Source organism: Musca domestica, unplaced genomic scaffold (assembly GCF_030504385.1).
Source record: "Musca domestica strain aabys unplaced genomic scaffold, Musca_domestica.polishedcontigs.V.1.1 366, whole genome shotgun sequence".
Taxonomy (NCBI): domain Eukaryota; kingdom Metazoa; phylum Arthropoda; class Insecta; order Diptera; family Muscidae; genus Musca; species Musca domestica.
In genome coordinates, this window is record NW_026712320.1 from 1 (window position 1) to 108,842 (window position 108,842).

General features: G+C 33.0%; 2 protein-coding genes across 2 annotated transcripts; both read left to right on the forward strand.

Annotated features, from left to right (window-relative positions):
* The first annotated feature begins 23,109 nt into the window (after window positions 1-23,109).
* On the forward strand, window positions 23,110-103,886 carry LOC101891072 (discoidin domain-containing receptor 2). Its single transcript, XM_059126091.1, has 5 exons — window positions 23,110-23,727; window positions 30,725-32,146; window positions 81,998-82,160; window positions 103,028-103,177; window positions 103,500-103,886. The coding sequence occupies exons 3-5, from the start codon at window positions 82,122-82,124 to the stop codon at window positions 103,656-103,658; spliced, it is 348 nt and encodes a 115-aa protein (XP_058982074.1). The 5' UTR covers window positions 23,110-23,727; window positions 30,725-32,146; window positions 81,998-82,121; the 3' UTR covers window positions 103,659-103,886.
* LOC131803995 (uncharacterized) lies at window positions 27,528-31,423 on the forward strand. The gene is made up of 2 exons (XM_059126092.1): window positions 27,528-30,500; window positions 30,725-31,423. The coding sequence occupies exons 1-2, from the start codon at window positions 27,528-27,530 to the stop codon at window positions 31,421-31,423; spliced, it is 3,672 nt and encodes a 1,223-aa protein (XP_058982075.1).
* Window positions 103,887-108,842: the final 4,956 nt, after the last annotated feature.

Genomic DNA, 108,842 nt, shown 5'->3' on the forward strand with positions numbered 1-108,842 from the left:
AACGCAAAATAATGGCCTTGTTTGTCCTTCCAAAAAATGACAAACAACACTTCAATTATGGACTCCACGAATTTGATTTCCACAGGAATGTCCTTGAAACCAAGTATGGCATTTTTGAATATTTTTGCCTCAACTTTATGTTAATATTTTCATTTTCTTGAATTTTTGAGAAATTTTCTTCAGCTGAAAAAAATATTCAAATAATAAGACAATTTTCGCTGGATTGTGAATATTTTAACGTCATACCAGGGCGACAAATCACAGCCTGTCACGGATCTCTCTCCCCACCACCACCACTACAAAAAAGCTTGTTGGACAACAGGATATTTGGTTCAATAACCAAAAGGAAACAACATGTCTCTCACTCACCACCGCCCAAAAGTGGTCTCCACAGGAAATTATGACAAGCGCCTTAAGATATGCAAAAATATTCTTCTTATAATAATATTGATGTTTATTTGACATTTTCGTCGTGGCAGTCCTGCGTCCGTCCGCCCATCCGTTGGCTACACAAACTTTAATAAACCACTCATCAGCCATCAGCGTCATCAACATCTTTGACACAGTCTCGCTCGCTGTGATGACAAACGAATTTTTTTGAAGGTTGTTCGTCCAGACCACACACCTACACAGATGTTGTATGGCCTGGCCGGGAATGTGTGTTCCATGGACTCCACCAAATGATGATGTTGATTAAGTACGCTTCATCGAATTTATTTTGTGATTAGAAATTCGTCTTTGGTCTTGGCGTTGTTCCAGCCACGGAACAGCTGGTGGCGTCATTATTAATAAATGGTTAATTAAATATGATTGGCTGTGCGTAGGAGGATTAAGCAGCAGGCAAATTATCCTCAGACGAAAGTTTTACGACAATGGAATAATTTATTTATTTTGTATAAAGATTTTTTCGTTGAAAAAATTAATGGCATTTCTTTGAGTCTAGAAGAAATCAAGGTCGACATAATGAAATTCTAGAAAAACTCAATAAATTTTAAAGAAGCCGTAATGAAAAAAATATTTAAAAAATATTTATTGTTTTCTTCAAAAATAACGGGAACCTCTCGAGATTTTTTTCAAGGAATAGTGGACTAACAAACTTGTATTTGAAGAGCTACAAATTTCGATTTTTTTGAATATTGTTTTGAAGTGGTTTACAGCTACAATCGTAATTTTATAAGAACTAGAAATATTTTTAAGGGACATCCATGCCATATACACAATTTGTTTAGAATATATTTTCAAAGTCCAACAAGGATTACTTTTTTCACCAAAAAAAAAACTTTACCACAATTTTGGATGTTTGGGAAAGACGCAAGTGGATTTTTAAGAAGATTTTCGGAAGGATTTTTGATTTAAAATGTGATTTTTTTAAGGACCCAAGTGGACTTTTAGATAGGACCACAAGATTTGTCCAGGGAATAGAAATCCTAAAAAATTAAAGGACGAAATGGAAAAGTCGGCTTTAAATATGGATTTTTTTTATTAAAAAAAATATATCAGGGAGATATAGGCCTACGCACACGGTGAAGGAGGATTTTTAAGCACTAAATCTGGATTTTCAAGATGATTTCTTTAAAGGACCACACGTAGGTTTTTAAATATGATTTTTTTTTTTTTTTTTTCAAAGACCAAACGTGGATTTTAAAGTAGGGGTTTTTAAGATATTTCTAGAGTATATAAAGTTAGAAAAGTGAATTTCAAAAGTACTCGGATTCAAATATGGATTTTTTTGAAAAAAAGGTGAAGAATAAATACCCCTACACAAGTGGTAAAAATTCCGAGAAGATGTTTTAAGAACCAAATTTGAATTTTTAAGATGATTTCTTTAAAGGACAACAAGTGGATTTTTAAGGTTTTCTGAAGGACTTTTGATTTTAAATAGGATTTTTTTTTTCAAGGACCAAACTCGGATTTTAAGAATACCATTTGAAGACCAAAATCCGATTTTTCTAAAAATGGAAGATGATTTTTAAGGAGCTCTTTCCAAACTCTTTCCAAATCGATCTTAAAATTCTATTTTTAAGGACCAGAGTGGAATAAAAATAGTTTATCCAAATACCACTGCGACTTTTTTGAAAAACTTCAAGGCAATATTTTCTACAATATTTTTTCAAAGGACCAAATCGAATTTTTAAAACATTTTAAGAGCCAACGTGGAGTTTCCTATTTGTATTTCTTTAAGTACCTTCAAACATGGACTTTTTTACGATTATTTCTTTAAAGACCAACGTGGATATTCTAAGCACATTTCTTCAAGGATATTTAATCATGAATTTTCTAAGGCCACGTGCATTTTTTAAGGATATTTCTTTAATGACCATTACTAAGGATTATTATTGCTTTTCAAGACCCTATCGTAAATATTTCATGGAATATTTTTCCAAAGATCATCTTTGACTTCTCTAAGAATATTTTCACTAGCACCGAGGTCGATCTATCAACTTTTTCTAGGACCAAAGTCAATTTATCTTGGATTATTTTTAAGAATAAACGTGAATTTTTTTCTGGACAAACGTTGATTATCTTTCAAAGAAAGTCGATATTCTTCAATATTTTAAGGAACGAAATTATATCCTCTACAATATATGTTTAAGGCCGAAAGTTTAGAATGTTTCTTCAAAGATTTCTCTAAGAATATGTTCTGATTTCTAAAATGGATTTTGTAGAATATTCCTCAAAAAGCGAACGTATTGTCTGGATTACTTTAGATAACGTTTTTTTAACTTGAAACATACTCTTAAAAATTTCCAATTTAGTGATGTGAAGGTCCTTGAAAACATATTCTAAAATATATCAAACCATGTTGGTGCGCTGGTCTTTGAAGAAATTATTACATTATAATTATTATCCTTGAAAAAAATATTCTTTAAAAATCCACGTTTATTGGTCCTTGAAAAAAATATTCTTTAAAAAATTCACGTTTGATTTACTAAAGGTCCTTGAAAAATATTCTTTAAAAAATTCACGTTTATTTTGTCCTTAAAAAAAAATATTCTTTAAAAAATCCACGTTTGATTGGTCCTTGAAAAAATATTCTTTAAAAAATCCACGTTTGATTGGTCCTTGAAAAAATATTCTTTAAAAAATCCACGTTTGATTGGTCCTTGAAAAAATATTCTTTAAAAAATCCACGTTTGATTGGTCCTTGAAAAGATATTCTTTAAAAAATCCACGGTCCTTGAAAAATTTTGTTTAAAAAATCCACGTTTATTTGGTCCTTGAAAAAATATTCTTTAAAAAATCCAAGTTTATTAGTCCTTGAAAAAATATTCTTTAAAAAATCCAAATTTATTAGTCCTTGAAAAAATATTCTTTAAAAAATCCAAATTTATTTGGTCCTTGAAAAAAATATTCTTTAAAAAACCCAAATTTATTTGGTCCTTGAAAAAATATTGTTTAAAAAATCCACGTTTAAATTGGTCCTTGATAAAACATTCATTAAAAAAAACCACGTTTATTGGATCCTTGAAAAAATATTCTTTAAAAAATCCACGTTTAAAGTGGTCCTTGATAAAATATTCTTTAAAAAATCCACGCCTCTGTTGGTCTTTTAAAAAATTTTCTTTCAAAAATACACGCCTCTGTTGTTCCTTGAAAAAATATTCTTCTCAAAAAATCCACATTTTTTGATCATTGAAAAAATATTCTTTAAAAAATCCACGTTTATTGGTCCTTGAAAAAATATTCTTTAAAAGAACCACTTTTATTGGTCCTTTGGTCCTTGAAAAAATATTCTTTGAAAAATCCACGTTCATCCTTTAAAAAACATTTTTTTTAATAATTTAATACCATCATTTTTATCTCACATTGAAGCAAAATCTCCCTCGTACCTTTTATGGTGCATCTTTCTCGTCTATGGCCAAATAGAGTTCTGATTAATAAAAACCTCGAAATAAACATTTTAATAATCTCTTCTTTATTTTTAATACAATTCGACATAAAGATGAATGGCGAACGGAGGCAAATGGGACTCACCTACATAAGGCATTAACACACACACATGCAGGTCGGCATCCTGCTAGAACAACTACTGTAGTTCGTACAATGAAATACAAAGGATAAGCCAACAAAGCCTTATTCAAGCAACAGTGCATGGAGTCACACACACACAGGGGGAATCTGCACACACACACATCAAGGCATACATTCAAACAAATAAAACAACAAACAAACACGTGTCCATGGCGAATTCACATTTGCTATAATTGTCAGAATTGTAAATGTGCACGGTTGGTTTGAATGTGTTTGTTTGTTTGTTCGTCGGTTCGCTCGCTCGCTATTTGTGTATGAATGGCCCCCGTTATGTTCAGTTGTCTGTCTGCCTGCCTGCCAGCTCGCCTGCCCGGCTGTGCATTTATCCATCCACCCCTCCTCCATTCACCCATTTATCCGACCATATGAATGCTTGCTGTTGCTGTTGTTGTTATTGTTCATTTGGTTTGTTTATTTGTTTCTAGGATTTTCTGTTCAGAGCTCCTCCACGGCTCTAACAATTTTATGGCCAAGGACATGCAATGTAAATGCATTAATGGATGGTTGTTCGGTTGCTTGGTTAGTTGGTCGCTCGGTTGGTTGAATGGATGAATGCTGGGCTGCGCTGCGCTGTTCCGCTGTGTGTGTATGGGTAGTTTTGGCATTGGCGGCCACGAAGATGATGATGATGTTAATGGTAGTGGCTGGGCCATTGCAACACCAACCGAACAAAAAACAGTGGAAAACAGCAACCTTTTAGACATTTGGAAAAACTGCACCGCAGGGGATTCATATTAGTAACGGTGTTCTGTTAGACCGTTAAAGCTTTTATTATTATATACCTTCGTATGCATAGACTTAATAACAATTTTATGTTTAACTGGCGGAGTTAAGGACACAGGGACAGTGGTACAAGGCACGGATTTTTTGAAGAATATTTTTTCAAGGCATGGATTTTTTAATGAATATTTTTTCAAGCAACAACCGAGGCGTGGATTTTTTAAAAAATATTTTTTCAAGCATCAACCGAGGGGTAGATTTTTTAAAGAATATTTTTTCAAGGACCAACAGAGGCGTGGATTTTTTAAAGAATATTTTTTCAACCAACAACCGAGGCGTGGATTTTTTTAAGAATATTTTTTCAAGCATCAACCGAGGCGTAGATTTTTTAAAAAATATTTTTTTAAGGACCAACAGAGGCGTGGATTTTTTAAAGAATATTTTTTCAACCAACAACCGAGGCGTAGATTTTTTAACAAATATTTTTTCAATCATCAACCGAGGCGTGGATTTTTTAAGGAATATTTTTTCAAGCAACAACCGAGGCGCAGATATTTAAAGAATATTTTTTCAAGCACTAACCGAGGCGTGGATTGTTTAAAAAATATTTTTTCAAGCATCAACGGAGGCGTAGATTTTTTAAAAAATATTTTTTCACGCATCAACCGAAGCGTAGATTTTTTAAAAAATACTTTTTCAAGCATCAACAGAGGCGTGGATTTTTTAAAGAATATTTTTTCAAGCATCAACCGAGGCGTGGATTTTTTAAAGAATATTTTTTCAAGCATCAACCGAGGTGTAGATTTTTTAAGAAATATTTTTCTAAGCATCAACCGAGGCGTAGATTTTTTAAAAAATATTTTTTCATACAACAACAGAGTCGTGGATTTTTTAAAGAATATTTGTTCAAGCAACAACAGACATGTGGATTTTTTAAAGAATATTTTTTCAAGCAACAACAGAGGCGTGGATTTTTTAAAGAATATTTTTTCAAGCATCAACCGAGGTGTAGATTTTTTAAGAAATATTTTTCTAAGCATCAACCGAGGCGTAGATTTTTTAAAAAATATTTTTTCATACAACAACAGAGTCGTGGATTTTTTAAAGAATATTTGTTCAAGCAACAACAGACATGTGGATTTTTTAAAGAATATTTTTTCAAGCAACAACAGAGGCGTGGATTTTTTAAAGAATATTTTTTTAAGGACCAACAGAAACGTGGATTTTTTAAAGAATACTTTTTTAAAGGACCAACGGAAACGCGGATTTTTTAAAGAATATTTTTTCAAGCAACAACAGAGACGTGGATTTTTTAAAGTATACTTTTTAAGGACCATCCACTAAGTCGTGGATTTTTTAAAGTATACTTTTTAAGGACCATCCACTAAGTCGTGGATTTTTTAAAGAATATTTTTTCAAGGACTTTCAGAAACGTGTCACTTTTATAGAATACTTTTTCAAGCATCAACCGAGGCTTGGATTTTTTAAGGAATATTTTTTCAAGCAACAACAGAGAAGTCGATTTTTTAAAGAATATTTTTTCAAGAACCAAATAAATGTGGATTTTGAAAAAAATATTTTTTCAAGGAGAATGCAAGTCGTGGATTTTTCAAAGAATATTTTTTCAAGGACAATACAAGGCGTGGATTTAAAAAAAATATATTTTTTTTCAAGAACAATACAAGGCGTGGATTTTTTAAAGAATATTTTTTCAAGGACCTTCCGTAAACATGGATTTTTAAGGAATATTTTTTCAAAGACCTTCCTGGATTTTTTAAAGAAATATTTTTTCAAGGACCAATAAACTTGGATTTTTTAAAGAATATTTTTTCAAGGACCAATAAACGTGGATTTTTTAAAGAATATTTTTTTCAAGGTCCAATAAACGTGGATTTTTTAAAGAATATTTTTTTCAAGGACCAATAAACGTGGATTTTTTAAAGAATATTTTTTCAAGGACCAAAATAAACGTGGATTTTTTAAAGAAAATTTTTTCAAGGACCAAAATAAACGTGGATTTTTTAAAGAAAATTTTTTCAAGGACCAAAATAAACGTGGATTTTTTAAAGAATATTTTTTCAAGGACCAAAAGACCAATAAACGTGGATTTTTTAAAGACCAAAATAAACGTGGATTTTTTAAAGAATATTTTTTCAAGGACCAAAAGACCAATAAACGTGGATTTTTTAAAGACCAAAATAAACGTGGATTTTTTAAAGAATATTTTTTCAAGGACCAAAATAAACTTGGATTTTTTAAAGAATATTTTTTCAAGGACCAATAAACGTGGATTTTTTAAAGAATATTTTTTCAAGGACCAAAATAAACGTGGATTGTTTTAAAAAATATTTTTTCAAGGACCAATAAACGTGGATTGTTTTAAAGAATAATTTTTTAACGAAATATTTTTTCATGGACCAATAAACGTGGATTGTTTTAAAAAATATTTTTTCAAGGACCAATAAACGTGGATTGTTTTAAAAAATATTTTTTCAAGGACCAATAAACGTGGATTGTTTTAAAAAATATTTTTTCAAGGACCAATAAACGTGGATTGTTTTAAAAAATATTTTTTCAAGGACCAATAAACGTGGATTGTTTTAAAAAATATTTTTTCAAGGACCAATAAACGTGGATTGTTTTAAAAAATATTTTTTCAAGGACCATCCAAGGCGTGGATTTTTAAAAAAAAAAATATTTTTCAACAGTTTTTTTTCCCATCCAAACCACTGTTGGACCTCGCACACAATTTTTGATTCCTTTATTTTTTCCATAACAATTTCATACATCCATTCTTTTGCATATACACCAAAATTTCGCTTCGATTCAACCTTTTTCCGTTTCTATCCAGACTGTCTGTTTTTCACGTTCTGCTGATGGTATTAGTGGCTGGAATATTTCCGCTCACAAACCCTCACTCACAATGGAATGGCCATGCTAAGTTTAATTTAACACATTTAGTATGTGTGCCGAGTTAAAAACATGGAATATTTGATATTGTCTAGAGATCAACACGCATACATGCACACACACACATACACACTCATACATGCAAACACACATTAATTGTTAATGCCAATGCCAAACATTAGAGAGATAGAAAAAAAGCAGAAGCGAGGAAAGAGGGCAAAAAAAGAAGATTGTAATTTAACTTAATCCGCTCAATTTGAAACGCACACCCGGATGTTAAAACAATGCTTGCTACTGCTTTGCTTAACATTTGCCATCGCACCCCCAGCCCCTCACCTCTCGGTTGGCTGTGCAACAGCAACAACACAGCAACAGTCATAGAACCAAACGCATTCACTTGGAATGAAATGAAACGCACACCCATTCACTTAGATATTTAACTAACCGGACACGCAGCATTCGGGGTATTTCTTGCAAACATGCAAGCAATGCTTTGGGTGTCGAGCAGGAGCAGGAGGAGGAGGGTGGTGTTATGATAAATGAGGTGATCAAACGAAAGGGAATAATTATTTAAATGTGAATTTAAAAATAAATCAAGTTGTGGAAGAAGGTTGAAAATGGAATTGTTTTTTTTAAGATATGTCTTTAAATGTTAGATACCTCTATTCGAGTGATACTCGTAATGTGAGGTACCATATTTTAATATGAGCTCTTGAAATTTTCAAAACTCAGAAAACTTGGTATTTACCTCCATTTTAAAAATATTAAAAAACTGGATTGACGCTTTTCAAAAATAAAATACTAAAAAATTATGTTAAACAGTTCACCGGTTTCTTAACGTGGGTTTTTTAAAGAGACCCTCTATTATACCCTCCACCATAGTGTGGAGGGTATATTAAGTTTATCATTCCGTGTGTAACACCTCAAAATATACTTGGTTTCAAATTTCGGTTTTACACTTCGTAACGAGTACTTCACCCTGTGACAGAAAATTATCGATGGTACAAAGAAATTATTAAAAAAGTCTCTAACAAGAACCTTGATAAAAATAATTTTAAAAACACAAGTTTCAAAATTTTGAGAACATTTTTTTCACTACAAGTCGATTTTTGGCACAAATGTCCTTCAGAAAAAATTTTAAATATCCAATTTTAAGCCATGAAAAGCATTTAAAAAAAATTCACGATTCTTCGAATGGAAATCCAAGAAAAATATTTCTTAAAAAATTCGGGGCACAAAAATGCGTTGTTATAGATCCATAAGTCCTTGAAATCCAAAAGATTTGTAATGGAAGCCCTTAAACACTTCCTCAAAAACCCACGAGTAATTACATAATATCCTTAGAGATTCGAAATATAAATTCTTGGACAGTACGTATTTAAAATATTATTTCGCTTTCTTGAGCGTTTTGTTTTTCAAAAATTTAAAACTTATGTGAGGAATGTACCCGAAGAAATGGTCCCATCCCTCCCATTTTTATAACAGACCTTGTTCTGATTGAAATATTGAGATGTACCAAGTCTGAATGGAATCTGATGTTAATTTCGTGTTTTATGATCTTCATGGATTTTCAAAATTTTGATCCTTTGTTGGGGAGGTACCCGATGGAATAAGCCAATATATCCCATTTTCACATCAGATAATGTGTTGGTAAAAGTAATGGAATGTGTGAAATATATATCATGTGTGTGAAATGTATATCATATGCTATAAGGTTGAGGGTATAAAAATCTACGTTTATTGGTCCTTGCAAAAATACGTCTCGTTTGGTCCTTAAAATATATTCTTTAAAACTGCACGCCTTGTATAGTCATTGAAAAATATTTTTTTTTTTAATTTACGTCTTGTATTTACGTCGTATGGCCCTTGAAAAAATATTCTTTAAAAAATCAACGAATCAAAAATCAAATCAATCAATATTCTATAAAAAATACACGCCTATGATGGTCCTTTAAAAAAAAAATTCTTTAAAAAAAATACATGCCAATGATGATCCTTAAAAAAATTTCTTTAAAAAATCCGCGCCTTTGGTGGTCCTTGAAAGAATATTCTTTAAAAAATCTACGCCTTGTATGGTCCTTGAAAAATATTCTTTAAAAAATCCACGCCTTGCATGGTCCTTGAAAATTTTTCTTTAAAAAATACAAGTTTATTTGTGGGAAGATCCTTAAAAAATATTCTTTAAAAAATCCATGTTTTTTGGTCCTTTATAAAATATTCTTTAAAAAATCCTCGTTTATTGGTCCTTGAAAAAATATGCTTGAAAAATCCACGTTTATTGGACCTTAAAAAATATTCTTTAAAAAATCCAAGCCTTGGTCGATGGTCCTTGAAAAAATATTCTGTAAAAAATACAAGCCTTGATGGATGGTCCTTAAAAAAATATTATTTGAAAAACCCACGCCTTGTGTGGTCCTAGAAAAAATATTCATTAAGAAATCCACGTTTATTGATCCTTGATAAAATATTCTTTCAAAAATCCAGGTTGAAAACATGTTCTTTAAAATGTCTGCTATTTAATTAATACATTTTCTAGCTGGACCTTTTAATGGCTTATGACAGCTTTTACGTCTTAATATTAAATACATTTCTACCTTAAATACAAAAGCCTACAGACACATGTTTCTATTCCTCAACTTGTTCCCCACATGAAAATGCATTTTGGGTCGCCTTGGCCATGCACGAGTGGCATTAGTGTCATGAAGACATTATTTACTAAGTAATTACGATTAGTGACACAAACAGCAACAAAAGCAACTACATCACAAAATACAAACCAAATCCAGTCAGAAAAAGTATAAGCTTTATGGTCGGTAAATTGCATGGAGCAAAAACGAGCCAGACGAGGAAAGGAGGACAAAGAGGCCACATAATTTTATGAAACGAAAAAAAAATGTTTTCAAGTACGCACAGTAAGGTGGTCAGATTTAACGAATGATTTGTTGTAACAAAAACACACACACACATACATAGTCACAACACTCCGGCCTGTGGACCTTGCATCACTACCAACTCATACTAATTGAAAATATATTAACTTTATTCGAACCACAGAAAAAGTTTATCCAACTCAGAAACACACACAGCTACACAAATGTAAATATGTATCAGAACAGTGGTATGAGGGGAGCATGTGGTCTTTCCTTTATATATGACCAGCAGAATGACCTTTGAAAGGTCCTTTCCATCAAATGTGGATTATTTCAAAACATTTTTTCAAGAACCAAACTTGGATTTGTTCAAGGACCCAATAAACATGGATTTTTTAAAGAATATTTTTTCAAGGACCCCATAAACGTGGATTTTTTAAAGAATATTTTTTCAAGGACCCAATAAACGTGGATTTTTTAAAGAATATTTTTTCAAGGACCCCATAAACGTGTATTTTTTAAAGAATATTTTTTCAAGGACCCCATAAACGTGGATTTTTTAAAGAATATTTTTTCAAGGACCCCATAAACGTGTATTTTTTAAAGAATATTTTTTCAAGGACCCCATAAACGTGGATTTTTAAAGAATATTTTTTCAAGGACCCCATAAACGTGGATTTTTTAAAGAATATTTTTTCAAGGACCCCATAAACGTGGATTTTTTAAAGAATATTTTTTCAAGGACCAACAGAGACGTGGAACTTTTAAAGAATATTTTTTCAAGGACCAACAGAGACATGGATTTGCTGAAGAATATTTTTTCAAGGATCCAATAAACGTGGATTTTTTAAAGAATATTTTTTCAAGGATCCAATAAACGTGGATTTTTTAAAGAATATTTTTTCAAGGATCCAATAAACGTGGATTTTTTAAAGAAAATTTTTCAAGGATCCAATAAACGTGGATTTTTTAAAGAATATTTTTTCAAGGATCCAATAAACGTGGATTTTTTAAAGAATATTTTTTCAAGGATCCAATAAACGTGGATTTTTTAAAGAATATTTTTTCAAGGATCAAATAAACGTGGATTTTTTAAAGAATATTTTTTCAAGGATCCAATAAACGTGGATTTTTTAAAGAATATTTTTTCAAGGATCCAATAAACGTGGATTTTTTAAAGAATATTTTTTCAAGGATCCAATAAACGTGGATTTTTTAAAGAATATTTTTCAAGGATCCAATAAACGTGGATTTTTTAAAGAATATTTTTTCAAGGATCCAATAAACGTGGATTTTTTAAAGAATATTTTTTCAAGGATCCAATAAACGTGGATTTTTTAAAGAATATTTTTTCAAGGATCCAATAAACGTGGATTTTTAAAGAATATTTTTTCAAGGATCCAATAAACGTGGATTTTTTAAAGAATATTTTTTCAAGGATCCAATAAACGAGGATTTTTTAAAGAATATTTTTTCAAGGATCCAATAAACGTGGATTTTTTAAAGAATATTTTTTCAAGGATCCAATAAACGTGGATTTTTTAAAGAATATTTTTTCAAGGATCCAATAAACGTGGATTTTTTAAAGAATATTTTTTCAAGGATCCAATAAACGTGGATTTTTTAAAGAATATTTTTTCAAGGATCCAATAAACGTGGATTTTTTAAAGAATATTTTTTCAAGGATCCAATAAACGTGGATTTTTTAAAGAATATTTTTTCAAGGATCCAATAAACGTGGATTTTTTAAAGAATATTTTTTCAAGGATCCAATAACGTGGATTTTTTAAAGAATATTTTTTCAAGGATCCAATAAACGTGGATTTTTTAAAGAATATTTTTTCAAGGATCCAATAAACGTGGATTTTTTAAAGAATATTTTTTCAAGGATCCAATAAACGTGGATTTTTTAAAGAATATTTTTCAAGGATCCAATAAACGTGGATTTTTTAAAGAATATTTTTTCAAGGATCCAATAAACATGGATTTTTTAAAGAATATTTTTTCAAGGATCCAATAAACGTGGATTTTTTAAAGAATATTTTTTCAAGGATCCAATAAACGTGGATTTTTTAAAGAATATTTTTTCAAGGATCCAATAAACGTGGATTTTTTAAAGAATATTTTTTCAAGGATCCAATAAACGTGGATTTTTTAAAGAATATTTTTTCAAGGATCCAATAAACGTGGATTTTTTAAAGAATATTTTTTCAAGGATCCAATAAACGTGGATTTTTTAAAGAATATTTTTTCAAGGATCCAATAAACGTGGATTTTTTAAAGAATATTTTTTCAAGGATCCAATAAACGTGGATTTTTTAAAGAATATTTTTTCAAGGATCCAATAAACGTGGATTTTTTAAAGAATATTTTTTCAAGGATCCAATAAACGTGGATTTTTAAAGAATATTTTTTCAAGGATCCAATAAACGTGGATTTTTTAAAGAATATTTTTTCAAGGATCCAATAAACGTGGATTTTTTAAAGAATATTTTTTCAAGGATCCAATAAACGTGGATTTTTTAAAGAATATTTTTTCAAGGATCCAATAAACGTGGATTTTTTAAAGAATATTTTTTCAAGGATCCAATAAACGTGGATTTTTTAAAGAATATTTTTTCAAGGATCCAATAATGGGCTATCAGAGACGTGGATTTTTTAAAGAATATTTTTTTAAAGCAATAACAGAGACGTGGATTTTTTAAAGAATATTTTTTTCAAGGGCTATCAGAGACGTGGATTTTTTAAAGAATATTTTATGTATTTTATGGAATTTTTAAAGAATATTTATTCAAGGAATAACAGAGACGTAGAATTTTTAAAGAATATTTTGTCAAAGACCTGCAAACGTGGATTTTTAAAGAATATTTTTTCAAATACCTGCAAACGTGGATTTTGTAAAGAATATTTTTTCAAAGACTTGCGAACGTGGATTTTTAAATAATATTTTTTTCATAGACCTGCAAACGTGGATTTGTTACAGACCACACCAAAGATGGATTTTTTAAAGAATATTTTTTCAGGACCACACCAAAGATGGATTTTTTAAAGAATATTTTTTCAGGACCACACCAAAGATGGATTTTCTAAAGAATATTTTTTCAAAGACCAGCGAAGATGGATTTTTTCAAGGAGATTCTAATCTCCTTCTCATTCAAACCACTGTCGTTCGTTATCTATTACTTTAGTAATCGAAGCTTAACAAAACAGTTGGCCATAATAATGTGTCGGGCAATATAAACCATTATGTGTATGTGTGGGTGTATTTGTAGCTGTTGGTCTTAAGGTTACTGCAAGTGTATAGTAACGTATATATGTTTGTGTGCAAACTTTCATTTGGAAATAAGTGTGTGCGTGTGTATACCTACTTAAATGTATATAGCAACTATAGGGAGTTTGTGGGGGAGGGCGGATGGTAGGAAAACTTTAGTGCATAAGCGGATAATTACTTTGGAAAATTGTGATCAATCATAGCATTTGATGGCCACCAAATGGTGTTGGTAATTGTTGCAAAGGTAGACCACCGACAAAAGTCCCTCTCCGTTGGTCTCTGGGCTAAATAAAAAAAGTTTCTATTAAAGCTCAATGAGCTCGATGGCCAGTGGCATAAGTTCTGATATAGGTACATATATCTGGCGGATGATTATGGCCACATTACAGGGAAAATTCTTTTTGATATGGGAGAGGTGGGTGCAAAAACGCAATCGGAAACCAAACATTGACAACGTATCTAAAAACGCCAATCAAACTAATGAAAAATGACAGAAGCCAGGAAATGGAAAAAAGAAAGAAAAAACTTGACACAAAAGCATATTGTATGAAGTTGACTTAGCCAGGAAGCCATAGCAAGGTTAAAATTCCAATAGTCAGACAACTTAGAAACTGAATACGTTCGTTGGGAGAAAACAACAACTTGATGATTCCAATGGTAGTTCATAATGGGAAAAGAGCTTAAGCATCAATGAGGATTAATTTTATAGAGAATTCTTAAATGGGTGAATTAAAAATCAAAGCCAGAAGCGATGATTAAAAAAAATATTTTTTTGGAGGACAGTCAAAGATAAAGTCAAAAAAAACATTTGAAAAGTATTTTTGATTTTGAAAGAAATGTAGAGTAAGTTTTTTTAAAAAATGTTTTTTTCAAGGACTCTACACCTCTTAAAGTAGATTTTTAAAAAATATTTTTTCCAAGGACCTCAACAGTCGTGGATTTTTTTAAAAGTATGTTTTTAAGGACTTTAAAAGGCGTGGATTTTCAAAAAAATATTTTTCAAGAACCTCAACAGTAGTGGATTTTTTAAAAAAAAATTTTCACCTTACCACGCGTGTATTTTTTTAAACATATTATTTCAAGGATTTTTTAAAAAAATATTTTTTCAAAGACCTCAACCGGCGTGGATTTTTAAAAAATATTTTTTCAAAGACCTCAACCGGTTTGGATTTTTTTAAAAATATTTTTTCAAAGACCTCAATACGCGTGGGGTTTTTAAAAAATATTTTTTCAAAGACATCAACAAGCGTGGATTTTTTAAAAAATATTTTTTCAAAGACCTCAACACGCGTGAATTTTTAAAAAAATATTTTTTCAAAGACCTTAAGAGGCGTGGGTTTTTTAAAAAAAATATTTTTTTAAAGACCTCAACAGGCGTGGATTTTTTAAAAAATTATTTTTTAAGGAACTTAAAAGGCGTGGATTTTTTAAAAAAAATATTTTTTAAAGAACTTAAAAGGCGTGGTATTTTTGAAAAAATACCTTTTTCAAGGACCTCACCAGGCGTGGATTTTTTAAAAAAAATATTTTTTAAAGAACTTAAAAGGCGTGGTATTTTTGAAAAAATACCTTTTTCAAGGACCTCACCAGGCGTGGATTTTTAAAAAAAAATATTTTTTCAAGGACCTTACCAGGCGTGGATTTTTTAAAAAATATTTTTTCAAGGACCATTATAGGCGTGGATTTTTAAAAAATAATTTTTAAGGACCATTATAGGCGGGGACTTTTTAAAAAATATTTTTTAAGGACCATTATAGTCGGGGATTTTTTAAAAAATATTTTTAAGGACCATTATAGGCGTGGATTTTTTAAAGAAATATTTTTTCAAGGACCGTTATAGGCGGGTATTTTTTAAAAAATAATTTTTCAAGGACCATTTTTTCAAAGATCTCAAAAGGCGTGCATTTTATTCAAGGACCTCGACAGGCGTGGATTTTTTTTCAAAATAGGACCTCAATATTTTTTCAAGGACCTCAACAGGCGTGGATTTTCTTAAAAATATTTTTTCAAGAACTTCCACAGGTGTGGATTTTTTAATAAATATTTTTTCAATGACCTCCACAGGCGTGCATTTTTTTAAAAATATTTTTTCAAGAACCTCCACTGGTGTAGATTTTTTCAAAAATATTTTTTCAAGGACCTTACCGGGCGTGGATATTTAAAAAAATATTTTTTCAAGGACCTTACCGGGCGTGGATTTTTAAAAAAATATTTTTTCAAGGACCTCAGCAGGCGTGGATTTTTTTAAAATACTTGTTTCAAGGACCTTACAAGGCGTGGGTTTTTAAAAAATATTTTTTCAAGGACCTCAGCAGGCGTGGATTTTTTTAAAATACTTGTTTTAAGGACCTTACAAGGCGTGGGTTTTTAAAAAATATTTTTTCAAAGACCTTACAAGGCGTGGGTTTTTAAAAAATATTTTTTCAAGGACCTTACCAGGATTGGATGTTGTTAAAACTATTTTTTCAAGGAACTTACCAGGCTTGGATTTTTTTTTAATATTTTTTCAAGGACCTTACCAGGCTTGGATTTTGTTTTAAATATATTTTCAAGGACCTTACCAGGCTTGGATTTTTCAAAGAATATTTTTATGGACCTTACCAGGCTTGGATTTTTCAAAGAATATTTTAAAGGACATTATTTTATTGCATCTAAATGTTGAAAATAAATGTATCCTTCATTATTAAAACAAAAAACCTGTTTCTAGTTGTTGTTGTTTTAATTAAAAGAAAATATTCTTATTTTTATTTGCGCATTTTTACGCCTCAGTGTTAATTCATTTGTAACGTCCTTTACGCATAAAAGGATTCCATAAATCCTTTAGTTCTTCTAAAGAATAAAACAAACCCTTTGCCACCCTTAGCAAAAATTTGAATTTCAGGAAAAATCTGTGCATAAATTATTGAATTATATTGTCATTGGAACAACAGCTTCTTTTGAAGCTTATCTCCCGCTATGTTACTTTGCCTGCCTAACTCGTCGACTTCGGCCCACGTAATAAACGCGTTTTTCAATTTGTGGTAATTATTTAGTTTATTTAATTTTGTTTTAGGTACTTCTGGCCGAATGCGACCGAAATGAAGGCGTTGCCGTTAATAATTTATTTATCACCGCCTGCCACAGCGACCGTCTGTTCCACTTCACCAAAACTCCCTTTGGAATCGAATCGAATGGCTTAAACCCTTCATTTGCTTTTTACAAGACCTTGTCGAGAATTGTTGCCTTTTTTTGAAGGGGGTGTTGTCTCTTGAGTCGCCGGCCGCTGTAATTGTTGTTCGAATCCTTTTCGAAAGCCTTTACATGTTTTTGTTGTATTTTGATTTATTAGCCAGCGGGAGAATTATTAAAAACGAGAAAGGTTATTTATTTGTTTGTTTGCTTTTGCCACTGCTGTTGGTGGATGTTGTTGGGCTAATTGAATTCATTATTGTTTATAATTTTAATTATTATCAAGGCCATGATGGGTTAGCCGTAGATGCTGACCTTTGAGAATACTTCGAACAGGAGTTATGGAAATTCAATGCGCCATGCTTCACAAATAAAGGGATAACTGGCCATAAATTTGTGGCGGCCATTTGAGAGGTGTAAAGGGGTATTATTTAAGTGATTGGAATGTGAGCATGTTTTCAAGGCCTTAAATGTGTGCAGAATATTTTTTCAAGAACCATTCAAGGCGTGGATTTTTTAAAGAATATTTTTCTAAAGGATCCACAAACGTGGATTTTTTAACGAATATTTTTTTAAAGGATCCACAAACGTGGATTTTTTTAAAGAATATATTTTTAAAGGACCCACAAACGTGGTAATTTTTAAAGAATATTTTTTTAAAGGACCCGCAAACGTGGATTTTTCAAAAAATATTTTTTAAAGGACCCACAAATGTGGATTTTTTAAAGAATAATTTTTCATGGACCTACAAACATGGATTTTTAACGAATATTTTTCAAGGACCATTCAAGGCGTGAATTTTTCAAGGACCATTCAAGGCATGGATTTTTCAAGGACCATTTAAGGCGTAGATTTTTTAAATATATTTTTTCAAGGACCTTTCAAGGCGTGGATTTTTGAAGGACCATTCAAGGCATGGATTTTTTAAAGAATATTTTTTCAAGGACCAATAGAGGCGTGGATTTATTAAAGAATATTTTTTCAAGGACCAATAGAGGCGTGGATTTTTTTGAAGAATATTTTTTCAAGGACCATCGACCAAGGCGTGGATTTTTGAAAGAATATTTATTCAAGGACCAATAGAGGCGAGGATTTTTTAAAAAAATATTTTTTCAAGGACCATTCACCAAGGCGTGGATTTTTTAAAAAATATTTTTTCAAGGATCATCCACCAAGACCTGAATTTTTTAAAGAATATTTTTTCAAGGACCATTCAAGGCGAGGCTTTTTTAAAGAATATTTTTTCAAGGACCATTCAAGACCTGAATTTTTTTAAGAATATTTTTTCAAGGACCATTTAAGGCGTGGATTTTTTAAAGAATTTTTTTTCAAGGACCATTCAAGACCTGAATTTTTTAAAGAATATTTTTCAAGGACCATTCAAGTCGTGGATTTTTTAAAGAATATTTTTTCAAGGACCATACAAAGGCGTGGATTTTTTAAAGAATTTTTTTTCAAGGACCATTCAAGACCTGCATTTTTTAAAGAATATTTTTCAAGGACCATCCAAAGGAGTGGATTTTTTAAGGAATATTTTTTCAATGATCATCCAAAGAAATGGATTTTTTAAAAAATATCTTTTCAAGGACCATCCAAAGGAATGGAATTTTTAAGGAATATTTTTTCAATAACCATCCAAAGAAGTGGATTTTTTAAAGAATATTTTTTCAAGGACCATCCAAAGGAGTGGATTTTTTAAAGAATATTTTTTTCAAGAACTATCAGAGACGTTGGTTTTTTAAAGACTATTTTTTCAAAGACCATTTAAGGCGTGGATTTTTTAAAGAATATTTTTTAAGGACTATTTGAAACGTGGATTTTTAAGGACTATGTGAAACGTGGATTTTTAAAGAATATTTTTTAAGGACTATTTGAAACGTGGATTTTTTAAAGAATATTTTTTCAAGGACTATTGGAGACGTGGATTTTTTAAAGAAAATTTTTTCAAGGACTATTGGAGACGTGGATTTTTTAAAGAATATTTTTTCAAGGACTATTAGAGACGTGGATTTTTTAAAGAATATTTTTTCAAGGACTATCAGAGACGTGGATTTTTAAAGAATATTTTTTCAAGGACCACCATAGGCGTGGATTTTTTAAAGAATATTTTTTCAAGGACCATTAATAAATTTTAATTTTTAAAGAATATTTTTCAAGGACCATCTATGAACGTGGATTTTTTAATGAATAGTTTTTAAAGGACCACCAAGCGTGGATTTTCTAAAAAATATTTTTTCTAAGATTATACAAGATGTGGATTTTCTAAAAAATATTTTTTCAAGGATTATACGAGGCGTGGATTTTTGAAGGAATATTTTTTCAAGGATTATACGAGGCGTGGATTTTTGAAGGAATATTTTTTTAAGGATCATACGAGGCGTGGATTTTTGAAGGAATATTTTTTCAAGGATTATACGAGGCGTGGATTTTTAACGACATATATTCAAGGGCCTTCACACTAAACAATGTGGATTTTCCAAACAGTATATTTTTAAGGACAATTGACCACCACAAGAGGATTAAAAAAATACATTTTTTTTTCTACACCACACAAAGTAAAATTGAACTTGACCGCCGAACAGTCACAAACCATTAACTATTAAGTTAAATCCCTACCTACCTTCCCACGTCCTGGTCAGAATCGAACAACAAAATACTTTTATGCTACATTTGAGCTGTTGTGAACAGCAAAGTTTTATTGAAACGAATAAGTTCTGTTAAAAAGTATGGACGAGTGTGTGTGTGTGTAAACTTCGTTGGTGTATCAATAATAAAAATCAAGTGAATGACATAGGTCCTTTTTTTGGCTGAGTTCCTTTGCCACGAACTTTATTATTTTGGGAATGTTTTTTTTTTCTGTTTTTGTTGTTGTGTGGAACATATCGTACCAATAAAGCAATTACTCATCTTCCTTTCATTTATTCATGCACTAATAATGGTATTGACTGACCCAAGACCCTGAACCACAACAAGAACAACGACATTAGCCAGAATAAGTTATTCCTGTAGTAGTAGCTAGGATTGACTACATCCCACATACAGACCCCGAAAAAAAAAACTACATAAATCTTTAATGTCATAAAAATAATCTCTTAATAGCATTAAATCAACCATAAACATGCACAAACACATATACACTCAGTTGGGGATACAACAGGAACCACATGGAAACTTGCGCTTTAATCATCCGTAAAGTTTCACGAAAAGAGGATCATAGGTTCCTACTTGAGGACATGGTAGACAAAAAACTGAACACCATTTAAAAGAATATGAATTCAGGAATGAAAGAGGGGTGGATTTTTTAAAAAATATTTTTTTTTTTTCAAAGACCATCCAAAGGTGTGGATTTTTTAAAAAATATTTTTTCAAGCATCAACATTGGAGTGGATTTTTTTAAAAATATTTTTTTCAAGCTTCAACAGAGTCGTTGATCTTTTAAAGAATATTTTTTTAAACATCAACAGAGGCGTCGATTTTTTAAAGAATATTTTTTTAAGCGTGAATTTTTTTAAAAACATATTTTTCAAGCATCAACAGAGGCTTAACATTTTTAAAAAATATTTTTTCAAGCATCAACAGAGGCTTAAAATTTTTAAAAAATATTTTTTCAAGCTTAAACCAAGGCGTGGATTTTTTAAAAAATATCTTTTCAAGCATCAACCGAAACGTGGATTTTTAAAATATAGTTTTCCAATCATCAACAGAGGCTTAAAATGTTTAAAAAATATTTTTTCAAGCTTAAACCAAGGCGTGGATTTTTTAAAAAATATTTTTTCAAGCAATAACCAAAACGTGGATTTTTAAAAAATAGTTTTTCAATCATCAACAGAGGCTTAAAATGTTTAAAAAATATTTTTTCAAGCTTAAACCAAGGCGTGGATTTTTTAAAAAATATTTTTTCAAGCATCAACCAAAACGTGGATTTTTAAAAAATAGTTTTTCAATCATCAACAGAGGCTTAAAATGTTTAAAAAATATTTTTTCAAGCTTAAACCAAGGCGTGGATTTTTTAAAAAATATTTTTTCAAGCATCAACCAAAACGTGGATTTTTAAAAAATAGTTTTTCAATCATCAACAGAGGCTTAAAATGTTTAAAAAATATTTTTTCAAGCTTAAACCAAGGCGTGGATTTTTTAAAAAATATTTTTTCAAGCATCAACCAAAACGTGGATTTTTAAAAAATAGTTTTTCAATCATCAACAGAGGCTTAAAATGTTTAAAAAATATTTTTTCAAGCTTAAACCAAGGCGTGGATTTTTTAAAAAATATTTTTTCAAGCATCAACCAAAACGTGGATTTTTAAAAAATAGTTTTTCAATCATCAACAGAGGCTTAAAATGTTTAAAAAATATTTTTTCAAGCTTAAACCTGTTAGAAAATTAATTAGAAACAAGAAAAAGTTTCCAAACGAATCAAAGTTTTATTCAGCACACAAACTAAACCGAAAAATATATTTTTCAATAACAATACAAAAAAACTCCAAACAACTATGATAATAACAATAATATAAATACAAAGTATGTTTTGTATCAGGTTTATAATATTGTGGAAAGTAGTATTTCCAATACTCCTTCTTAAACCTAATACTAAACAACTTAATTAATTCATGTTCATAAGATCGACAAATTTCCAATGTTTAATCTTTTGTAGATTTTTTGTAAAAATATCAGCTATCATGTTGTCTGTTCTAAGATACTTGAGATTGATTTGCTTTTCGTAAATGAGTTCTCGTATATGATGGTACTTGATGTCTATGTGTTTACTTCTATTATGAAATATAGCATTCGACGCCAGTTTAAGAGCTCCCTGGTTGTCAACACTCAATACCACTGGAACATCATCAATGGCCTCAAGTTCAATTAGCAGTCTTTTCAAATAAATTGCTTCCTTTGCAGCATTTGACAATGAGATATACTCCGCTTCAGTACTACTCAATGCGACCACGCTTTGTTTTTTAGATTCCCATGAAATCAAGCATTTTCCATAGTAGAACATAAAACCACTATATGATTTTCTATCTACAGAATTTCCGCCCCAATCAGCATCTGCATATCCAGTCAATTCTGATTCACTTCTTCGGTATATAAGTTTTAGCTGAGTAGTTCCGGATAAATACCTTAAAATATGTTTAGCGGCATTCATATGTTCTGTATGTGGATCGGCATTTCTCTGCGATAATTTTGCCACTGAATGTAATATGTCCGGTCGGGTTGTAAGTGCTAAATACATAAGTTCCCCCATTATTGACTGATATGACAGCACATCTGCTTTTCCACAACCATTTGAACAACCGACTTGGAAACCAGGATCAAGTGGTACAGATACTTCCTTACACTGTTCCATGTTATGCTTTTTCAATAAGGTGTTTATATATTGAGTGTTACTCACTGTAAAATCACCTGTTTCACCATCTCTGTTGATTTCCATTCCAAGAAAATGTTGTATAGGGCCTTTGTCACTAACATCAAACTCCGTTGATATTTCAAATTTTATTTTTTGTATAACAGCTTTATCTTTACTTGCAATAAGGATGTCGTCAACATATACTGCTAATAAAACAAGTTCGCCTTCTACTTTCATTTTGTACAAGCATGGTTCATTATGACAACTTGTAAATCCAATCATTTTTACACATGAGTCTAACTTTGCATTCCACTCACGACCAGATTGCTTAAGACCGTATAATGATTTTTTTAACCGTAGTACTTTATTTGGATGCGTTTTATCAACGAACATCTTTGGTTGCTGCATGTAGACCTCCTCGTTGAGATCACCATTCAAATAAGCACTAACAACATCAATATGGTGTATATGCATACCTTTGTTAACAGCTATTGCGAATACAAGTCTTATGTTAGCATAACGTATGACTGGTGAGAATGTTTCATGATAGTTAACACCATATTTCTGGCTGCAGCCCTTTGCCACGAGCCTTGCTTTGTATCGCTCTATATCACCATTTTTTGCAGTTTTTATGGCATAAACCCATTTGCATCCAATCGCATTTTTACCAGTTGGCAAATCAACTAATTCCCATGTTCGGTTTTTCTTCAACGAATTATATTCAATCTGCATAGCCTTTTCCCATTCCGCTGACTTATTGCTAAGTATTGCTTCATTTAGAGTGTTCATGGGAAAAGCGCTACAAGCGCAGCACTAATGTTCGCCCTCGAAGGCAATTCCCATGTACGTCGTCTCTCCCTTTTTTCTATACTGGCAATGCCATATCACTGGTTCTGCTTTGATCAATATTTTCCTGCTCTCTTGCTCTCGGAGTAAGAACAAGGGTTCGATGAGAAGAAGAAGAACCATCATCTTCTATTAGTTTTCGAAGTTTTTTATCGTTGTCGTTTTTTTGCCTTTGACCAAGAAGGTCGTTAAAATAAAATTGTGCCCAGAATTGTGCAAAACAATAAAAGTGAAGTAAAAATTATTGTGCGTTTTATTGTAAAGCAACGATCGACACAGTGGTAGCAGACCGTATTGAGAAATAATCATATTACAAATATTGCGTGCCATTTGCCCTTGCCCGAACAGTGGAACGTTCACTGCCTTCATCAACAGTGTGTGCTGAAACAGAACCTTGCCCAAAGGGGAAGACATCGTCACCGTGCTGCACCATCAAAGCGCGTCCTGCCAAAGTGTAAGTGGAACCAGTCGATCAGGGAAACTGACTCCGTGGTGACCGACTGTAGCAAAGTTGTCCCGTCAACATCTGGTCCTTCTCAACCGGCAATTTGGAAAAAATAATAAAAGTAAGCACCCCAGCATCTGGTCCTTCTCAACCGGGAACAAAATCAAGAGCAAGAAATAGGGTATCCATTGGTCAAAGTAAGTACCACGCATGTTTTTCACGATAATTTGTCATTTGGAGACAAACGTATATTGGCCCTAAATTCGTGGACTTTCTTTGTAAAGAAATTGAGGTTACCTGTTGCATAATTGTGACAAACAAATTCCAAAGTATTCTAAGTTATTTTTTTTAACTGGATACCGTTGGAGTATTTATCAAGCCTTGCCCTTTACATTCGTCTTTCGCTGGATGGTGTTGTTGTAGCGAACCGGCATTTTTTTGTATTGTTTGCCCTTCATCCATTTACACATTTGGTGGCTTGCTGTTTTTTTGTGGCGCTGAGTCTTTGTCTGTGTGTTGCTGTTAGACAGACAAAAGTTGTTCGTCCGTCAGACTCATTAGCGTGACATATCGACATACGCACATTTGGTGGCGCTTTGTTTATATGTGAATGCTTGCCCTTTGCTAGGCTGTTGGTGATTTGCTGCTTGTGCGTTGTTGGCTCTGCTTATATGCATTTGCGCAGCCACTGTTGACATATTTTGGAGAGTCGCTGCTTGTGCGTGGTAGCTCTGCCTGGGCGTTTGCGTCGCCACAGTTGTTTATACGTCGCTCTTGCTCTGCTTGGGTTTTTTTGTGTGTTTGTCTACTGCGGTTACGCTGACTCTGTTTGCATGATTTATACTTTCTCGTTGTATGAGCGTTCGTATTGCTATCGTCTATTTATTAACATTCATCGATTATTTTGTTTTGGTCTTGCCCTTTGGTGGATTTGCTTGCTCGAATTTTTTCTCGTTGTTGAGTGCTGAATTATAATTCTCATTAGGAGATAATTACAAGCATACAAGGCAAATATAAACAAAAGGAAAAGTAAAGCTTAGCTGTATATAAATTTGGACAACGACGTTTAATGGAATCTATGAGATTTTGGCGAAATTGAATGTCGTGAATGGAATAAGTGAAGGTTAATTGTTAAAATTACCTTGCACAATAAAAACATAAAGAACACAATTTTGTTATTGTGGATGAATTTTGCCCTTTTTGTATTTGACACAGTGGGTCAGAAATGAGAAATTGAAAAAGTGACTTGCTTATATATAAAAATGTATACCATTTAGATGCTACTGTGAAAAATAAGTTGGTAATTGGAATACCATTTGAAACGCTTATGGCTATTTCATTAAAGAACTTTCTCGTTTGAAATATCGAAACAAAAGTACATTTTTTGGGTAAAAAATCTTTTTCGTTGATGATTGAAAATTTTTCGTGGATTTGTTGGCATTAACAAAAGTAAAATTACTTGCTCATTTGGAGACTAAGAGAATTTTTTGGAACACGTAGAAAATTAAACTTGTTCGCGCATACATACCATTTGGATAACTTAATACAGTACTATTCGAAAAGTGCTTATTCTGGGTTGTTGTTTTTGGAGACATTTTTGTCGCAACTAAAGTTACAACGGAATATTTGAATACTTTGAATAAATATCTTGCTCTATATGAATTATAATTTGCGCTGGGATTCTTGCTCATTTTTGCAATAAATATATTCCTCTTTGTTGGACGTAACTATCCCTTGGATTCTTGCTCGGTTTTTTAACAACAATATTTCGCTTTGCGTAACGTTCGATAATTTCTACAATTAAATTTGAACATTTGGGATTAAGCTTTCTCGAAGAAAATGGCCAGTATTGAAGACTTTTTAAATAAGTCTGAGGAAATTATTTCCTTTGAAGAAAATTTAAAAGAGACGGATGCGTCAGGGTTTAATGAGTCTGCCGTTGAAGTTGAGAAGTCAGAGCTCAGCAGTTTATGGGCAGAATGGAAGGAAACCCTGAAAGCGTGTACCTCCGATGCTGAGTGTAATAAGAAAAATAAGGAGGTTATAAAAACAAATAAAAAACTTGCCCACCAAAGTTACGTTAGATGTGTTAATATTTTGGGGGAATGGAAGGAAAAAGCAAAAGTGTTTCCCGTTACACAAAGAGTTTCTTCCTCTGTAGCAGTCCCGCCGTGTGATATGGAAGTGTTCCAAGGGGATTATGTTTCCTGGCCCAGTTTTCGTGACTTATTCACGGCGATTTTTATCAATAACAAAAAATTAAGCCCCGTTGAAAAGCTGTACCACTTATTCCAAAAAACAAGTGGAGAGGCAAGAGAAATAAATCGCCATATTCCGTTGACAGCCGAAGGTTTCTCTATTGCTTGGGACAATTTGAGGAACCAATATGAAAATAAGAGAATTCTAGTAAATACTCAGCTGCGGAATTTATTTAATCTTGCTCATTGTGGGCAAGAATCGGCATGTGGCCTAAAGAAACTGCAACGAGACGTTACTAATTGCATAGCGGTCCTTGAGTTATATAAAATTGATGTGAAGTCATGGGACCCTATATTTGTCTATCTGTGCTCTACGAAAATGCCGAAACTTACTCTTTCTCTATGGGAGCAGTCTTTGCATAATAAGACAGAAATGCCTCACTGGGATGACTTGAATAAATTTCTCACGGAGAGATTTAAAGCATTGGAAAGTGTGTCAGATATAACTTGTTCGAATGGGGTACAAGTAGGACAAGGTTCTCGCCCAAAGCACAATCAATATGAAAAATTGAGACAGTTTAGAGTCCATCATACTAAGGTAAATGAGAACAAATGCAGTGTGTGCAAAGGGACACACCCCTTAAAATCTTGCCCGAAGTTCCTTAGTATGGATTTCAGGAAAAGATTAAATATTATTAAGAGAGAAAATCGTTGCCTCAATTGTATGGCGTTGGGTCATAAAGCGGTGGACTGTATGGCTCCTGCTTGCTCAAAATGCAAATTAAAGCATCATAACCTCCTTCATAAAAATACGATTGCCCAAGATAATAGCTCTAATGCGAATGCTTCTACAGATTTGTCTACGTCGTTGGCTGTGACTCCGAGTACATCGGCTGGTCCGATTACTTCTTCGAATACTCGCGCATTTCATACCTCGGTCACAAGTAGAACGATGCTTGCCACGGCTTGGGTAAATATTTTGAAGGATGGTGTTCCATATAAAGTACGTGCGCTAATAGATCCTTGCTCGGACGACACTTTTATTTCCGCTCGGGTGCAGAAGATGCTTAGGTTGCCCACAAGTTCGGTGTCTGCGGACATTTCCGGTTTGGGCGGTGAACATTTGACTAAATGTTCTAAGATAGCATCCGTCAGAATTGGATCGATGAAAAATAGGTCTTTCTCGTTGGACCTTGAGGCATTTGTGGTCCCTGAAATCACGGGGGATATTCCCACACATCCCTTGGGCAAAATTCGAATTGAAGAACTTCCGGATCTAGATTTTGCGGATCCAAAATTTTATCAAAGTAGTCCAGTAGACATCTTGCTCGGTGGGAACGTTTACCCTGTTATCTTGCTCAACGGAGTAAGGAAAAACGTACTTGGCTCGCTTTTGGCTCAAGAGACCGTATTTGGGTGGATATTAACCGGTCCGACAACTGATTTAGTCCATCTGAAGTCACTTAGCATCTCGCATTGCACTAGAGTATCAGTGCAAGACGAACTTTCGAAGTTCTGGGAAATTGAGGAGATTCCCAAAGTTCCGATTGTATCTGTAGATGACCAAAAATGCGAGGATATTTATCGAACTACGACGACCAGAGGCTCCGATGGGAGATATACGGTAAACTTGCCCTTTAAAGTCGATTACCCTTTCTCTTTGGCGTCAAAATCAAGCCGATATATTGCTCTGACTCAATTTTTGCGGAATGAGACATCGCTAATGAGAGATCCGAATCGAAAATCGGATTATGACAAAGTTATTCTTGAATATTTGTCTCTGGGTCATATGGAGAAAGTAGAAGGGTTTGTCAACTATCAAAATTGTTTTTACTTGCCCCATCATGGCGTATTTAAGCCCGAAAGCGTAACGACGAAGTTGAGAGTAGTCTTTAACGCTTCGTGTCCCTCGGTAGACGGCAAAAGCTTAAACGACGAGTTGTATGTTGGCCCTTCGCTTCAAAAGGACATAGTTTCGCTCGTTTTGAATTGGCGCTTATACAAATATGTATTTAATGCGGACATTTCTAAAATGTATCGCCAAATTTGGATTAACCCATTGCATTCCAAATATCAGCGCATTCTATTTCGATCTTGCCCGGAAGAGGAAGTTTCTGATTACCAGTTAAAGACAGTAACATTTGGCGTCAATTGCGCTCCTTACTTGGCTCTTAGGACGCTGTTGCAACTGGCTGATGACGAGGAGCATCGCTTTCCCATTGGTTCCAAAATTCTACGAAACAATATGTATGTAGATGATGCGTTGGTAGGGGTGCATACTGTCTCAGAAGGTTTAAGAGCGAGAGAAGAATTGATAAAAATTCTTTCATCAGCCGGGTTTGGTCTCCGGAAGTGGACGTCTAATTCTAGAGAAATTTTGGATGGTCTTGCTCGTGAGCATCTGTTAAATGAAGATTTTCTTGATCTGGGTGACAAGAGTTCTGCGAAGACATTAGGTATTCGATGGAATGCCTCATCAGATAGTTTCTACTTCGTTATAGATACAATTCAAGAAAGAAGTTCTTACACGAAGCGACAAGTGTTGTCCATTATAGCGAAGATTTTTGACCCTCTGGGCTGGCTCGCGCCGATTGTAATAACTGCGAAAATTCTGATGCAACAGTTATGGCTAGATGAGATTGGATGGGACGATCCATTAAAGCCTCTTACTCTGATAAACTGGAAGAATTTTGTCTCTACTTCGTCAGGAATCGAAGAGATTAGAATACCTCGCTGGGTAAATTACTCTCCAAATTGCAATATTGAATTGCATGGTTTCTGTGACTCGTCAGAATCGGCTTACGCTGCTGCGTTATATTTGAGAGTTGAAGTTGGTACTGATGTCTATACGAATTTGCTCGTTGCGAAGTCCAAAGTGGCGCCGTTGAAGAAATTGTCCTTGCCACGGTTGGAACTCTGTGGGGCCTTTCTCTTAGCCGAGCTAGTCGATTCCGTTCTGCCTCAGTTGGATATTCCAAAAGCCTCTTTGTTCGCTTGGTCGGATTCGACTATCGTTTTGTCTTGGCTCAAGAAACCATCTTACTCTTGGACGACGTTTGTGGCAAATAGGGTGTCTATTATTCAGGAGAAGGTAGGGAGCGACTGGTATCATGTCCCTACAGATGAGAATCCGGCAGATTTAGCAACCCGGGGGCGGACTCCTTTAGAGCTAAAGGAGTGTGGTTTATGGTGGCATGGACCAAGCTGGCTCAAATCGCCGAGAAGTGAATGGCCCTCAGGCGCGGTTATATCCGAAACAACCCTTGAAGCTAAACCTGTAAAAGTTCATCTTGCTCGATCTGCCGTAGAAGAAGATATATTGGAAAGGTTTTCTCGTCTCTCCACTGCAACTCATGTCATAGCGTACATATTTCGGTTTGTCCAAAGGACACATCCAAAAACCAAGAAAACCGTTTGTTTTGATAGCATTAAATTAACCGCAGATGAAATTGGCTTTGCTCGTCGCCGTTTGATGTCTCTTTCTCAAAGAATCTACTTTCCTTCGGAGTATGATTGCCTCCATAAAAATCGAAAACTTGATTCTGGTAGCCCTCTTTTGTCGCTAAATCCCTTTCTCGACAAAGATGGTCTTATTCGAGCTAATGGACGTTTGAGTTCTACCCTTTCTCTACCGTACGATGAACGGTACCCGATTATTCTTGCCCCAAAGAGCAGATTTGCTGCACTGTACGTGGATCATGTTCACCGTATGACCAACCATGGTGGCATTCAGCTGACTCTGGCTACAACGCGCCTCGAATGTTGGATCATACGAGGCCGAAACTTAGTAAAAACCCACTATCGACATTGCACGAAGTGCGTTCTGGCTCAGAAGAAACGACAAACGCAGCTGATGGCTGCTCTTCCTCCCGAGAGGACTACCTTTACCCGGCCGTTTTCCACATCAGGGGTCGATTTCGCTGGCCCTATTGAAATTAAGAACTTTAGTGGCAGAGGTTGCCGCATTTCCAAGGGTTACATTTGCTTGTTTGTGTGCTTCGCCACCAAGGCGATACACTTAGAACCTGTCAGTGATCTCTCCACCCCTGCCTTTATTGCCGCTCTGTCCCGATTCGTTGCCCGGCGTGGATGCCCTCGTCATATTTACTCGGACAACGGTAAGAATTTCGTGGGTGCAGACCGTGAAATTCGTTCTAATTTGATGAAGATTGTCGCAGAGGCGAAGGACGACTCCCTTACTCGTTACGGCTTCCAGAAATTGGAGTGGCATTTTAACCCCGCCGCAGCTCCACATATGGGTGGGCTGTGGGAGGCGGGGGTTAAAAGCTGCAAGAGTCACCTGAAGAAAATCTCGGGACAAATTCGTCATACATTCGAAGAATTATCCACTATCCTTGCTCACATCGAATCGTGCCTAAACTCCAGGCCTCTTACTCCCCTGACAGATAGCATCGATGATATCAGCGCCCTTACTCCAGGTCACTTCCTCATCGGTGGACCATTACTAGCGCCAGCTGAACCCGACGAGGTAGAAAATAAAACTTCTCTTTTGAACCGTTGGCGACGGTTGAAATTGATTGCCCAGGAGTTCTGCAGACGATGGAAGTCCGAATATCTCAAGGAGCTTCAAAGGCGAACAAAGTGGAAACTGCCTCGAAATGACCTACAGGTTGACGATATTGTGGTGCTACATTCTGACTCACTTGCTCCAAATGAGTGGCGCATGGGTCGCGTGGTAAAATTACACTTTGGACAGGACAATAGGGTTCGAGTAGTGGACTTGAAAACCCTGAACGGCGTGATAACGCGTCCTGTACACAAATTAGTACTCCTTCCTCGTCCCGAATGAACTATGCTCTATAGACCAGCTTACGTTGTCACACTTAATGATGTCTTACTCTATGAAAATACGTTTACCCATTTTATTGTCGCCTAACCATGCCTTACACTTTCTTACAGATGAGTTACAATGATGCCTTTAAGTGCCCACTTTGTCACACTCGGCACTCTTTCCGACACTGTCGCAGCTTTCTTCAGGCGACGCCTTCAGCGAAGGACGCCATTGTGCGCAAGTATCAAGGCTGCGTAAATTGTCTTGGCCTGGGTCATCGCGTTATTACTTGCCCTTGGAACGAAGGCTGTCGGGTATGCAATTTGGCCCATCACACCTGGTTGCACCCTCTTGATGTTAACCGGGAGGTTTGGTTACGTATGACCGCCGAAGTCATGATGCATCTCCCGGGACTGGATGAGACACCAAGGAAAGTTCGTGTCCTTATCGACCCTCTTTACGATGAAAGCTCACTCGCACTGGGCTCTCCCAGCAATTTTGTGATGTACCCGAGCCCTGCCACTGTTGTGCTGACATCGACAAACAACAATGTTCGGACGTACACCGCCAAACTTAACGTCGAGCTTGAGTCCGAGTTGTTATCGCCACGTCACGCCGTCGATTTGCAGTGCGTAAAAAAAGTTTACCCAAAGAAGGCGATAGCGGATCCCCATTTTGAAACACCGGGAAAGTATAATGTGGTCTTGGGAAAATCAGCATCTAATGGAATTTTCTTGGGCCTACCCATCATTGAACCAGGCATGCCGTACGCTCAAAACACCATCTTTGGCTGGACCTTTTTCGGCGACGTTGCCCGGAAGAAGTAACTGTTTCCCAACAATTCCTACTTACCCGATGAAAGTTATCAGTATTTGTTACGATACCATGAAGACTGAAGACCGTGGAGCTGGTTCCTTATTTTTATTAATTTTTAATTTGTTTAGTTTTTTCTAATTTTCTAACGTTTTATATAATGTCAAAATTAATTTCATAGTATACTTTAGTTGGGACCTTGTCCCAAGGGGGGGAAGATGTTCATGGGAAAAGCGCTACAAGCGCAGCACTAATGTTCGCCCTCGAAGGCAATTCCCATGTACGTCGTCTCTCCCTTTTTTCTATACTGGCAATGCCATATCACTGGTTCTGCTTTGATCAATATTTTCCTGCTCTCTTGCTCTCGGAGTAAGAACAAGGGTTCGATGAGAAGAAGAAGAATCATCATCTTCTATTAGTTTTCGAAGTTTTTTATCGTTGTCGTTTTTTTGCCTTTGACCAAGAAGGTCGTTAAAATAAAATTGTGCCCAGAATTGTGCAAAACAATAAAAGTGAAGTAAAAATTATTGTGCGTTTTATTGTAAAGCAACGATCGACACAGTGGTAGCAGACCGTATTGAGAAATAATCATATTACAAATATTGCGTGCCATTTGCCCTTGCCCGAACAGTGGAACGTTCACTGCCTTCATCAACAGTGTGTGCTGAAACAGAACCTTGCCCAAAGGGGAAGACATCGTCACCGTGCTGCACCATCAAAGCGCGTCCTGCCAAAGTGTAAGTGGAACCAGTCGATCAGGGAAACTGACTCCGTGGTGACCGACTGTAGCAAAGTTGTCCCGTCAACATAGAGTTTGAGGAACCAAGTTTACTTGTGTTGACAAACCATTTATCACATTATATTGTTTCTTAGGTCTGCCAGGCTTACCATCACGAATTATTTTGGGACGACCTCCTGCTCTTTTTGATTCCCCTTGAAAAATATTTTCCAAATTTTCCTCCTGTGGCTGAATGTCAGAAACAACGAGCTCCTCCTGCAATTGAGTTGTTTCTATTTGGTTCTCGTTAGTTTGTGTGTTTTCGTCAGATTCTTCTTCATCACATGTGATATCTTCTCCTTCTTCAGCAGTATTAAACCCATCTTCTACTACATCTTCATCAACGGGAACATTCGAAACTTGGGAATTACTTTGATTTTCACCATTGACAAAAATGAAAAAATCGTTGTTCTTCTCCCCGCTGCTGGTACTTTGAGCAAAATTCTCGAATATATTTTCTTCAAATCTTACATCACGTCTCTCAATAATGCTGTGGGTTTCTTTATCATACAGTCTGTATGCTTTCGCTACTTGAGAATAACCAACCATAACGTATTGCTTTGCTTTTGCGTCAAACTTTTGCTTTGGCCTCTTATTTAAAGCGACTGCACACGAACCAAAAACCTTTAAATGACTAACTTTTGGCTTCCTGCCATACCAAGCTTCATATGGAGTTTTGTTTGACAAGGTTTTAGTAGGAGCACGATTCCGCAGATACGCAGCTGTAGCAACAGCTTCTGCCCACAGATTTTGGTTCAGTTTCGCATGGACTAACATTGATCGGGACATCTCCACTAACGTGCGATTTGCACGTTCAGCAACACCGTTTTGTTGCGGTGTATAAGCTACCGTTAACTGACGCAGAATGCCCTGATCCTGCAAATATGAATCGAAAGGTTTATTAAGATACTCTCGTCCGTTGTCACTTCGTAGAATTTTTATTTTTTCTCCTGTTTGACGTTCAACTTGCTGTTGAAATATTTTAAATTTTTCAAATACTTCATCTTTTGTCTTCATAAAATAAACAAAAATATTCCTTGTTTTATCGTCGATAAAGGTGACAAAGTATTTCGACCCACCTACTGAAGATATATTCATCGGGCCACAGACGTCTGAATGAATTAGCTCCAATACATGTTCGGAACGTTTTACAGTTGATTTCGGAAATGGCAAGACATGAATCTTACTTACCAAATATGTCCTGCAACTATTCTCTTTTGCTTGTTTAGAAATATTTATGCCATTAACAAGACCTTTTTTGAACATATCTCCCAAATCATTAAAATTTAGATGGCCATATCGATAGTGCCACAACATATCGTTGTTGTTTACTGCATAAATACACTCGTTAGATCCTTGACGCATAACAAATAAATTGTCTTTTTTGTATGCATTCATAACAATATAACCATGGCTATCCTTTATTTTCACTCCATCAGAATTGAATGTGGCAGTGTATCCATTTTCAACCGCTTTGCTTATAGAAATAAAATTACCTTGTAGTTCCGGAGCATATAAGACATTTTTTAGTTGAATTTCACAATTTCCTTCAAGTTTCACCGTGCCTTTACCAGTAGCAGTTATAAATTTATCGGCGGCGAGAAAAATTTTTTCATTACACTGCTCAAATGTTTCAAATAATGTTCTGTTGTTAGACATGTGAGATGTTGCCCCACTGTCAATATACCATACGTCTTGTTTAAACCCCTTTGCCGCTGCAATTAAAGCACATGTCCTTTGATCAGTAGTTTTCTTATCTCGGCAGTCTTTCGCATAATGACCCTTACGACCACAATTGTAGCATTTTCCACTAATTGTTCTCTTTTCGTTTGTTTCCTTACTGTTCCAGCTATTTGTTTTTTTATTAGAACGTGCTGCGTATGCTTGTTGTCCACTCACTTCGGTGTCTTGCTGTATATTTCTTCGGCGGTCACTTTCTTCAAGCAACTTCAATTTCAACACGTGAAATGATGGTAAATCATCTCGAGTTTCCATAGCAATTATGAAGGGCTCATATAATTTCGGTAAACTTGACAAAAGTACGATCACAATTAATTCATCTTGAAGTTCAATACCTAAATCAGCAAGTCTTTCAATTATATCTTGGAATTTATTTAAATACTGGATCATATCATCGTTGTCTTCCATTTTTAAATTCATCAGACGTTTGTAAAGCATGACCTTTTGAATAGGTCCTTTGGGCTTGTGCACTTCTGCTAATTTGCTCCAATCCTCTGCCGATGTTGTACATTTTTTAATGTAATTCATCTGAGTAACCTTGATGCTCAAAACAATAGTTGCTAGCGCCTTTTCATCATTTGTTACCCAATCTGCTTTCTGTTCTGCATTCCAGCCAGGGTTACATTTCAATTGACCATTAGCATACTTCCAAAATCCATTGTGGATCAACACACTCTTCATGTGCAGATGCCAGGAATCATAATTTTTTTCATCTAGTTTTTCAATCTGCAAAAACGGCGACGTCATCTTAGATTTTCCTTTTGACAATTCCTCAGATTAATTATTATTTAAGCCTTCAAAATTCCTGGGCCCATAACCAATGTTAGAAAATTAATTAGAAACAAGAAAAAGTTTCCAAACGAATCAAAGTTTTATTCAGCACACAAACTAAACCGAAAAATATATTTTTCAATAACAATACAAAAAAACTCCAAACAACTATGATAATAACAATAATATAAATACAAAGTATGTTTTGTATCAGGTTTATAATATTGTGGAAAGTAGTATTTCCAATAAAACCAAGGCGTGGATTTTTTAAAAAATATTTTTTCAAGCATCAACCAAAACGTGGATTTTTAAAAAATAGTTTTTCAATCATCAACAGAGGCTTAAAATGTTTAAAAAATATTTTTTCAAGCTTAAACCAAGGCGTGGATTTTTTAAAAAATATTTTTTCAAGGACAATCCAAGGCGTGGATTATTTAAAAAATATTTTTTCAAGGACAATCCAAGGCGTGGATTATTTAAAAAATATTTTTTCAAGGACAATCCAAGGCGTGGACTTTTTAAAAAATATTTTTTCAAGGACAATCCAAGGCGTGGACTTTTTAAAAAATCTTTTTTCAAGCATCAACAGAGGCGTGGATTTTTTAAAGAATATTTTTTCAAGCATCAACAGAGGCGTGAATTTTTTTAAGAATATTTTTTCAAGCATCAACAGAGGCGTGGATTTTTTTAAGAATATTTTTTCAAGCATCAACAGAGGCGTGGATTTTTTTAAGAATATTTTTTCATGCATCAACAGAGGCGTGGGTTTTTTTAAAAAATATTTTTTCATGCATCAGCAGAGGCGTGGGTTTTTTTAAAAAATATTTTTTCATGCATCAACAGAGGCGTGGGTTTTTTTTAAAAAATATTTTTTCATGCATCAACAGAGGCGTGGGTTTTTTTAAAAAATATTTTTTCATGCATCAACAGAGGCGTGTATTTTTTCAAGAATATTTTTTCAAGGACTATCAGAGACGTGGGTTTTTTAAAGAATATTTTTTCAAGGACTATCAGGGACGTGGATTTTTTAAAGAATATTTTTTCAAGGACTATCAGGGACGTGGATTTTTTAAAGAATATTTTTTCAAGGACTATCAGGGACTTGGATTTTTTAAAGAATATTTTTTCAAGGACTATCAGGGACGTGGATTTTTTAAAGAATATTTTTTCAAGGACTATCAGGGACGTGGATTTTTTAAAGAATATTTTTTCAAGGACTATCAGGGACTTGGATTTTTTAAAGAATATTTTTTCAAGGACTATCAGGGACGTGGATTTTTTAAAGAATATTTTTTCAAGGACTATCAGGGACTTGGATTTTTTACAGAATATTTTTTTAAGGACTATCAGGGACGTGGATTTTTTAAAGAATATTTTTTTAAGCATCAAAAGAGGCGTGTATTTTTTAAAAAATATATTTTCAAGCATCAACAGAGGCTTGGATTTCTTTAAAAATATATTTTCAAGCTTCAACAGATGCGTGGATTTTAAAAAAGTAAATGTTTTTGAGCATCAACAGAAGCGTGGATTTTTTAAAAAATATATTTTCAAGAATCAAAATAGGCGTGGACTTTTTAAAAAATATTTTTTCAAGAATCAAAATAGGCGTGGACTTTTTAAAAAATATTTTTTCAAGAATCAAAATAGGCGTGGACCTTTTAAAAAATATTTTTTCAAGAATCAAAATAGGCGTGGACTTTTTAAAAAATATTTTTTCAAGAATCAAAATAGGCGTGGACTTTTTAAAGAATATTTTTTCAAGCATCAACAAGAGGTGTGGCTTTTTTAAAAAATATTTTTTCAAGAATCAAAATAGGCGTGGACTTTTTAAAGAATATTTTTTCAAGCATCAACAAGAGGTGTGGCTTTTTTAAAAAATATTTTTCAAGGATCACACGAGGCGGGGATTTTTGTAAAAAAATGTTTTTTCAAGGATCACACGAGGCGGGGATTTTTGTAAAAAAATGTTTTTTCAAGGACCGCACGAGGGCGGGGGTTTTGGAAAAAAATGTTTTTTCAAGGACCGCACGAGGGCGGGGGTTTTGGAAAAAAATATTTTTTCAAGGACCGCACGAGGCGGGGATTTTTGTAAAAAAAATATTTTTTCAAGGACCGTTCGAGACGTGGATTTGTTAAGGAATATTTTTTCAACGACCGTACGAGGCGTGGATTTTTTAAAGAATATTTTTTTAAGGACAATACGAGGCGTGTATTATTTAAGGAAGATTTTCTCAAGGACCATGCGAGGGGTGTATTTTTTAAGGAAGATTTTCTCACGGACAATACGAGGCGTGAATGTTTTTAAAAAATATTTTTTCAAGGCCAATACGAGGCGTGAATACTTTTAAAAATATTTTTCCAAGGACAATACGAGGCGTGTATTTTTTAAGGAATATTTTTTTCAAGAACAATACGAGACGTGGATTTTTTAAAAAATATTTTTTCAAGAACCAATAAAAGGCGTTGATTTTTTAAAAAAATTTTTTTCTAGGATAATAAAATGCGTGGATTTATTAAATAATATTTTTTCAAGGATAATAAAAGGCGTGGATTTTATAAAGAATATTTTTTCAAGGACCAATAAAAGGCGTTGATTTTTAAAGAATATTTTTTCAAGGACCAATAAAAGGAGTGGATTTTATAAAGAATATTTTTTCAAGGACCAATAAAAGGCGTTGATTTTTTAAAGAATATTTTTTTCAAGGACAATAAAAAATATTTTAAGAATATTTTCCAAAGAATATTAAAGACCTGTATTTGTTATAGAATATACGAGGTTTGGATTTTTTAAAGAATATTTTTTTATATGCCTTTCTGACCAACAAATATCAATATTCTTCTTTTTCAATTATTGAATGACTTACTTATACCCATTGAAATCATAATCCTTGTCAATGGCCTTGGCATCTGCTGCTTATTATTTATCGTTGTTGTTGTTGCTGCTAGTTTTGACCTGCAAAGCCAATAACCACCATTCAATGGCCTCACATCGGCCAAGTCATGGCTGCCATTATCCTTGACCTTTTATGCATATGTTGGCTGAAGAGTCGACATCATCTAATCATGGTCATCAAGCGAACGACATATTGGCGGTAAAGGCAGAAAGAGTACACAAAAAAACAGAATACGAAAGCCTATTATGTAGATTCGCAAACAAGCCCACACCCCCTACCAATTGTTGCGAAAAAATAGAAAGAAAATAAATAAAAACACTCATTGAATAACAAGCCAACAAAATGGACTTAAATGTATTCAAAGCGGGGGAGATTGAGAAAAACGTTATAGAATAGTTTGGTTTTTTTTCTGAGACTATCTAAGACGACCATATGCCGAGCCGGCTGCCACTTATTTTTTATGGACCCCAAACGCAAACAAGTCCACTGGATGCCAGCCATTGCGGTGCTTTTTTTCTCTTTCACTGTCTCTTGTTCCCATCAGGGTCACTTTATTTTTATGACCATGTTAAGGTCATCCTTGTCATAATCATTATTTTCATCGACATACGACAACAACACTGCAGGTCCTTCCTTATTGGCATGGCATGTCACCGAATGTGGACATGTATGAGGATTAGCTGCCGTTGTCTGTCTATGATTTTGGCCATAGAAAAAAGCTGGTCGCATTATGGCATCAGTAAACATGCCATAGATAGACTCATAAGCTTATAAATGAGATAGTTTTGAGGATAATAATGACACTGATGGGTATCGTGGCCAAGAGGACGATGTCAACAAAAAATATGGACTAACCAGCAGAATTGAAAATTGTCAGATGTGGAGATGTTTTTTTACTAACAAGCAACACTCGGAATTGGGGTCAGTAATTTATTTCGGTGATGTTTGGGGATCATAAACTATAAAGAAGGACTTTGAGGACACATTTACTAATTTATGAATTATTTAAAGAAATATCTTGAAAAAATATTGCTTATAACATTAACCTCTAGAAAAAATATTCCTTACAACATTCACATCCATGGATGGTCCTTGAAAAAAATATTTTTTACAAAATTCACGCACATTTGGTCCTCGAAAAAACATTCTTTAAAAAATTCAAGCAAATTTGGTCCTCGAAAAAACATTGTTTAAAAAATTCAAGCAAATTTGGTCCTCGAAAATATAGTTTTAAAAAATCCATGTTTGGGGGGTCCTTAAAAAATATTTGTTAAACAATCCACGTTTCTGATAGTCCTTGAAAAAATATTTTTAAACAATCCACGTTTCTGATAGCCCTTAAATTTTTTTTTGTAAACATCCACGTTTCTTAAAGTCTTTGAAAAAATATTTTTAGACAATCCACGTTTCTGATACCCCTTAAATTTTTTTTGTAAAAATCCACGTTTCAGATGGTCCTCGAAATAATATTTTTTTTAATCCATTATGTTTAAAAAATCTAGGTTTGTCTACAGCTTGACAAAATATTTTTTAAAAAATCCACGTTTGTATAGTGCTTGAAAACATATTTTTTAAAAAATCCACGTTTGTATAGTGCTTGAAAAAATATTTTTTTAAAAAATCCACGTTTGTCTAGTGCTTGAAAAAATATTTTTTAAAAAATCCACGTTTGTCTAGTGCTTGAAAAAATATTTGTTAAAAAATCCACGTTTGTCTAGTGCTTGAAAAATATTTGTTAAAAAATCCACGCCCAGTGCTTGAAAAATACTTTTAAAAAATCCACGTTTCTGATAGTCCTTGAAAAAATATTTTTAAAAAATCCACTTTTCTGATAGTCATTGAAAAAATATTTTTTTAAAAATCCACGTTTGCCTAGAGCTTGAAAAATATTTTTTAAAAAATCTACGTTTGCCTAGTGTTTGAAAAATATTTTTTAAAAAATCCACGTTTGCCTAGAGCTTGAAAAATATTTTTTAAAAAATCTACGTTTGCCTAGTGTTTGAAAAATATTTTTTAAAAAATCCACGTTTGCCTAGTGCTTGAAAAATATTTTTAAAAAAATCCGCGTTTGCCTAGTGCTTGAAATATTTTTTTTTAAAAATCCACGCCTTTGTTGATCCTTGAAAATAATATTTTTTTTAAAAAAATCCACGTTTAATTGGTCCTTGAAAATAATATTTTTTAAAAATTCCACGTTTAATTGGTCCTTGAAAAAATATTCTTCAAAAAATCCACTTTTAATTGGTCCTTGCAAAAACATTCTTCAAAAAATCCACGTTTAATTGGTCCTTGCAAAAATATTCTTTAAAAAATCCACGTTTAATTTGTCCTTGAAAAAATATTCTTTAAAAAACCCACATTTAATTGATCCTTGAAAAAAATATTCTTTAAAAAATCCACGTTCAATTGGTCCTTGAATAAATATTCTTTAAAAAATCCACGCATTGAATAGTCCTTAAAAAAATATTCTTTAAAAATTCGCGTTTAATTTGTCCTTGAAAAAATATTCTTTAAAAAATCCAAGCCTTCAATGGTCCCTAAAAAAATATTCTTTTTCTTTATCCTTGGAAAAATAAAAAGCAAATCAACGTTTTTTCTTAAAAAAATATTCAAAATTATTTATGCCTTTTATAAAGCCTTATAATTTCTATAATTGTGGCCTACAGGAAAATTAAGTAATAATTAATTTAATTCTTGCATTAACCTTTAAACTTCAACTCCATATATTTAATCGCCTGTTTCCAACACATGCACACATACACATACACATGAACAATTTTCCCCATTAATTCTATAGAACTTTTTCCATCATTGTATCAAATTTCCCATTATCTGCATTGTAATCATCATTATCCGTCTATTTTGGTCGTCCACAAATGAATCCATAAAATCAACCGTCATTGATTAATCTTTGAACGAGACACACATACGCACATACACAGTTACACACACACAAACACTCACGCAAACATCTACAATACCACAAAACATTAATGCAATCGCTTAATGTCGCATAACATTGAATTTATGCCACACATTCGTTCTTTCGTTCGCTCACTTACTTCTGCAGGAGAAAAACGAACTTGTAATGTGTTGTCGATGAGTGGGAGGGGGTAGGTACATTTACCGGGGATCGCAACATTTACCAAAATGCCAGATGTAAAACGACAGCATTAGCAGTGGTAACAATCCGTTATTGCCAAATACAAGTAGCTGGGCCTAGAACGTTTTTAGTTGTGAGGGGACGGAGGGGGAGAGTAGAGGGTATTCAATAAGTACACCATGATTACTGTACCTCACCCCAGCCACTTTCGGAAAACCCAATCGATACATGTGTCCACCTCACACTTCTTTGCGTTTCAGGCAATTCCATAGCAAATGAGTTGGAGAGCGTATTAGTGACATTAAATGCTAGCGAACATAGGCCGCGCCACATAGGAAATTTCTGCCCGGGCTTTATTTATGTAACAGTGTGAGTGTGTGTGGGTGTTTGAATTTGAAAGAGTGTTTTGTGCCCGGGTAAAGGTTAAAAGCTAATGGCTGGGTATTAAATGTTCAATATTCTGATGACAGTGGCTTGTTTTCGGAGAAAAGAATTAGGAGGAACCAACCCTGCAAGGATTACAAAGACCTAACATGTTTCAAAAATTTCAAAATATTTTTTAAGGTTCAAAAACAAATGTAGGCGTGGATTGTTTGACAAATATTTTTCAAGGACCATCTGAAGCGTGGATGTTTTAAAAAATATTTTTTCAAGGACCATCCGAAGTTTGGATTTTTTAAAAAATATTTTTTACAATGATCACCCGAAGCGTGGATTTAAAAAAAAAAAAAAACTTTTTCAAGGACCACACCAATCGTAAATTTTTTAAAAAATATTTTTTCAACGACCATCCAAAGGTTGGACTTTTTAAAAAATGTTTTTTCAACGACCATCCGATGCGTAGATTTTTTAAAAAATATTTTTTCAAGGACCATCCGAAATGTGGATTTTTTAAAAAATATTTTTTCAAGGACCATCCCAAGCGTGGATTTGTTTTTCAAGGGCCATATAAGACGTAGATTTGTTAAAAAAATATTTTTTCAAGGGCCATACAAGACGTGGCTTTGTTAAAAAATATTTTTTCAAGGGCCATACACGACGTGGATTTTAACAAAATATTTTGCAAGGGCCATACAAGACGTGGATTTTAAAAAAATATTCTTTCAAGGACCATCCGAACCGTGGATTTTTTAAAAAATATTTTTTCAACGACCACCCAAGGCGTGGATCTTTTAAAAAATATTTTTTCAAGGACCAACCGAAGCGTGGATTATTTAAAAAATATATTTTCAAGGGCCATACAAGGCGTGGATTTTTTTTTTAAATATTTTTTCAAGGGCCATGCAAGGCGTGGATTTAAAAAAAAAATATATTTTTTCAAGTACCATACGAAGCGTGAATTTAAAAAAAATTCAAGAACTATTTATTAACGCGGATTTTTTAAAGAATATTTTTTAAGAACCATCCGAAGCGTGGATGTTTTAAAAAACATTTTTTCAGGGACCAGCATAGGAAAAATATTTTTTCAGGGACCAGCATAGGCGTGGATTTTTAAAAAAATACTTTTTTTATTGGCCACCCGAAGCGTGGATTAAAAAAAATATTCTTTCAAAGACCAACCGAATCGTGGATTTTTAAAAAAAAATTTTCAAAGACCAACCGAAGCGTGGATTTCAAAGACAATCCCAACCGAAGCGTGGATTTTAAAGACAATCCCAACCGAAGCGTGGATTTTTAAAAAAAAATATTTTTTCAAAGTCCAACCGAAGCGTGGATTTTTAAAAAAAATATTTTTTCAAAGTCCAACCGAAGCGTGGATTTTTAAAAAAATATGTTTTTAAAGTTCAAACGAAGCGTGGATTAAAAAAAAATATTTTTTCAAAGTTCAAACGAAGCGTGGATTTAAAAAAAAATATTTTTTCAAAGTTCAAACGAAGCGTGGATTTTTAAAAAAAAATATTTTTTTCAAAGTCCAACCGAAGCGTGGATTTTTAAAAAAATATGTTTTTAAAGTTCAAACGAAGCGTGCATTTAAAAAAAAATATTTTTTCAAAGTCCAACCGAAACGTGGATTTTAAAAAAAATATTTTTTCAAAGTCCAACCGAAGCGTGGATTTTTAAAAAAAATATGTTTTTAAAGTTCAAACGAAGCGTGGATTTAAAAAAAAATATTTTTTCAAAGTTCAAACGAAGCGTGGATTTAGAAAAAAATATTTTTTCAAAGTTCAAACGAAGCGTGGATTTAAAAAAATATTTTTTCAAAGTCCAACCAAAGCGTGGATTTTTAAAATAATATTTATTCAAGGACCATCCGAAGCGTGGATTTTTTAAATAATATTTTTCAAGGACCATCCGAAGCTCAAGTTTTTTAAAAAATATTTTTTCATGGACCATCCGAAGCTCGGGTTTTTTAAAAAATATTTTTTCAAGGACCATTTGAAGCTTAGATTTTTTCAAAGACAATCACAAACGTGGATTTTTTAGAACCATCCGAACCATCCGAAGCTCAGATTGTTTTAAAAAATATTTTTTCAAGGAGCATTCGAAGCTCGGATTTTTTAAAAAGTATTTTTTCAAGGACCATCCGAAGCGTCTTTTAAAAAAAAAATTCATATCTTTTTTCCGAAGATATGTATTTTAAGATTTTTACACAAGAAACCACTGTCCACGACCCCCCTTAAGCTTCTGTGTAATGATTTCAATGTGAAGGGTTATAAAAGCAACATTGAACATAGATGATTATTGCCCCTCCCCACCACCAATAAATAGAAGAGAGGAGGAGAAAAAGCGAGTAATACAATACAACTAAAGTCGACATATGGCAATAAAATGATACAGCCTTCGATGGTGGATAGATCCACAAACCATTTGGGGAGTTTGGCTTTAAAATCCCCTGACAGTCAGACATTTAGCTGGCCGACAACATAAAGCTTATGTTTTGTTGTGAGTGTGTCTGTTTTTGTCGCTCATAATGGCAGGGTAGGTGATTAGCGTGATTAGTATTAGGCACAAATTCACTCACACACTAACACACACACACACACACACATACTCAGAAACACACATGACATTCTACTGAGAAAACCACGCAAAAAAAAGCTTTCAACAATAATTGTAAATCAATGAGCGGAATAATCCTTAAATGTGTTTGCCAATAAGCAACCTCAAATTTTGACTTCCGTTCGGAAACATAATTACACTTCCGGTTGTATGAGAAATATTTTTTGCCAATTTTTTTTTGTGGTTTTAAGCGCTAAGTAGGCTTCATTGTCTCTGCAGCCACTTAGCTAAAAAGCCTTAATTGCAATATGTTTCGGTTTTTTCATGAGCCGCAGGGCTATTAGTGGAACTTTGTGGTAATAATGGTGGTGGTGGGAGAGAATGAAGCCGAGAATTAGAAGAAAAATTAAAAATTGTCATTTAAGTGCTCTTCAGTTTTTGGACAGCTAATGCTTGACATGCTTTTTCGATGTTGAGTGGTTTCCATTGAAAAATCCAATGAGTAATGGCTGAGATTAGCTTGTGGATTTTTAAGAAACATTTTCAAGGAATATGTTTTCAATGGCCATCAACCAGAAATTTATTAAAGAGAAAACTTTTTCACAGGATCCTACGATGAGTGGATTTTTTAAGGAATATTTTTTGAAGGACCAAATAAACGTGCATTTTTTAAAAAACAATTTTTCAAGGACCAACAAACGTGGATTTTTTAAATAATATTTTTTTCAAGGACCAAATAAACGTGGATTTTTTACAGAATATTTTTTCAAGGACCTACAAGCATGGATTTTTTAAAGAATATTTTTTCAAGAACCAAAACGAACGTGGATTTTTTAAAGAATATTTTTTCAAAGGACCAACAAACGTGGGTTTTTAAAGAATATTTTTTTCAAAGACCAAATAAACGTGGATTTTTTGAAGAATATTTTTTTCGAGGACGAAATAAACGTGGGTTTTTAAAGAACATTTTTTCAAGGGCTAAATAAATGTGGATTTTTTGAAGAATATTTTTTCAAGGACCAAACACCCAATATTTTCCTAAGAATATGCCCTCCAAAAATGACCAATTAAACTTTAAAAAATATGCAACAATCCAACAAAGAGAAAGTTATTCTTCGAAAAAACCGCAAAACGAAACTGAAATCTATAATTTTGTTTATTTTACAATTCTGTTGAGACCACAAAAAGCCATTAGAGCGAAAACGAAATTGACCAAACCGAGTGAAAAAAATTGGAATAAAGAATGAAATCTACCAACCAAAAACACAACAACAAAACAAACAGCACAGCCATAAGGAAAAAAATGTGGTTGCATTATTGCCTTAACCTCTGAGGCCTTATACAAATAAAAAATTCACATAAATAACCAAAGACTGTAAAACATGAAAACTTGCAATGGCAACAGGAACAACAACAACAAGAAAGAAAGTAAAATAACATTTGTGAAAAACCAAAATTAGTTTAGTTCTTGACGAAGAAACAACTCCAACAAAAAGCCAAGAAATGTTCATAGTTTGTGGTAATTTTGGAGGACATTGTGGATGATGAAGAAGAAGAAGAAGCAGCAGCGGCAGAGAAAAAGAAGCGACATTAAAACTTGAATTTCAATGACCGTTGGCAATTAAACTTGTAATATCCCATAACAGAATTCCAAGGAAATGCAATTAAGCCACTTGACCCAACACAGCGGCAAGCGAGGCTAAACAGTTGAAAAAACATGGCAAAGCCTAAAAATATGCAACAAACTTGTTGCCTTTTTCGGAAATAGAATTAAGTTCGAGTTCTACGAAATGGAATTGTTATTTGTGGCCTGCTGTGGCGCTATTAAGATTTTCCATTAACTTTCCAAGGCTAAAAAACAACTCTGACTCAGTTTTTGGTGCAGCCAAAAATTGTAGCCAAATGCAAAATAGTTACAAGTTATTTTCTTTTCGCTTACTTGACATCATTTGCATATATGCAAATCTGTTTTAGTTTTTCGTAGCATGCTTTTTGGAGTTTACCAAAATAAAAAATATTGCATATTTTAGGGAAGAAATTGCAGTTTAAATGTATTTTAGAGTACCAAAAATGTTTGTACATTTTTACTTTAAGGAAAGGAAGAAGGGATATATTATTGTATAATTGTGCGTGAAAATATTACTTAAAAATTTATCCTTGATAAACTATTAAAAAAAACTAAGTTCCGTACAGTCCTTGTATGGTCGTAGAAAAATATTCTTTAAAAAATCCACGCCTTGGATTGTCGTTGAAAAAGTATTCTTCAAAAAATCCACGCCGTATATGGCCCCTGAAAAATATTCTTTAAAAAATCCACACCTAGTATGGTCTTTGAAAAAATATTCTCTAAAAAGTCCACGCCCCATATAGCGATTAAAAAATTATTCTTTAAAAAATCAACGCCACATATCGTTCTTCAAAAAATATTTTTTAAAAATCCACGCCCCATACAGTCCTTGAAAAAATATTATTTAAAAAATCCACTGCCCATACAGTCCTTGAAAAAATATTATTTAAAAAATCCACTCCCCATATAGTCCTTGAAAAAATATTATTTAAAAAATTCACGCCCAATATAGTCCTTGAAAAACTATTCTTTAAAAAATCCACGCCTTGGATGGTCGTTGAAAAACTATTCTTTAAAAATCCACGCCCCATACAGTCCTTGAAAAAATATTATTTAAAAAATCCACTGCCCATACAGTCCTTGAAAAAATATTATTTAAAAAATCCACTCCCCATATAGTCCTTGAAAAAATATTATTTAAAAAATTCACGCCCAATATAGTCCTTGAAAAACTATTCTTTAAAAAATCCACGCCTTGGATGGTCGTTGAAAAACTATTCTTTAAAAAATCCACGCCTTGATGGATGGTCGTTGAAAAAATATTTTTTAAAAATTCCACGCCTTGGATGGTCGTTGAAAAAAATATTCTTTAAAAAATCCACGCCTTGTATGGCCTTTGAAAAAATATTCTTTAAAAAATTCACGTTTGTTAGTCCTTTCTTTAAAAAATCCACGTTTGTTAGTCCTTTGAAAAAATATTCTTTAAAAAATTCACGTTTGTTAGTCCTCTCTTTAAAAAATCCACGTTTGTTAGTCCTTTGAAAAAATATTCTTTAAAAAATCCACGTTTGTTAGTCCTTTGAAAAAAATTCTTTAAAAAATCAACGTTTCTTTGGTGCTTGAAAAAATATTCTTTAAAAAGTCCACGTTTGTTAGTCCTTTGAAAAAATATTCTTTAAAAAGTCCACGTTTGTTAGTCCTTTGAAAAAATATTCTTTAAAAAATCCACGTTTGTTAGTCCTTTGAAAAAAATTCTTTAAAAAATCAACGTTTATTTGGTGCTTGAAAAAATATTCTTTAAAAAATCCACGTTTGTTTGTCCTTTGAAAAAGTATTCGTTAAAAAATCCACGTTTATTTGTCCTTTGGAAAAATATTCTTTAAAAAAATCCACGTTTGTTAGTCCTTTGAAAAAATATTCTTTAAAAAAATCCACGTTTGTTAGTCCTTTGAAAAAATATTCTTTAAAAAATCCACGTTTATTTGTCCTTTGAAAAAATATTCTTTAAACAAATCCACGTTTGTTAGTCCTTTGAAAAAATATTCTTTAAAAAAATTCACGTTTGTTAGTCCTTTGAAAAAATATTCTTTAAAAAATCCACATTTGTTAGTCCTTTGAAAAAAATTCTTTAAAAAATCAGCGTTTATTTGGTGCTTGAAAAAATATTCTTTAAAAAATCCACGTTTGTTTGTCCTTTGAAAAAATATTCTTTAAAAAATCCAAGTTTGTTGGTCCTTTGAAAAAATATTCTTTAATAATTGTTTTTTTTTTAATTACCGCTACACACTCTTGGTTGCATTTAAAATATTCTCTTAATCTGTAATTTAAACCCATATCCTGTTTCCTCCAACAACAATAACAAAAACGAGCGCAAAAAAAATTATCAACATTTGTGGGACACATTTATTTTGTGCCCTGCCATGCCATGTCATGTGACCTAGAAACCAGAATTTCCTTACGATGTCTAATTATTTTTCCGTTGAAATAATATTTATGTTTTTGTTGCAGTTAATCCTTGTAGATTTGTAATAATTTGCAATTGTTGTTGTTGTTTGAAAACAACAACAACCACGTTGGCGAACAATAAACGCCTAACGACGACACAACAGAACACAACAACGACATGGTTTAGAACTTTGCACCGACATATGTTATTAATTAGATTGTGACATGAATTGCGCCTGTAAGTAGGCAAGAAACCTCAGTAATTTGTTATTGTTGTCGTCATTGTTGTTGTTGCTGTTGTTTTTTCGTTCTCGGTAACCTTTGACACAATCACGTTTTGCGGTTGCCCGAGAATAAATGCAGAAAAAGTGTTGTTGACTAAGTGAAAGTAACAAATCATGTACGAAATAATTATATGTATAAAGAGAGAGGGGGAAAATATGGGGGAAGAGAGGTCTGAGGGGGTATATATTTTATATGTGGTTTGGTGGTAGGGACATGGGTGGGAATTGCAGTTGATACTACACATATATCTTCAAAACCTTACAATATACTGAAACTCCCACCTAATTGACTAGATTTTACAATTTAACCGCCTGAAAGTATGCATTACCCAAAGCTATTTAATAACAAATTTAAAAATGACATTAAGATGGCGCAGTATTAATATATTTGAAATTTTTTCTTGATATTCAACGACGAATAAAAAATGTTGGCCCACACAACAGGGCGAAATATAGCCCTAGTGGGCAGAACACCTATAAAAAGCATTACCTATTTTAAGGATTCTTTTAAACATTTTTAAAGTACCCAGGATAAAAGTGGATTTCCAAAAATATTTTTCAGTGCCTATCAAAAAACTTGGATTTTTTACAACATATTTCTCGAAATTCTATATCTTGGGAAATAATGTGTATTTTGTTTCTTCCTCTTAAAATAGACCCCCCCCCTTTCAATGAACGTTGATTTTTTGTACCATCCACCATACTATTTTGAAACATTTGTCAAAAAGTGAATATATTTCTGATCAGGATAAGATTATAAGACGATTTAGCGATGTCTGTCTGTAGGTAAGCCTGTTTGTCTGTCTGTTTAAATCACGATGGAGCCCACATTATTATAGCCTCAGCCATATGGCTGGAGAGGGTATATATCATTTTATACGGCCGCATCGAAAAAACGGTTTTAGATCGAGTTCGGAGATGACCCATATCTCCTTTAATGAATTAAGAACCTCTAAAATGTCTCAGAATGTATTTGGTTTACAAAAACAAAACTCCCAAAGAAGGTCTGCTATTTTAAGAGGACCACTTGATGGTTTTACTACTAAAAGGTCATCAGAAGGTCCTCGGACCATAGAAGACCTATATCAATTGAAGACCCTTAGAAGGCATTTTATACATAGAATACCTATGGAAAAGTTTCTATCTACAAAAGATTTACAGCAGTTATTTTTCGGTAAATAAAACCTATAAAAAATTGAAAATTTCTATTGAAGGCCTCAGGAAGGAATTGTATCCAAGACCTCTATAAGATCCTTTGACCATAAATAAATTCTGGAGGATCTTCTTCAATAGAATTCCTTTGGAAGGTCTCCAATCTATAAAAGACTCATGACGATTTTTTACCCACAGAGAAAATCTGAAATTTATCTTATCCATGGAAGACCTACCGACGGTCTTCTACTATTAGAAGACCTCAGGGAGCCATTTAATGAGTTGAAGTCCTCTAAAAGTTTTCAGAATTTCATCGGTTAACAGAAAATCCTTAGAAGTTCTGCTACATCAAGGAAACATCAGAATGGTTTTTCTTTAAAAAAAAACAAAGTCTTTTAGCAGATCTTCCACCCATAGAAGACCTGTGAGAAATCTTCTATAACTTCAAAGCCTGTAGAAGGTATTTTATGCATAGAAAACACATTTTTTTATTCACAAAAGACTTTCATAAAAAAAGAAAACTATCAAAAATCTCCTGTCCATTGAAAGAGTACAGAAGGAATTGTATTCAATACCTCTATAAGGTGATTTAAAGATAAAAAATTCTGGACGAGAAACAAAAACCCCATATAGATTTTCTACCCATACAGGACGTCTGGAATGTATACTATCCCTAGAAAATCTACTGATGGTCTTCTACAAATAGAAAATCTCTGGGAGCAATTCAATGAGTTAAGGACTCTAAAAGGCCTCAGAATATCTTCGGTTCACGAAAAAAAGGAGAAGGTTTGCTATTTCAAGATTATCCCTGGGTGGATTTTTACCACAAAAAGGCCTTTAAAAGGTCCTGCGACAATAGACCTCTGGAAGATCTTCCATCGATTGCAGGCCTCTAGAACGTATATTATGCAAAGAAGACCTATGAGAAATTTTCTATTATCAAAAGACTTACGAAAGGTCTTTTTCCATGAATAAAACTTACCAAAAGTCTTCTATATCCTACTATATATATATATATATATATATATATATATATATATATATATATATATATATATATATATCCTCCAAAAGAAATCCAAGACATCTACAAGGTCCATTCACCATAAAAAATGCTGGAAGGACCTTCTTCCATGGATGACCTTTGGGAGGCTTCCATTTCAATAAAAAATTCCATTTACGAAGGACTTCCAGGCTTTTACTTTACAGGTTTTCAAGCCTCATGAAGATTTTCTACCTATGGAGGACATTTATGAGGTATTTTATCCATAGAATGACTTCTTTCCGTTTGTAACACCTCGAAATATACATTTTAGACCCCACATGGTATATAGATTCTTGATCAGCATAAAATTCTATGTCGATTTATCAAAGTCCGTCCGTCTATCCGTCTATCCATCTGTCCGTCTGTGGAAATCGCTCTAGCTGCCGAACGAAATGAAGTAGGTTGATAAAATTTTACTTAAATGTGTACTATGTCTGCAGGACTTTTGGTATTGAAAATGGGCCATGTAGGTCCACGTCTTCGTATAGCCCCCCATATAACGGTACCTTCCGATATGCGGTATTTTGATGATTCTAGCGACATTTTTTACTGGAATTGTTTCAAAATTAATATTTAAAGTTCGTAATAGATGCTACAGCATAAAACAGAAAATGGGCCATGTAGGTCCACGTCTTCGTATAGTCCTCATGTAACGGTACCCCCCGATATTCGGTATTTTGATGATTCTAGCGACATTTTTTACTGGAATTGTTTTAATTTTGGTATTTGAAGTTCGTAATGGGTACTACATCCTGAGGCAGAAAATGAGCCATGTAGGTCCACGTCTTCGTATAGCCCCCATATAACGGTACCTCCCTATATTCGGTATTTTGATGATTTAAGCGACATTATTTACCCGAACTATTTTAAATTTGGTATTTGAAGTTCGTAATGGATGCTACAGCCTATGACAGAAAATTGTCTGTGCTGGTCCACGTCTTCGTATAGCCCCCATATAACGGTACTCCCGATATTCGGTATTTTCATGATTTTAGCGACATTATTTACAGGAATTGTTTCAAATTCGCATTTGAAGTTCGAAATGGATATAACAGCCTATGACAAAAAATTGTCTGTGCAGATTTGATGATTTCGCATTTGAATATTGTAATAGCTTGTGACAAAAGTTGCCTATGCAGGTCCACGACGTCGTATAGAAATTTGTACCAGATGGTGGAGGGTATTCAAAGTTCGGCCCGGCCGAACCTACAGCTTTTTGACTTGTTTTCTATATAAAAAGTACTCTTCACAGGCCTTGTCTATATTGATTACCACCGAAAAAAAAAAATCTTTCGAATCGAAAAATTAACCTCTGTAAATCTTTTGTACCTCGGGGAGACTTCTTAAAGTTTTTTCATCTGTATACCCATAAAATACCATTTCTATATCTTCAATGGACTCAGGATCCTTTGTGTATGTCTCTATGACCCATAACTGCTTTTGTTCACAACTTTTCCACTTAAACTTTAAGTTAACCCTGATTGTGTGCAAATCTTGTGACAAATAACCCCAAAGCTTACATATCCACTCACACACACGCCCATACCAACAATATATTATTCTTATTTAAATGAAATTTTATTTCAATTTAACAAATTTTGAAAAGAATTTTTCATTTTCATTGAAAATTGACTGACTGAACTGAGAATAACTAGGGGACTATGAATGTATGTGTATGCAAGTATCCTTTGCCGAGGGAGAGGAGCAGGAGGTGGCAGCAGGGACTTGAAATGTTCTAACAAATTGCCAACAAACTAAAGCAAATTATTAAATACTCTTAGAGAAATATGTTTGTACGGACTCTTTTGTTCAAGTCTTATGCCCTAACACACTCCCTCCCTTTGGAGGGAGAGAGTGCAAACTGCAAGGACATGTCTTCGAGTATGACATTCTTCTTTATAAAATAAATCGAGATTATTGTCAGATGAACATTGTTAAGCAAAAGGATTCTCCAATAAAAATCCATTGTGCGAATGTGTGAGTGGGTGAATATGTTGGCAGTAGGATATGTGCTAAGGCAAAGGCAGTCAGTTCCTTGCAATGTGGGGCTGTAGGGTTAAGAGGGAGAGGAGAGGGGCTCCTCCTAACACACAAAATCCTTTTGTGTAAAATGTGTGTCATTGTTAAAATGAGTCGGAAAATCTCTTGATATTATTTCTTGTCTTCTCTTTTTTGTTGCTATTGTTATTATTTCATTGGGTATATTTTCCCATCCAATTTTTCCTTTTTTTGGTCCTTGCATCCACCTCTTTTCACAATTTGCCTCTAATTTTTTGGCAATGATTCTTAGATTCTTTTTCTTGTTCTCGGAGGACCAGAGAATGAAAGGTTTTTGTTCATCAGTACCGCTCGTATGGCTTAATGCACATTCGGATATATTGTATCCTTTTGTATATTTACTGCTACTTTTATGCAATTCATTCCTTTTGGTTGCAGGCATTTTGCAGCCATTGTAAGATGAAGGGAAAGGGAGGACGGGAGAGGGAGGCAAGCCTCCTCCAAGCCCACAAAAACAAAAATTAATTGCAATTTTTTCATTTGTGACAGATTTTGTCTGTTTCGAAACAAAGCAAACGAAAGGATTCAATTTCTTGCCATATTCAACAGCCCCCAACCTCCTCCTGGCACATAGACCCTTTACCCTCCCTTCCATTCCAATCTCATTTCCATCATTCACCATCTAGTTGGTAACAATAAAATGAGGATAATAGAAATCATTTAAATTGCAGCTTCGACACACAATGCTTCGACAAAATAGCTAAGGAGAATTAGAAAATGATGTCATTAAGTTTCGGATTAAGCTGGGATTGCAAAGCAATTTCATTTTGTTGGTATGGTTGTTGTTGCACTTATTAAGGCCCGGTGAACTAAATTTGCAACAAAAATTGGAATTTCGAGGAATATGGGTCTTCTACCGACAAAAAACCTAGACATCAATACAAGGAAGACCTAATATAGGCTTTCAGTGGCTCTAAGGAAGACCTAATATAGGTCTTTAATGGCTCCATAGAATAGCTCAAGGTCTTTTATGGCTTCATTGAAGAGCTCAAGGTCTTCTATGGCTGCATAGCAAAGCTCAAGGTCTTCTATGGCTGCATAGAAGAGCTCAAGGTCTTCTATGGCTGCATAGAAGGGCTGAAGGTCTTCTATGGTTGATAGAAGAGCTCAAAGTCTTCTATGGCTCCATAGAGGAGCTGAAGATCCTCTATGGCTCAAAGAGGAGCTCAAGATCCATAGAAGAGCTCAAGGTCTTCTATGTCTCATAGAGGAGCTCAAGGTCCTCTATGGCTTCATAGACGAGCTCAAGGTCCTCTATGGCTTCATAGAGGAGCTCAACGTACTCTATGACTCCATAGAGGAGCTCAAGGTCCTCTATGTCTCATAGAGGAGTTCAAGGTCTTCTATGGCCGCATAGAAGAGCTCAAGATCTTCTATGGCCGCATAGAAGAGCTCAAGGTCTTCTATGGCCGCATAGAAGAGCTCAAGGTCTTCTATGGCCGCATAGAAGAGCTCAAGGTCTTCTATGGCCGCATAAAAGAGCTCAAGGTCCTCTATGATTCCCTAGAGGAGCTCAAGGTTCTCTATGGCTCCATAGAGGAGCTCAAGGTTCTCTGTGACTTATAGAGGAGCTCAAGGTCCTCTATGGCTTATAGAGGAGCTCAAGGTCCTCTATGGCTTATAGAGGAGCTCAAGGTCCTCTATGGCTTATAGAGGAGCTCAAGGTCCTCTATGGCTTATAGAGGAGCTCAAGGTCCTCTATGGCTTATAGAGGAGCTCAAGGTCCTCTATGGCTTATAGAGGAGCTCAAGGTCCTCTATGGCTTATAGAGGAGCTCAAGGTCCTCTATGGCTTATAGAGGAGCTCAAGGTCCTCTATGGCTTATAGAGGAGCTCAAGGTCCTCTATGGCTTATAGAGGAGCTCAAAGTCCTCTATGGCTTATAGAGGAGATCAAGGTCCTCTATGGCTTATAGAGGAGATCAAGGTCCTCTATGGTTTATAGAGGAGATCAAGGTCCTCTATGGCTTATAGAGGAGATCAAGGTCCTTTATGGCTTATAGAAGAGATCAAGGTCCTCTATGGCTTATAGAGGAGATCAAGGTCCTCTATAGCTCATAGAGGAGCTCAAGGTTCTCTATGGCTTATAGAGGAGCTCAAGGTTCTCTATGGCTCATAGAGGCGCTCAATGTCCTCTATCGCCCATAGAGGCGCTCAATGTCCTCTATCGCCCATAGAGGATTTGAATGTCTTCTATGGCTCCATAGAGGAGCTAAAGACCTTCTATGGCTCATAGAGGAGTTCAAGGTCTTCTATGGCTTCATAGAAGAGATGAAGCTCTTCTATGGCTCCATAGAAGAGTTAGAGGTTTTCTACGACTCCATGAAAAATCTGCAGGTCTCCTATGGCTCATAGAAGAGCTGTTGGTCTTCTGTGGTTTCATATTTATTTTCTCTTTCACCTAAACTTCCCCTTCCTTTTTCCTCCCAAAATTTAACAAATATATCTTTATCTTTTCACTTGATTTGTTAATTTCCTGAGAGAAATATATCTAGCTGCTTTCATTTTGATTTTTTGATAAATATTTAAATAATATTTGCAACCATTTAAAAATGAATGGAAAGGGAAAGTAAAGTTTACCCATACCTTTTTTTCTGTAGGTCCTTCCTTGACAAAAAAAAAACAGAAACAAAACGAATGACAACAAAACATTTTGCATATCATAAGAAATGTATATATCCTTTTATCAATTTTAATTTCCTGTTCTTTATGAAGTCTGCAAGAAGTTTGAGGTCCTTGCTGTCTTGCAACACGTGGCATTCGAAGGGAAGGCAACTTAGACAAAAAAAAAAAACTTCCAGAGGAAATGCTTTCAAATTGATATTTCAAGAAATTTACGATACTATTTTAATTTATTTAAAAAAAAATAGGAAAAGGATTGGGGTTCCCCACTCAAAGTCCTGATGACAATTTTTTTTTTTGTTATTGTAAAGGATTTTTTTGTTTGAATGGGTTCTGTTAGAAAAGCTTTGTTATGCATCAATGGAAAAGTTGAAAATTATTATGAATATTTAAGGAGACAAAAAATAGCTTTGCCACAATTCGAAATTCCATTTCCTACAGCTTCCTCTCTCCCCCCAACGCTTCAGAATTTGATAGCATTCAAGCGTTCAATTTTATCAGACACTCATACCTCGTTGGCTGCTGACACCTTCTCCTCCTCCTTCATCCTGCACCAACACATCATTTATAATTCCCTTTTTTTCGAGTGACACGCAGCAATACTCAGAGAAAGATTTAATCAAAAACCTCATCGTCCCCCACTTCTCGACAACTAACCGATTTCATGATACCAACAACCTCCCGCATGCATGTTCGAGAGAAAAAAAATCACCATCCACATACTGCATCATGTGCATCATGCATGCATGGCATACCGTGCATGTGTGAGTGCGAGATAACTGGCAAAATCAGCAAGACTGGCATCACCGGCATCATTCGCATCACCAACAGCGTTCCTGGCGTTGTCAACCAACCATCTGCATTCCCAGCCAAATAAGCCCCCCACGAAGTAGGAGGGATGAAGAGGGGGCATTATCACAAAGAAATATGTTCGGTCGTTTATGGAGACAACAATAATGGGTGACATGTGAAATCGAATGTCATATGTCACCGACGCGCCGGTGTATAGGACCCCCCTCGGCCCCGCACTGCACTTCTTACCACCAACATCTACCTGCATAGTTAAATCTGCTGTCTGCTGGAAAATGTTAAAAAAAACCTGCTGAGTGATGATGGTAGTCAAACAGTCTGGCTGGAGATTTTTTTTTTTTTTGCTTTTTGTTCTTAATGTCATATTATCGGATTAAAGTCGGATCACATCACACACATACACAGCTCGACATAAATTCAGTTGGGTAAATTAATTTCCCGTCATTTGGCAACAAATAACTTAATTGATGATAACTCAGTTCAGTCAACGAAATTAAATCATAAAATTAATGTCTCAAAAGTTATGAGGGGAGGGAGGATTTTCTGAGGGAATTTTGTGGAGAATTCTCCAAGTAGTCTTTCCGATCTTTAAAAAAATCCATTGGTATTCCTTAAAAATATTTTTAAAAAATAATTTTTAAAAAATCCACGACTTACAAATAGTCGCTAAAAAATTTTTTAAAAAATTTTTGAATTTGAGTCGTGCACAAATAGTCGCTAAAAATAATTTTTAAAAAATCCACGCCTAATGGTTGTCCCTAAAAATAATTTTTAAAAAATCCACGCCTAATGGTTGTCCCTAAAAATAATTTTTAAAAAATCCACGCCTAATGGTTGTCCCTAAAAATAATTTTTAAAAAATCCACGCCTAATGGTTGTCCCTAAAAATAATTTTTAAAAAATCCACGACTATACATAGCTCTCAAAAATAATTTAAAAAAACACGACCTTAAAATAGTCCCTAAAAATAATTTTAATAAATCCAAGACTATTTGTAGCCCTCAAAAATAATTTTTAAAAATTTAAGGCTATTTGTAGCCCTTAAAAATAATTTTTAAAAAATCCACGTCGCTAAAAATCATTTTAAAAAAATTCACGACTTACAAATAGTGCCTAAAAATAATTTTTAAACAATCCACTACTTACAAATAGTGCCTAAAAATAATTTTTAAAAAATCCACGACTTACAAATAGTGCCTAAAAAAAATTTTAAAAAAGTCCATAAAAATAATTTTTAAAAAATCCACGACTTACAAATAGTCGCTAAAAAAAAATTTTAAAAAAGTCCATAAAAATAATTTTTAAAAAATCCACGACTTACAAATAGTCGCTAAAAATAATTTTTAAAAAATCCACGACTTACAAATTGTTGCTAAAAATAATTTTTAAAAAATCCACGTCTTACAAATAGTCGCTAAAAATAATTTTTAAAAAATCCACGACTTACAACTAGTCCCTAAAAATAATTTTTAAAAATCCACGACTTACAACTAGTCCCTAAAAATAATTTTATAAATCCACGACTAATTGTAGTCCCTAAAATTAATTTTTAAAAAATCCACGACAAATTGTAGTCCTTAAAAATAATTTTTAAAAAATCCACGACAAATTGTAATGCCTACGACTAATTGTAGTCCCTAAAAATAATTTTCAAAAAATCAACGACTTACAAATAGTCCCTAAATATAATTTTTAACAAAAGCAAAACCATTGGTAGTTTCTAAAATGTTTTTCAAAAATTCAGGGCTATTGGTAGTCACGTAAAAATAAAATAACAGTAGCTTCTAACAATTTAAAAAAAATATATATATCTATATATATATTTTTTTTTTAAATAAAAATAAATTGTTTAGAAACTCCGGTAATATTGTTTCAGTGTTTCAAATAGGTCAATAAGAATATATAAAATAATAACTTTATAAAAATTACAAAATCCACTTACCTAAAATTGTTATTATTCAAAAAGTCCACGTCTGCTGAAAGTATTAAAAAAATAAAGAAAATCAACATAAAAATATTTAGGAAGAAAATGCTATATAAAAATATTAAAAAAACAACATTTCAAAATTTCGGCCCTCTCAAAGACCGACCCAGTTAGATATAAATATGTTGAAAGTCTATCAATTATAAACAAATGATTAAATATGGTTAAAAATTTTTTAAATAATTTCAAGAAATATTTACAAAACTTCATATTAAAATGTTTTATATAAATATGAAATATTATATATTTTTTATCTATTATATATGTTTATATTATCTCCAATGGGGTTCGTCTTTGGGTCAAACAAATGACTTGTGCAAAATTTTATCTGGATCGGGCAATAAATGCGACCTGTACTTTATTTACAAAAATACATAGACAGACGGACAGGCATGCATAAATCGACTCAGAATATGATTTTATGTAGATCATCAAAAGGAACTATCCTTTTGCATGCCACAAACAATTGCACAAAGACATAATACCCTGACCATCTTGTGATGTAGGGCATAACAATTAAAATAAATATGAATAAATATTTGAAAAAAAAATCCACAATTGAGATAGAGAGTTATTTGAATATTCCTTAAAAGATAATTTCAAAGAATATCGGCCAACTTCTTCTGGTACCTCCCCCACAAAGGGTCAAATTTTTCAAAAAATATGCTTTACTGCACAGAGACAGAAAGCATGATCCGAGTTGGTCACAACTTTGCCATCAGTGCTAGGTCAGGTGCGAAAATAGACAATATCGGTCTACTCCAATAAATCGTCCAATAAATGGTCCCCCAAAAATGGTCAGCATTTTGAATAATTATACTATTTAAAAAATGTTATATAAGAGTCCGATTATGTTCAAATTATACGCATCAAAATATTTTTATTAACCCCAAGTTTGGTGTGAAGATGTAATTTATCAGTCGACTCCTTCTGGTACCTCCCCCACAAAGGGTCAAAATTTTGAATATCATAAAATCCGAAATAAGCATCCAGTTCTCTCATCCAGATGCCATAAATCACGAAATTAACATTCGATTCTACTCAGACTTGGCACATCTCCATGTTTTAATCAACACAAGTTCTTTTATAAAGGTACCTCCATTTCTTCTGGTACCTCCCCCATATATAGTTCAAGATTTTGAAAAACAAAACCCTGAATAAAATCGAAATAAGCATCCAACTCTCTTCAAATTTCACACATTTTTGCTAGCACAAGATCTGTTGTGAAGATGATATATATTTGCGAACCTCTTCTGGTACCTCACTCACAATGGGTCTCAATTTTCAATACTTTCATATGTCATAACTTGCGAAACCAGTCAGCGACTCTTTACAACTTGCTATATCTAAGTATATCTCTCAACCAGAAACCTGAAACGAATATGGAATTTATGATTTCGTATAAAATTGGATATAATTGTTCGATTTTCTTAAAATTTTGCCCATACCAATATTTTTATCTGCATTCGATGAATTTCTAAAAATTATCACATACCTCATATAAAGTGAAGAATTTAGTCCAATTCTTACACGTCGCAATGTTAACATCACATTTGTTGAGTTCCGGTATGAAATGGACAATATTGGTTCATTCCTTCAAAACCTAGAGGGTCAAAAATTTGAATAATCATAGCAGAAGTCAAAATATATGTAAATAACCGAACATTGCGAACTCGGCTGATACTTTTTAATTTAAAGATCCTTTTATATGGGGCCCTGTTGTCAAAAAATCATCAATGTCAGGTCCTATAACAAATATTAAAAAACTGCTTCTCTAAAGCCCACGAAAATTATTTAAAAAAACGCATCCTCTGGTGGTCCCTCAAAAAGTTAAAATAAAAACAAAAAAAAAAAACATGATTCTCAAAAACTATTTTTAAATGAACTAAAAATCTTTCAAAAATCTCAGTTTGTCAGACCTGTTCAAAAATAATTTTAAAAATATTCTTTACCAACTCAATGTCTACATGTCCTATAAGTAATATTTTTAAAAATCTACGCCTGTATTTACCCGCAATTTTTTAAGATCCTTATATATCTGACCAACTTCTCAAAAAATCTATAAGGTCCTATAACAAATATTAAAAAAAATCTGCCGCTATAGATCCCCACTAAGTTAATTAAAAAAAAAATCCACATCTTGTGTTCCCTCAAAAATGTAAAAAAATACCCAAAAAAATTTTTATTAAATCCAAATTCTTCAAAAATTATAAAGAAGAAACATACTTCTCAAGAACTATTTTTTAATTTCCACATTAAAAAACTGTTCCTCCAAAAAATGTTGAAAATATCCACATTCTCGAAAAAATTTTTTTTAAAAATGCATTAAAAAATATAGACATTAAATTAAAAAAATCAACGTCTAAAATCCCTCAGAAATAGAATCTAGGAGGCCATATTTGATGTGTGAAAACAAATACTTAACAAATATAATTTGACTCCTTAAAAACTATTTAAAGAATATCCCATTCCTTTAAGCAAATATTAAAAAGTAAGTCCTTCTAAAACCATTTTTTTTCAAAAAGGCACTTTCAGAATCTTCTGCCCTGAAAACGTAAAACAAAATATTAAAAACTAATTTAAATTTAAATAAAAAAATCGACGTCTGATAATCTCTCGGAAAGAGAATCTAAAAATGGACGTCTCCCAAAAAAGGCCATAAGATTATTTAAAACACCAATACAATATTTAAAATATTTAAAAAAGGTCCCATTCTTTCTCAAAAAAAAATAAAAAAAAAGTCCCTCCAAAAACAAAAAACAAAAATTTAAAAGGCAGCTTCTTTACAAAAATATGTCATTGTAGGAGTCTGCCCCAGTTTCAAAAAAAGTTATTTTATCAGGTCCTCCAGGAGAGCAAACGAAATTCTATGCAAGAGGGGTCTTAATAGAGAGCCTTTATGTGGTCCGAAAAGGACAGCTTTTGAAAATTAGGTACTCCAAAGAGGTATCTATGCCGATTTTTTTTTTTGGTATTTCTGCCGATTTTTTTTGGTCACCCGTAATTACCTTTACTACAAACTAAATAAATAAATAAGGCTATCGCAAAAGGTGAGACCTGAGTGATTTAATTTTATTTATTTATTTATTTTTTTTTTTTTTTCTTTGTAAAGAGAAAATGTTTTATGCCACTGATAATTCGTAGCCCCTCAATTGAGAAGAATCGATTCTTCAAAAATCCTAAAATCGACCACAGTCCGAAAGGCTGAATAAACATTTTCAAATATTAATATCAGGTATTAGATGTAGTTGACAGTCCAATTTCAAAACTCGGTCTTTAAAATTTTTGAAAATATTAAAGATCCTTTGAATTTGTCTAAGGATACATATAAAGGACATAGAAAACGACATCTTCAACACAAATTAGAATTTCACTTCAAATTTTCTTCCGCCATGTTAAAACCCCATCATTCCCATTTTGACCACCCTATATACCCCCCATTTCTGTAATTCCGTAATTTATTAGACACAGACAAAACCAGTTGCGTGACAGGACCATTTACTTTCGTTTTCATTTGATGGAATACAATTTCATTCTAATATTTCTACAACATAAAAGAGCATAATAAAATATCACATGATGGCGAGACAATGCAGAAAAAAAGGTTGCATGGAATACGAAACGAAATCAAAAACAAAACAAAAAAAAAAGAAAACTAAAATGAAAATAAAGCGAAAAAAACGCACAGACCAAATCCTGGATAGGAGGCAACAGCAACGATAGATAGATGCAATGCACTCACGCAGCCCTTACATGGCTGGCTAGGCTGGATATCAACACAGCACAGCAGTCACAACAACAATTGTTGTTGTTGTTGGAGGCAAGGACACATATTGTATAAACAACCAACATCAACAGCTTAAATTCCAGACATATTTATAATCCTTGATCTCATCAAACATCAGGAGAATAAAAATCGCGCCGCACTCATTCAGTTGCTCATGTCGACATGTCATTGTCACCTGAGACCCATTTCAGGCAATATGTTGTGTGTGTGTGCAACGAACCAAGTTCCATCAAGGACATTATTGAACAACGGATTCGACGACGATGGGATTACAGGGATGCAGGATTTTCATATGACAAGGTATTAATATTTTTCCCGTGACAAGAAGAAGAAAAAGAAAAATGAGAAACAAAATGTGGAAAATTTTTGCAAACCCTTGGAGTTTGGAAGGAGTTCTTGTTGTTGTGCTTTTTTTTATTATTTAAACTTAAAACCATATAGTTGCTGCTGTCGTCGAAGGGTCCTTTGCCTGCCCTGGAGGAAAATTGACACGTGTCATTGTCATTGCCAATACTTGGCAAAATGAATGAAAACAATACTTTTGGCGATTCCATCACGGCTTCATTCTGGCTTCATTCTGTCATGTGAGTCGGTAACCCCGCCAACCACCCAAAACCATACCTCTCTCAATATCACCACCCCACCCGAAGATTGATATATCATCATTTTCCAAACGCTAAGTGGCTGAGTTCATTTCTTTAATGCCACTTGAGTTTTTTCTTTTTATCCGTCTGCAAATTTTTTTATGTTTTATGGCAGGATTACTCACTCGAAGAGAGTTGTTCTTTCGAAAGGATAAATTATGGACAAACAAAATTATACAACATTATGGATAAAAATATTATTCCCGAATGTGGGAAAAATATTTTTTCAATAACCAACAACAAATGTGGATTTTTTAAAAATATTTTTTCATGGACCATCAACAAACGTGGATTTTTTAAAAATATTTTTTCATGGACCATCAGCAAACGTGGATTTTTTAAAAATATTTTTTCATGGACCATCAACAAACGTGGATTTTTTAAAAATATTTTTTCATGGACCATCAACAAACGTGGATTTTTTAAAAATATTTTTTCATGGACCATCAACAAACGTGGATTTTTTAAAAATATTTTTTCATGGACCATCAACAAACATGGATTTTATAGAAGTATTATTTCATGGACCATCAACAAACGTGCATTTTTTAAAAAATATTTTTTCATGGACCATCAACAAACATGGATTTTTTAAAAATATTTTTTCATGGACCATCAACAAACGTGGATTTTTTAAACATATTTTTTCACGGACCATCAACAAACGTGGATTATTTAAAATATTTTTTCATGGACCATCAACATACGTGGATTTTTTAAAAATATTTTTTCATGGACCATCAACAAACGTGGATTTTTTAAAAATATTTTTTCATGGACCATCAACAAACGTGGATTTTTTAAAAATGTTTTTTCATGGACCATCAACAAACGTGTATTTTTTAAAAATATTTTTTCATGGACCATCAACAAACGTGGATTTTTTAAAATATTTTTTCATGGACCATCAACAAACGTGGATTTTTTAAAAATATTTTTTCATGGACCATCAACAAACGTGGATTTTTTAAAAATATTTTTTCATGGACCATCAACAAACGTGGATTTTTTAAAAATATTTTTTCATGGACCATCAACAAACGTGGATTTTTTAAAAATATTTTTTCATGGACCATCAACAAACGTGGATTTTTTAAAAATAATTTTTCATGGACCATCAACAAACGTGGATTTTTTAAAAATATTTTTTCATGGACCATCAACAAACGTGGATTTTTTAAAAATATTTTTTAATGGACCATCAACAAACGTGGATTTTTTAAAAATATTTTTTCATGGACCATCAACAAACGTGGATTTTTTAAAAATATTTTTTCATGGACCATCAACAAACGTGGATTTTTTAAAAATATTTTTTCATGGACCTTCAACAAACGTGGATTTTTTAAAAATATTCTTTCATGGACCATCAACAAACGTGGATTTTTTAAAAATATTTTTTCATGGACCATCAACAAACGTGGATTTTTTAAAAATATTTTTTCATGGACCATCAACAAACGTGGATTTTTTAAAAATATTTTTTCATGGACCATCAACAAACGTGGATTTTTTAAAAATATTTTTTCATGGACCATCAACAAACGTGGATTTTTTAAAAATACTTTTTCATGGACCATCAACAAACGTGGATTTTTTAAAAATATTTTTTCATGGACCATCAACAAACGTGGATTTTTTAAAAATATTTTTTCATGGACCATCAACAAACGTGGATTTTTTAAAAATATTTTTTCATGGACCATCAACAAACGTGGATTTTTTAAAAATACTTTTTCATGGACCATCAACAAACGTGGATTTTTTAAAAATATTTTTTCATGGACCATCAACAAACGTGGATTTTTTAAAAATATTTTTTCATGGACCACCAACAAACGTGGATTTTTTAAAAATATTTTTTCATGGACCATCAACAAACGTGGATTTTTTAGAAATATTTTTTCATGGACCATCAACAAACGTGGATTTTTTAGAAATATTATTTCATGGACCATGAGCAAACGTAGATTTTCTAAAAATATTTTTTTATGGACCATCAACAAACGTGAATTTTTTAAAAATATTTTTTCATAGACCATCAACAAACGTGGATTTAAAAAAAAAAATTTCATGGACCATGAGCAAACGTGGATTTTTTAAAAATATTTTTTCATGGACCATCAACAAACGTGGACTTTTTAAAAATATTTTTTCATAGACCATCAACAAAAGTAGATTTTTTAAACATATTTTTTCATTGACCATCAACAAACATGGATTTTTTAAAAATATTTTTTCATGGACCATCAACAAACGTGGACTTTTTAAAAATATTTTTTCATGGACCATCAACAAACGTAGATTTTTTAAAAATATTTTTTCATGGAATATCAACAAACGCGGATTTTTTAAAAATATTTTTCATGGACCATCAACAAACGTAGATTTTTTAAAAATATTTTTTCATGGACCATCAACAACATTTTTTCATGGACCACCAACGAACGTGGATTTTTTAAAAATATTTTTTCATGGACCACCAACGAACGTGGATTTTTTTAAAATATTTTTTCATGGACCATCAACAAACGTAGATTTTTTAAAAATATTTTTTCATGGACCATCAACAACATTTTTTCATGGACCACCAACGAACATGGATTTTTTAGAACATTATTTCATGGACCATCAACAAACGTAGATTTTTTAAAAATATTTTTTAAATGGACCATCAACAAACGTAGATTTTTTAAATATATGTTTTCATGGACCATCAACAAACGTAGATTTTTTAAAAATATTTTTTCATGGACCATGAGTAAACGTGGATTTTCTAAAAATATTTTTTCATAGACCATCAACAAACGTAGATTTTTTTAAAATATTTTTTCATGGACCATCAACAAACGTAGATTTTTTAAAAATATTTTTTCATGGACCATCAACAAACATGGATTTTTTTTAGAAATATTATTTCATGGACCATCGACAAACGTGGATTTTTTAAAAATATTTTTTCATGGACCACCTATGAACGTGGATTTTTTAAAAATATTTTTCCAATGACCATCAACAAATGTGGATTTTTAAAATAATATTTTTTCATGGACCATCAAAAAACGTGGATTATTTAAAAATATTTTTTCATGGACCATCAACAAACGTGGATTTTTTAAAAATATTTTTTCATGGACCATCAACAAACGTGGATTATTTAAAAATATTTTTTCATGGACCATCAACAAACTTGGATTTTTTAAAAATATTTTTTCATGAACCATCAACAAACGTGGCTTTTTTAGAAATATTATTTCATGGACCATGAGCAAACGTAGATTTTCTAAAAATATTTTTTTATGGACCATCAACAAACGTGGATTTTTTAAAAATATTTTTTCATAGACCATCAACAAACGTGGATTTAAAAAAAAATTTCATGGACCATGAGCAAACGTGGATTTTTTAAAAATATTTTTTCATGGACCATCAACAAACGTGGACTTTTTAAAAATATTTTTTCATAGACCATCAACAAAAGTAGATTTTTTAAAAATATTTTTTCATTGACCATCAACAAACATGGACTTTTTAAAAATATTTTTTCATGGACCATCAACAAACGTAGATTTTTTAAAAATATTTTTTCATGGAATATCAACAAACGCGGATTTTTTAAAAATATTTTTTCATGGACCATCAACAAACGTAGATTTTTTAAAAATATTTTTTCATGGACCATCAACAACATTTTTTCATGGACCACCAACGAACGTGGATTTTTTAAAAATATTTTTTCATGGACCACCAACGAACGTGGATTTTTTTAAAATATTTTTTCATGGACCATCAACAAACGTAGATTTTTTAAAAATATTTTTTCATGGACCATCAACAACATTTTTTCATGGACCACCAACGAACGTGGATTTTTTAAAAATATTTTTTCATGGACCACCAACGAACGTGGATTTTTTTAAAATATTTTTTCATGGACCATCAACAAACGTAGATTTTTTAAAAATATTTTTTCATTGACCATCAACAAACATGGATTTTTTAAAAATATTTTTTCATGGACCATCAACAAACGTGGACTTTTTAAAAATATTTTTTCATGGACCATCAACAAACGTGGATTTTTTAAAAATATTTTTTCATGGAATATCAACAAACGCGGATTTTTTAAAAATATTTTTTCATGGACCATCAACAAACGTAGATTTTTTAAAAATATTTTTTAAATGGACCATCAACAAACGTAGATTTTTTAAATATATGTTTTCATGGACCATCAACAAACGTAGATTTTTTAAAAATATTTTTTCATGGACCATGAGTAAACGTGGATTTTCTAAAAATATTTTTTCATAGACCATCAACAAACGTAGATTTTTTTTTTAAAATATTTTTTCATGGACCATCAACAAACGTAGATTTTTTAAAAATATTTTTTCATGGACCATCAACAAACATGGATTTTTTAGAAATATTATTTCATGGACAATCAACAAACGTGGATTTTTTAAAAATATTTTTTCATGGACCATCAACAAACATGGATTTTTTAAAAATATTTTTTCAAATGACCACCTATGAACGTAGATTTTTTAAAAATATTTGTCCATATTTTTCATTGGATTCTTTAAAAATATTTTTTCAAATGACCACCTATGAACGTGGATTTTTTAAAAATATTTTTTCAAATGACCACCTATGAACGTGGATTTTTTAAAAATATTTCTTCAAATGACCACCTATGAACGTGGATTTTTTAAAAATATTTGTCCATATTTTTCAAGGGATTTTTTAAAAATATTTTTTCAAATGACCACCTATGAACGTGGATTTTTTAAAAATATTTTTTCAAATGACCACCTATGAACGTGGATTTTTTAAAAATATTTTTTCAAATGACCACCAATGAACGTGGATTTTTTAAAAATATTTTTTCAAATGACCACCTATGAACGTGGATTTTTTAAAAATATTTGTCCATATTTTTCATGGGATTTTTTAAAAATATTTTTTCAATGACCACCTATGAACGTGTTTTTTTTTAAATATTTTTCAATGACCACCTATGAACGTGGATTTTTGAAAAATATTTTTCAATGACCAATGAATGTGGGATAAAATATTTCCAGGTCAGTGGATAAGAATATTGTCCACGTTTGTGGATAAGAATTTTATCCACTTTTGTGGATAAAAATATTATCCACATTTGTGGATAAAAATATTATCCACATTTGTGGATAAAAATATTATCCACATTTGTGGATAAAAAATATTATCCACATTTGTGGATAAGTATATAATTCTCGTTTGAGGATAAAAATATTATCCACGTTGGTTGATAAAAAATATTATCCTCGTTTGTGGATAAAAATTTTATCCACGTTTGTGGATAAAAATATTACCAACGTTTGTGGATAGAAATATTATCCACGTTTTGTGGATAAAAAATATTATCTTCGTTTGTGGATAAAAATTTTATCCACGTTTTGTGGTTAAAAAATATTATACAGATTTGTGGATAAAAAATTTTATCCAGATTTGTGGATAATAATATTATCCATGTTTTGTGTGGGTAAATATATTATCTAAATGTGTAAGTGTATCCGCTTTGATTAATAAAATTTGACATTATTTTATTTTTATTAAAAACTTTTCCGAAAGAAACTTTATCCCCTGACCTGTCAAATTCTACTTTATGGATTTTTAATTCCATCATCTCTGTCTGCTTCTTTTTTTTTCCTATTAATCCTTGTATCGAATTTCCTTTGCTTTATTAATATTCTGCATTTCAATTATTTCGAAAAAGAAAAGTCGAAATGGAAATTCAACCACCCTCCTTTATCAATTTTCCAAGCATTGACCTCCACCCCCCAACCCCCTCATCGAGCATCGTTCATTAACAACCACCTGCGGTTTTTAGATTCAAAACACACAAGTGTGCCTGCCTCATCACTGGACACGCTTCAATGCAATTGCAAACTATTTACACTTTACGCTTCTTTTGAAATTTTCAATTATTTTCACACTCTCCGGCTGTTCTCTCTCCCCCCTCCCTGATTGTTCGCAATTTTATGCACATTATTGTTGACGTTGACGTCTCGTTCGTCGTTGCATGGATTCCTCCGAGTGGAGGAAAAGACGACATTCGTAAGCTTTTCATGTAATCCTAAACATGTGATGGCCAGACGTGTCGTAACTCAGCCACCCTCCCCCCTCCCACCACTCAGCTGCCTCTGTAACAAATCATAATTCATTGAACGAATGCCAAGGTTGGCTGGCTGGCTACCCATTTTGAGTTATGGACATTTATTCCGTTTTGCTAATGAAATCCTTGAAACAAAGGTATTGACACTTTCAATTATTGTAACCTTGTTGATGAAGGATATGACTGGCTGTCTGTCCGTGCGTTCGTCCTGCCACCCTTCTTCTCCATCCATTTGGCTGAGTGATGCCATAATTACATTTCACATATACCTAGTTATGACATTTGTTACTGCTTGCATAAAATGGAAAAATATGAGAAATGTCAAACGGCAAAATTGAAAATAAGGATCAAACCAAGAAAAATCGAAATCACTCAACCATAAATTGATCCGGCCAATCCACTCCTCTCCCCTCTCTGCTTATCACAACACAAGTGACCCGAGAGCCAGCGTTAAGACTCTGATGAATGATTTTATGCATTGCCGAATGTCAAAACGATGTTGGTTTACCCTCCTTCATGCATTCCGAGAATGCATTATGTGGTAACATTGGAGAAGGTGATTACACCACTAATCTCATACACTTGACAAGATATATTCTCTGATGGCAACAATGGAAAATTGCAAAGAATAATGGGCAGGAAAATCTGCGTGAAATTTTCGCAACATGAGGCGTTTTTAAGTTTGTTTGGGGCAATGGACGGATTGCACACACAATTTCCAAACATGCAAGAATATCAGCAAATGTGGATTTTTAAAAATATTTTTTCATGGACCATCAACAAACGTGGATTTTTTAAAAATATTTCTCAATGACTACCTATAAACGTGGATTTTTAAAAATATTTTTTAAATTACTACCTATGAACGCGGATTTTTAAAAATATTTTTTTATGGACCATCAACAAACGTGAATTTTTTAAAAATATTTTTTCAATGGCAACCAATGAACGTGAATTTTTTAAAAATATTTTTTCATGGACCATCAACAAACGTGGATTTTTTAAAAATATTTTTTCAATGACCACCTATGAACGTGGATTTTTTTAAAATATTTTTTCAGTGACCACCTATAAACTTGGATTTTTTAAAAATATTTTTTTAATGACCACCTATAGACGTGGATTTTTTAAAAATATTTTTTTAACAATCACCTATAGACGTGGATTTTTTAAAAATATTTTTTTAACAATCACCTATAGACGTGGACTTTTTAAAAATATTTTTTTAACAATCACCTATAGACGTGGATTTTTTAAAAATATTTTTTTAACAATCACCTATAGACGTGGATTTTTTAAAAATATTTTTTTAACAATCACCTATAGACGTGGATTTTTTAAAAATATTTTTTTAACAATCACCTATAGACGTGGATTTTTTAAAAATATTTTTTTAACAATCACCTATAGACGTGGATTTTTTAAAAATATTTTTTTAACAATCACCTATAGACGTGGACTTTTTAAAAATATTTTTCAATGACCATCTATGAACGTGGATTTTTTAAAAAAAAATTTTTCAATGACCACCTATGAACGTGGATTTTTTAAAAATATTTTTTCAATGGCCACCTATGAACGTGAATTTTTTAAAAATATTTTTTCAATGGCCACCTATGAACGTGGATTTTTTAAAAATATTTTTTCAATGGCCACCTATGAACGTGGATTTTTTAAAAATATTTTTTCAATGGCCACCTATGAACGTGGATTTTTTAAAAATATTTTTTCAATGGCCACCTATGAACGTGGATTTTTTAAAAATATTTTTTCAATGGCCACCTATGAACGTGGATTTTTTAAAAATATTTTTTCAATGGCCACCTATGAACGTGGATTTTTTAAAAATATTTTTTCAATGGCCACCTATGAACGTGGATTTTTTAAAAATATTTTTTCAATGGCCACCTATGAACGTGGATTTTTTAAAAATATTTTTTCAATGGCCACCTATGAACGTGGATTTTTTAAAAATATTTTTTCAATGGCCACCTATGAACGTGGATTTTTTAAAAATATTTTTTAACGACCACCTATGAACGTGGATTTTTTAAAAGTATTTTTTAATGACCACCTATGAACGTGCATTTTTTAAAAGTATTTTTTAACGACCACCTATGAACGTGGATTTTTTAAAAATATTTTTTAATGACCACCTATGAATGTGGATTTTTTAAAAATATTTTTTTTAATAATCACCTTTAGACGTGGGTTTTTTAAAATTATTTTTTTAACAATCACCTATAGACGTGGATTTTTTAAAAATATTTTTTTAACGACCACCTATGAAGGTGGATTTTTTAAAAATATTTTTTCAATGACCACCTATAAACGTGGATTTTTTAAAAAATATTTCTTTTTTGGCGACCACCAATGAACATGGATTTTTTTTAAATTATTTTTTTTAACGTGGCATTTTGCCTGAGCTATTAAAAGAATATGTCACTCAGCCTGTCACGCATCACCTCTTTTATATATACAGACATAGGTACAGATTAATGAAGATATTATAAATATAATTCATTAATGCGCAACCCTTTTACGACTGTACCCACCCACCCCATTTCTGTTAACACACACATATATATATACCCTTTAATAACAATAAGAGCACAATGACGTTTAATGCTTTTATCTCTGTAAATAAATAAATTATTACGCTTCAAATGGAAATTCATGGTCCTTTATTTTATGACCATTCAAATATTCATTAGCCATAATTTGTTGTTGGAAGGGTTGGCAGTTTTGATGTATTAACCTTTCATATTAAATCCGGAAATTAATATATCTTGAAAAAGCAACTCAATTCTAAGTCTGGGTTGGGTTTATTGCAGACAATTGAATCGAGTTCCAGATAGAGTTAAAAAATCCCCTCATAGCAAAAGTTCCATATCTGGTGTCATTATACCTTCAGCCATATTGTTGGAGAGGTTATATATCATTTGATACGGCCAAAACGCGCCACATCGAAATAAGGGTTTTAGACCCTAGGTCTCTTTGGACCAAATCCGTTTCAGGACATTTGGAGTCGATCTAGCGATGTCCGTCCGTCCGTCTGTCTGCCTGGCTGTCTGGTGCACACGATAACTCTCGAAGGAAGTATCCGATTTGATCCAAACTCGGTATATCGTAATATTATAGTCAAACTTAGATCGAGTTCGGAGTTGGGCTATATCGGTCAAATCCGTCTGGTACCTCCCCCACAAAAAAAATATTTTCTGCACTGAAAGAGAAACAATAATCCGATTTTGCTTCAACTTTGCAAATCCTAATATTTGCCTGCATTTTTCTGTCTAGGCTATGCTTTCTATTCGTAGATTTTTCAAGGGAAATTTTACTCTTTAGGCTCCGCTCTCTAGGCGAACATTTTTATGGACAATATCCATTTCAGGCTTTCTATTTTTCGTCGTTGATTTCTTAAGGAAATTTTCTATCCTAGGCACTATTATAAAAGCGTGGGAAATTTTCCAGCCCAATCGAGGGAAATTTTCCAGCCCAGTCAAGGGAAATTTTCCAGCCCAGTCACTGCTTTGTAGGCATGGATTTGTTTCAGGATATTTTCTACCGAAGTCTCCGCTTTTTAGGCGAAAATTTCGTGGACAATATCCATTTCAGGCTCTCCTTTTTCGACGTAATTTTCTTAAGGAAATTTTCCACCCTAGGCACTGTTTTAAAAGCATGGATTTTCTATGGAAATTTTCCAGCCCAGGCCCTGCTTTATAGGCATGAATTTGTGAAAAAAAAATTTCAATCCAAGGTTTCGATTTATACGGACGGACTTTGAAGGACAGGTGTGAGTTTTTTAAGGGTTTTTTCTTGCTTAGATTTTGCTTTATAAAAGTTGGAGTTTAAAGGAATTTTTTTCTTGTCCAGACCCTGTTTTATAGGCGTGGATTTTTTAAGAAATTTTTTCTGCTTAGACCCTTTTTTTATAGGCGCTTATTTTTTAGGGACATTTTTCTGCCTAAACCCTGTTTTATAGGTGTGGATTTTAAAAACGGTTTTTTTCTTGCCTACACCCTGTTTTATAGACGTGGATTTTTTAGGTAAATTTTTCTGCCTAGACTGCATTATAGGCGTGGATTTTTAAAGGAATTTTTTCTTGCCTAGGCTCTGCTTTATAGGCGTGGATTTTTTAGGGAAATTTTTCTGTCTAGACTCTGCTTTTAGGCGTGGATTTTCAAGAAATTTTCTACCCTGGATACTGTTTTTTAGGCGTGGATTTTTTAGCGAAATTTTTCTGTCTAGACTCTGTTTTTTAGGCGTGGATTTTCAAGAAATTTTATACCCTGGATACTGTTTTTTAGGCGTGGATTTTCAGGAAATTTTCTACCCTGGATACTGCCTTTTAGGCGTGGATTTTCAGGAAATTTTCTACCCTGGATATTGCTTTTTAGGTGTGGATTTTTAAGAAAATTTTCTCCGCTTTTTATGAGGTTTGAACCCTAGGCTCTGGCTTTTAGACGCGTTTTTTAAGAAGATTTTTTTCCCTAGGCTCGGGGTTTTTTAAAGGAAAATTGGTACCCCAGTCTCAACTTTTTAGGTTGGTATTTTAGGATATTTCACAGCCTAGGCCCTGCCTTTTTGGATTTTCCGGGTTTTTTTTAAGGAAACTTCAAAGCCCAAGGTCTGTTTTTGATGTGGATTTTTAAGGATATTTCACAGCTTGGGATCTGCTTTGTAAGAGTTATTTTTTAAATAAATTTCCGAACCTATGCTCTGTTTATAAGTCTGGAATTTGGAGGGAATTGTCATGCTTAGCCCTTGCTTTTTTGGCGAGGAATTTTGAGGAAATTTTCCTGCCTAGCCCTTGCTTTTTTGGCTTGGAATTTTAAGGCGATTTTTCAGCTTAGCCTCAGTTTTTTAGGCGGGGAATTTTTAGGAAATGTTCCTGCCTTTAAAACGTGTAAATTTTTGAGAATTCTGGGCTCTGTTTTATAAACATGGAATTTTATGCGAATTCTCCATTCTGGGACCTGTTTTATAGGCGTAGATTTTCAAGGAAATTTTCCTGCTTAGCATCTAAATTTTTAGGGTGGAATCCTTTTGAGATTTATTTATTCTAGCCTATGTTTTTTTTGGCGTGGTCACAGCATTTGGTTCTTCCGACATTAAACCTCATAAGAGATTGTCAGCTCCTCTGTAGTACACTAAGCTTACTAGTTCGTCAGATCATCTCTAGTTCAAATAAAATTCAATTAAAACATTTGACATACAGATGGCGTTGAAAGCAACCAGATTTCAAAGTACTAAAAGTTCTGTTCTGGAAAAAAGTAGCAAGGGGGAATAATTGGAAATAAAAAACCGCTGACCACTTGACAGTTTTTTTTCTGTTGATTTAAACATTTTATAAATGCATCGCTCTTTGAGCCAATCCCATGGTTGGCGGGCATTTGCTGCTGTCTGTTTTTGTCAGGAAACATAAACCTTTGCTGCCTGAGGGTCTAGAAAAGTATTTTAGGAATACGAAAAATAATTCAGCAAAGGAGATGAGTAGCAGAAAAATGGACAACCTTGCGTATCAAGCCCCTGCTGCTCCAGCTCTTCAAACCTTTAGATATTTCTTGGGCATAAATATTGCTACTGCTGCATTTGCTACACCAAACAGTGATATGCCCGACAGCTATTCATAATATTTGATGATCTGACATTTGACAAACCCAACAAATGACTGATGAAATGGGTACAACAAAACAACAAAAGCAACAAAGATAAATAACACAACACAAAAACCTAAAAATGCCAAGAGAATGGAAATGCAAAGACCACAACAGAACGCATGAAATCGGACATACTGCTGATGTTTGCAAATGGAGGGGATATTTCAAACAATTTTCCGATTTTTGGTTTTGTTAATGTTTTTGTTTTTGCTGGCTGGTACTCCGGACAAATAATACACAGTCTTGAAAGGGGAGTTTTTCAAGCGCAAAAATTCATATCAACACTTGGTTGTTATGATGAGACCGCTGACGGATGATATGATTCGGAAATTAAACACTTTTGGTGGTGGATCTTAAATGTTTTGATTTTAAGGGATGTTTTTAAGTCAGGCTATGGAGCAATTTTGTGGTTTTACGGAATTTGCAACATAACATCGGCAGCGTGGATTTTTAAAGGAAATTTTCTAACCTAGGCTCTGTTTCTTAGGCGTGGATTTTTAAAGAAAATTTTCTAACCTAGGCTCTGTTTCTAGGGCGTGGATTTTTCAAAGAAAGTTTCTAACCTAGGCTCTGTTTCTTAGGCGTGGATTTTTTAAGGAAATTTTCTAACCTAGGCTCTGTTTCTAGGGCGTGGATTTTTCAAAGAAAGTTTCTAACCTAGGCTCTGTTTCTTAGGCGTGGATTTTTTAAGGAAATTTTCTAACTTAGGCTCTGTTTCTTAGGCGTGGATTTTTTAAGGAAATTTTCTAACTTAGGCTCTATTTCTTAGGCGTGGATTTTTTAAGGAAATTTTCTAACTTAGGCTCTGTTTCTTAGGCGTGGATTTTTTAAGGAAATTTTCTAACTTAGGCTCTGTTTCTTAGGCGTGGATTTTTTAAGGAAATTTTCTAACTTAGGCTCTGTTTCTTAGGCGTGGATTTTTTAAGGAAATTTTCTAACTTAGGCTCTGTTTCTTAGGCGTGGATTTTTTAAGGAAATTTTCTAACTTAGGCTCTGTTTCTTAGGCGTGGATTTTTTAAGGAAATTTTCTAACTTAGGCTCTATTTCTTAGGCGTGGATTTTTTAAGGAAATTTTCTAACTTAGGCTCTGTTTCTTAGGCGTGGATTTTTTAAGGAAATTTTCTAACTTAGGCTCTGTTTCTTAGGCGTGGATTTTTTAAGGAAATTTTCTAACTTAGGCTCTGTTTCTTAGGCGTGGATTTTTTAAGGAAATTTTCTAACTTAGGCTCTGTTTCTTAGGCGTGGATTTTTTAAGGAAATTTTCTAACTTAGGCTCTGTTTCTTAGGCGTGGATTTTTTAAGGAAATTCTCTAACTTAGGCTCTATTTCTTAGGCGTGGATTTTTTAAGGAAATTTTCTAACTTAGGCTCTGTTTCTTAGGCGTGGATTTTTTAAGGAAATTTTCTAACTTAGGCTCTGTTTCTCAGGCGTGGATTTTTTAAGGAAATTTTCTAACTTAGGCTCTGTTTCTTAGGCGTGGATTTTTTAAGGAAATTTTCTAACTTAGGCTCTGTTTCTTAGGCGTGGATTTTTTAAGGAAATTTTCTAACTTAGGCTCTATTTCTTAGGCGTGGATTTTTTAAGGAAATTTTCTAACTTAGGCTCTGTTTCTTAGGCGTGGATTTTTTAAGGAAATTTTCTAACTTAGGCTCTATTTCTTAGGCGTGGATTTTTTAAGGAAATTTTCTAACTTAGGCTCTGTTTCTTAGGCGTGGATTTTTTAAGGAAATTTTCTAACTTAGGCTCTGTTTCTTAGGCGTGGATTTTTTAAGGAAATTTTCTAACTTAGGCTCTGTTTCTTAGGCGTGAAATTTTTAGGGACATTTTCTAACCTAGGCTCTGTTTCTAAGGCGTGGATTTTTAAGGACATTTTCTAACCTAGGCTCTGTTTCTTAGGCGTGGATTTTTTAAGGAAATTTTCTAACCTAGGCTCTGTTTCTTAGGCGTGGATTTTTTAAGGAAATTTTCTAACCTAGGCTCTGTTTCTTAGGCGTGGATTTTTTAAGGAAATTTTCTAATCTAGGCTCTGTTTCTAAGGCGTGGATTTTTTAAGGAAATTTTCTAACCTAGGCTCTGTTTCTTAGGCGTGGATTTTTTAAGGAAATTTTCTAACCTAGGCTCTGTTTCTTAGGCGTGGATTTTTTAAGGAAATTTTCTAACCTGGGCTCTCCAAATTAGGCGTGGATTTTTTAAGGAAATTTTCTAACCTGGGCTCTCCAAATTAGGCGTGGATTTTTTAAGGAAATTTTCTAACCTAGGCTCTGTTTCTTAGGCGTGGATTTTTTAAGGAAATTTTCTAACCTGGGCTCTCCAAATTAGGCGTGGATTTTTTAAGGAAATTTTCTAACCTAGGCTCTGTTTCTTAGGCGTGGATTTTTTAAGGAAATTTTCTAACCTGGGCTCTCCAAATTAGGCGTGGATTTATTAAGGAAATTTTCTAACCTAGGCTCTGTTTCTTAGGCGTGGATTTTTTAAGGAAATTTTCTAACCTGGGCTCTCCAAATTAGGCGTGGATTTATTAAGGAAATTTTCTAACCTAGGCTCTGTTTCTTAGGCGTGGATTTTTTAAGGAAATTTTCTAACCTGGGCTCTCCAAATTAGGCGTGGATTTATTAAGGAAATTTTCTAACCAGGGCTCTGTTTCTTAGGCGTGGATTTTTTAAGGAAATTTTCTAACCTGGGCTCTCCAAATTAGGCGTGGATTTTTTAAGGAAATTTTCTAACCTAGGCTCTGTTTCTAAGGCGTGGATTTTTAAGGACATTTTCTAACCTAGGCTCTGTTTCTTAGGCGTGGATTTTTTAAGGAAATTTTCTAACCTAGGCTCTGTTTCTAGGGCGTGGATTTTTCAAAGAAAGTTTCTAACCTAGGCTCTGTTTCTTAGGCGTGGATTTTTTAAGGAAATTTTCTAACTTAGGCTCTGTTTCTTAGGCATGGATTTTTTAAGGAAATTTTCTAACTTAGGCTCTGTTTCTTAGGCGTGGATTTTTTAAGGAAATTTTCTAACTTAGGCTCTGTTTCTTAGGCGTGGATTTTTTAAGGAAATTTTCTAACCTAGGCTCTGTTTCTTAGGCGTGGATTTTTTAAGGAAATTTTCTAACTTAGGCTCTGTTTCTTAGGCGTGGATTTTTTAAGGAAATTTTCTAACTTAGGCTCTGTTTCTTAGGCGTGGATTTTTTAAGGAAATTTTCTAACTTAGGCTCTGTTCTTAGGCGTGGATTTTTTAAGGAAATTTTCTAACTTAGGCTCTGTTTCTTAGGCGTGGATTTTTAAAGAAAATTTTCTAACCTAGGCTCTGTTTCTAGGGCGTGGATTTTTCAAAGAAAGTTTCTAACCTAGGCTCTGTTTCTTAGGCGTGGATTTTTTAAGGAAATTTTCTAACCTAGGCTCTGTTTCTAGGGCGTGGATTTTTCAAAGAAAGTTTCTAACCTAGGCTCTGTTTCTTAGGCGTGGATTTTTTAAGGAAATTTTCTAACTTAGGCTCTGTTTCTTAGGCATGGATTTTTTAAGGAAAGTTTCTAACTTAGGCTCTGTTTCTTAGGCGTGGATTTTTTAAGGAAATTTTCTAACTTAGGCTCTGTTTCTTAGGCGTGGATTTTTTAAGGAAATTTTCTAACTTAGGCTCTGTTTCTTAGGCGTGGATTTTTTAAGGAAATTTTCTAACTTAGGCTCTGTTTCTTAGGCGTGGATTTTTTAAGGAAATTTTCTAACATAGGCTCTATTTCTTAGGCGTGGATTTTTTAAGGAAATTTTCTAACTTAGGCTCTGTTTCTTAGGCGTGGATTTTTTAAGGAAATTTTCTAACTTAGGCTCTATTTCTTAGGCGTGGATTTTTTAAGGAAATTTTCTAACTTAGGCTCTGTTTCTTAGGCGTGGATTTTTTAAGGAAATTTTCTAACTTAGGCTCTGTTTCTTAGGCGTGGATTTTTTAAGGAAATTTTCTAACTTAGGCTCTGTTTCTTAGGCGTGAAATTTTTAGGGACATTTTCTAACCTAGGCTCTGTTTCTAAGGCGTGGATTTTTAAGGACATTTTCTAACCTAGGCTCTGTTTCTTAGGCGTGGATTTTTTAAGGAAATTTTCTAACTTAGGCTCTGTTTCTTAGGCGTGGATTTTTTAAGGAAATTTTCTAACCTAGGCTCTGTTTCTTAGGCGTGGATTTTTTAAGGAAATTTTCTAATCTAGGCTCTGTTTCTAAGGCGTGGATTTTTTAAGGAAATTTTCTAACCTAGGCTCTGTTTCTTAGGCGTGGATTTTTTAAGGACATTTTCTAACCTAGGCTCTGTTTCTTAGGCGTGGATTTTTTAAGGAAATTTTCTAACCTGGGCTCTCCAAATTAGGCGTGGATTTTTTAAGGAAATTTTCTAACCTAGGCTCTGTTTCTTAGGCGTGGATTTTTTAAGGAAATTTTCTAACCTGGGCTCTCCAAATTAGGCGTGGATTTTTTAAGGAAATTTTCTAACCTAGGCTCTGTTTCTTAGGCGTGGATTTTTTAAGGAAATTTTCTAACCTGGGCTCTCCAAATTAGGCGTGGATTTTTTAAGGAAATTTTCTAACCTAGGCTCTAAACATTAGGCGTGGATTTTTTAAGGAAATTTTCTAACCTAGGCTCTGTTTCTTAGGCGTGGATTTTTTAAGGAAATTTTCTAACCTGGGCTCTCCAAATTAGGCGTGGATTTTTTAAGGAAAATTTTTAACCTAGCCTCTGTTTCTTAGGCGTGGATTTTTTAAGGAAATTTTCTAACCTAGCCTCTGTTTCTTAGGCGTGGATTTTTAAGGAAATTTTCTAACCTAGCCTCTGTTTCTTAGGCGTGGATTTTTAAGGAAATTTTCTAACCTAGCCTCTGTTTCTTAGGCGTGGATTTTTAAGGAAATTTTCTAACCTAGCCTCTGTTTCTTAGGCGTGGATTTTTAAGGAAATTTTCTAACCTAGCCTCTGTTTCTTAGGCGTGGATTTTTAAGGAAATTTTCTAACCTAGCCTCTGTTTCTTAGGCGTGGATTTTTTAAGGGAATTTTCTAACCTAGGCTCTATAAATTAGGCGTGGATTTTTAAAGAAAATTTTCTAACCTAGGCTCTATAAATTAGGCGTGGATTTTTAAAGGAAATTTTCTAACCTAGGCTCTATAAATTAGGCGTGGATTTTTAAAGGAAATTTTCTAACCTAGGCTCTATAAATTAGGCGTGGATTTTAAAGGAAATTTTCTAACCTAGGCTCTATAAATTAGGCGTGGATTTTTAAAGGAAATTTTCTAACCTAGGCTCTATAAATTAGGCGTGGATTTTTAAAGGAAATTTTCTAACCTAGGCTCTATAAATTAGGCGTGGATTTTTAAAGGAAATTTTCTAACCTAGGCTCTATAAATTAGGCGTGGATTTTTAAAGGAAATTTTCTAACCTAGGCTCTATAAATTAGGCGTGGATTTTTAAAGGAAATTTTCTAACCTAGGCTCTATAAATTAGGCGTGGATTTTTAAAGGAAATTTTCTAACCTAGGCTCTATAAATTAGGCGTGGATTTTTAAAGGAAATTTTCTAACCTAGGCTCTATAAATTAGGCGTGGATTTTTAAAGGAAATTTTCTAACCTAGGCTCTATAAATTAGGCGTGGATTTTTAAAGGAAATTTTCTAACCTAGGCTCTATAAATTAGGCGTGGATTTTTAAAGGAAATTTTCTAACCTAGGCTCTATAAATTAGGCGTGGATTTTTAAAGGAAATTTTCTAACCTAGGCTCTATAAATTAGGCGTGGATTTTTAAAGGAAATTTTCTAACCTAGGCTCTATAAATTAGGCGTGGATTTTTAAAGGAAATTTTCTAACCTAGGCTCTATAAATTAGGCGTGGATTTTTAAAGGAAATTTTCTAACCTAGGCTCTATAAATTAGGCGTGGATTTTTAAAGGAAATTTTCTACCTAGGCTCTATAAATTAGGCGTTGATTTTTAAAGGAAATTTTCTAACCTAGGCTCTAAACATTAGGCGTGGATTTTTTAAGGAAATTTTCTAACCTAGGCTCTAAACATTAGGCGTGGATTTTTTAAGGAAATTTTCTAACCTAGGCTCTAAACATTAGGCGTGGATTTTTTAAGGAAATTTTCTAACCTAGGCTCTAAACATTAGGCGTGGATTTTTTAAGGAAATTTTCTAACCTAGGCTCTAAACATTAGGCGTGGATTTTTTAAGGAAATTTTCTAACCTAGGCTCTAAACATTAGGCGTGGATTTTTTAAGGAAATTTTCTAACCTAGGCTCTAAACATTAGGCGTGGATTTTTTAAGGAAATTTTCTAACCTAGGCTCTAAACATTAGGCGTGGATTTTTTAAGGAAATTTTCTAACCTAGGCTCTAAACATTAGGCGTGGATTTTTTAAGGAAATTTTCTAACCTAGGCTCTAAACATTAGGCGTGGATTTTTTAAGGAAATTTTCTAACCTAGGCTCTAAACATTAGGCGTGGATTTTTTAAGGAAATTTTCTAACCTAGGCTCTAAACATTAGGCATGGATTTTTTAAGGAAATTTTCTAACCTAGGCTCTAAACATTAGGCGTGGATTTTTTAAGGAAATTTTCTAACCTAGGCTCTAAACATTAGGCGTGGATTTTTTAAGGAAATTTTCTAACCTAGGCTCTAAACATTAGGCGTGGATTTTTTAAGGAAATTTTCTAACCTAGGCTCTAAACATTAGGCGTGGATTTTTTAAGGAAATTTTCTAACTTAGGCTCTGTTTCTTAGGCGTGGATTTTTTAAGGAAATTTTCTAACTTAGGCTCTGTTTCTTAGGCATGGATTTTTTAAGGAAATTTTCTAACCTAGGCTCTAAACATTAGGCGTGGATTTTTTAAGGAAATTTTCTAACCTAGGCTCTAAACATTAGGCGTGGATTTTTTAAGGAAATTTTCTAACCTAGGCTCTAAACATTAGGCGTGGATTTTTTAAGGAAATTTTCTAACCTAGGCTCTAAACATTAGGCGTGGATTTTTTAAGGAAATTTTCTAACCTAGGCTCTAAACATTAGGCGTGGATTTTTTAAGGAAATTTTCTAACCTAGGCTCTAAACATTAGGCGTGGATTTTTTAAGGAAATTTTCTAACCTAGGCTCTAAACATTAGGCGTGGATTTTTTAAGGAAATTTTCTAACCTAGGCTCTAAACATTAGGCGTGGATTTTTTAAGGAAATTTTCTAACCTAGGCTCTAAACATTAGGCGTGGATTTTTTAAGGAAATTTTCTAACCTAAGCTCTAAACATTAGGCGTGGATTTTTTAAGGAAATTTTCTAACCTAGGCTCTAAACATTAGGCGTGGATTTTTTAAGGAAATTTTCTAACCTAGGCTCTAAACATTAGGCGTGGATTTTTTAAGGAAATTTTCTAACCTAGGCTCTAAACATTAGGCGTGGATTTTTTAAGGAAATTTTCTAACCTAGGCTCTAAACATTAGGCGTGGATTTTTTAAGGAAATTTTCTAACCTTGGCTCTTAACATTAGGCGTGGATTTTTTAAGGAAATTTTCTAACCTAGGCTCTAAACATTAGGCGTGGATTTTTTAAGGAAATTTTCTAACCTAGGCTCTAAACATTAGGCGTGGATTTTTTAAGGAAATTTTCTAACCTAGGCTCTAAACATTAGGCGTGGATTTTTTAAGGAAATTTTCTAACCTAGGCTCTGTTTCTTAGGCGTGGATTTTTTAAGGAAATTTTCTAACCTAGGCTCTGTTTCTTAGGCGTGGATTTTTTAAGGAAATTTTCTAACCTAGCCTCTGTTTCTTAGGCGTGGATTTTTTAAGGAAATTTTCTAACCTAGCCTCTGTTTCTTAGGCGTGGATTTTTTAAGGAAATTTTCTAACCTAGCCTCTGTTTCTTAGGCGTGGATTTTTTAAGGAAATTTTCTAACCTAGCCTCTGTTTCTTAGGCGTGGATTTTTTAAGGAAATTTTATAACCTAGCCTCTGTTTCTTAGGCGTGGATTTTTTAAGGAAATTTTCTAACCTAGCCTCTGTTTCTTAGGCGTGGATTTTTTAAGGAAATTTTCTAACTTAAGCTCTGATTTTTTCACTCATTTTCTTAGAATATTTTTCAGTCTACTTGAGATTTTGGAAATTTTAAGATTCTCATCACTAATATTTTCCCCATTTTTTTTTTCGATATTTTCAGAAGCTGCATTATTGGTCCCGACTACAGCATAAAGGTCTGCACCATTGGTACTGTGATAAATCGTTCGGCCTACACCAAGGATTATTGTCAATTGGAGGGTTCAGGTGGTCGTCAAACCCAGCCGATGCCCATTCGATGGATGGCCTGGGAAAGTGTTCTTTTGGTAAGTTTTTGAAAAAAAAATATCCCGCAACGCTTTTTGTAAAGATCCTTCACTAACGCATTTACCATGTGAAGTGGCAAATGTGCCGTGCCTGGTCATTCACATAATCCTTTTCAACTATTTGAAATCGCCAAAAAATTTCTGTGAATTCATGCCGAGCTCGTCCTTATGTTGAGTGTTTTAACCGGTTATTATTTTTAACAATTTTTAGCATTGAAGAGATTTTATTTTGGCTTTTTCACTCGTTTAACGTTGCCATTCAAGGGTAGGTGGCCAAGCGATGTGGGCAAGGATATTTCGTTATGGCTTTTCTTTTGTTGTTATGGCTGCTAAAATCTCTGCCATTGCACAGTTTATGTTTTTTTTTTTTGCGTTTCACTACAGCTACACTACAAGTTTGAGAGTCCTTTGGCCTTAATCCTTTTGCCGCAATAGCAACCATAAATATTCATTTCTATACTAATTTTCCACTTGCTAGTCCAGTCGCCCATAAACTCCAGCAGAGTGCTGTGTGTGTGTTTTTTCACCATTCAGTAATGGCCCTGCTGGAGCTTTGCAAGGATTTCCTTCAATACACAGCCGAACAATTTGTACGAGAACTAAAAGATTTAGTTAACATGAAAATGAAACAATATTGGTAACTTGCCGGAGGAGCAGAGTGGGAGGGTAGTGGACACCCAGCGAATGGGATTATAAAAGACAATTTAAGAAGCGATAAAAACTATGTTTAAGGACTTGGAATATTAATTTTGCAAAAAGTTAGGTTATTTACATTGGAGACAATTTCGGGAGAACCTGAAATGGGAGAAATAATATATACTAAAAATCCAAGCCTTAAAAATCAGAGCCAAGGTTAGAAAATTTCCTTAAAAATCCAAGCCTTAAAAATCAGAGCCAAGGTTAGAAAATTTCCTTAAAAATCCAAGCCTTAAAAATCAGAGCCAAGGTTAGAAAATTTCCTTAAAAATCCAAGCCTTAAAAATCAGAGCCAAGGTTAGAAAATTTCCTTAAAAAATCCACGCCTAAGAAACAGAGGCTAGGTTAGAAAATTTCCTTAAAAAATCCACGCCTAAGAAACAGAGGCTAGGTTAGAAAATTTCCTTAAAAAAATCCACGCCTAAGAAACAGAGGCTAGGTTAGAAAATTTCCTTAAAAAATCCACGCCTAAGAAACAGAGGCTAGGTTAGAAAATTTCCTTAAAAAATCCACGCCTAAGAAACAGAGGCTAGGTTAGAAAATTTCCTTAAAAAATCCACGCCTAAGAAACAGAGGCTAGGTTAGAAAATTTCCTTAAAAAATCCACGCCTAAGAAACAGAGCCTAGGTTAGAAAATTTCCTTAAAAAATCCACGCCTAGTAAACAGAGCCTAGGTTAGAAAATTTCCTTAAAAATCCACGCCTAGTAAACAGAGCCTAGGTTAGAAAATTTCCTTAAAAAATCCACGCCTAAGAAACAGAGCCTAGGTTAGAAAATTTCCTTAAAAAATCCACGCCTAGTAAACGGATCCTAGGTTAGAAAATTTCCTTAAAAAATCCACGCCTAGTAAACAGAGCCTAGGTTAGAAAATTTCCTTAAAAAATCCACGCCTAGAAAACAGAGCCTAGCTTAGAAAATTTCCTTAAAAAATCCACGCCTAAGAAACAGAGCCTAGGTTATAAAATTTCCTTAAAAAATCCACGTCTAAGAAACAGAGGCTAGGTTAGAAAATTTCCTTTAAAAATCCACGCCTAAGAAACAGAGGCTAGGTTAGAAAATTTCCTTTAAAAATCCACGCCTAAGAAACAGAGGCTAGGTTAGAAAATTTCCTTAAAAAATCCACGCCTAGTAAACAGAGCCTAGGTTAGAAAATTTCCTTAAAAAATCCACGCCTAGAAAACAGAGCCTAGCTTAGAAAATTTCCTTAAAAAATCCACGCCTAAGAAACAGAGCCTAGGTTATAAAATTTCCTTAAAAAATCCACGTCTAAGAAACAGAGGCTAGGTTAGAAAATTTCCTTTAAAAATCCACGCCTAAGAAACAGAGCCTAGGTTAGAAAATTTCCTTTAAAAATCCACGCCTAATAAACAGAGCCTAGGTTAGAAAATTTCCTTTAAAAATCCACGCCTAATAAACAGAGCCTAGGTTAGAAAATTTCCTTAAAAAATCCACGCCTAGTAAACAGAGCCTACGTTAGAAAATTTCCTTAAAAAATCCACGCCTAGTAAACAGAGCCTAGGTTAGAAAATTTCTTTAAAAAATCCACGCCTAGTAAACAGAGCCTAGGTTAGAAACTTTCCTTAAAAAATCCACGACTAAGAAACAGAGCCTAGGTTAGAAAATTTCCTTAAAAAATCCACGCCTAAGAAACAGAGCCTAGGTTAGAAAATTTCCTTAAAAAATTCACGCCTAAGAAACAGAGCCTAGGTTAGAAAATTTCCGTAAAAAATCCACGCCTAATGTTCAGAGCCTAGGTTAGAAAATTTCCGTAAAAAATCCACGCCTAAGACACAGAGCCTAGGTTAGAAAATTTCCGTAAAAAATCCACGCCTAAGACACAGAGCCTAGGTTAGAAAATTTCCGTAAAAAATCCACGCCTAAGAAACAGAGCCTAGGTTAGAAAATTTCCGTAAAAAATCCACGCCTAAGACACAGAGCCTAGGTTAGAAAATTTCCTTAAAAAATCCACGCCTAAGAAACAGAGCCTAGGTTAGAAAATGTGCTTAAAAAATTCACGCCTAAGAAACAGAACCTAGGTTAGAAAATGTGCTTAAAAAATCCACGCCTAAGAAACAGAGCCTAGGTTAGAAAATTTCCTTAAAAAATCCACGCCTAAGAAACAGAGCCTAGGTTAGAAAATGTGCTTAAAAAATTCACGCCTAAGAAACAGAACCTAGGTTAGAAAATGTGCTTAAAAAATCCACGCCTAAGAAACAGAGCCTAGGTTAGAAAATGTGCTTAAAAAATCCACGCCTAAGAAACAGAGCCTAGGTTAGAAAATGTGCTTAAAAAATCCACGCCTAAGAAACAGAACCTAGGTTAGAAAATGTGCTTAAAAAATCCACGCCTAAGAAACAGAGCCTAGGTTAGAAAATGTGCTTAAAAAATCCACGCCTAAGAAACAGAGCCTAGGTTAGAAAATGTGCTTAAAAAATCCACGCCTAAGAAACAGAGCCTAGGTTAGAAAATGTGCTTAAAAAATCCACGCCTAAGAAAAAGAGCCTAGGTTAGAAAATTTCCTTAAAAAATCCACGCCTAATTTGAAGAGCCTAGGTTAGAAAATTTCCTTTAAAAAATCCACGCCTAATTTGAAGAGCCTAGGTTTGAAAATTTCCTTTAAAAATCCACACCTAATGTGGAGAGCCTAGGTTAGAAAATTTAATTAAAAAATCCACGCCTAAGAAAAAGAGCCAAAGTTAAAAAATTTCCTTAAAAAATCCACGCCTAATGTGGAGAGCCTAGTTCAGAAAATCTCCTTAAAAATCCACGCCCAAAAAGCAGAGCCTAGGTTAGGGTAGAACATGTCCTTAAAATCCACAAAATTTCCTGAATTTCAACCAACGAAATGCATTTAATTTAACCCGAGGAAATGATTGTATCCTTGAATTTGCACTCGATTTTTTTTGTTTTTGCCGAACAATAAAGAAAACACGCGAAATTATAAACTGGAAAAACCGCTCATAAATTAATGGTCATATAAAAAGGGAGTCTTAACCAAATGCACATTATAGCCATGAGGAATTTCCCCCAAAAAAATACAAAAGAAAATCTGAAAACAGAAGTAACAGCTACAGCAGCGAGACCATGGCAAAATAAATTAATTAACTACACCATGGCAAACATGCACGCACATGAAATGGAATCTTATGTAACAACAAACGTTACACGAAAGGATGGATGGTCGGTTGGTCGAGTTACACGAACCGAGGTGGAACATTGAAGGGTCTGGAAGCAATGTGTACCGAGAACAAGTTCAATGAAAAGTTTTTCCTATGATATGCTACTCGACAAGGTACAATACAGTGTTTGGACAATGCATTGGAGAGGTTGGTCCTTCAACAATTTTTTTCAAAAAAAACCTTTAAAAATATTTCTAAATAAAATCCATGTTTATTGATAGACCTTAAAAAAATATTTTTAAAAAATCCACATTTATTGATAGAGCTTTAAAAAATATTTTTAAAAAATCCACATTTATTGATAGACCTTTAAAAAATATTTTTAAAAAATCCACGTTTATTAATAGAGCTTGAAAAAATATTTTTAAAAAATCCAAGTTTATGGATAGTCCTTGAAAAAATATTTTTAAAAAATCCACGTTTATGGATAGTCCTTGAAAAAATTTTAAAAAATCCACGTTTATGGATAGTCCATGAAAAAATATTTTTAAAAAATCCACGTTTATGGATAGTCCTTAAAAAATATTTTTAAAAAATCCACGTTTATGGATAGTCCTTAAAAAATAATTTTAAAAAATCCACGTTTACTGATAGTCCTTGAAAAATATTTTTAAAAAATACACGTTTATTTTTAGTCCTTGAAAAATATTTTTAAAAAATACAGTTTATTTTTAGTCTTGAAAAATATTTATAAAAAATACACGTTTATTTTTAGTCCTTGAAAAATATTTTTAAAAAATCAACGTTTATTTTTAGTCCTTGAAAAATATTTTTAAAAAATCCACGTTTATGGATAGTCTTTGAAAAAATATTTTTAAAAAATCCACGTTTATGGATAGTCCTTGAAAAAATATTTTTAAAAAATCCACGTTTATGTATAGTCCTTGAAAAAATATTTTTAAAAAATCCACGTTTATGGATAGTCTTTGAAAAAATATTTTTAAAAAATCCACGTTTATGGATAGTTCTTTAAAAAATATTTTTAAAATATTAAACGTTTATGGATAGCCCTTGAACAAATATTTTTAAAATATTAAACGTTTATGGATAGTCCTTGAAAAAATAATTTTAAAAAATCCACGTTTATGGATAGCCCTTGAAAAAATATTTTTAAAATATTAAACCTATAATAATATTAAAGTCCTTGAAAAAATATTTTTTAAAAAATCCACGTTTGTATTTAGTCCTTGAAAAAATTATTTTTAAAAAATCCACGTTTATGGATAGCCCTTGAAAAAAATATTTTTAAAATATTAAACGTATAATAATATTAAAGTCCTTGAAAAAATATTTTTTAAAAAATCCACGTTTGTATTTAGTCCTTGAAAAAAATATTTTTTAAAAAATCCACGTTTGTATTTAGTCCTTGAAAAAAATATTTTTAAAAAATCCACGTTTATGGATAGCCCTTGAAAAAATATTTTTAAAATATTAAACGTATAATAATATTAAAGTCCTTGAAAAAATATTTTTTAAAAAATCCACGTTTGTATTTAGTCCTTGAAAAAAATATTTTTTAAAAAATCCACGTTTGTATTTAGTCCTTGAAAAAAATATTTTTTAAAAAATCCACGTTTGTATTTAGTCCTTGAAAAAAATATTTTTTAAAAAATCCACGTTTGTATTTAGTCCTTGAAAAAAATATTTTTTAAAAAATCCACGTTTGTATTTAGTCCTTGAAAAAAATATTTTTTAAAAAATCCACGTTTGTATTTAGTCCTTGAAAAAAATATTTTTTAAAAAATCCACGTTTGTATTTAGTCCTTGAAAAAAATATTTTTTAAAAAATCCACGTTTGTATTTAGTCCTTGAAAAAAATATTTTTAAAAAATCCACGTTTATGGAAAGTCCTTGAAAAAAATATTTTTAAAATATTAAACGTATAATATTAAAGTCCTTGAAAAAATATTTTTTAAAAAATCCACGTTTGTATTTAGTCCTTGAAAAAATATTTTTTAAAAAATCCACGTTTATGGAAAGTCCTTGAAAAAAATATTTTTAAAATATTAAACGTATAATATTAAAGTCCTTAAAAAAATATTTTTAAAAAATCCACGTTTATGGAAAGTCCTTGAAAAAAATATTTTTAAAATATTAAACGTATAATATTAAAGTCCTTGAAAAAATATTTTTTAAAAAATCCACGTTTGTATTTAGTCCTTGAAAAAAATATTTTTAAAAAATCCACGTTTATGGATAGCCCTTGAAAAAATATTTTTAAAATATTAAACGTATAATAATATTAAAGTCCTTAAAAAAATATTTTTTAAAAAATCCACGTTTGTATTTAGTCCTTGAAAAAAATATTTTTAAAAAATCCACGTTTATGGAAAGTCCTTGAAAAAAATATTTTTAAAAAATCCACTTTTATGGAAAGTCCTTGAATGTTACTCCTGTTCGTCCCTTAATACGGTTACCTCCTTAATTTCCTCTCCCTTCCCACAAAAGTTTTACCATGAATTATTGTTAATGCAATCTTGCCAAAAGGATTTCATGTAAACAGTCTTTCCTCTCTCTGAACTGCAAAGAAAACAAGCCCTGCCGGCGAGCAAAACTTTCGCCCCATCCTCACCCCCACCCACCTCAAACTACAAAGGCAGCAGCAACTACTTTACAACAAGGATCAAGGACATAACATTGAATTGAATGAAATGAGAGAAAATGGGAGAGGGGAAGCGAAACATTATTAAAGCTTGCAGGCATAACTTCTACCGGAAAAAGACAAGGCACATCCGTGTTTACATACCAACAAGCCTAGACATTTGTCTGTCCGCCAGTATTTTGACTGTCTCCCATGGATGAAACTCCCACACATAGTACTTCCATGGTACGAGCGCCGACGTTATGCCATGGTCGTCGGTCGTATAGACAGACACAGATGTTCTTAAATACTTTTTATTATTATTTCGGGACACCAAATAATGCAAAAAGGATTTCGCAAACCTGAAAAACTGATGTAGGTGTATAAGTATATTAATATTAATGTATACATATATGTGTCTATGTATGTATGTGTGCTATTTATGTATTTAAGGTTTATTTATTTTCTTATCAAAGTGGAGCTTTTTCTTTGGAAAAAAGCAGGGGCTTTGTAAGCACAAAGCATAACAGGAGGTGGGGGTTTTCTTTATTAAAATTATAATGAAAACATTCCAAAGTAGTTGTGGTTGGAGATGATAATGAATTTATTAACATTTGCATGGCCTTAAAGATCGTTATTCCTTAAATGACTGATTTGTAATTATTTTTTATGGATTTCAAGAATATGTTCAGAGTCTGATCTATTTTAAAAGGAAAATATCTAGACCAAGATTTCGTCTATATTCGTGAAATTTTAGCAATACTCTTTAAGATTTTAATTTTAATATCCGGTATGCAACTGATATTTTTTTAGTATAATTCTTTCGGAATACAAGGATAAACATAAATTTGTTAATGAACTTTTCTAGAGAATTTTCTAGGCCAAGATCTGGCATATAGAGTTGCATTTTTAAGGATTTTTGACAGCTTTTATAGGCTACGCTCTGGTATGTAAAGTGATTTGTTTAAGAAACTTTTATAGGAACAAATTTTCGTATATTATCGTGATATTTCAAAATTTCTAGTGGTTTTAAGGGAATTTTCCAGACTAACGTAGATGTTAAAGAATTTTTCAGTGGATTTTAAGGATATTTTCCAGACCAAGCACTGGCTCATAATCTCTTGGATTTTCTATCGATGTATTCTAACAGATTCTAAAACTTATTTTCTAGGCAACGTTATTGTCTATAACATTGAATTTTATAGCAATTTTTCATTGGACCATTAATGAAATTGTCTACGCTAAGTTCAGACATATGCATGCGATTTTTCCAAGTCATTTCTAGACCAAGTTTAAATTTAATCTAGGATTTTTCATATTTTCAGGGAAATTGTTTTTTATGATTTTTAAGACCAAAAAATCAATTTTTTTATGTTCTTGATATTCATATTTAAAAAAATACACATTTATTGCTAGTCCTTGAAAAAATATTTTTAAAAAATTCACATTTATTGTTAGTCTTTGAAAAAATATGTAAAAAAAATCCAAGTTTTTTGATAGACCTGTAAACAATATTTTTCAAAAATCCATGTTTTTTATGATTTTTAAGATCAAGCTCTAATGGAGAAATGTAATTATTTATTTTTAGATAATGCTTTGTTTTCTCCGTAAAGTTCTGTCTTCCAAATCCGATTTTAACGCATTTTAATAGGCAACAATCTGACCTCAAGACATGGATTTTTTAAGAAATATATCTATACATAATTTTTGGTCAGATTTGGGTACTTACATTTTTTGAGATTACAGTCCTCGAGACATGGCGCTGTTAAGGACATTTTGTAGGCTAATTAAGTAAATTTTCTAGGCAAGGTCGGGTACCAAAGGACAATTTTTTAAAGAAATTTGTAAGATAATTTTCAAGGTCAAGTTCTGGTTTGGGAATGTAATTTTTTTAAGTAAATTTTCTAGGCAACAATTTAGCTTAAAGACGTCGTTTTAAGGTCATTTATTTTCTTTCATTTCTGTATTTTTAGGTATATGTTCTTGGGATTGGTAGCGTGAATTTAAGGGCATTTTCTTGGTAATTGAAACGTGGATTTTTAATGATATTTTCTTAAAATGGAGATTTTAAAGGGGATTTTTAATGACATTTTCCGAAGATTCAAAATGAGTATTTTTTGGACATCTCGAATTTTTAAAGAGTTTACTCGGAATTCAAGTGATTTTTTTTCGGGCCTAAATATATTTTTTCTTTAGATTCTTTAAGGGAATAATCTTGCCTTGGGCTAGTATAGAATTGTGTTTTTATAGAAATATCCTGCTTTACATTTCTGAGTAAATTGTTTGCCTTAGTACTAAGGTTCAATCATAGATTTTTGAAGGGATTTTCTCGGTCGCGGATTTTTAATGGAATTTGAAATTTGTCTCGAATTTTTGGCTCTAGGCAAACATTTTTGGACCAAACTCTGGAAATTTTTAAAAACATTTTTTTAAGAAATATCCAGTGTGATCTCCTGCTTGGAAACGTGGATTTTTTGTTTTAAAGTTGAGAATCAAAGACTGACTTATTAATTTTCTAAGCCATAATATGGTATTTAAACCAGAAATTTTATATTTGGAATCTTTTTCGGAAAAATTTCTATCGTAGTTCTGGTTAAGACTCTAAGCAATTCTTCAATCCCTAATACTGGTATATATTCCCGGATTTTTCAAAGGAAATTTTCAAGCCCAAAGACTAATCGATTTTATAACGAAATTTCTGAACCAGAAACCTGGAATTTTTAAGGAATGTCCCAAATTTATTTATTTATTTTTTTTAGAAAACTTTCTTCCCAGCTTTTTCGCCACTCTCCACTTTTGTAAGGAATTTGTATATCCTTGGTCCTGGATATAAAAATTATAATTATAATAAATTACAGTGCATTTTCTTAGGCAGAGATGGCTAGAAAACTACATTTTTAGGTTTTTAGGAAGGTTTAAAAAATGTTCAAGAAAAAACCGGCTATTTAGCAACTTCCTGGAAAACGTGATTTTTTTAAAGAAATTTTCAAAGACACAAATTTTCTGGTCTAATAGCTCTGGATTTTTAGGAAAATTTGTATGCTAAGATATCTAGATTTCAAGTAAATTTTCTAAACTAGTACAGGGTGAAATGATAAAAGTGCAACAAACTAAAACGCCATAATTTTTATATATTTTTTAAATTTTATTGAATGAAAGCAAATTTTTGAAAATAGAATCAAATTTTAGAATAAGTTTAGATTTGTTCGAATTGGTCACTTTTATGGCCCAAAAACGGCCAATGAAACCTCACACGCTGCCCAAATATTGCTCTGCAGTATTTTGGCCCATTTCCGTCGAAGCGCTTGCTTGAGGTGATAGACACTTTGGTATTTTTTAGTGCCAACCTTGCTTCCCAAAATACTCAAGACATAGTAGTCCAACGGATTGGTATCCGGAGATTTTGGTGGCCATTGTGCACTTTTTGGGTGGCGCGTGCTGAGTGCGATGGTGCTGAGTCCTGTCGGAATGTCCAAGGTCTGCGACCAAAATGTTTGCGTGCCCAAGGCTTTAATACACCCTCCAGAATATTTTCGCGTTAATATTCACATTTATTCTGATACCACGGTTGATTAATTCGAGCGGAGAACGACCATCGGCTATTATGGCGGCCCACACCACCCCCATGGCCGGCGCTTGAGTTCTGTTCTGGTGTTTCGGTTGGCCACCAGAACTCAAGCACATTTTCAGCTGACCTCTTTGACAAGTAAACACGATCATTTTGTTTGTTTACAAACAGCTGGACAACGAACGTTTTCTCATCAGAGAGTGAGAGAGAGAGAGAGAGATAGAAAGAGAGAGAGGAAGAGAGAAAACCAAATTCGGCAGTTCACCACTTTCGGTCAAGCGAAGCAACTCTTTAGCTCTTTTGGGTCTATTTTCTTTCTGTTGCGGTGTAAGTTCTTGCACTTTTTGGAATTTCTATGCCTTTACCCCGAGATCATTTCCAATATTTGCCGAATGGAACAGCCCTGCTGAAAAGAGAGATATTTTTTCTTAAGCAGCGCTGGAATGGAATGTTGCGATATTTTCAGCTCACGAGACATTTTTCGGCCATTGAGACGCGGGTTTCGATCAAGTCGCTTCTTTACTTTTCGAACAATTTCTGCTGATGTTGCTGTTTTTTCCGTCCACTTCCTTGACGTCGGGCTACGCTACCAGTATTACGGTAACGAGCAATGTTACGAGACACAAAATATTTATTCACATTTAAATGCTGGAGTGCTCCAACGATATAATGCTTGAATTCCATTACGAATAACTTTTTTTCTGGAAAATTCTCCCAAAATGCTTTTGTAGGCTTGAAAACAATATAATAAGCTGTCACTGGAATAATTTTGACAATTATCGGACGAGTGGCTTTAGAAATGACAGCAATCTGAAGTTGGTTGCATTTTTTTCATCTCTCCCTGTATTCGCGTGGATTTTTCAAGGAAATCTCGTTGCGTTAAGCCAGATCTACAGTTCCGGATTTATTTTATGAAATGTCCTTGCCATATATAATTGGATTATTCTAATTATAATCGTAGATTTTCCACAGCCACGTCTAAAATCCTAGATTCTTAAGGACATTTTCAAGGCCAACCTCCCCATTTTTTTCTGAAACTTTGTAATAGAAACATCCACCAAATTAAGAGCTGTATCAGAACATAAAATAAAATGAATACAAAAATCAGATATTTACTAAACACAAATGATGAGAGATCAACTCCGTAGACATTGCATCAATGCCATCATCCTCCACAAAAAGAGGACGCTAAGCTTACAAATGAAAACCTCCTCTTTGCGGACCACAGCCATGTAACATCTAAGGGATTTACACGAACACTTTAGACCTTAACAAATATGATTAAGTACAGACGGAGTTGCAAAAAGAGTACACAATAATGAGGCTTCAGGCCTGGCTGATGTGAACTACAATAAGGGCCATAAAAATAAGGAGGCGAAACATAAGCAACTGGCTGGAAGGCAGACTGGCAGGCTGGCTGTCAGATTCTGCGGCCAAAACTATGAGTCTGTGTGGTTAATGGCAAACGACATGGAGACAAGCTTTCCAAGCAGACAGACAGCCATCCGGACCACTAGTGTTCCATATCATTGTCATGGTACGAAAAAGAAACGAACATTTTTTTCTCCTCCCAAAAACACAAAACCCGCCAACAACCACAAAGGTTTCTTCTACTATCCCCGTCATAAACAAATATTTACTTTGTGTTATGATTCTAACCAAAGAAGAGAAAACAAAAACTGAGTTACTTCTCAGACAAACAAAGGACCCATGGCACAAAATAAATATGTACACACACATACATATGTGGGATGTATGCATGTATGTATGTGTGTATACGGTACCTTTTGGGTTGATGGCAACTTTAAACATCTGTCATGCAAGTTATTTATTTACTCCCAGCCTCCCACCTCCCTCACCTCGTCCCGCTTTAGTTGGCAACTAAATTTATTAAGTGCCATTGTTTAGCATCTGTGGAATGCATGAAGACCATATGTTGGTTGGTCCTTAAGGATACCTTTGCTTCTTCTTTGCATGCGGTTGCTTTGTGTTGGTGAAATTTTTGATGAGGGCAATATAGCCCATGAAATATATATGAGTGTGATTGTCGTAGAATTAGAGAAGTCAACATAATTAGTAATGAGAGAGAGAGAGAGAGAAAAAGTTGTGGGTTCTTAAATTTTTGAGACAAGGACAATGACATTTTTATCCTGAATTTTTAAGATTTTTTGTGGGTCAAGTCCTGGTGTATAATTTTGGATTTTAAGGATATTTTTACAGGGCAAGTGCTGATTTTTATACCCTCCACCATGTCCGTCTGTCTGTCTGTGGGTCTGTCTGTCTGTCTGTCTGGCTGTCCGTCTGTCTGTCTGTCTGTTGTAATCACGCTATGTTTCGAACAAATTGAGATAGAAGGCTAAAATTTTGCACACATGCATATTTTCCCAGGTTAAGTTCGTAAATGGGTCATGTAGGTCCAAGTTATCATATAGCCCCCATATAACGGTACCTCCCGATATTCGGTATTTTGATGATTTTAGCGACATTATTCACCAGAATTATTTCAAATTTGGTATTTGAAGTTCGTAATGGATACTACAGCCTAGGACAGAAAATTATCTGTGCAGGTCCACGTCTTCGTATAGCCCCCATATAACGGTACCCCCCGATATTCGGTATTTTGATGATTTTAGCGTCATTGTTTACCGGAATCGTTTCAAATTTGGTATTTGAAGTTCGTAATGGTTACTTCATCCAAAGTCAAAAAATGAGCCATGTAGGTCCACGTCTTCATATAGCCCCCATATAACGGTACCCCCCCCGATATTCGGTATTTTAATGATTTTAGCTACATTATTTACAGGGATTGTTTCAAATTTCGCATGTGAAGTTCATAATGGATAATTCAGCCAATGCCAGAAAATTGTCTGTGCAGGTCCACGTCTTCGTATAGCCCCCATATAACGGTATCCCCCTTATTCGGTATTTTAACGATTTTAGCTACATTATAAACAGATTTTTCTTCAAGTTTCGCATTTAAATATTGTAATAATTTATGACAAAAGTTGCCTATGCAGGCCCACGTCGTTGTATAAGCATTCGGTATTTTTAAGATTTTAACAGAATTTTTATCTTGTTTTTTTTTTTTTTTTTTGGAAATTGCCAAATTTGTACCAAATGGTGGAGGGTATTAAAAGTTCGGCCCGGCCGAACTTACAGCTTTTTTACTTGTTAATCATGGAGTTGTTCAGAACATTATCTATAATCGCACAGCTTCTTAGGAAATCCTGCAAATCTTAACCCCTGTACTATAAACGTAAATTTTAAGGACATTTTTTTTTTAATTTTTATAAAAAATAAATATAAATTTTTACGGATGCACTATTTGGCTTATAGGCGGACATTTTAAGGACTTTTTCTCTGACACATAAGAGTGGACTTTCATTTTATAACTAAGCTACATAATCGCGAATTTTCAAAGGACATTTTCCAAGCTATAATCACGGTTTTAAATAGATTTCCAGGATAAATTCTGGTTTATAAACGCAGATTTTTAAGCGCATTTTCTATGGCACATTCGTATTGGCTTTATAAGGATATTTTTACAGGACAAGCTCTGATTTTTAATCATGGAGTTTTTCAGGACATTATCTACGGGAGGTTCTAGCCTATAATCGTACAGCTTCTTAGGAAATTCTGCAAATCTCAACCCCTGTACTTTAACCGTGGATTTTTAAGGACATTTTCAAGGCGAATCTCTAGTCTAAAATCGGGGATTTTTAAGGACATTTTTTTAAAGTTTTATAAAAATAAATATAAATTTTTACGGATGCACTAATAGGCTTATAAGCGGACATTTTAAGGACTTTTTCTCTGACACATAAGAGTGGACTTTCAGGACATTTTATCACTAAGCTACATAGTTTTATAACAAAAGAATATTTTCCAGGACATACTCCATTATATAATCGTAATTTTTCAAAGGACATTTTCCAAGCTATAATCACGGATTTTAAAGAGATATTTTCCAGGATAAGCTCTGGTTTAAAAGCGCGGATTTTTAAGTGCATTTTCTATGGCATATTCTGTTGGCTTTTTAAGGATATTTTTACAGGGCAACCGCTTATTTATAATCATGGAGTTGTTTAGGATATTATCTACGACAGGTTCATATCTGTAATCGTAAAGTTTCTTAGAAAAATTTGCAAACCAACCTCTGTACTATAACCATAGATTTTTATGGACATTTTCAAGGCGAATCTCTAGTCTAAAATCGGGGATTTTTAAGGACATTTTTAACGTTTTTATAAAAATAAATATAATTTTTTACGGATGCATTATTTGGCTTATAAGCGGGCATTTTAAGGACTTTTTCTCTGACACATAAGAGTGGACTTTCAGGACATTTTATAACTAAGTTACATCATTTTATAACCAAAGAATATTTTCCAGGGCAAACTCCATTACATAATCGTGAATTTTCAAAGGACATTTTCCAAGCTATAATTACGGATTTTAAAGAGATATTTTTTAGGATAAACTCTGGTTTAAAAACGCAGATTTCTAAACGCATTTTCTATGTCATATTCGTATTGGCTTTTTAAGGATATTTTAACAGGGCAAGCGCTGATTTATAATCATGAAGTTGTTCAGGCCATTATCAACGACAGGTTCTAGTCTGTAATCGTAAAGCTTCTGAGGAAATTTTGCAAACCAACCTCTGTACTATAACTATTTTTAAGGACATTTTCAAGATCAAGTTGTAGTCTAAAATCGTGGATTTTAAGGAATTTTTTTTAAATTTTTATAAAAATAAATATAAATTTTTAAGCCTTATAAGCGGCCATTTTAAGGACTTTTTCTCTGACACATTAGAGTGGACTTTCAGGAAATTTTATTACTAGGCTACATCATTTTGTAACTAAAGAATATTTTCTAGCACAAACTCCATTAAATAATCGTAGATTTTCCAAGGACATTTTCCAAGCTATAACCACAGATTTTAAAGATATTTTTTCCAGGATAAACTCCGGTTAATAAAAGCGGATTTTTTTAAGTGCATTTTCTCCGGCATATTCGTGTTGGCTTTTTAAGGATATTTTTACAGGGCAAACGCTGATCTATAATCATGAAGTTGTTCAGGATATTATCTACGACAGGTTCTAGTCTATAATAGTACAGCTTTTTAGGAAATTCTACAAATCTCAACCCCTGTACTATAACCGTGGATTTTTAAGGACATTTTCAAGACCAAGCTGTAGTATAAAATCGGGGATTTTTAAGGACATTTTTTAACGTTTTTATAAAAATAAGATAAATTTTTACGGATGCATTATTTGGCTTATAAGCGGACATTTTAAGGACTTTTTCTCTGACACATAAGAGGGGACTTTCCGGACATTTTATAACTAAGCGACATTATTTTATAACTAAAGAATATTTTCCAGAACAAACTCCATTACATAATCGTGAATTTTCAAAGGACATTTTCCAAGCTATAATCACGGTTTTGAATAGATTTCCAGGATAAACTCTGGCTTATAAAAGCAGATTTTTAAGCACATTTTCTATGGCATATTCGTATTGGCTTTTTAAGGATATTTTCACAGAGCAAGCTCTGATTTTTAATCATGGAGTTGTTCAGGACATTATCTACGACAGGCTCTAGTCTATAATCCTAGTTTCTTAGGAAATTCTGCAAATCTCAACGCTTGTACTATAACCGTGGATTTTTAAGGTCATCTTCAAGGCCAAGCTGTAGTCTAAAATCGTGGATTTTAAGGACATTTTTTTTTTAATTTTTATAAAAATAAATAAAAATTGTTACGGATGTATTATTTGGCTTATAAGCGGACATTTTAAGGACATTTTCTCTGGCACATAACAGTGGACTTTCAGGACATTTTATAACTAAGCTACATTATTTTATAACTAAAGAATATTTTCCAGAACAAACTCTATTGCATAATCGCAAATTGTCAAAGGACATTTTCCAAGCTATAACCACGGTTTTAAATAGATTTCCATTGAGATTCCGCAAATCTCAACCCCTGTACTATAACCGTGGATTTTTAAGGACATTTTCAAGACCTAGCTGTAGTCTAAAATCGTGGATTTAAAGACATTTTTTTAAAATATGTTTGTAAAAATAAATATACATTTTTAAGGATACATTATCTGACTTATAAGCGGACATTTTAAGGATTTTTTCTCTGACACATAAGAGTGGATTTTCAGGACATTTTATCACTAAGCTACATCGTTTTATAACAAAAGAATATTTTCCAGGACATACTCCATTATATAATCGTGAATTTTCAAAAGACATTTTCCAAGCTATAATGGCGGTTTTAAATAGATTTCCAGGATAAATTCTGGTTTATAAACGCAGATTTTTAAGCGCATTTTCTATGGCATATTCGTGTTAGCATTTTAAGGATATTTTTACAGGGCAAGCGATGATCTATAATCATGAAGTTGTTCAGGACATTATCTACGATAGGTTCTGGTCTATAATTGTACAGCTTTTTAGGAAATTCTGCAAATCTCAACCCCTGTACTATAACCGTGGATTTTTATGGACATTTTCAAGTCAAAGCTGTAGTCTAAAATCATGGATTTTAAGGACATTTTTTTAAATTTTTATAAAAATAAATATAATTTTTTAAGGATGGATTATCTGGCTTATAAGCGGACATTTTAAGGACTTTTATCTCTGACACATAAGAGTGGACTTTCAGGACATTTTATAACTAAGCTACATTATTTTATAACTTAAGAATATATTCTAAAACAAACTCCACTGCATAATCGCGTTTTTTTCAAAGGACATTCCCCAAGCTATAATCACGGTTTTAAAGAGATATTTTCCAGGATAAACTCTGGTTTATAAACGCAGATTTTTAAGCGCATTTTCTATGGCATATTCGTGTTGGCTTTTTAAGAATATTTTTACCAGGCAAGAGCTGATTTATAATCATGGAGTTGTTCAGGACATTATCTACGATAGGTTCTGGTCTATAATCGTACAGCTTCTTAGGAAATTCTGCAAATCTCAACCCCTGTACTATAACCGTGTATTTTTAAGGACATTTTCAATACCAAGCTCTATTATATAAACGTGGATTTTCAAGGACATTTTCAAGACCAAGCAGTAGTCGAAAATCGTGGATTTTTAAGGAATTTTTGACGACGCTTTTCTGGCTTAAAAGCTGGAATTTTTAAAGACGTTTTCTCTAACACGAAAGAGAGGACTTTTTAAGGATATTTTATAACTAAGTTACATTCGGGGGGTTTTAAAGACACTTTCGAAGCCATAATTATGGATCGTCAAAGAATATTTTCTAGCACAAACTCCATTAGATAATGGTGTATTTGCAAAGGACATTTTCCAAGCCATAATCGCAGATTTTAAAGATTTCCAGAATAAATTCCGTTTTATGAGCGCGGATTTTTAAGTGCATTTTCTCCGGCATATTCGCGTTGAGGACAATTTGTAAGCTATAATTGTGGGTTTTAAGGATGTTTCTGGCCTATGATTTATAAGCAAGCTATATCTTGGATTTTTTAATGATATTTTGTAACCATAGTCAAGCATTTTTTTTTTTTTTGGAAAATATTCTAATTTTAAATATTCTAATTTTTAAAGCTTTTTAAAGGATATTTTTAGGCAAAACGTTAGTCTTTAATAATAATCAAGGATATTTTCTAAAATATAAGATTGGAATCATGATGACATTTTCGAAGCTATATACGTGGATTTTAAAGGACATTTTGAAGCTACAGACGTGGATTTTTCAAGGACATTTTATAGGAATCACTTTGGGGATTAATCGTGGAATTTTAAAGGACATTTTGAAGCTGCAAGCGTGTATTTTTAAAGGAAATTTTATAGGAATCACTTTGGGGATTAATCGTGGATTTTTAAGGACATTTTGAAGCTGCAAACTTGGATTTTTGAAAGACAATTTGAAGCTGCAAACGTGGATTTTTAAAGGACATTTTATAGGAATAACTTTGGGGTTTAATCGTGATTTTTTTTTAAGAAAAATTTGAAGCTACAACCGTGGATTTTTAAAAGACATTTGAATTAATAAACGTGGATTTTTAAAGCACATTAATCAGGACAGGATTATTATCGTAAGGACATTTTTTAGGACTTCTAAGCTATAATTATGAACTTTTAGAGGAATTTCTAAATACATCATCTAAATTTTAATCGTGAATGCTTGAAGGATTTTTGTCTACATCAAGTTTCTGTCAAAGTTGCTGGATTTTAAAGTACAGTTGAGACTATAAATAGTCCTTTAAAATCCAGCCATTGGCCTTGGTCTAGAATGATGAAATTTTTAAGAATGTGTTTCAATTATAAGAAGTTTCACTGGGCAAACATCCGGACTTTTACGGTCAAAACCTTAAAATGTCCTTGCCATTGTTCCTGAAATGGATAGTATATTTTTATTTTTGAAAATGGATTGGTATATGGATAGTATATTTTTTGAAAAAAATATTATAAGGAGTTTCCATTGTTCCTGTTTAAAATACACACTTTTTTGAAAATGGATTGGTATTTGGATAATATATTATTTGAAAAAAATTACGTCTCTGGTTTTTGGAAAAAAAAGCTCAAATCCATTGGCATACCTTGTCCAGGTATACAATTTTGGATTTTTAAAGTCCCGTTTTTTAATCCTGGGTTTTCTTTCCTTTGCTCTAATTTGTATCACTTTTTAAGAGCCTGTCTCATGTTTTTTAACCCTGAATTTGCATTGTCTTGATTCCTGTAGATATCGGAGGAATTTTAGGGATATTTGCTTGTTTTGTCTTTGTCTCGTAGTCGAAAATATTTTAAGGAAATTCGTTTTCAAAAATATTTTTTTTAAAATTCCTTGCCATAGATCGATTTTAAAAGTCCACGTCCTTTTTTCTTACAAAAAAATATATATTTCTTTTTGTGAAACTACAATCCAATCAACCCTTGGTCTTTGAAAAAAAATGTTTTTAAGAAATTTATGTCTCTAGCTTTTTGAAAAAAAGCTCCAAGTCCATGAATTTTGCAAAAAATATTTATTGGACAAATCCACGTTCTTTGGTCTTTAAAAAAAATATATATTTAAAAAAAAAACGCAAAAACATTTATTTATTTATTTATTTATTTTTTTTTTTTTTTTTTTGATGAAATCTACGTTCTCATATCTCGAATGAATATTTTTGAGGGAATCGATCTCCCTGAATTTTTTGAAAAAAAATTGAAAAATAAACGTTCTACGTTGGTGAAAAATATTTTTTAAAAAATACACGACCTTGGATCCATCTATTTTTTTTTTCTTTTTTTTTTGAGAAAATTTGAGAACTTGGTTTTTGCAAAAAAATATTTTTTAAAAACCCACGGGTTTTGGTTTTTTCAAAAAATATTTTTTTTAAAATCCACCGGTTTGGTTTTTTCAAAAAATATTTTTTTTTTCAAAATCCACGGGTTTGGTTTTTGCAAAAATATTTTTTTAAAAATCCACTGGTTTGGTTTTTGCAAAAAATATTTTTTTAAAAACATTTTTTTAAATCCAGAGGTGTTGGTTTTTGCAAAAAAAAATATTTTTTAGTTTAGTTTTTTTAAAAATTTTTTTTTTTTTGGTTGTTGCACAAAATATTTTTTAAAAACATTTTTTTAAATCAAGAGGTGTTGGTTTTTACAAAAAATATTTTTTTGGAAAATCCAAGCCTCTTGTTTTTGCAAATAATATTTTTTTAAAAATCCACGGGTTTGGTTTTTGCAAAAAAAAAAAATTTAAAAGATCCACGTCCTTGGTTCTTGCAAAAAATATTTTTTAAATATAAACATCTTTGATTCTTGATATATTTTTTAAACCAAGCCCTTGGCTCTTGTGAAAAATATTTTTTAAAAATTATATTTCCTTGGTTCTACAAAAAATATTTTTTTAAATATACACGTCTTTGGTTCTTGCAAAATATATCTTTTTTTAAAAAATCCTAGGTTCTTGCAAAACAAATTTTGAAAATAATCCACGTCCTTAGTTTTTGTAAAATATATATATATATATTTTTTTTTTGAAAAATCCACGTCCTTGGTTTTTTCCAAAAAATATTTTTTTGGGAAAAAATACTGTATTTTGAATAGAAAATACATTTTTTAAGAATCCACCTTCTTATATTTTAAAAAATAAAAATCCACCTCCTAAGTAGTTGCATTTTTTTTTTTCTTTTTATGGAAATAATCCACTTTCTTAGTTCTCGAGATTTTTTTGTAAAACTTCGACCTTGGTCCTCGTAAAAACCATTCATATTGTCGATCCTTGGAAAAATACTTGATTACAAAATCCGCATTTGTTGTTACCTGAAAAATACATTTTTTAGGTCATATATGGATAAATAGCTTCCCTATATTCAAAAAGACTATAAAGGTCTCCTATGGAAGATGACGGAGTTTCGAATTGCCCTCCGGGGAATTTACAAATCATTTTTATACCCTCCACCATACATGGTATGGAGGGTATATTAAGTTCGTCATTCCATTTGAAACTCATCGAAATAAAAATCTCAGACCTAACAAAGTATATATATTCTTGATCAGAATACAATTCTAAGGCGATTTAGCCCTGTCGGTCCGTCTGTCTGTAGTAATCACGTTAGAGTCAGGTTAGAGTCAAAACGAACAAGCGGCTATGTTCGGTATTTTTAAGATTTTAACAGAGTTTTTAACGGATTTTATTTTTTGAAAATTTCGAAATTCATTCCAAATGGTGGAGGGTATTCAAAGTTCTGCTCGGTTGAACTTACTACTTTTTACTTGTTCTGAGTAACATTTCTTTGGCACATCCTTAAATTATATTCTAAAAGTCCTGTTTCTTCAAACACGTTTTTTTTTCTTTCTTTATTCTCTTTTCAGGGTAAATTCACCTCTAAATCCGATGTCTGGTCATTTGCTGTGACCCTTTGGGAAATTTTGACATTTTCCCGCCATCAGCCCTACGAGCATTTGAGTGATGCCAAAGTTATTGAGAATATTGGACATATCTATCAGGATAATAATAAATACGTAAGTATGCCCAAGGATCAAGACCAAAGAAAAATTATATATGCCTCTCAGATGTATTAAAGTATTTAAAAAACAATTTTAAAGGCCTAAGGGGCCCATAAAATTGCCTACAATTTTTCTTGGTCTCAAAGACTTAAAAAAATTCGTAAAATTGTATTTTTTAAGCCTTGAAGTATTTATCAAACAATTTTAAAGGCCTAAGGGGCCTATAAAATTGCCTAAAATTTTTTCCTGGTCTCAATGACTTAAAAAAATTCGTAAAATTGTATTTTCAAAATTTAATATATTTTTTTAAATTAAAATATTTTTTTCTGTTCTGTAGGAATTTTTGAAAATGCCCCCGAATTGTCCACGTGAAATCTACGATTTAATGTGCGAATGTTGGCAGCGCAACGAATCGAATCGCCCCAATTTTCGAGAAATCCATTTATTTTTGCAAAGAAAAAATCTGGGATTTAAACCGACATTGATGACATATTGAAGCATGAGCGAGCAGACGAAATAAGTGAAACGAATTTACTCAAAAAACAAGCAAAAAATATCAGAAGAATAATTTTCAATATTTATATCAATTATGAATTGAACGAAAGCACACAGACACACACTTGGAATTTTTTGATATAGAATTTAAGAGGAAAACAAATGCAATTTTTTTGTTAAACAATTATTTGTAGTGTAAGTTATTAGGTTAAGGAAATATTTCGAAATCATGTTTGAATAAAAAAAACTTCTAAAAATATTTTTAAATTTATTTTTTCAATTTTATTTTGAATTTTTATTTTTTAATATCACCATGTATTTATAAGAAAATTAGATTTAAGCCATTATTAGATTTCTTTATGGTAAAAAATCGAAAAAAAATTGAATCGAAAAAAAAAATTGTAAATTTTAAAAAAATAGTCCTGGCAAATTCTGCAGGTCTATAATCACTGAACTTGTATTGAGCAATCACCATTGATAGTTGTATTAAATTTTAAGTGAATATTTAGAAAAAAATAAATCGAAATTTTTTTTTTGTAAATACAAGATTTTAATGATTTTACCAAAGCCCTATTTCAATTTACCCCATTAGATGTGTGAATGTGTTTTCGATATGTCTGTAAGTATGTGTGTATTTTGTATGCATGTATATGTGTGAATTGAATTTTGAATATCATGAAGTTAGTACCTTTTCCATAACAAAAATAAAAAGCTAAACGCTAAAAACTCTCTCTCTCCTATCTCTCACAAACCTAAAAAAAACTATGACCTGTCCTCTCTCACTCACTCACACAAATGATGAATGAATGACTCACGTACACAATCCAGCTACAAAGAAAATATCCTTCAATTAAACCTCACAACAATTACCAGAAAAAAAAACAATTTTAGAAAAATAAAAATTAAAATAAGTCATTAAAAAAATTAAAATTCAGATCTCTCAAAAAGAAAAAAAATATGAAATAAAAATTAAAAACTCCCCTTTGCAACGGCATTGATCTTCACCTGCATAAATATTTACTCACGTTTTTTGACAATAACTGTTTAAAAAATACAAATCATCTTTCTTAGTGGACACAAAAACAAAAAAAAAAAAAACAGGCAAAGCAACACAAAAAAACAAAAATTCAAACACCTCAACTTCAAACATAAAAAAGAGCTACACAGATGGACAAACTTAGGCTTCTAGTCATAGATTTTCTAATTCTATTCTAATTTAAAATTTAATTTAATTTATGTTTTTTGGTTTAACAACTGAGATGTTTTAACTTTTGAAGGATAAATAGTTCCTGGACATCCATGAAAAATAAAACTTTTATGGGAGTTGAAGTTTTATTTTAGAAATTTCACAAAAACTAGTTCTTAAAAGTAAAGGAAAATAGTTCATATAACCCATGAAAATCGTTCATATTATCCAACCAAATCAAGTTCTAAAGTTCATAGTCTATGAAAACTAAAACATTGATGGAAATTGAAAAAAAAAAGTTAGAAAAATTCATAAAAACTTTTTCTCAAAAGTAAAGGAAAAGAGTTCATAGAATCTACGAAAAAAAAATCATGAAATCCAAAAAAAAAAAAAAACAAATTCATAAAATTCCTGAAAAAGCTCCGGAAAAATATTCCATGCCCAAGGAAAATAAAATTTTTTGGGAGTTGAATTCATAAAAACTAGTACTCAAATGCAAAAGAAAATAAGTCATAGAATCCATGAAAATTGTTCATAAAATCCACAAATACAAGTTCATAAAATTCGTGAAAAAACGCGAGAAATTTTTCAAATACAAAACCAAGCTTTTATGGGAATTGAAATATTGTTAGAAAAATGCATTAAAAATATTTTTTAAACTTAAGGAGCAAAGTTCATAGAATCCATGAAAATCATTCATAGAATACAGAAAAGTTCATAAAACTCATGAAAAAGTGCAGAAACAAATTTTAAACTTCCATTAAAAAAAATGGTTTTAAAAAAGTTCATAGAATGCATGAAAATTGTTCATAAAATAAAAAAAAAACAATTTCATGAAAAAGCACCGGAAAAATATTCAAAATCCAACGATCGTAAAGCTTTTATTGGAGTTGAAATATTGCTAGAAAAACTCATAAAATCTTGTTTAATTTAGAATTGCATTAAAAATTGGTTTTTATTGACCCCTAGTTTGGTCCTTAATTAGTCGTTTAAAATGTATGCGCTACGGTTTATTGCAACCTTGTGCTAGCGCCTTTGACATTTTAACTACTAATTATTTGTCACTTGTTTTGCCGCCTCCTTTAGACATCAAGGAGTATTTCGCTGTCGTTCGGACAGTCAACACCCGCAATATAGTTTGCAGCACATATCGTTGTGCATAGAAGGGCATATTGTTGCCACAGGTAATATCGTTACCACCAACTAAACTAGCAATAAATAGTTACATATATTAAGAAAAACCCTCTGTTGTTTTATTTCTTTTTATATTTCCCCCCTACGGTCCACTGCTCGACGCATTCGGCGTATTCACTCCCATCGGCGGAGCCCCTCTGAGCTAAACATTGGTCCAATCGAACCGGATATTCCAGCCCTCTTGAACGCATTTGGAACCCAAAAGATACAGTCCATTACTCCTGCATTACAAGGTACGTATAGTGCAGTGTTTTTAAGTGAGCTCGCGTTTTTAAATTGCCGCGACAATAACAAAACATTCGGTTTTGTTTAGGTACAAAGGTCGTTTTACAACGTCACCTCTTTGCCTCTTGTTTTGTTGCCCGCCAATCGTCGGCTTCTATTTTGGATGCTTGCATTCGGCAGCATCATAATCAAAACAAAACTCCAAAAGAAAATTATTGCAAAAATCGTTTGCTAATATTCTTTTTGTTTTGGTTCATGTATAACAACAAAACATTAAACATCTCGTTTCGTTGATACCAACAAACACGTCGTCGTTGTTAGTTATTAGTTTGGTGTGCTTTACTACCTAAAGCAAAGACCGCAATATTATTCTTTTTGTTTGGTCTGTCCGCTGTAATATTGCAAATTGTTGTTGTTACATTTATTCTTTTCTCTTGTAACAACAGTCACATTTCAAATCGCAAACAACAACAACACTGTTTAAACCCCCACCGCTGTTTGCTTGCTGTGTAGTCGTTCTCTGATCAGCACTTGTTGTTTGTGCTTTGTTAGATCAGTGAACGAACATAACAAACGAAGGAAGAATATTTTTGTTGATTCCTCTTTCTGTCGTGTCCGTTTAGGTTGAGTAGCTACACTACGTGGGTCGGTCACTTTTGTTTGTTACATTGTTTGTTATAGGACATTGGAAAGTTTAAACTAAAATAAAATAATATAGTTAATTTTATTTTTTGTTGTTGTTTTGGAAATTTAAAAATTAATACAACCTATAGACGGTAATTCTGGCAAATTAAATAAATAAAAATAAAATAGTTATTTTATTTATTTTTGTATTTTCCCCAAATTAGTTCAGTGTTTTTTTGCGATAATTATGGCCTTCGCTCCTCTACAAAATTTCATAAGAGACTCAGACGCTCTGATAGAATTTGGTGCACAAATCGGTGCAATAAAAGGTGACGATTTAGATATTAGTATATTAGAGGAAAGGAAGAGCAAGCTAGAAAAATTATGGCAATCGGTCCATAAATCGTTACGAAACTTAGAGAATTCACAAAATGTCACTAAGGAATCTCTGCATTTGGCAGAGAGTAAATATAACGACTCCATTAACATTTATTCAAGTACAATGGCAACAATTAATAGAAAAATTATCAAATGTCGGTGCATAACAAGAAATTCAAATAAAATTGCGGATAAAAATCAAGAGCAATCGGCTCAATTATTTTTGGCTCCTGAATCGCAGGAAAATATGACCGCAAATATCTCTTCTGATTGTGATATCGTTCACAATATGGCATTGCCCCCTATTGATATTGATATTTTTGAGGGAGATTTTTCTTCTTGGCCTTCCTTTCGGGATTTGTTTAGTGCCGTATATATAAATAATACCAGGTTGAGTGATGTCGAACGCATGTTCTATTTGCTTAATAAAACTGCTGGAGAAGCTCGGGAAATCGTTTCGCAGTTTCCTCTAACTAACCTTGGTTTCGCTTTCGCATGGAAAGCATTAAATGATGAATACAACAATATTCGATTATTGGTTCATCATCAACTAAAGTCGTTGTATAGTCTTCCAATTCTTCGAAAAGAAACTGCAGCGGGTCTTAAGGAGATCCGACGAGGAATAAATGGTTGCATTTTTTCTATGTCGATCTATAACGTTCCCACAGATCAATGGGATCCGATACTTGTCTTTCTTTGCCTGCAACGCTTGCCGGAAGAAACGACAATGCTATGGGAACAAGGTATTAAAAACAAATCGGCCCTTTCTTCGTGGAAAGATTTAGACACATTTCTTTCAGAAAGGATAAACACGCTTGTGTGTTTGGAAAGTTATCGAGAGAAATCGATTCCTTCGACTGATACAAATTCGTTTAATACCGCTACCAAGTCCAACTCTAAATGTTCGTATTCCCCTTCAATTGGAAAATCATGTTCTCTTTGTCGAGAGAAATGCCATCGACTTCAGTTTTGCTCAAAATTTAAGGAATTATTCCCCGCAAATAGATTTGCATTCGTCAAGCGCCACGAACATTGTATAAATTGTTTGGTAAAGGGACATAAACTAGTAAATTGTACTAGTAAAAATAGTTGTTCGAAATGTGGTCAACGTCATCACACGTTATTACATCTCGAGTCATTAAAACCGAATAGTTCGATTCCGGTTTTGACTCCAAAAGCTCAGGCAAGCTCGTCAAAATCGTTGTTGTCAGCTGCAGCCCCAGTTTTTCGTCCCTCAATATGTACATCCTCCACATGGGTTGGAGTCGAAAATTCAAAATCTAAATTTGTTTGTTTGAAATCGCTAGACAAAATGTCGAAAGAGAACTTAATTAAATTTATAAAAACAAATTTATTCAATGGAAATAATAAAAAGAAGTTTAAATTTGAAAACAATGTTGTAAAGCGACCTTCACATAAAATCGTTCTCGCGACAACTGGCAATGTATATACCGACATTGGCACAGGGTCTCAATTGGAACCCCCCTCGAATACCGTTTCGGGAAACACGTAGCTCGATTGAAGTCCGAATCTGTAACTGCAGGTTCATCTGCGGCTTCAAAATATTACATTTCGTGT

Excerpts from the sequence above, each read along its gene's own strand:
- LOC131803995 (XM_059126092.1), top strand. The coding sequence starts at position 27,528 with ATGAGAGATCCGAATCGAAAATCGGATTATGACAAAGTTATTCTTGAA. Across the intron at positions 30,501-30,724 it reads AGTGGCGCATGGGTCGCGTG|ATGAGTTACAATGATGCCTT; the intron begins GTAAAATTACAC and ends ACTTTCTTACAG.
- LOC101891072 (XM_059126091.1), top strand. The coding sequence starts at position 82,122 with ATGCCCATTCGATGGATGGCCTGGGAAAGTGTTCTTTTG. Across the intron at positions 82,161-103,027 it reads CCTGGGAAAGTGTTCTTTTG|GGTAAATTCACCTCTAAATC; the intron begins GTAAGTTTTTGA and ends TTCTCTTTTCAG. Across the intron at positions 103,178-103,499 it reads ATCAGGATAATAATAAATAC|GAATTTTTGAAAATGCCCCC; the intron begins GTAAGTATGCCC and ends TCTGTTCTGTAG.